The sequence below is a fragment of the Dendrobates tinctorius genome, unplaced genomic scaffold, assembly GCF_039654945.1.
Source record: "Dendrobates tinctorius isolate UK_male_01 unplaced genomic scaffold, ASM3965494v1 ptg000151l, whole genome shotgun sequence".
NCBI lineage: Eukaryota > Metazoa > Chordata > Amphibia > Anura > Dendrobatidae > Dendrobates > Dendrobates tinctorius.
The window spans coordinates 3,825,711-3,960,000 of record NW_027361818.1 but is presented as its reverse complement, the minus strand read 5'-3'; the positions used below and the strand labels follow the sequence as shown (position 1 = coordinate 3,960,000).

Here is a 134,290-nt window from a genome sequence, read left to right as displayed (position 1 = left end):
TGATGTTCCTGACTATTTGGCGGACTTTTATGATGTATTTAGTGAGAATGAGTCTGCGTCTTTGCCTCCTCATAGGAGTTATGACTGTGCAATTGAACTGAGCCCGGGGTGTAAATTTCCCAAGGGTCGGCTCTTCAATTTATCTGTACCCGAGCATGAGGCTATGCGATTCTATATTAAGGAAGCATTGGAGAAGGGTCATATTAGACCATCCTCTTCACATTTAGGTGCTGGTTTTTTTTTCGTGGCCAAAAAGGATGGTTCATTAAGGCCTTGTATTGATTATCGTGCCCTCAACAAAATTACTATTAAATATCAGTATCCGTTACCCCTGATTTCGGATCTATTCTCCAGAGTTAAAGGTGCTTGCTGGTTTACCAAGCTTGACCTCAGGGGGGTGTATAATTTTATCGGCATTAAGCATGGGGATGAATGGAAGACGGCGTTTTATACTCCAGAGGGACATTTTGAGTACCTGGTGATGCCTTTTGGGCTCACTAATGCCCCTTCTGTCTTCCAGTGCTTCATGAACGACATTTTCCGAGACTTTGTGGATAAATTTTTGATTATCTATCTGGATGATATTTTGATCTTCTCCAAGGATTGGGATTCTCATGTGGAACATGTTCGGACTGTGTTCCAGATCTTGAGGGAGAATTCCCTGTATGTCAAGGGATCGAAATGCCTTTTTGGGGTACAGAGGATTTCATTTTTGGGATTTATTTTGTCTCTGTCAACTATTGAAATGGATTCGGCCAAGGTACAGGCCATTTATGATTGGGTTCAGCCCACTTCTTTGAAGGCCCTTCAGAAGTTTTTGGGTTTTGCTAATTTTTATCGAAAATTTATTGCAAAATTTTCTAGTATTGCCAAGCCATTGACTGATCTGACTAAGAAGGGTGCTGATGTGTTGAATTGGTCTCCGGAGGCTGTTTCTTCCTTTCAGGAGCTGAAGCGAAGATTCACTTCTGCCCCGGTTTTGCGGCAACCTGATGTCTCACTCCCGTTCCAGGTAGAGGTGGATGCTTCTGAGATTGGTGCAGGAGCTGTTTTGTCCCAAAAGGATCCTGTAACATCTAAAATGAATCCCTGTGCTTTCTTTTCCCGAAAGTTCTCCCCATCTGAACGTAACTATGATGTGGGGAATGGGGAACTGTTGGCCATGAAATGGGCATTTGAGGAGTGGAGACATTGGTTGGAGGGAGCTAAACATCAAGTCGTGGTCCTCACTGACCACAAGAATTTGATTTACCTGGAGTCGGCCAAACGCTTGAACCCTAGACAGGCTAGATGGGCCTTGTTTTTTACACGTTTTGATTTTGTGGTCTCTTTTCTTCCTGGCACTAAGAATGTCAAGGCTGACACTCTTTCTAGGAGCTTCTTTGCTGATTCTCCTGTGGTGACCAAGCCTGCTACCATCTTAGGCGAAGGGGTAGTTCTTTCTGCCATCTCGCCTGATTTGAGACGTGCTCTGGAAGAGTTCCAGGAGGACAAACCTGAGCGTTGTCCCAGTGGAAAGTTGTATGTTCCTGACAAGTGGAAGAAGAGAGTGATGTCTGAAGTTCATTGCTCTGCATTGGCTGGTCATCCAGGTATTTTTGGTAATAGAGATCTGGTGAGTCGGTTTTTTTGGTGGCCCGCTTTGTCTCGTGATGTCAGGAATTTTGTGCAGTCCTGTGAGACTTGCTCCCGGTCTTAACCTTGTTCTTGCTCTAGTGGGTTGTTGATGCCTTTGCCGGTCCCCAGGAGGCCATGGACCCATATTTCAATGGATTTCATCTCTGATATGCCTGTCTCTCAGAGAATGACTGTTATTTGGGTGATTTGTGATAGGTTCTCTAAGATGGTTCATCTTGTATCACTCCCTAAGTTGCCATCTTCTTCTGAGTTGGTGCCCCTGGTTTTGCAACAGGTGGTTCGCTTGCACGGGATTCCTGAGAACATTGTATCTGACAGGGGAGTTCAATTTGTGTCTAGATTTTGGAGGACGTTCTGTTCCAAGCTGGGAATTCTGTTGTCCTTCTCCTCTGCGTTTCACCCTCAGACCAATGGGCAGACGGAGAGAACAAACCAGACCTTGGAGTCGTATTTGAGATGTTTTATTTCCGCTGATCAGGATGATTGGGTTTCATTTTTGCCCTTGGTCGAATTTGCTTTAAATAATAGAGCTAGTTCTGCCACTTTGATGTCACCTTTTTTTTGTAACTTTGGGTTTCATCCTCGATTTTCTTCAGGGCAGGTGGAGCCTTCTGCCTGCCCAGGTGTTGACACTGTGGTGGAGAGAATGCACCAGATCTGGGACCAAGTGGTGGATAAGTTATCTCTCTCCCAGGAAAAGGCCCAGCGGTTTTCCAACCGACATAGGACCGTTGGTCCCCAGTTTAAGGTGGGTGATATGGTTTGGTCATCATCAAAAAATATCGCTATGAAGGTAGCTTCTCCTAAGTTTAAGCCTAGATTTATTGGACCTTACAAGATTTTGGAGATCATAAATCCGGTCTCTTTTCGTTTGGCTCTTCCTGTCACATTTAAAATCCATAATGTGTTTCAAAAGTCCTTGTTGAAGAGGTTTGTTGAACCAGTAGTTCCTGGGCTGGCACCTCCGGACCCTGTATTGGTTGAAGGTAACATGGAATATGAGGTAGAGAAGATACTGGATTCCTGTCTGGCTAGACGGAGACCCCAGTATCTGGTTAAGTGGAAGGGTTATGGTCAGGAGGATAATTCCTGGGTCTCTGCCTCTGATATTCATGCCAAAAGATTGGTGCGTGCCTTTCATCGGGCTCACCCTGATCGCCCTGGTGGCGTGGATGAGGGTTCGGTGACCCCTCCTCAAGGGGGAGGTACTGTTATGAGTTAATTTTCCCCTTCACCACTGAGGTCTGATGAACTCCCTCATCTGGTGAAGGAAGGTAGTGAGGCTGATTACCAAGCACCTGAGCTGGGAGAGGATGACTGGGCGACGGGGATCTCTGACTGGATATAAGGCAGCCGGCGCCCTTCTGCCTCGCTGGTGATTTCTCTGTGGAATTCTAGGAGACCAGTCTGATTCCTGCTCCTCAAAAGCTAAGTTTTCTGCTTTGCCTTTTTGCATTTGTGTTTTGGTTTTAGTTTGCCTTGCTTTTCTGAATTCTGCCATTCCCTGCTGGGGTGAGCTGAATTCCTTTTTTGTCGGTTTGCTCTGTCTTCAGAAAATACCTGAGTACTGACATAGTCTTTTTGAAGCCTAGCGTCTTCAGGGCCTTTTTCCCTGTCAGTCTGTTGGCTCTTATCTTGATAGGGTTTTACGCGGATTGCAGACAGCAGCTTTCCTATCCTGTCCTATCTAGTTAGCTTGGGCCCCATCATTTGCTCAGTCTATCTTTCTATCTGTGTTAGTGTTTTTTCATCTTGCTTCACCGTCATTATATGTTGGGGGCTGCCTATTGCTTTGGGGTCTGCTCTGGGGCAGTTTAGATTTCCCTTTCTGTCTTTAGGCTAGGCAGTTCTCTGGCTCTGATCAAGGGGTCTAGGGCATCGTAGGAACCCCCCACGGCTACTGCTAGTTGTTGTTGATCGGTTCAGGGGTCTGCAATCCGATAGCTGCCAATTTCTCTGGTTTTCTGGACTTAGCTAGTATTTCTGTTTTTGCCTCCTTCGGTGACTCATTTATAACACCCGGACATGTAAGGGCATGACAGACCTGTTTATTGCTCGATCTCGCGTGCCAGAGCCTCGCGTGTCCCTCTAGTAAGCTTGACGCATACCGCGGGGGCATGCCGGAGTCTCGTTCGTTAACGGAATTAATCTGACAAATTGCTAGCACAACTAAAAACGGACATCCACCACCACCCACTGAATCGACAAAGCTTGCAATCTGTCCATCTTTTCTGTAGCTGGCATGGGTGAGGTTTCCCGGGTGGTCGAATTAAGCCGCAGGCTCCACTCTTGGTGGTGCCCTTCTGGACATTCCTTTAAGGTTCAGCTTTGCAACCATACTGCCCCCTGAAACCAAACACTTTGCCTTCATGGACGCTGTTCGGAGGTTCGTGGGAATAACGCCGCCCGATTTGCATTTGGAATAATTTATGGTGGGAAGTCCGATGGTATATGATCGTCTTTGATTTCAGATTTTTATTTTTTTTTTGTATTTTACATTTTTATTCCAGCCTTTCTTGACTTCATAAGGGCATGACATGCCTATATCTGTGTCTTCTCCTCCTCCTTTTAATCCTCCACCTCTTTTCTATATGTAGTTGCCCTTTTCCATATGCTATTTTTGTATTCTGAGCATTATTGTCTGCTTTGGGACACCTTTAAAGGTGTTTTGCAATTGTTTTCTATGTGTTAGTATGTGTTTGTGTTTGCCTGCCATTGTTTTCAATGGTGTTCGACGGTGATGGTTGAACGTTCGACGAACTTGCCTCCTGTTCGACGAACCAAAACGAACTCGAACACTAGCAGGGTGGCTCAACACAACTCCTGATATATAGACATACATTTTTAATGTTTAAACTATGCTATATATACCTGGTATCTGGTGATACTGTACCCTTTCTGCCAGGATGTCCTCCTCCACCCACCACTCTAAGTGTATCATTGACATCTGGAACATTGTCCCACATGTGTGATTATTTCTTGCGGATCTTCTTGTTATATTGTGGTGTGATCCAGCCTGAGCGTGTGACAGTCTGTGGGTTACTCCTGCAATTTAGATATACATTTAAAAATTACCCCACCACTAGTGTATACAGCTCTACGCTTATGATACATTACCCATTTCTTGCTTTTTATATTCTGGTCTAATCCAAACTGACCAAGTGACAGTTATTTTCTGACTGTGGACATAAATACTGAGATTGACAACAATGACCCCCTACACTGTGTACAGCTGTACTCTTCAGATCCATTACCGTTTTACGGCTTTTTATATTGTGTTGTAATCCATACTCAGCCTGAGAGCGTCTGTGTCTGCCTCCTCAAATATCTACGGAGATTTAGAATGTTTATACTAAACTATATATACCTGCTATCTGATGATACTGTACACTTTTTCTACTTTTTATATTCTTGTCTAATCCATACTGAGCCTGTGAGCGTCTCTGTGTGACTGATGGAATATATAGGGAGATTGACAATTATCCTTTGACTGTATAGAGCTGTACGCTTCTGATACAGTACCACATATCTGATGCTATTTTGGGTTCATTTTCTGAAAAATTTTGAAGTTTGGTGGAAGAGGCCGTGGACGTGGGCGTTGGGGTTCCAGCTGGTCCTGATGGTAGTGGTGCATCTTCTGGTAGTGGCAAAAGCACAATAGCAGCTAAAGCAGGAGGTGTTGAGCCTGCATCATGGTCTGGCTCCGGAAAGTCTGGAAGGCTACCTTTTCTGGGAGTAGGTTAACCGCTTTTAAAGGCGGAGCATCAGGAACTGGTTTTGGCTTACATTGCCGAAACAGACTCCAGCAAATATGCCCTCCTCTTCTGAAGTTTCAAAAAATGCAAGCACTGAGTGGTCAAGTGCTGGCTACTGGTCAGGAAGAACCCCTTTCCTTGTGTCCTTCACCCCCACCAAAAGTGAATGATGCAGCAGGCCACACTTCACATTAGTCCATGTAGCTCTTTCTATCATACCATGCCTGGGTTATCAAGTCAAATCGTGAATTCCCCAGTCCAAGATGAATCTGACATGGAGTGTGGGTGGCCAGCCAGGGCAGTGGGATTAATCGGTACCGGGCCAGTGTCTCAGAGGGATGTGTCATGTTGGTGGTGATGACCCGTTCTGTGGCCCTGGACGTCCATGCAAAGGGGTGAATAACGTTTATAGGTGAATGATACATGACGCCACCTGTGGTTTCTGATCAGATTGACCCGCGCTGCAGTGTCGCTTCTCTAGGACAGATGTTGTAGTGCAGCTAAGATGTAGAAGCCCTGCACAGGTGGAGCCATAGTCGCAGGGTAGATGAAAGAGTTGGTAGATGGTGTGCAGTGCAGGATGTAGCAGAGCCATGCGCCAGGCACAGGAGAAAGATGACAGACACAGTCGTTCAGTTCCTTTACCTGTACTTGGTAAGTGCCGTCCAGGACCCAGAGTACAGATGGAGGAGTTAGTCAGCCTGGAAGCAAATTTGGAATTCTCTCTCTGCAGATAGGTAGTGTGGCCTCCGTTCTAGCGCTTATCTGAGGTACTCGCAGTACTGAGTTCACTGAATTTCCCCCTGTTGACTCTCTTTTGGAACTTTCTCGTATGGCAGGCAGCCAGCCACTGCTAGATGATTCTGTTGGTACATTGACCCAGACCACTACATTCCCCTCGCACTCTACACAGCCAGAATCTGACACTGATGAAACTCAGGTTCCCCTTCCTGCATACTATACCACCTTACACGGTTACAAAGAGGAAGGTGCAGACGAAAGTGCAGGTTCCTTGAGCAGGTGGGGGGGCATACTCATGGGCGACGGCACTGGCACAGGGCCCCTCATATTACGCAAAAGTGTCTCTGCCGGTGTGGGAGGGCGAGGGCCCACCTGCCGTCAGACACACCGCTGTACTATGAGGGGTCCTGTGCCAGTGCCGTCGCTAACGAGTGGGTCCCCCCTGCTTGCTCAGGATCATGGCACTTGCAAAGTTGAAATACTTACCTCTCCCTGCTCCACCGCCATGACGTCTTCTGAGTTTCCTGACAGTGACATTCTGGTCAGAGAGCGCGATGACATCACATCTGTACACCCTCTGTCTAAACAGTCCAAGTGCAGAGAGATGGAAGAGGTGGACGACGAGGTGTCCAGACTAGTACAGGGATTCCCTAGTGAGGAGACTTATTTAATTGTTTTCAATGTTGGGACAGCAATTTTTGGGGAGCACTATACTCTGGAGAATGATATATGAGGCCCACATACACTGGAGCATTCCAAAGGTGGACATCAGACACTGGAGCAGTATTTACAGGGCCCATTATACACTGGAGCATTAGAAATGGGGCCCATTATATATGGAGCATTATTTGGGCCCATAAGACAGTGGCGCTTCATCCATGGGGACCAACATATACTGTAGCATTATGTGGAGCTCATCATATACTGTATCGAACATTATATGGGACCAATGATTCTGTTTTTAGAAATATATGGGCCTCATTACTCTGCATAGCGCACTATGCGGTGGCCATAATGCTGTATGGAGGAATATACTGTCCGTTTTTGGAGCTATTGGAGAATTTAAAATGGATATCAGTCGTGAGATGTAAGAAGTGAAGTATTTTTCATTCTACTATACCGCTATTTCTCTGCCGTATCAGAGGATCATGAATTGTGGCATGTGTTAAAGGAGCCCAGTGACACTATTTGGCCCAGGGCACACGAAAATCTGGAGCCAGCCCCACCCCCCCACTACTTTAGCCAAATAACCCCCAGTTTTCAATGCATAACTATTATTATAAAGTAAATTAAGGTTGACAAGCTTAAGTAATAAGAATTGATGTTTTGGGCATTAAAATGGGCACTGTAGGTGTGTTTCCTGTCCTCCACTCACTGCCGACCTTGGTTCCCCATTGACTTCCATTGGGTTTCGTGTTTCAGTCGGCCTTCGACTTTTCACAATAATCGTCCGATTGCGTTCGACCCGACTTTTGAGAAAGTCGGGTTTCATGAAACCCTACTCGACCCAAAAAAAGGCAAAGCCGCTTATCTCTGCTATGATGATTTATTTGATGAAAATTTTCTCCAAGATCTTAGCATTGAGTAAGGCGGATAGTGCAATAAAATGAGAAATCTTGCTGCACCTGTCCACCACCACCAAAATAACAGTATTACCTGCAGATACTGGTAAATCAGTAATTAAATCTACTGATAAATGAGTCCATCATCTACTGGGAATTGCCAATGGTTGGAGAGACCCAGATGGACGAGTATGAGGGGTCTTAGAACTTGCACACACACTACCGGCAGCGACATACTCCTGAACATCCTGATGCATCCAAGACCACCAAAAACTCCTCGTGAGGAGATCTGTGGTGGCTTTGCATCCAGGGTGTCTGAATAAGACTGAATAATGATGTTCAGTTACATCTTTAAGATGTAGACTCACAGGTTATGAGCTGTTTACCTAAAGGACAGGAAGCCGGGGCATCTCCCTAAGCCTCTACAACTTTTTTTTCGAGGTAAAAACTTATAGCAACAATAACTACTCTTTTCCATAGTATAGGTACAAGTTCACCATTATCTCTACCCCAGGAAAACAACTGGATAAGGCATGCACCTTAACAGTCGTATCCCCCGGCCTATACATCACGAAGAAGTTGAATCTGGTGAAGGAAAAAGACTGCTTTGCCTGTCTAAGTGTCAGACATTTGGCAGATTCTAAATACAATAGATTTTTATGATAGGTAATTACCATGACTGGATATACTGGCCCCTCTAGGAAAATGATGCCACTCTTCAAAAGCCCACTAAATTGCCAAGAGTTCTCTGTTAGAGGTGTCATAAGTTTTCTCAGCAGATGATAGCTTCTTAGAAAAATATGCACACAGACACTATTTACTATGGGATGAACACTGGGACGATACAGCCCTCACCCCCACTTCAGGTGCATCAACTTCTACATTTCACTGATGAGTAACATCAGGCTGCAAAAGCATTGACGCAGACACTAAACATTATTTCGACGTTTCAAAAGAAAGTAGTGATGAAGAAAAAAAGAAGTAGGACTATTCTAGCCCATAAACTATTTAAAGTCTTATGTGGAACATGAATGAGTTCCTAAAGTGTAACGGGTTTACAAAGAAAGTTCACATTTTCAGGATGACAAATGCTTTGCATCTGAATGGTAAAATATACAACTACAGTGATCTAAGAGCATTTTAAAATTGATTTTTAAACAAAATGAAAAGGAATACATTACAGTTAATGATGAGCTGGAAAATGCAAAAAGTGAACTTCATTTTCGTTTCACTGAAAATCAGTGGCACAATTTTATGAACACACTTGACAATAAATGTATCCCATTACAAGAGGAAATCAAGCAAAGAAAAAATGATAAATTTGTGAGAGTCAAGAATGACTTTGAATCAGGAAAAGTGGAATAAAACCAAACGAAATGCAAAGAAATACAAACCTCAAAGGTCCCACAGAAATAAAAACAACGGTGCATAATTACTGGACAACTGACACCGATTCAGTGCCTCTGAGGATTCTGGACAGTCTTCACAACATGCTTTAGGTTTAACAAAGCCTCTAAATGATTCAACCCTTTTAAGAAATGCAACAGGAGGACGGGGAATAGAAAAAACAAGCGGCCCCAAAGGCATGAAGAGGAAACCTGTATCCTGGTCGGATAAGACTTTGTGACGTGAATAACCTCACACAACATGCTCTTGATCAGGACACTCTTTCTTTCTTTTCAAAAGATCTCAGTTTCTCTATTCCCGAAAATTTTAACACAGTGGATTTCAAAATGGATCTTTTCAAGGCGATTAGGAAAATGCACTTATTTAAAAATGTTTCTTCATCCTCAGCTGGAGGTACTAATATAAAACTTTCTGGAGAAGTTCAAATCACAGTAGGTCCCCTTGGTTTACATGTCGATGAGTTCACAAGCCATACCATTGTGATAGAACCGGCCCTTTTACTCAGTGTAAATGACATCGGTCATTCAAATACAGATAACAATGAAACATTCAAACCATTTACAGGAGGGGTTCCCTCCAATTTCATGCCTCCTGTAGCTTTAAGTTATGTCATTGATCTCTTCCATGACCTAGACGTACGTGATATTGAAGCCTTAATTTATTCAGAGATGTCCCTTAATCTTAATAAATGTGAAATGCAGGCCCTTGATAAAATAAAACAATGGAATGATGTGGATGTGCACAAAGCCGATAAGGTGGGCAGGGCAATACAATGCTTCTAATGTGAGACTACTATATGACCGAAGCAAGCAACAGCTTTCTGATATCGACACATACACCCCAATGCAGTATGACCACGCAACTAAATTCAAAACAAAAGCTTTACTATTATTTGAGAAAACGGGTGAATTTAGGTATTTTGTCATACAAAAAAGTAGAGAAATTACTCCTAGATTTTAACCGCATTGGTATTTTATACTCAAAATCCATAAATCTATATCTTCCCCTCCAGGCTGCCCAGGATACCCCATTAATTTGGTATATAGGCAATCCGGAATATTTTGCCTCAAACGGACAAAAGTCAAGACTACATAAATTTCACATGCAATTCATTTGTTTTTTTGTTGACCTACAATGCATTTAAGCTCCCGCCATGGGCACACCCGTCGCTTGTGTCCTGGCAAAATTATACTTAGCAGTTCTTAAGGGAAAATACATATTCCAACCTGTTAATCCTTTCTTAAAATACTTACAACTTTACACGTTTTGTGGACTACACTTTTTAGGTTGGTCAGGCACAAAGGAACAGTTCTATGATGTATTATTTTTTAATAAATGAAACAGCATGAATATGCATTTCACGTCTGTATTTGGGGATCAAGAACTTAATTTTTCAGATGTTAAGATATGGCTAATGATGGTGGTCCTAGTCTTTGATGCATTCAGGAAGCCAACTTCAATCAACTCACTTCTCCATTTTAAAAGTGCACATCCTTGGCACACAAAAAATGCTGTGGTATACAGTCAATTCCTATGCTTAAGAAAAATTAACAATTCAGAGACACATTTTGATAAGCAGGCTGCAGAGCTCAAGGAAATATTTATTTCAAGAGGCTACCCAGACTGTATTTTGGATGAGGTTTGGAACAGAGCCAAAAGGTTTAAACAAGTGACACTATTACGTCGCCAAAACAAGTAAAAAAGAGCTAAAAACCTAAAAAAGATTCCTTTTTAACTTTAAATTTGGTTCTATGGATGGAGCAATCCACTCTACCATATCAAAAAAAATTGTTTGTACTGGCATCTGATAAAGATCTTAACGACATGGTGATACAAATTGTTCCAATTGAAAAGACAATATAGTTAGGAACCATTTAAAAATTCCCCAAACTAATGGGATAAAAAACTTTAACATTTTCGGGAACCATAAATGTAGCTCTTGCAATTTCTGAAAATTTCAACTCAGAATAAATCCTATAACTATAGGGGCTATAACACACTACATAACAGAGTTCATATCATGCAAAAGCAAGTTTGTTGTTTTCCTAACAGATTTTGTATAGTCAGATGATATGGTCAAGTGTTACTCTCTTTTTTTTACTCCTTTTTTTGGTACCATGTATACAAAAAATATATAGTAGAGGAAGTCATAAGTAAAGTGTAAAATTTAAGGCAGCAATCTGAGTTCCCTGAGAGTACAGGATCTTTTCTTCATGTTATCACCCTCTGTGTTAGCCTGTTCTTTATGATCACTTTATTTGGTTGATCAGCTGTGTCCTCAGTTGTTTTTATAGATTTTAGAGACAATTCAGACCTATTTGTCTCCATAGTTACAGACTATACATTTTGTGTTGATTTTGTCTGCCCATTCTCATTAGATCGCTGCTCATGTTTCAGCTCGTTGGTCCGACAGTTATCTCAGCTGTCTCTATACACAGGTGTGCTCATTTGGCCAAGTTTTCTTCGGTCCTCCATGAGAAAGCTGCTGACTGACTTCTTGCCCGGTGGTTCATCTCTGGGAGGACAAAGCGATTGGTAGTCTAAGATCACATATGTGCAATCGACAACTATCCTGATCATCAGTTGGCCATGCATATTAGTCTGTCGACCAGACCTGTCAATTTTGACAAGATCTGGTGACATTATTCTAATCTTTAAGGGGGCTTTTTCTTCCTTTATTTAACAATTTTTTGATACCCTATATTAAGTAGACATTAAAAAGAAAAATTAACAAAAGTGGGGAAACATATTACTGCAGTATGCGACAATGATTTACAATTTTTGGGGGACTTTTCTTCTACCAAATGAATGACAAGATCAGCCATTGTCTCCAATTAGCTTATGTTTTAATTATGTCTAATGTGATTTCAAACAGGTCATCTTGATAATACATTTCCTTAAAAGCGAACCTGACACCTGTTTTGGTCGCTATAAGAAGCAGCCAGCTCCTTTCTGGGCTTATCTACAGCATTCTGTAATGCTGTAGATTAGCCCCCAGTCTGACTTGAAAGATAAGAAAATTAAATTTTATTATACTCACTCTGGGGGCGGTCCGTTGCGGTCCGGTCCGTTGGGTGTCGCAGGACTGAGTCTGGTGCCTCCCATCTTCTTGCAATGCTGCCCTCCTGCATGCTTCATCACTCCCTGGAATTGTGCTCCTGCACAGAAGTACTTCTCTGCCCTGTTGAGGGCAGAGCAAAGTACTGCAGTAATACAGGTGCCGGGAAAGGTCAGAGAGGCACAGCATCTGAGCACCACAGGAATTTGCTCTGCCCTCAACAGGGCAGAGCAGTATGCCTGCACAGTAGCGCAATGCCACGGAGTGATGAAGCAAGCAGGAGGGTGGTGTCACAAGACGATGGGAGATGCCGGACCCGAACTTGCGACACCCATCGGACCGGACCTCACCAGACCGCCCCAGACCGCCCCCTGGTGAGTATAATAAAACTTATTTTTCTATTTTTAAGGTCAGACCGGGGGCTTATCTACAGCATTATAGAATGCTGTATATCAGCCCTGAAAGGCGGTGGCCGCATCTTATAGCTGCCAAAACAGGTGACAGGTTCCCTTTAAATCGGACTATGTAAGTGAGACTCTTTAAATCATAAAAATCCATTGGTGCTCAAACAGGTGTAATGTAGAATGATTTAAAGCATTTTAATAGTACATTTTTTAATTCTTCAGCCTTTGTCTTTGAGCATGATATTCTCTTTAGTGTTCAGGTGTGGTCTGAAAACTATAATAAAACATTTAGGGAAAAACATGCAAATGACAAGAGCCCAGCTTGACACCAAGATAGCAAAAACCTCCATAGCAACAATATATTTGCCTTGAGCACTGAGTGAGGCTGGAATATAAGATATCCAAACAATGAGGAAGGCCAACATACTAAATGTAATAAATTGAGCTTCATTGAAGCTATCAGGCAGCTTCCGAGCCAAGAACGCTACGACAAAACTAATGGTGGCAAGAAGAAAAAGATGACCAAGCATGGTCCAGAAAGCTGCTGGGGATCCATCATTGCACTCTACAATAATAAGGCCAGGTTTTGTCTCAATATTATATTGCGGAAATGGAGGTGTTAGTGAAATCCAAATAATGCTCAATAGAAATTGTACCATGAATCCACAAATTACTATTGCGTAGCACACCCAAGGTTTGGTCCATTTGCGGAGATCGCTGTTTGGTTTTGTGACCATAAAAGCAATCACTACTATGATGGTCTTTGCTAAAATGCAGGATATACAAAGACCAAAAGCCATACCAAAGATTGCTTGACGAACCAAACAGTTCTCAGCTTGTGGGTAGCCAATGAATGCTAAAGAGCAGAGGAAACACAAGGACAGAGATATTAGAAGAAGGCAACTCAATGAATAATTATTGGCTTTCACAACAGGAGTGGATTTTTGCGTAATGAATAATCTCAGAATAATGTCCGGAGTCAATGAAGATAAGATGCTGAATACAGCCAAAACTGTTCCAAGTGGCTCTTGGTAGGAGAGATAGTCTAAATCTTTGGGAATGCAATGCGATTTCTCTGAATTTGGCCACTGGTCCCATGGGCATTTGAAACATTTAAAAGACCCTAAAGAAATGAAATAAAGAAATAAATAGGCAATACTAACACAGGCAATGTTGACCAAAGTCTATCAACTCAAAGCTACAAACGTTTTCCACTATTGTGAATTAGTGCATAAAGATCAGAACAAAAGGGATTTACAATACATTTATTATGGATATGAGAGCAAAAAAAATCTTTATATAATGATTACCAGTGCAAAACCAGCACTCAATTTGCAGTAACTTCAAAAGCAACTAAGATTTTAGTGTCCATAAAAAAATTGAGACTGATATAAGATAACCTTTTATTCAGACTTAAAATATTAGTCAGAGTTTTGAACTTCATACTCTTTGGGTGGGTAACAAGAATGTTAAATGGGCTAGAAGAATCAAGCTTGTCTATTACAAATCGATGAATGTATTTGACTTTCATTTGAAAACACAAAAATCCTCTTTTTTAAGAAGACAGATTTCTGTAAATTTGCTGCCAGAACATTCATGAGATTGAGGTCTATATATATTTTCTGTTTTTGCAGCTTAAGCATGGCTTGTTTCACCTGCATAAAGAGCTCTTTTGACTGCAGGTTTCCTTTACAGCAAAACCTTCCAAATGCAAGCACCACACCTCAAATCAACTCCAGGCCTTTTATCTGCTTAATTGAGAATGACATAATGAAGGATTGCCCACACCTGTGCATGAAATAGCCTTGGAGTCAATTGTCCAATTACTTTTGGTCCCTTTAAAAACAGGGTGGCACATGTTAAGGAGCTGAAACTCCTAAACCCTTCATCCAATTTTAATGTGGATCCCCTCAAATGAAAGCTGAAAGTCTGAACTTCAGCTGCATCTGAATTGTTTTGTTTAAAATTCATTGTGGTAATGTCTAGAACCAAAATTAGAAAAATGTCTCTGTCCAAATATATATGGACCTAACTACATAAAGGAAAGGCCATCAGTAAAAAAAACAGGCAACCCCTTTGAGGTAAAGCTATTACATTTTGTGAGACAAAAATTAACAAACATAAATTAAATACACCTTATGATTTATTTTATAATTCATGTAGCTGTTTTTATTATGTTGGCATTTAGCCATGATCAAACACATGCTGTTTCATTTATAAAGGAGGGACTCTGAAAGTCACAATTTTTTTTTCTGGGCCCTCAGGAGCCCAACACTATTATGAAAGGGCCAGCAGGTGACCCTTACTCAACAGTTTTAAACAGCCAGCCCTCACTAAGCATTTCTGGAGTGCCAGCAGCCAGCTATACTTTGCATAGCCATAACTTGTTACTGCAATATAATGTATCCATTTGCTTTGTATTAATACTATAAATTTAAAAACTTGGAGGGCCATCAGGCGACCCTCACAATTTATAGAGACATCTTGTGAACAAATGAGACCAAGATATAGCGTTTTGGTAAAGCATATCATTCTACCATTTACAGTAAATGAAATGAGGCCTACAAATAAAAGAACATGGTAGTTACAGTCAAATATGGTGGAGATTCAAAGATTCAAAGATATTTTGGGGTTGATTTGCTGCCCTGGCATCTGGCACTGGGTGCCCTGACTGTGTGAAAGGCATCATGAAATTTGAAGATACCCAAAGAATTTTGAGTCACAATGTAGTGCCCAGCGTCAGAAAGCTAATTTGCTTCCTAGGTGATGGGTCTTCCAGCAAGACAATAACCCCAAACATTCTTTAAGAACCACCCAGAAATGGATGGAAACAAATCACTGGAGAGATCAGAAGTGGAAATTCCAGCTCCAGTAGCATAAAATCTGCCATCACTACCTCTTACATATAGATGCTACAGAGAAAATGTGAATTGGCACATTAAATCAGATAATTTGACTGCTTTGACACATTTTTGAGCACAGGTACCATAAAAAAAATCTGTCAATGAGTGCATGGAAAAAACAATGAAGTTATGACGTGTGGAAGACAGGTATGTCACTAGAATGAACACTCATTTCCAACAAATGATACCTTGCACCTATCCCTACAATAAACAGAGCTAACAGTGGTATTAATAGGAAATAGAATAGATATTATCTTTATTTTTTATGTTTCAGCAGTAAGTATTATAAATTACAAGGCAAAAATCCCTGACTAGATGCCTTTAATACGCTATCCATACTGCAACAGCTCACACTAGACGAATTGCACATAAGAGCAGTTTTATTGCAGAATATAAAATGTATTTTAATAGGAAATGGTATTAATAGGAAATAGAATAAATGTTACCTTGCTAATTTGTTTTGTTATGTTTCAGCAACAAGTAATTAATTTAAAAAGTAATAATCCCTGACTAGATGCCTGTAATATGCTATCACTACTGCCACACTTCACCCTACACTAATTGCAGATTAGAGCGGCATTATTAGAGAATATAATCTATTTCATTTAGCCCTGAAAAGCTATTAGTTTAGTGTAGCAGCATCACGGACTGTTATTTCATCAACCCTGCTAGGGAATATAGTGGAGTGTTTTGCATATCCGGAGGCTGATATGGAGGAGACCAAGATCTTCTGCACTTACTGTACAATGTCTCATGTCCAGAATTTGAAATCCTGTATGACAGGCCACAACAAGGCACTGAATGATATACTAATAGAACCCACTCGATCTTTTGGTTTCTAAAAATGTTCTCTCAACTACAAGATGGAGCTTCAGAGAAGAATTTTTTCCATTACTAAGGAGTGAGTCTCCTACACTGGTAAAGTATATGCACTAAGTACAAGGGATGCCAAAAATTAGAAGGAGGCACTCTAATATCCCTTTGAAGAGATGTAGTGGAGGGCCTCAAAAACATTTTTTCTCCATTTTTAACCCCTTTCCGACATTGGGTGAATTAGCACTCTGATGTTGGACTCTCCCTGGTTGCGCCAGAGTTCGCACCAATCGGAGCACATGAGAGCAGATATATACAGCTGACATGTGCCCTCAACAGCTGCAGGTGGAATTGTGATACACCTACAGCTTTTAGTTAGTTAAATGTCACTGTCAATCTCTCACAGCAGCATTTATCTCATGCTTACTCGAAGTGCGTTGCTAATGCGGCTCCTAAGTGATTGCGGGTCACCGATGGGTCAGCATGACAACCAGAGGTCTGCAGCAGACCTGTATTTTAGTCATTGCCAGATTTCTATGAGCACCACCATAGCAAGTGAGCATTTCTGCTCCACACAGGCGATCTGACCATCACCTGTGTGTCGCAAAGCTGATCAAAGTGCTGCAGCTTTTAGTCTTCCATGGAGACTATTGAAGCATGTAAAAAGTAAAAAAATGTTTTTAAAAATGTTAAAGAATAAAAAATTTTTTAAATGTTCTTATCACCCCCCTTTTGCCCCATTCAAAATAAAACAATAAAAAAATCAAATATGCAAATATTTGGTATTAACAATAGAAAACAAAAAGCAAATAACACAAATATCCTAAACTAAAAAGTAAAAAATAAACTGCAAATAATGCATAATAATAATAATAATAATAATAATAATAATAATAATAATGGTACTTACTAAATACCCTTATTATTATTATTACCTTTATGCATTATTTGCAGTTTATTTTTTACTTTTAGTTCAGGATATTTGTGTTTTTTGCTTTTTGTTTTCTCTGGTTAATGGTCATGTGTTAATATGCACTTACATTGTGCATACACATTAACTTACTTTATCAGTTCAGACTCCAGTTTTCTAAATATTTGGTATTGCCGCATTCAGAATTGCCCAATCTATCAATGTAAAAAAAGAATTAACCCGATCGCTAAACGGTGTATCAAGAAAAAAATTCAAAATGTCAGAAATTGTTTTTTTTTTTAGTCGCCGCTACATTGCAATAAAATGAAATAATGGGCAATCAAAAGATCGTATCTACACCAAAACGATATGTATAAAAACATCAGCTCGGCGCCCAAAAAGTAAGTCCTCAACCAGTCCAAGATCATGAAAAATGAAGACTCTACAGGTCTTGGATAATGAAATAAAAAAAGAACCTAGACATGTTTGGCGTTTATGAACTTGTAATGACCTGGAGCATCATAATGACAGATCAGTTTTAGCGTTTAGTGAACATGGTCAAAAAGAAAGCAACTGTGGAATTTCACTTTTTTTTGCAATTGTACTGCATTTGGAATTTCTTTCCTGTGCTCCAGTACACGATATGTTAAAACCAATGGTGTCGTTCAAAAGCACAACTTGTCCCACAAAAAACAAGACCTCACATGGCCATTTTGACAGCAAAATAAAAAAGTTATGGCTCTGGTAAATAGAGAGAAAAAAATTGAAAACACAAACTGAAATACCTCCGGTCATTAAGAGGTTAAGGAGTAGTTATCCTAGACTGATAATGCTTCCCCAACAAAAAAAACCCACAATATTTGAGATTATGTTCAGCTGCTGTCATCCAGTGGTGTTGATAAATGTGGGCCAATCCAGCCCTTGTTCATATTGATAATAGTAAGCCCATCAGCATTTTCAGTTGACAGGCAAGGGCGGAAATCAGTTAAAATGCACTTGGCGACACTAAAAACCCGCAGCAGGGCAGACCAGGTCCTCTAAGGCATAGGGAAACAGTTCATGCCACGAGGACAATGGTATGGTCATCAAGTTACTCCTTCAGCATCTTCCAAAACTTTTCCCACCTTGTTAGAGTAATCCGCTGAATCTGGTGTTTGTCTTCCTCCTCTCCACTCCTTGCTTCTCCAAGGAGCTGTGACTTCTGCCATCAGAATTGTAAGATGATAATTTTTTTGTGGACAGTCTTAATTACCCGGGGGGGTGTAAAACCCTCTTTTTGACTTGAGCTTAATTGTCCAGGATTCAGGACTCGACACAGACTGCCAGCAACTTTAAAGGCAAAGTGCCCAGCTTTGCAGTATAGAAGGACAAGTATAGCAGCAAGGTCAGGGGGATAGAGTTATCAAGTGAAGGAAATGCAAGAAGCAAAGAACAGCCAGACTGGCGAGTGTTCATCATGTGACTCGCAGCCTGGGTGCATTCTCTATGAGCTGGGGCGAAACGGCAGAAGGATGCACCAGTGATAATGAGTACAGACAGGAAGGATAACGGTAATACATACAAGTGGGCACAACCTGATCTTGAGCTGCATAGAGAAGTGCGTGAAGAAGGGAAAGCTGTTATGGAATGTAATAAAGATTTTATTGCCCATCACGATTGTAAGCTGGATGAGCTGCGAAGAGATATCAGTAAAGCCCTGCATTGTGAGGTAAACTTGGACTCTGCCTTTATTTGTTTGCAAGTGACTGAAGATAGTCCTGGATGGCAGAGGAAAGACTCTGCCAACACCTAGAGTACAGATTGTGATATGCGGAAGATGTTGTACCTTTTTCATGTGAAGGGAGGCCTGGGCACAACAGTACCAAAGTGTTCGGCCATGACTACAGCCCGGTGCCTACCTTACACAGGCAGGGCAAGAGGCCAGAATCTATAAATGGAAATGTGAACTTCTCTTTGGTGTGTCCAAGTGAGGGATCACTTGTCTCCGGGCACTCAGCATGATGGAGAAAGGAAGATCAGGGTGAGAATTATGTGGTCTAGAATCATGGCTACTGAGGCTGGACAGTGTGGAAGACATTGTGGAGCTGGAAAATTAAATGGAAGCATTATGTGTTATACATCCAACAATCTTTACACACTGGTCTGGCTTTAAAAGTGGTGTTCCACACCCTCTTACAAAGTGGGACAGGAAGCTAGGTGGATATGATGTGTGTGATTTGCTACCACAGCAGACAGAGTTTCACCTCACCTACTCCCTCTGCCTCTGTGCTCACCATTAACATCACATCCACTACCCTGTCCCTTATCCCGCATTTTGCCCATTTTAAATTCTGTATGATAAATACCTGCTGAAAAAACTTTGCATGATTTGTATCGCAGGAAAAGTTGCACACCTCAAATGGACTTAGGCCGGTTTCACATTTGCGGTTTTGTCCGCAGCGTTTCTGACGCATACATCCGCATGCATCGTGTTTTCCTATCTTTTACGTTGTGGACGCAGGTAAATGCATTTGTATGCATTCGACCGTGTTTACTTATGCATGCGTCGTTTCGGGTTGTGCGGCGGGGTGCGGCTAACGCAACATGCTGCAATTTTGGAGGAGTGTGCTTGCATTTGCGTACACGTACACATGTATTTTTCTGAGTAAACATGTTGATTAACTGGTTTTAGCCACCCCCCACACAAAGATGTATAAAAAGAGGGTGTTGTAAGGAGTCAGATTTCTGGCTCTCCTTTGCTGAAATCTAGATCCTCACATGCTGCAGTCTCCTGCGCCTTTCCTGCTGTAGAGGAGATTGCAGAGGAGATTGCCCTGTGGCAACTCCAGAGGCTAAGTCCTTTGTTCCCTCATCTGAGCATGCTCATGGGACAAACTCCCATTGGAGTTCGGGAGTCAGGTGCTCAGGTCCTGTGTCGAATCCCATTGGCTCTTCCTGGAGCCTGGGAGATTTCCGGAAGGTCCCGTTCACTATAAAAAGCGTGCATGGCTGTTCCGCCATGCGCTAGTATATTCATACTTGCTGCTGTATGTTTGTTGATGGATGCTTGGACTGGTGAAAGACTCATTTGAAACCCCCATTCCTCTGATACTACGTCTGTGTGAGTGTTTGAGTTCTGCCAATAGCAGCGCTAGCGCCAGCGCGCATTTGCTCCATCTACCTCAGCAGCTTAGTGTCTGACATTGCGCCTGCATTACCAGGGGTGTCACTAGGCGGCACTCCACACCGCACTGCAGTAGCAGCTTACTAGCGCGTTTGCGGTTGCAACGCTGTGCACACTTGTCTCCACGGTAGGTCTCTGCGGTTGTAGTGCTGTTATATTTTAACTACTCCAGTGACCATTTACCGTCTGTGTGCTGCTGAACTCCTGTGCACCTAACAGGTTCAGCATACTTATATTTATTATTTGTCGATACGACTCTGTGTCTTTAACAGAGTCTGTGCTGTGCACTTTGGGTGGAGTTTAACCCTGTGCACACTACCGCCAGATTGCTCTGTCGTCACTTAGCTGCGGTTTTCCATCCTCTGCACGGTGGACCCCGAGTGGCGAAGGCATTTTATTTATATTTTTATTTAGTGCCTTCCGCCACTCCTAACATTATACTAGCGCCAGGGTCTGGCTAGTGATGGCAGATCTGCAGCAACTTATGCAGTGCATACGGCAGCTTGAGAGCCGGTTACTCACCCTCGAGAAGGCTCTCGCTGCTGCACAGGCTACGGATGCTGCTGTGCAGGCTCTAACTGATGCGGTAGGCCGTATGTCCGTGTTCACCCTTGCACCGACAGTCACCCGCCTCCCATTACCTGATAAGTTCTCCGGGGATGGCGCCTCCTATAGGGGTTTCATCAGCCAGTGCTCAATCCACCTGGAGCTGCTGGCTGCGCAATTCCCCACAGAACGGGCCAAGGTGGCATTTGTCATATCCCTACTGTCGGGCAAGGCTCTGGAATGTGCTACACCTTTGTGGGAGCGCGGTGATCCTGAGATATGGACCGCAGGGAACCTGTTAATGGCCACCAAGCAGGTTTTCCTCGGCCCACGGGTCATGCATGACACGTCTTTGCAGCTACTCGCACTGACTCAGGGGTCGCTCTCAGTTTGCCAGTATACCGTCCGGTTTCGGACACTGGCGTCCGAGCTGAAGTGGTCCGACAAGGCCCTTATCCCCGTTTTTTGGCGTGGGCTAGCGGAGCATGTCAAGGATGCGCTCTCAACTAGAGAGAGCCCCACCAGCCTGGAGGAGCTAATTTCTGTCTCCTCGCGTATCGACCTCCGCTTTTCGGAGCTCGGTACGGAGCGTGCTCACTCCAAGCGGAGAGCTAGCTCGGCTCCAAAATTTTTTGAACCTCTTGAGCTGCCTGAGCCAGAGGTTCTTCCCCCAGAGCCCATGGAGGTGTCTCGCACCATTTTTGATACAGGTCCGACCCAAGAGCCCTTTTGCGGTTGTTACCATGTCTGTGCTGCTTCTCAGGAAGCCAGCTCCCCGCAATGCTCGGAATCTGAACGGGTCATCGAGACCTTTGTCCCTCCTCATCTTAGGTCTCAGGTTCTTGCCTGGGCACACGCGTCAAATGCGCACAACCATCGGGGCTATATGCAAACCACGAAGCTATTGGCCGGTGCGTATTGGTGGCCCCACAGGGCTCGGGACATCAAAAGATTTATTCAGGCATGCACCTCATGTGCTCAGGATAGCCTTCCTAGGCAATGGGTGGAGATGGCCACCGACACACGGCGACGCTCTGTTGCTTCGGCCGCTCCCGCCATTTCCCAGATGTCTCTTCTGAAACCTGGAGACCTTGCCTCCACTGATGCCGTCCAGGTGTCCCCGTTTACCGTCTCACCTACCAGGACACCAAGCTTGCCTTCAGACGAGTTTGTGCCCTATGCCACCACAGGGCACAGGTTGATGGTCCAGAAGGCTCAGGGAGGAGGGGGCCCTAGGAGGGGGGGTAATGTTAGGAGTCAGATTTCTGCCTCTCCTTTGCTGAAATCTAGATCCTCACATGTTGCAATCACCTGCGCCTTTCCTGCTGTAAAGGAGATTGCAGAGGAGATTGCCCTGCGGCAACTCTCTCCAGAGGCTGAGTCCTTTGTTCCCTGATCTGAGCATTCTCATGGGACGAACTCCCATTGGAGTTCGGGAGTCAGGTGCTCAGGTCCTGTGTCGAATCCCATTGGCTCTTCCTGGAGCCTGGGAGATTTCCGGAAGGTCCCGTTCGCAATAAAAAGTGCACATGGCTGTTCCGCCATGCGCTAGTATATTCATACTTGCTGCTGTATGTTTGTTGATGGATGCTTGGACTGGTGAATGACTCATTTGAAACTCCCATTCCTCTGATACTACGTCTGTGTGAGTGTTTGAGTTCTGCAAGTAGCAGCGCTAGCGCCAGCGCGCATTTGCTCCTTCTACCTCAGCAGCCTAGCGTCTGACATCACGCCTGCGTAACCAGCGGTATCACTAGGCGGCACTCCACGCCGCGCTGCAGTAGCAGCTTATTAGCGCGTTTGCGATTGCAACGCTGTGCACACTTGTCTCCACGGTAGGTCTCTGCGGTTGTAGTGCTGTTATATTTTTACTACTCCGATGACCATTTACCATCTGTGTGCTGCTGAACTCCTGTGCACCTAACAGGTTCAGCATACTTATATTTATTATTTGCCTATATGACTCTGTGTCTTTAACAGAGTCTGTGCTGTGCACTTTGGGTGGAGTTTAACCCTGTGCACACTACCGCCAGATTGCTCTGTCGTCACTTAGCTGCGGTTTTCCATCCTCCGCATGGTGGACCCCGAGTGGCGAAGGCACTTTATTTATATTTTTATTTAGTGCCTTCCGCCACTCCTTACAGGTGTGGGAACTGGAAGTCCAGTACTCTCCAGACTATGGAAGAGATTGGAAGACTCAAGACTGTGGAAGAGAACTGTGAAGAGACAAGAAATGGCATTGGTGGGCCTTCAGTGTTGGGAAGAGGTCATGGCAGGGGGAATCAAAATTATTTCCATACAACCGTAGGCCCATGTCCGAGTTTTTAAATGTTTGCGAGTCATTACCATGGCCAAAAGATCCAATGTCCATGGTGACAATCCTACAGTCCGTAGCTGCAATGGCCATCAGCACTATAGAAAAGTATTTTTTATAATTAAAGTACTCGGATCCACTTAAAGCCGGTTTGGTAATACAAATATGTCTTCCATCCACTGTTCCCAAACAGTTGGGGAAATTACAAAGTTCCAAGAATTTCTCTACAGTTTCCTGCCACATTTCCATGGTAGGTAGGGGGATAAATTCCTCACGCACAACGTCCCACAAAGCCCAGCAAGTGTCTGCAACAATCCCAGAAAAGGTAGAAATGCCAATCCAGAACTGGAAATGGAGCAATGATAGGCTCTCTCCGGTAGCCAGGAATCTGCCGAACAGAGAAAGAAAAAAAATATTCAGAACAATAATATTTATGACAGGGGTTTTGAAAAACAAAAAAAGGGAAAAAAATTAAGTAAATTGCAGAACAATAATAATTATGACAGGCATTTATTTTTAAATATTACCTACTGTGTCACCAGCAGACGTTCCTCAGCAGGAATCACTTTACGGAGCTCGGTGTCCTGCCTGCTGATGGCTCCTGGTACTTGAACCAGCAAATCCCAGAAGTTCTCATAAGACTTCCTCATGTACTCAAAATATTAATCCGGGTTTTCACGGAGCTCACTGACTAAGGAGTGGTAGGCTCCATGGCTATCCCGGACTTCAACAATGGGGTGTTGCCAAAAGCGCAGATGCAGTCTTCTCTGTCTTTGTCTTTTCCGTTCTTACTCACAAGCAAGAGTCTATATGCAGGAATCCAATGAGACACGTCCATTGGGCATGGCTTGTGTCAAGGAAACTCTCCTGGAATTTTTTTTCCCTATGGAACGCATGCGCATAAACTACTCAAACGCATGCAAACGCATACAAATGTAGTGTTTTTTTACGTCATGTGTAAGCTGATGTGGCTAAAACACGCTGCGTTAGCATGCGCTTTTGCATGCGTTTGTGGTTGCGGATGATATGCTGCGGACTCAACCACAAATGTGAACCTAGCCTTACACTGCAATAGCAAAATAGTGATGCTTTTGCTATCCAAACAAGTCTGGCTGTAAGCTTTTTGCTTTTGATGCAAAACTGGCACAATATAAATGCTGTATAATAATTCCCTGCTGAAAACACTTTACAGAATTAGTAGGACAGGAAAATTAGCACACCTCAAGACATGGTTCATTGCTTTCACTATATAGCACTGCTACTGCCAACCAACCAAGTCTGTCTATGCTTTCTGACACACAACTGGTTCACTATAAATTCCATTTAAAATTTCCTTGTTAAAAAAATACTCTGCAGGTTTAATAGCATAAAGAAAACTATTAGCCCTGAGAACGTTTTTTTTTGTATTAGTTGCAGGCTGCAGCATAAAGGATGTGCATTTTACCCTATCCTGCCCAAAATGACCCCTTCAGCACAATCTCTCCCTAAGTGCTGCTAACAGCTCTATTAATATTATTAATAGCCCTAAAAAAGGCTGCTGTTGTCATTGAAAGAAACATAAATGTGGTTGAATCCCTGCCTATATGCAGCTACAATACTGTCCCTCTCTCACCAGCTCCTCTACCTGCTCTGCCCGTGTCCGGGGTACAGTGTGCCGAGCATAGCGTCATGGGTCTTATATAGATGGCTACGCCATTGCACTGACTAGCAGGCAACCTCAGCATGCTTATTGGCTGTCTAAAAAGCACCAAACATGCGGGGTGGGGAACCGAGCTTGTGCTCGAGCATTAAAAAATACTCGCCGAGAAATGAGCATCTCGAGCACAATGATGCTCGAGCGAGTGACGCGCAGTGACGAGCACAATCGCACATCACTAGTTATCATCAAATTAGTCATAGCCAGATACATTGCAGTCACTTTGATAGTTTAAGGTTGTGCTTGCTTAGAAGAACTTGAAAGTGTTCATCTACAGTACTCGGAGACCTTAGAGTGTTACACTTGTATTTTCAGAGCAAATATGGGCCATAGAGCACTTTTAATTCATGACTAATCCATTTGATTGAAATAAAATTTTGTGAACCCAATGAATGGTTCAAAGATGAAATGAATTACAGGAAATTTACCTCTCTCGCGTCTTGAAGTTCTCAATATTTTTGGACTAGTGAGAGACTTCATTGGCTAAAGCAAGATGATGCCCTGACCCCACCAATGATCAAAGCTAATCATGTGGATAAATAATACATTGCCAATTGCAGCCAATTCCACCATTTGGGCTCACACCGATCCCAAAAAAAGGACTCTCAAATGCCCCATTTGAATGAAACAATGATTGACAGAGATGGACAACTACATCACTTGGTTATAACCGACAATCCCTTTGATAATAATTGTAGTCTTGGAGCTCATAAGTTCTACTCACTGCACTCCATTCAAACAAGGTCCCCATTCTCAAGATTGAAGGAAAAGCTAGAAATCAGCAAGAAATTACCGTACCTATTTTACTAACAGATGTTAACTTTTTGAAAAAGGATTAGCACTGGTTGATGATTTCTGGTATTATTGGAAAAGTTGCCCAAATGGCATCTCCCTTTCAGTCATCTCTTCCTGTTCTGCACCCCACTGGCATCCAGTCATGTTTGACCCCAGCGTATATCTTGAGCTTAATCCTCTGGAAATGTCATAAATGTCTAAGGTGCGAAATCTTCAGATTCATAGATCAGTCTTTGGGATACCTCACTTACATGAGTCATTGGTGATTTCTCCAAGCGAACACGGAACGCACTCAAAGCAGCAGGACGGTTTCCCTTCTACAGCTGCTTTCCAGAAACCTGGAGGACATCTTTGGCTACAAACTGATAAAGGAACCTGTAAAAAGATGAGAATTGATTTAGAGTTTATGATAAACTATAACATACCAATTTTTTCATAGGTATTTAGCATCCAAAAACAGTACCACCCCACCAATGGTAAAGTTCATCTAATTTCTCATATTTTTTACCTGAGTGTCATCATCTTTCCATAGCAGTATACGTGAATTAATGGTGTAGACTTCACCTGGAGAAGCTGACGTGTCATAGGTGCCAACCTTGACCTGTTTAATGATTCCTTCTGGGCTCAGCTGCCAGTTTACTATGTCATATACAGCGGGTGGATCTCCGTTTTCATCAAAGTAAATTTCTCTTCCCGCATTCAACTTTATTCTTACCTTCTTCATATAGTGCAGGAGCTATAAAGTCATAATTGACAAACAAATTGTAAGGATACCTTCATAATAACTACAGAAACTATTGAATATTTTGATATCTCCTGGACTATATGAGTCTTTTGAAAGAAGAAAATAAATTTTTTTTTATAAACTATAGTAGAGATGAGCAAATCAATTCCATTCATCTCCAATTTAATTAAAAATGTGGATTCTTTCACGTTTGATTTTTCTTGTGTGATTTGCTTTGTGTGAAGCCATTTTGTGTTGCATAAATAAAAACAAAAATTATCTACCCACTCCCCTGCCTTGCCTCCTCAGCACCCTATCTGGGCCTTTGGACTACTCCGTCTGGCCTCTTCTTTACTTCTCTACAGCACTCAATGTCCTATTGCTCCATTCCTACTTTGTGAAAAGACTTCTGTGGCCTAATAGGTCTCTGACATCACAGTGCAAGTCATGATATCAAAAAGGCCCAATGTACATTGACAAAGGTTTTCACTCGGCCTTGGATGCTGAACAGTAATGTTACAATGTGTATTGTGATATGAGAGGTTTATTGAGAAATTATGTCATGGCTTTTAAGTATAGACTAGATTATGGCCCGATGCTATCGCATCGGGAGGATGCGATAGCATCACACCTCTTGCCATGTTAACCCTCAACACACACACTCCTCAACACACACTCCTCTCACCTTTCACCATCTCCACTCACTCTTTCACTCCACATACGACCCCTTCTCTCACTCCGTCTCTCATACTCACGCCGTCATCGCCGCTGCTCCACGATCCCCGACATCATCTTCCGCCGGCGCCATCCTGGATCCAGACGTTGTCCACGCTGGCGACATGTTCTTGCGGCGACGCCATCTTGAGTATTGTGAAATCCCGCGATAGTCAAGATAGCGTCGCCGGAAGAACATGTCGCCGGCGTGGACGACGTCGGGATCCAAAATGTCGTCGGCGAAATCTCGCGAGTTTTTGCCGACGCCATTTTGGATCCCGACGTCGTCCTCGCCGGCGACATGTTCTTGCAGCGACGCCATCTTGACTATCGCGGGATTTCGCCGATCAAAAATGGCGTCGCCGCAAGAACATGTCGCCGGCGTGGACGACATCGGGATCCAAAATGGCGTCGGCGAAATCTCGCGAGTTTTTGCCGACGCCATTTTGGATCCCGAGTCGTCCACGCCAGCGACATGTTCTTGCGGCGACGCCATCTTGAATCTCGCGGGATTTCACGAAATCCAAGATGGCGTCGCCGCAAGAACATGTCGGCGGCCTGGAGAACGTCTGGATCCAGGATCGCGGCGGCGGAGGAAGATGTCGGGGCAGCGACGATGACGGTGTGAGTATGAGAAATGGAGTGAGAGAAAGGAACGTATGTGGAGTGAAAGAGTGAGTGGAGGTGAAAGGTGAGGAGTGTGTGTTGAGGCGGTGTGGTGTGTTGAGGGTTAACATGTGCGTGTGTGTGGTGACGTCACTGGTTACAACTGGACGGAAGTTGTTACAACCGGAAGCTGCTTAGGGCATTTATTATTATAGAATAGATGATGAGGAAGAAGCCGTCTGTTGTTGGCGGTGATGGCGTGTAGAGGCTTCTTCAGCCAATGTAATAGATTTAGAGTTAGGGGATTCGTGTGTGAGACGACGGCGTTTATAAGCCTTAATCTTGTCAAGTCGATGCTGTTTTTCCTCAGGAGTCTCATTAGCACGGCGTTGTTTTTGTCGTAGTGCTAAAGCTGCTTTCCTTTCACTGGCATGGGCATACTGTGCATCGGTATTGAATGGTGGTATTGATAGGGCAGAAACAGATTGCTGATTAGTTATGTCAGTGAACGGCATATGGGATGAAGTGTAGCAGCAAATTGTTCCACATGCTGATGTGGAAGCATCCTGTTGTGAGTCTAATAATAATGATGAGGAAGAGGCCGTCTGTTGTCGGCGGTGACGGCGTGCAGAGGCTTCTTCAGCCAATCTTATGGATTTAGAGTTAGGGGATTCGTGTGTGAGGCGACGGCGTTTATAAGCCTTAATCTTCTCAAGGCGATGGTGTTTTTCCTCAGGAGTCTCATTAGCACGGCGTTGTTTTTGTCGTAGTGCTAAAGCTGCTTTCCTTTCACTGGCATTGGCATACTTTTTGTTATGGCTCATGTTGGCACAGGTAAAGAAGTCTATTTGGCAGTTATCTGGCAGTGAAGAAGGCGTCCTGGAGTATTGTAGAGTAAACAGATACTAATTGACCCTGTAATTGCCCAGCAGTAGTTATGAAGTGGTAGTGGCAAATTGGCCCTGTAGTTAGACACCGGCAGAGGAGCAAGGCAGCAGTAGTTATGGCGGTAGAGGCAAATTGGCCCTGTAATTAGACACAGGCAGAGGAGCAAGGCAGCAGTAGTTATGGCGGTAGAGGCAAATTGGCCCTGTAATTAGACACCGGCAGAGGAGCAAGGCAGCAGTAGTTATGGCGGTAGAGGCAAATTGGCCCTGTAATTAGACACCGGCAGAGGAGCAAGGCAGCAGTAGTTATGGCGGTAGAGGCAAATTGGCCCTGTAATTAGACACAGGCAGTGAACAGTCAGAGGAGCAAGGCAGCAGTAGTTATGGCGGTAGAGGCAAATTGGCCCTGTAATTAGACACCGGCAGAGGAGCAAGGCAGCTGTAGTTATGGCGGTAGAGGCAAATTAGCCCTGTAATTAGACACCGGCAGAGGAGCAAGGCAGCAGTAGTTATGGCGGTAGAGGCAAATTGGCCCTGTAATTAGACACCGGCAGAGGAGCAAGGCAGCAGTAGTTATGGCGGTAGAGGCAAATTGGCCCTGTAATTAGACACCAGCAGAGGAGCAAGGCAGCAGTAGTTATGGCGGTAGAGGCAAATTAGCCCTGTAATTAGACACCGGCAGAGTAGCAAGATAGCAATAGTTATGGCAGTATAGGCAAATTGGCCTTGTAATTAGACACCGGCAGTAAACAGGCATAGGACCAAGGCAGCAGTAGTTATGGTGGTACAGGCAATGCCAAGCGTCCGCACAGCAAGTCGGCGTGAGGTAAATGACGCAATTTCACGAATGCAAGATGGCGTCGGTGAAATCTCGCGAGATTTCGCCGACGTCGTTAAGGCTGTGTGCACACGCTGCGGATTAGGTGCGGATTCATCCGCGCGGATTTTGTAAAGTCCGCAGGTGAAACCGCAGGTCAAAAGACCTGTGGTTTTACCTGCGGATTGCTCTGCGGTTTTGCCCTGCGGTTTTTCATCTCCTCAATAGAGGAGATGGCAAACTGCAGGAGAATCCGCAGAAAGAATTGACATGTCAATTCTTTCTGCGGATTGAAAACCGCAGATAATCCGCGCGGAAAATTCCGCACCGTCTGCACTGCGGTTTTTGATTCCCATAGGGAATCATGGTACTGTACACCGCAGCAAAAACTGTTGCGGGTCCGCAGAGGCCAAAACCGCTGCGGAACCGCAGCAAAATCCGCAGCGTGTGCACACAGCCTCACACCTCTTGCCATGTTAACCCTCAACACACCACACCGCCTCAACACACACTCCTCTCACCTTTCACCTCCACTCATGTCCACTCACTCTTTCACTCCACATACGTTCCTTTCTCTCACTCCGTTTCTCATACTCACACCGTCATCGTCGCTGCCCCGACATCTTCCTCCGCCGCCGCGATCCAGGATCCAGACGTTCTCCAGGCCGCCGACATGTTCTTGCGGGACGCCATCTTGGATTTCGTGAAGTCCCGCGATATTCAAGATGGCGTCGCCGCAACAACATGACGCTGGCATGGGCGACATCGGGATCCAAAAAGATGGCGTCGGCGAAATCTCGCGAGATGTCGCCGACGCCATCTTTTTGGATCCCGATGTCGGCGGCCTGGAGAACGTCTGGATCCTGGATCGCGGCGGCGGAGGAAGATGTCGGGGCAGCGACGATGACTGTGTGAGTATGAGAAACGGAGTGAGAGAAAGGAACGTATGTGGAGTGAAAGAGTGGGTGGACATGAGTGGAGGTGAAAGGTGAGAGGAGTGTGTGTTGAGGCGGTGTGGTGTGTTGAGGGTTAACGTGCGTGTGTGTGTGGTGACGTCACCGGTTACAACTGGACGGAAGTTGTTACAACCGGAAGCTGGTTAGGGCATTTATTATTATAGATGAGGAAGAAGACTGTGAGATGAATATTTTGAATGAATTTAAGAGTTGGCATTTGAGCAGATTCACTCATCAATATTCTATACCAAACTGTAGGTGGACCATATTCCAGATCTTCACAACCTCCCAGATTTAAGAAGCTATACTACAGTAATCAAGAGCTCTTTTAGAAATGAGCAAATCTGCCAATTTTTTTTAAAAATGTACAGTATTATTTTCGCAGTTAATCTATTCCACCACTGCTGCCAAATGGTTCTGGACCGCCGTGCGTCCAGTCTTCTATGCGTCCTTTTTAGCTACACCATCATTTTGACTTATTGCTGGTGTTTTTAGCACCAATCAGGTCTCAGACATCAAGTCTCACATTATGACATCATTATGTCACGATGCATCATCAAAGACCTAGTAATCTATTTGGGTGACGTGTGATTGTGAATGTCTGTCACCTACTTGGCTCTGAAAGCCTTGGAATCCAGTGAAGATGGTGGTAGAGGATACGTGGAGAAGCAGACGATTGGCTAAGGTTACTGGACAGATGAGCAGCAAGGTGAGGGTTTTTTCCAGCTCTCTACAATTCAGAAAAAGATCAGCAGACCACAATTTTGCTTCATTCTTATGAAGCAAATCACAAAACATTTTGATTCAGGAGAGTTCAATTTTCTTTTAAAATTGGAGATTAATTCAATTTGCATCTAACAGATTCACTTATCTTTAAGGTCTATGGATCCACACTGAATCCAACAGATCTATATTAAAATAAAATTAAAAACAAATGTAACATGCTCCATCAATGCATATGGCACATTAAATTCAAAGTTCCATTATTGTGGATGAGCTGCTTTGAGAAGAATCTATCTCAGTGGTATGGTGCCAAAATGAGAGATTATGCAGTACAACAAATGGAGAACAGAGCTGTACTGTAAGTTTTCCACCATTTGTAGACAACTGTCTTGACATTTTAACTTCATACCTTCAAAACAAAAGCAAACAGAGCTGTTATGACTTATTGGGTTCTAGGAAGTTTTGTATAATGTGAAGGTTTTTGAAGGGGAATTCTCATCTTGGACATTTAAGGCATTTCCATATCTACAACTATACTTGGCAATTTTTTATTATTATTATTTAGCAGCCTCTGCTCGATCTCAGGCAATGGTGAATTGATAGATAAACGGTCTGTAGGAAGATCGTTATTCTGCAAGCCTAGATAGGTCCATCATGATCTTCTCCGCCATTATCTTGATAGTATCAAGCCATTTGGCTACTGGTCTTCCTCATCGTCTTGTTCCTTTTATTCTTCTGACAATAATTTCTTATACCGGTGATTGCTCTCTTTGTATGATGTGTCCAAAGTTGGCTAGTCATACCTTAGTGATTCTTGCTTTGATTTTCTCTACTTTTTTGGAATTGCATGGAATTGCATGGTGTAGTGCAGTGGGGTTGATGTAGTGTGATGGGCTGTGACTACAGAAAAGTTCAAAACAAGGTCTCTTTAATGTTTCATCATACTCACGGAACAGAAAACAAATGGAATCCTCCGGATCACAGCCAGGAAACAAGACAGTCTGTAGCCAAGACCGCTTAGTGTGGACGAATGCACCGCCATGTACCCTGAGGGGTGCCAGGCCTTTTGCCTCCACTTGGCTCTGTGTTGCTTCACAGGTTGAGCTCTGCAAAGCCTCCCGCTCTCCATGCTTGCAAACCAAAACTGACACACCCAACCCTCTACTGCAGGGTATATACAAGGGACTTGTGGCCGAAGGCCACATGGAAGACAGGGCTGGGAGGAAACGAACCGCACCACTACCATCCTGTAACCTGCTTCAAAAATAAAAGCCCATTGCAGGTTTTCGTCAATCTGCCTTGGAAAATAGCTTGCCCAAGACCAACACTTACTTTTATTTTGCATTGCAATCACAGCTATGCCTGTGAGTGCAATGCACTCCTGCAGCCTCAAAACACTTCTGTATGCATCCTGGGTGACACATAGCGACCCTGGTATATAACACCAGTCACTGCCTCACAATGGCGAGAAAAAACATGTGCAAAACCATCTTTCCATGCTTGATGGGGAGCATCTCTTTAATCCTATAATTTATAGCAATGATTAATTGAGAATAATGAATACTATTTTTAGAAATGTAAAATTACCTGCCAAGGCTTGAAATAATGGACATCTCCACAGCGAGGATATGGACCATCCGCAACAGAACAATTGCTCTGATCTTCTAGTGATTTAGCCACAAAATGAACTGCCATATAAATGTTATATGTTGTCCTTAGGCTGGAGACATCTGTAAAACTGTTATGAATGCTTTGTAAATCTTCCTGCCCAGTGCATTCTTTTAATGGAGAGTCTGAAATTCTGGTCACATTAGTGTAATTTGGAAATACACAGGTAAAAGCTTCCTGCCAGAAAATTTTAGCCCAAGTTCCTCCAATGTCCATGAAAGGATTGACTTTGTTAAGGAATTGACCAAATCCAGGAATAATTTCACTGTACAAAGCCAAACCAATAGTGCCCGACAGAATCTTTCCAAATCGACTAATGAGGTATATTTGAGTCATAGACCAGCCTTCACTGGCAACGAATATCTTCTTTGTGACATTTTGCCTCAACATCTCATCCAGAATGGGAACAAAATGAATATCTATGGAGAAGACAACCACAACTTTTGCTGTTGATTCTCTAATCACCTTGACAATGTGTGGAGCATTACGATCTGGTTGATTCAAGATGATGTTCTCACTAAAAGCCACACATGCCCCACCTTTTATTATCTCTTGTCTGACCCACTGGATTCCTTGCTGACCATAATCATTATCCATAGCTAGTAGTCCAATCCAAGTCCAACCAAAATGAAGTACCAGTTTAGCTAGTCCTAGAGACTGGAAAGCATCACTTGGAACAGTCCTGAAAAAGGATGGAAACCTCTTGCGGTCACTGAGAACTCGGCTCGTTGATAAGTGACTTATCTAGTAAAAAAAAAATAAAACTTAATATTCTTTAAGCATTAGGGATGAGTAAGCACTAAAATGCTTGGATGCTCATCACTCGAACCAAACAATTCCTAATGTACAGATCCTTGTTTCGAGTAACGAGTATAACCCCTTTCTGACATCAGATGTAATGATCCGTCTGTGTGACCAGGGCCAATTTTTCCATGGACGGAGCATTACGTCATCACTATAGCCCACGCACACGGGGGTGTGTGGTCGATCTCCACCAGGTGTCATCTGATTCTGACAGCTGACACCGGGCACTAGGTGCCATTAGCGGTCACAGACCACTTCCAGCACTTTAACCAATGAAATTCTGCGATGGAATACAATCACATCATTCCGGAGCCAGCAGAGGGCTGACAGTCACTCAGCCTTTGGATCGGAGACCCCACGGCATGATGCGAGGTCCCAATCATTGCCATCGTGAACCGATGTCGTCATGATGACATCCAGGTCACCAGAGCGAGGAAACTTGCTGGTCATGCACAGTGCATGAACAGCAAGTCTCTCTGTCAGTGCAGAGCTGACAACTTCTATGGCTTTCAGACTGCTGCAATGCAGATAGGTGCAGGCTCCACTAGATGGCAGTAGAATGGATGCAGAACTACACCCAAACAGAGCAGACTGGCAGAGCAGCAGCCCGGCTACCACAGGTGGCAGCAGATTAGTCAGACAGGCCAAGTCAACCAACACACTGTAGCGCAGTTCAAAGCAGAACGAACTCAGGAACAACTAGTCCTATCAGACGATGCCCGCACAGGCCATGCACAGAGCCAGCACAGCCTGCACAGGCCCTGCACAGCCCGCACAGGCCCGCAAGCACAGCACAGCCCCACACACACACACAGCCCCACAGACCACAGCATATTCTCCATGCACACAGTCTCTGCCCACACACATTCTCTGCCCATTACTCGCATTTCCCATAGTCTTACATTCGACTCGCTACTCGTTACGAGTACCCGAGTATTAGGAGCTGCTCGAAACGAGTACAGCAAGTCTGAGTATTTCACTACTCTCTCATCCCTAGTTAACCCCTTCATGACCAGACCAGGAAAAAGGGAAAAGAGGACTCCAACCTCAGTCTGGATCATGACATTACCCTCCTCTCAAGGGGGGCCACCGTACCCTCAGGTTTCCCAGGATACCAAGCATGAAACGCCTGAACCAATCAATCAGCATGAACTGATCACGCCAGGACTCAGGATCGATCCTCAGGACCGTAGCCGCTCCAATGGACCAAATATTGCAGGGAATTGCGGACCATGCATGAATGCACAATCCGTTCCACCTCATACCTCATCTGCCCATCCACAGAAACTGGAGGCTGAGGGGATGGAGAACCAGCAGAGGAAGGTACAAATGACTTCAGGAGAGACTTATGGAACACATTGGGGATCCGCAGTGGCAGAGGTAGACATAGGCGAAAGGCAACTGGATTGACAACCTCAATAACCTCATAGGGATTTATAAATCTGGGACTCAGCTTAGCGGAAGGAACTTTCAGCTGAATGTTCTTGGTAGACAACCATACCTTATCTCTCACCAGGAACATGGGTCCTGTAGATCGTCGCTTATCTGCAAACTGTTTATGTTTTCCCTGAGCTTCCCCAATGTTCCTCTGGTCCTCCGTCCATACCTTCCTCAGCCGCTGAATGGCTGAATCAGCCTCAGGAGACCCTGATTCCAACCTGGAAAAATCACCAAAATGGGGATGAAAGCCATAATTACAAATGAACAGAGAGTTACCCGTGGACTGATTATTATGATTATTAATGGCAAACTCAGCCACTGGTAATAAAGTACACCAATAATCCTGCTTGGACGTGACAAGACACCGAAAAATTTTGTTTAAGAGACTGATTCGTCCTCTCCGTCTGACCATTGGTTTCAGGATGATAGGCCGAAGAGAAGGCCAAAGTAATACCCAACCTTTTACAAAAAGCCTTCCAGAATTTGGATACAAATTGTACCCACCTATCTGAAACCACATTCAAAAGCACACCATGCAATCGCACCACGTGCTCAACAAACAACCTAGAAAGAGTCTCAGTCCCGCCAAAGGTACAAAATGCGCTTGTTTACTGAATCTATCCACCACCACCCAGACCATAGCTTTTCCATTGGAAGGAGGGAGATCAGTGATAAAGTCCAAGGACAAATGAGTCCAAGGTCTATCCGGAATTGACAATGGCACCAATTCTCAGGCTGGCTGGTTAGGAGAGCTCTTAGCACGGGCACAAGTATCACAAGCAGACACAAACACAGCAACATCAGAGGCCATAGAGGACCACCAAAGCAGCCTAGCAACAGCTTTTCAAGTGTCTGAGTTCCCAGGATGCCCACTAAGAGAAGAATTGTGGAAGTCCTGGAGCACCCTCAACCAGTACTGAACAAAGACAAAGACAAAGAGCTTGTTGTTAGGCAAAGAGAGAAGAGCAAGAGACTGAGCCTCACGAATCTCCGGCTTCAAATCTGAGTACACCACTGCCATTACCACCCCGTACTGAAGAATGGAGGAAGGAGGTTTGGGAGGTGATATCGGATCCAAGCTGCGAGATAAGGCATCCACCTTGATATTCTTGGAACCAGGCCAAAAGGTAATATAAAAAATTAAAGCATGAAAAAAAGCGACCACCTCGCCTGTCTAGGAGTCAAACGTTTGGCCGTCTCAATGTAATTCAGATTCTTGTGGTCCATAATCACCGTGATCCGATGAACAGACCCCTCCAAAAAGTGCCTCCATTCTTCAAAGGCCAACTTAATAGCTGAAAGCTCCCGATTCCCATCATCATAATTTCTCTCAGCAGGAGAAAATTTTTTCAAGAAGGCACAGGGCCTCAGGTTAGTAAAAGTGGCGGGTCCTAGGGACAACACCACCCCCACCTCCGATGTGCCCATCTCAATGATGAACAGTTTAGACGGATCAGGTTGGACCAAAACAGAGGAAGACATAAAGCATTTCTTTAATATACCAAACACCTCCACAGCCAGAGCTGACCAGTTTTTGATATCAGCCATCTTACGAGTCAGACCAGTGAGGGGCTTGACCACCTATGAAAACACCTTAATAAATTTCTTATAATAGCTTGCATGCCCCAGAAAACATTGAAGACTAGTGTTGAGCATTTCGATACTGCAAATATCGGGTATTGGCCGATATTCGCTGTATCGGAATTCCAATACCGAGTACCGATATTTTTTCAATATCGGATTCCAGAATCGGAAGTTCCCATAATGTAATGAGCCACTGTTGTGGCTGTGATTGTCTGCTGAAATGATATCATCATGATGCGCGGTCTGTGCGCATCATGATGTGCGGTCTGTGCCGGCTGCCGGGGGTCTGTGCCGGCTGCCAGCAGTCTGTACGGGCCTGCCTGGGGTCTGTGTGTGTGCAGGCATCGTCTGATGGGACTACAAGTCCCATCGGGCGATGCCTGCTACAATGACAGTGATTGACACAATAGCCAATGATGGGACGTAAGTAGTACGGCTAATGTGTTGAATGTAAAAAAAACCAAAAACATACATACAGTACATACTACATACATACAACATACATACTACACATATACTACATTCATACAACATACATACATACTACATACATACTACATATATACTACATTCATACAGCATACATACATACTACATATATACTACATTCATACAACATACATACTACACACATAATACATATATACTGCATTCATACAACATACATACATACTACATATATACAACATTCATATAGCATACATACATACTACATATATACTACATTCATACAACATACAACATACATACAAACTACATACATACTACATATATGCTACATTCATACAGCATACATACATACTACATACATACTACATTCATATAGCATACATACATACTACATATATGCTACATATATACTACATTCATACAGCATACATACATACTACATACTGTGAGAATCATGTGGGAATAGTGGATGAGGGCAGGTATATCTCGCCCAGATTCCTTTCCTATGTGGCCTAGTCTGGTCAGTATCGCACCTGCTTGCTAATGAATAATGGGAGGTGGATATAAAAGGATGCCAGGTGGTTGTGTGAGTGTCTCAGCCTGGGAACACAGAGAGCCTGTCTGTGTGAGAGACACACGTGAGTGGAAGCAGTGCCCACTGCAACTGTGGTTTGGCTGGACGGGAGAAGCCCGCTAGTTGGTAGTTAGGTTGTACTTTGTTTAGTTAGTGCCGGACAGGCCAGGATTTGTTTTATGTTTTATTTCTTTATGCATTGCTTTCACCATTAATAAACCTGACCCAGAGTCAGTTATACCCGAATCCCAGCTCTGCGCCTGAGTTTTATGCTGAACGCACGTGACCTTTGACCCCAGCAAAGGCGATCCCGGAGTGTTTTATCACAATACATACTTCATATATACTACATTCATACAGCATACATACATACTACATATATACTACATTCATACAACATACATACATACTACATACATACAACATTCATACATACTACATATATACTACATTCATACAACATACATACTACATACATACCACATTCGCCTGAGTTTTATGCTGAACGCACGTGACCTTTGACCCAAGCCAAGGCGATCCCGGAGTGTTTTATCACATTGTGGTGGAGAACGCGGGCATCACGTTGCAAGCATGAGCATGGAGGACGTGGTGAAAGCGCTGGTACAGTCCACCGCCGTCCAGCAAGAAGCTAATCGGGTGATGATGGCTCAGCTGAAGGAGTTGGTGGACATGACAGCTACCGATCGTTCGCTTCTCCAGCAGGTGGCGCAGCGCCTGGCAAGCCTACATGAGGTTAACCTGGAAGCCGAGTCGAGAGTGATTCACGTGAGTCGGTACTGGCAGAAGATGACGACCGAAGATGACGTCGAGGCATACCTGACCACGTTTGATCGGACGGCGGTGCGAGAAAAATGGCCGAAGGCACGATGGGCCGGCCTGATTGCCCCGTTTCTTTCCGGTGAGGCCCAAAAGGCTTATTATGACTTAGAGCCTGAAGCCGCGCAGGACTTTGACAAACTGAAAGCCGAGATCTTGGCCCGGCTGGGAGTGACGACCGCTGTCCGTGCACAGAGAGTGCATCAATGGACTTATCAGCCGGATAAACCACCGCGGTCACAGATGTTCGACCTGATCCACGTGACATAGAAGTGGCTACAACCCGAGGTGTTGACAGCGCCAGAGATAATCCAGAGAGTCGTCATGGACAAGTACTTGAGAGCTCTACCGCCAGCCCTGAGGAAGTGGGTAAGCCATGGAAATCCTACAATGGCAGATCAACTGGTGGATCTGGTTGAACGTTACTCCGTGGCGGAAGGACTCCGAGACGACGCTACCCCACCTCGTTCTTCATCATCTCCACGTGGAACCGGTAAGACTGTTCCAGGGAGTAGGGGAGATGGAAAAATCCTTAAGACAGTGGGGGAGGAAAACGGGACTGCCCGCACTGCGAGGCCGAGCGTAACGAACTATGGTCTAAGCAAGGGGCCCGTTAGGTGTTTCCACTGCCAAGAGATGGGACATATTGCTGCGAACTGTCCGGTCACTACTGAACCCATGCAGTGCGACGTAACAGACTCTAAAAACCGCATGTCTATGGTTGCACGGGTAGTGAGTGTGAATGCCGGTCAGAAGGATGTGGAAAAACACTTGTGTGATTTAACTGTTGATGGCAAAAATGTGGTGGCATTGTTAGACTCGGGAAGTGTGGTGACTCTGGTGAAGGCCAGTCTGGTGTCAGCCCCGACTGGACATCAGACAAATTTTCTGTAACGTGTGTGCATGGAGACACCTGTTCGTACCTCACCACGGTCATATGCATTACTACTTCCTATGGGTCTGTGCAACATAAAGTGGGACTCGTCCCGGCGTTATTGCATGATGTTATCCTGGGCCGGGATTTTCCCCACTTCTGGCAATTGTGGGAGAATCAGTTGATGCCCTCGGGTAATAGTGTACATGATTCTTCTCCCAGGGCGCGTGGGGGTCTCGAACCCCTAGAAGATGTCTCCCCGGAAGACTTGGGGGAAGAGTCTGCGGGAAATGACCTGCAGTTCCCGTTTTCAGTCATGGCGGGTGATACGGAGGAGACCGGGGAAGAGGAGGAGGCCGACAGCCGTCCACCTCCCCGTTTGCCGGATTTAGAAGTTCAGAAAGATGACTTCCAAAGTGAGCAAATAAAGGATCCTACCCTTTCTCAGGCTAGGACAAATGTAAAAGTGATAAATGGGGTACCCGTAGAACCTGGCTCTAGGCTGGCATATCCTTACATGGTTCTGGAGAATGATTTACTCTATCAGATAGAGAAAAAGGGGAAGATACGGTGCAACTATTAATCGTGCCAAAACCCTACCGGCGGCAGGTGCTGGACCTGGCCCACGGACATGTGATGGGAGGTCACCTGGGAGTCCAGAAAACCACCGAAAGGATATTACACTGATTTGTTTGGCCAGGCATGCATCACGATATTCGTGTATATTGTGAGTCTTGTCCTGACTGTCAAGCCTCTGCACCTAAGCCCCGGTTCTGTAGCCCTTTGGTACCCCTACCTATTATTGAAGTCCCGTTTGAAAGGATTGGGATGGATTTAGTTGGGCCCCTTCCACGGTCTGCACGTGGACACCAACATATCCTGGTCATCTTGGATTATGCCACTCGTTACCCGGAGGCCATCCCTTTGCGTAACACGGCTACCAAGACGATTGCCAAGGAACTGGTGCATGTGTTTAGTCGGGTCGGTATACCAAAACAGATACTCACCGACCAGGGGACCCCCTTTATGTCCAGGGTAATGAAGGAGCTCTGCCGATTGTTACAAATCGAACCGTTACGCACATCCGTGTATCACCCTCAAACAGACGGGTTGGTCGAACGGTTCAATAAAACTCTGAAGCAGATGCTGAGAAAGGTGATAGACAAGGATGGGAAGAACTGGGACTATTTACTTCCGTATTTGCTTTTTGCCATCAGGGAAGTACCCCAGTCTTCCACTGGATTCTCGCCTTTCGAGTTATTGTACGCCCGACGTCCTCGCGGACTGTTAGACTTTGCAAAAGAAACCTGGGAGGGTCAGGTCACACCATTTAAAACAGTGATAGATCACGTCACACAAATGCAGGACTGTATTGCGGCTGTTATGCCTATCGTCAAAGAACACATGATACAGACTCAAGGAGCTCAAAAAAGAATCTATGATAGGGGCGCCAAGATCCGTACGTTTGCACCCGGAGATAGGGTGTTGATCCTGGTCCCCACGGTGGACAGTAAGTTCCTGGCAAAGTGGCAGGGCCCCTTTGAGATTAAGGAAAGAGTTGGTGAAGTAAACTACAAAGTATACCAGGCAGGTAAACGGAAACCTGAACAGATTTATCATGTAAATCTGATAAAACCATGGAAAGATCGGTCTGCCTTGTCAGCGGAGCTGGCCCGTCCCGTCTGCTCACATACCGTACCGGTGGTACGGGTTGCAGAGACTCTCTCGGAGCGGCAAAAGACTGAGGTCAGGCAGTTTCTACTTCACAACCAAAAGTTTTTCTCAGAAAAACCCGGGCAGACTACGCTAATGAAACATGACATTGTAACGGAACCTGGTGTCACAGTTCACGTAAAGCCCTACCGAATCCCGGAAGCGCGCCGTGAAGCCGTTTCCCGAGAAGTGAAGGCAATGTTAGAGTTAGGTGTCATTGAGGAATCGCACAGTGCTTGGTCCAGCCCGATTGTGCTAATTCCTAAACCGGACGGCACCATCCGGTTCTGCAATGACTTCAGGAAACTGAATGCGGTCTCAAAATTTGATGCCTACCCTATGCCCCGGGTCGACGAGTTAATAGATCGGTTAGGAAAAGCCCGGTATATTACGACCCTAGACCTAACAAAGGGGTATTGGCAGATCCCTCTGGCGGAGGCTGCCAGAGAAAAGACGGCATTTGCTACCCCAGAAGGTCTATTTCAGTATGTGTATATGCCGTTTTGACTGCACGGAGCACCGGCGACCTTCCAGAGACTGATGGATCGAGTCCTAAGGCCACATAGGCGGTACGCTTCGGCCTATTTGGACGACATTGTCATTTACAGCTTGGACTGGGAGACTCATCTCCAGAAAGTACAAGCTGTGATTGACGACCTGTGGGAGGCAGGTCTAACCGCGAACCCCAAGAAATGTCACATCGGGCTAGAAGAAGCCCGGTATTTGGGGTATGTAATTGGGAGGGGTGTTGTTAAACCCCAGATTGATAAGATTCAGGCAGTTCAGGACTGGCCACAACCTGTCAACAAGAAGCAGGTACAAGCCTTCCTGGGGATCGCCGGCTATTATCGCCGGTTCATACCCAATTTTGCAGCCATCGCTACCCCCCTGACGGATCTTACAAAAGGGAAAGACTCCGTCATGATTAAATGGAGTTTAGCGGCTGAAGAAGCCTTCCATAGCCTAAAACGGGCACTTTGCTCTCAGCCCATACTGGTGACTCCGGACTTCTGCAGCGAGTTTGTGGTACAAGCAGATGCCTCTGATACCGGTATCGGGGCCGTACTCTCACAAGTGAGGGACGGAGTGGAACACCCAGTCCTCTATCTCAGCAGGAAGCTGAATAAACACGAGCAAAGGTATGCAGTCGTAGAAAAAGAGTGCCTCGCCATTAAGTGGGCTCTAGAGGCCCTCAAATATTACCTGGTGGGCCGAAAGTTCAGGCTGATCACTGACCATGCCCCTCTCAAGTGGATGCACTTGAACAAGGAACGGAATAGCCGGGTGACCCGGTGGTTCCTTGCCCTGCAGGCCTACACTTTTACGGTGGAGCACCGCCCAGGGGTACAGATGGGAAATGCAGATGCCCTGTCCCGAGTGCACTGTTTGGCGGGTGTCATTGCTCGACCGGAGTGGTCTGAGCAGAGGGGGGGGATATGTGAGAATCATGTGGGAATAGTGGATATGGGCAGGTATGTCTCGCCCAGATTCCTTTCCTATGTGGCCTAGTCTGGTCAGTATCGCACCTGCTTGCTAATGAATAATGGGAGGTGGATATAAAAGGATGCCAGGTGGTTGTGTGAGTGTCTCAGCCTGGGAACACAGAGAGCCTGTCTGTGTGAGAGACACACGTGAGTAGAAGCAGTGCCCACTGCAACTGTGGTTTGGCTGGACGGGAGAAGCCCGCCAGTTGGTAGTTAGGTTGTACTTTGTTTAGTTAGTGCCGGACAGGCCAGGATTTGTTTTATGTTTTATTTCTTTATGCATTGCTTTCACCATTAATAAACCTGACCCAGAGTCAGTTATACCCGAATCCCAGCTCTGCGCCTGAGTTTTATGCTGAACGCACGTGACCTTTGACCCCAGCAAAGGCGATCCCGGAGTGTTTTATCACAATACATACTTCATATATACTACATTCATACAGCATACATACATACTACATATATACTACATTCATACAACATACATACATACTACATACATACAACATTCATACATACTACATATATACTACATTCATACAACATACATACTACATACATACCACATTCGCCTGAGTTTTATGCTGAACGCACGTGACCTTTGACCCAAGCCAAGGCGATCCCGGAGTGTTTTATCACATTGTGGTGGAGAACGCGGGCATCACGTTGCAAGCATGAGCATGGAGGACGTGGTGAAAGCGCTGGTACAGTCCACCGCCGTCCAGCAAGAAGCTAATCGGGTGATGATGGCTCAGCTGAAGGAGTTGGTGGACATGACAGCTACCGATCGTTCGCTTCTCCAGCAGGTGGCGCAGCGCCTGGCAAGCCTACATGAGGTTAACCTGGAAGCCGAGTCGAGAGTGATTCACGTGAGTCGGTACTGGCAGAAGATGACGACCGAAGATGACGTCGAGGCATACCTGACCACGTTTGATCGGACGGCGGTGCGAGAAAAATGGCCGAAGGCACGATGGGCCGGCCTGATTGCCCCGTTTCTTTCCGGTGAGGCCCAAAAGGCTTATTATGACTTAGAGCCTGAAGCCGCGCAGGACTTTGACAAACTGAAAGCCGAGATCTTGGCCCGGCTGGGAGTGACGACCGCTGTCCGTGCACAGAGAGTGCATCAATGGACTTATCAGCCGGATAAACCACCGCGGTCACAGATGTTCGACCTGATCCACGTGACATAGAAGTGGCTACAACCCGAGGTGTTGACAGCGCCAGAGATAATCCAGAGAGTCGTCATGGACAAGTACTTGAGAGCTCTACCGCCAGCCCTGAGGAAGTGGGTAAGCCATGGAAATCCTACAATGGCAGATCAACTGGTGGATCTGGTTGAACGTTACTCCGTGGCGGAAGGACTCCGAGACGACGCTACCCCACCTCGTTCTTCATCATCTCCACGTGGAACCGGTAAGACTGTTCCAGGGAGTAGGGGAGATGGAAAAATCCTTAAGACAGTGGGGGAGGAAAACGGGACTGCCCGCACTGCGAGGCCGAGCGTAACGAACTATGGTCTAAGCAAGGGGCCCGTTAGGTGTTTCCACTGCCAAGAGATGGGACATATTGCTGCGAACTGTCCGGTCACTACTGAACCCATGCAGTGCGACGTAACAGACTCTAAAAACCGCATGTCTATGGTTGCACGGGTAGTGAGTGTGAATGCCGGTCAGAAGGATGTGGAAAAACACTTGTGTGATTTAACTGTTGATGGCAAAAATGTGGTGGCATTGTTAGACTCGGGAAGTGTGGTGACTCTGGTGAAGGCCAGTCTGGTGTCAGCCCCGACTGGACATCAGACAAATTTTCTGTAACGTGTGTGCATGGAGACACCTGTTCGTACCTCACCACGGTCATATGCATTACTACTTCCTATGGGTCTGTGCAACATAAAGTGGGACTCGTCCCGGCGTTATTGCATGATGTTATCCTGGGCCGGGATTTTCCCCACTTCTGGCAATTGTGGGAGAATCAGTTGATGCCCTCGGGTAATAGTGTACATGATTCTTCTCCCAGGGCGCGTGGGGGTCTCGAACCCCTAGAAGATGTCTCCCCGGAAGACTTGGGGGAAGAGTCTGCGGGAAATGACCTGCAGTTCCCGTTTTCAGTCATGGCGGGTGATACGGAGGAGACCGGGGAAGAGGAGGAGGCCGACAGCCGTCCACCTCCCCGTTTGCCGGATTTAGAAGTTCAGAAAGATGACTTCCAAAGTGAGCAAATAAAGGATCCTACCCTTTCTCAGGCTAGGACAAATGTAAAAGTGATAAATGGGGTACCCGTAGAACCTGGCTCTAGGCTGGCATATCCTTACATGGTTCTGGAGAATGATTTACTCTATCAGATAGAGAAAAAGGGGAAGATACGGTGCAACTATTAGTCGTGCCAAAACCCTACCGGCGGCAGGTGCTGGACCTGGCCCACGGACATGTGATGGGAGGTCACCTGGGAGTCCAGAAAACCACCGAAAGGATATTACACTGATTTGTTTGGCCAGGCATGCATCACGATATTCGTGTATATTGTGAGTCTTGTCCTGACTGTCAAGCCTCTGCACCTAAGCCCCGGTTCTGTAGCCCTTTGGTACCCCTACCTATTATTGAAGTCCCGTTTGAAAGGATTGGGATGGATTTAGTTGGGCCCCTTCCACGGTCTGCACGTGGACACCAACATATCCTGGTCATCTTGGATTATGCCACTCGTTACCCGGAGGCCATCCCTTTGCGTAACACGGCTACCAAGACGATTGCCAAGGAACTGGTGCATGTGTTTAGTCGGGTCGGTATACCAAAACAGATACTCACCGACCAGGGGACCCCCTTTATGTCCAGGGTAATGAAGGAGCTCTGCCGATTGTTACAAATCGAACCGTTACGCACATCCGTGTATCACCCTCAAACAGACGGGTTGGTCGAACGGTTCAATAAAACTCTGAAGCAGATGCTGAGAAAGGTGATAGACAAGGATGGGAAGAACTGGGACTATTTACTTCCGTATTTGCTTTTTGCCATCAGGGAAGTACCCCAGTCTTCCACTGGATTCTCGCCTTTCGAGTTATTGTACGCCCGACGTCCTCGCGGACTGTTAGACTTTGCAAAAGAAACCTGGGAGGGTCAGGTCACACCATTTAAAACAGTGATAGATCACGTCACACAAATGCAGGACTGTATTGCGGCTGTTATGCCTATCGTCAAAGAACACATGATACAGACTCAAGGAGCTCAAAAAAGAATCTATGATAGGGGCGCCAAGATCCGTACGTTTGCACCCGGAGATAGGGTGTTGATCCTGGTCCCCACGGTGGACAGTAAGTTCCTGGCAAAGTGGCAGGGCCCCTTTGAGATTAAGGAAAGAGTTGGTGAAGTAAACTACAAAGTATACCAGGCAGGTAAACGGAAACCTGAACAGATTTATCATGTAAATCTGATAAAACCATGGAAAGATCGGTCTGCCTTGTCAGCGGAGCTGGCCCGTCCCGTCTGCTCACATACCGTACCGGTGGTACGGGTTGCAGAGACTCTCTCGGAGCGGCAAAAGACTGAGGTCAGGCAGTTTCTACTTCACAACCAAAAGTTTTTCTCAGAAAAACCCGGGCAGACTACGCTAATGAAACATGACATTGTAACGGAACCTGGTGTCACAGTTCACGTAAAGCCCTACCGAATCCCGGAAGCGCGCCGTGAAGCCGTTTCCCGAGAAGTGAAGGCAATGTTAGAGTTAGGTGTCATTGAGGAATCGCACAGTGCTTGGTCCAGCCCGATTGTGCTAATTCCTAAACCGGACGGCACCATCCGGTTCTGCAATGACTTCAGGAAACTGAATGCGGTCTCAAAATTTGATGCCTACCCTATGCCCCGGGTCGACGAGTTAATAGATCGGTTAGGAAAAGCCCGGTATATTACGACCCTAGACCTAACAAAGGGGTATTGGCAGATCCCTCTGGCGGAGGCTGCCAGAGAAAAGACGGCATTTGCTACCCCAGAAGGTCTATTTCAGTATGTGTATATGCCGTTTTGACTGCACGGAGCACCGGCGACCTTCCAGAGACTGATGGATCGAGTCCTAAGGCCACATAGGCGGTACGCTTCGGCCTATTTGGACGACATTGTCATTTACAGCTTGGACTGGGAGACTCATCTCCAGAAAGTACAAGCTGTGATTGACGACCTGTGGGAGGCAGGTCTAACCGCGAACCCCAAGAAATGTCACATCGGGCTAGAAGAAGCCCGGTATTTGGGGTATGTAATTGGGAGGGGTGTTGTTAAACCCCAGATTGATAAGATTCAGGCAGTTCAGGACTGGCCACAACCTGTCAACAAGAAGCAGGTACAAGCCTTCCTGGGGATCGCCGGCTATTATCGCCGGTTCATACCCAATTTTGCAGCCATCGCTACCCCCCTGACGGATCTTACAAAAGGGAAAGACTCCGTCATGATTAAATGGAGTTTAGCGGCTGAAGAAGCCTTCCATAGCCTAAAACGGGCACTTTGCTCTCAGCCCATACTGGTGACTCCGGACTTCTGCAGCGAGTTTGTGGTACAAGCAGATGCCTCTGATACCGGTATCGGGGCCGTACTCTCACAAGTGAGGGACGGAGTGGAACACCCAGTCCTCTATCTCAGCAGGAAGCTGAATAAACACGAGCAAAGGTATGCAGTCGTAGAAAAAGAGTGCCTCGCCATTAAGTGGGCTCTAGAGGCCCTCAAATATTACCTGGTGGGCCGAAAGTTCAGGCTGATCACTGACCATGCCCCTCTCAAGTGGATGCACTTGAACAAGGAACGGAATAGCCGGGTGACCCGGTGGTTCCTTGCCCTGCAGGCCTACACTTTTACGGTGGAGCACCGCCCAGGGGTACAGATGGGAAATGCAGATGCCCTGTCCCGAGTGCACTGTTTGGCGGGTGTCATTGCTCGACCGGAGTGGTCTGAGCAGAGGGGGGGGATATGTGAGAATCATGTGGGAATAGTGGATATGGGCAGGTATGTCTCGCCCAGATTCCTTTCCTATGTGGCCTAGTCTGGTCAGTATCGCACCTGCTTGCTAATGAATAATGGGAGGTGGATATAAAAGGATGCCAGGTGGTTGTGTGAGTGTCTCAGCCTGGGAACACAGAGAGCCTGTCTGTGTGAGAGACACACGTGAGTAGAAGCAGTGCCCACTGCAACTGTGGTTTGGCTGGACGGGAGAAGCCCGCCAGTTGGTAGTTAGGTTGTACTTTGTTTAGTTAGTGCCGGACAGGCCAGGATTTGTTTTATGTTTTATTTCTTTATGCATTGCTTTCACCATTAATAAACCTGACCCAGAGTCAGTTATACCCGAATCCCAGCTCTGCGCCTGAGTTTTATGCTGAACGCACGTGACCTTTGACCCCAGCAAAGGCGATCCCGGAGTGTTTTATCACAATACATACTTCATATATACTACATTCATACAGCATACATACATACTACATATATACTACATTCATACAACATACATACATACTACATACATACAACATTCATACATACTACATATATACTACATTCATACAACATACATACTACATACATACCACATTCGCCTGAGTTTTATGCTGAACGCACGTGACCTTTGACCCAAGCCAAGGCGATCCCGGAGTGTTTTATCACATTGTGGTGGAGAACGCGGGCATCACGTTGCAAGCATGAGCATGGAGGACGTGGTGAAAGCGCTGGTACAGTCCACCGCCGTCCAGCAAGAAGCTAATCGGGTGATGATGGCTCAGCTGAAGGAGTTGGTGGACATGACAGCTACCGATCGTTCGCTTCTCCAGCAGGTGGCGCAGCGCCTGGCAAGCCTACATGAGGTTAACCTGGAAGCCGAGTCGAGAGTGATTCACGTGAGTCGGTACTGGCAGAAGATGACGACCGAAGATGACGTCGAGGCATACCTGACCACGTTTGATCGGACGGCGGTGCGAGAAAAATGGCCGAAGGCACGATGGGCCGGCCTGATTGCCCCGTTTCTTTCCGGTGAGGCCCAAAAGGCTTATTATGACTTAGAGCCTGAAGCCGCGCAGGACTTTGACAAACTGAAAGCCGAGATCTTGGCCCGGCTGGGAGTGACGACCGCTGTCCGTGCACAGAGAGTGCATCAATGGACTTATCAGCCGGATAAACCACCGCGGTCACAGATGTTCGACCTGATCCACGTGACATAGAAGTGGCTACAACCCGAGGTGTTGACAGCGCCAGAGATAATCCAGAGAGTCGTCATGGACAAGTACTTGAGAGCTCTACCGCCAGCCCTGAGGAAGTGGGTAAGCCATGGAAATCCTACAATGGCAGATCAACTGGTGGATCTGGTTGAACGTTACTCCGTGGCGGAAGGACTCCGAGACGACGCTACCCCACCTCGTTCTTCATCATCTCCACGTGGAACCGGTAAGACTGTTCCAGGGAGTAGGGGAGATGGAAAAATCCTTAAGACAGTGGGGGAGGAAAACGGGACTGCCCGCACTGCGAGGCCGAGCGTAACGAACTATGGTCTAAGCAAGGGGCCCGTTAGGTGTTTCCACTGCCAAGAGATGGGACATATTGCTGCGAACTGTCCGGTCACTACTGAACCCATGCAGTGCGACGTAACAGACTCTAAAAACCGCATGTCTATGGTTGCACGGGTAGTGAGTGTGAATGCCGGTCAGAAGGATGTGGAAAAACACTTGTGTGATTTAACTGTTGATGGCAAAAATGTGGTGGCATTGTTAGACTCGGGAAGTGTGGTGACTCTGGTGAAGGCCAGTCTGGTGTCAGCCCCGACTGGACATCAGACAAATTTTCTGTAACGTGTGTGCATGGAGACACCTGTTCGTACCTCACCACGGTCATATGCATTACTACTTCCTATGGGTCTGTGCAACATAAAGTGGGACTCGTCCCGGCGTTATTGCATGATGTTATCCTGGGCCGGGATTTTCCCCACTTCTGGCAATTGTGGGAGAATCAGTTGATGCCCTCGGGTAATAGTGTACATGATTCTTCTCCCAGGGCGCGTGGGGGTCTCGAACCCCTAGAAGATGTCTCCCCGGAAGACTTGGGGGAAGAGTCTGCGGGAAATGACCTGCAGTTCCCGTTTTCAGTCATGGCGGGTGATACGGAGGAGACCGGGGAAGAGGAGGAGGCCGACAGCCGTCCACCTCCCCGTTTGCCGGATTTAGAAGTTCAGAAAGATGACTTCCAAAGCGAGCAAATAAAGGATCCTACCCTTTCTCAGGCTAGGACAAATGTAAAAGTGATAAATGGGGTACCCGTAGAACCTGGCTCTAGGCTGGCATATCCTTACATGGTTCTGGAGAATGATTTACTCTATCAGATAGAGAAAAAGGGGAAGATACGGTGCAACTATTAGTCGTGCCAAAACCCTACCGGCGGCAGGTGCTGGACCTGGCCCACGGACATGTGATGGGAGGTCACCTGGGAGTCCAGAAAACCACCGAAAGGATATTACACTGATTTGTTTGGCCAGGCATGCATCACGATATTCGTGTATATTGTGAGTCTTGTCCTGACTGTCAAGCCTCTGCACCTAAGCCCCGGTTCTGTAGCCCTTTGGTACCCCTACCTATTATTGAAGTCCCGTTTGAAAGGATTGGGATGGATTTAGTTGGGCCCCTTCCACGGTCTGCACGTGGACACCAACATATCCTGGTCATCTTGGATTATGCCACTCGTTACCCGGAGGCCATCCCTTTGCGTAACACGGCTACCAAGACGATTGCCAAGGAACTGGTGCATGTGTTTAGTCGGGTCGGTATACCAAAACAGATACTCACCGACCAGGGGACCCCCTTTATGTCCAGGGTAATGAAGGAGCTCTGCCGATTGTTACAAATCGAACCGTTACGCACATCCGTGTATCACCCTCAAACAGACGGGTTGGTCGAACGGTTCAATAAAACTCTGAAGCAGATGCTGAGAAAGGTGATAGACAAGGATGGGAAGAACTGGGACTATTTACTTCCGTATTTGCTTTTTGCCATCAGGGAAGTACCCCAGTCTTCCACTGGATTCTCGCCTTTCGAGTTATTGTACGCCCGACGTCCTCGCGGACTGTTAGACTTTGCAAAAGAAACCTGGGAGGGTCAGGTCACACCATTTAAAACAGTGATAGATCACGTCACACAAATGCAGGACTGTATTGCGGCTGTTATGCCTATCGTCAAAGAACACATGATACAGACTCAAGGAGCTCAAAAAAGAATCTATGATAGGGGCGCCAAGATCCGTACGTTTGCACCCGGAGATAGGGTGTTGATCCTGGTCCCCACGGTGGACAGTAAGTTCCTGGCAAAGTGGCAGGGCCCCTTTGAGATTAAGGAAAGAGTTGGTGAAGTAAACTACAAAGTATACCAGGCAGGTAAACGGAAACCTGAACAGATTTATCATGTAAATCTGATAAAACCATGGAAAGATCGGTCTGCCTTGTCAGCGGAGCTGGCCCGTCCCGTCTGCTCACATACCGTACCGGTGGTACGGGTTGCAGAGACTCTCTCGGAGCGGCAAAAGACTGAGGTCAGGCAGTTTCTACTTCACAACCAAAAGTTTTTCTCAGAAAAACCCGGGCAGACTACGCTAATGAAACATGACATTGTAACGGAACCTGGTGTCACAGTTCACGTAAAGCCCTACCGAATCCCGGAAGCGCGCCGTGAAGCCGTTTCCCGAGAAGTGAAGGCAATGTTAGAGTTAGGTGTCATTGAGGAATCGCACAGTGCTTGGTCCAGCCCGATTGTGCTAATTCCTAAACCGGACGGCACCATCCGGTTCTGCAATGACTTCAGGAAACTGAATGCGGTCTCAAAATTTGATGCCTACCCTATGCCCCGGGTCGACGAGTTAATAGATCGGTTAGGAAAAGCCCGGTATATTACGACCCTAGACCTAACAAAGGGGTATTGGCAGATCCCTCTGGCGGAGGCTGCCAGAGAAAAGACGGCATTTGCTACCCCAGAAGGTCTATTTCAGTATGTGTATATGCCGTTTTGACTGCACGGAGCACCGGCGACCTTCCAGAGACTGATGGATCGAGTCCTAAGGCCACATAGGCGGTACGCTTCGGCCTATTTGGACGACATTGTCATTTACAGCTTGGACTGGGAGACTCATCTCCAGAAAGTACAAGCTGTGATTGACGACCTGTGGGAGGCAGGTCTAACCGCGAACCCCAAGAAATGTCACATCGGGCTAGAAGAAGCCCGGTATTTGGGGTATGTAATTGGGAGGGGTGTTGTTAAACCCCAGATTGATAAGATTCAGGCAGTTCAGGACTGGCCACAACCTGTCAACAAGAAGCAGGTACAAGCCTTCCTGGGGATCGCCGGCTATTATCGCCGGTTCATACCCAATTTTGCAGCCATCGCTACCCCCCTGACGGATCTTACAAAAGGGAAAGACTCCGTCATGATTAAATGGAGTTTAGCGGCTGAAGAAGCCTTCCATAGCCTAAAACGGGCACTTTGCTCTCAGCCCATACTGGTGACTCCGGACTTCTGCAGCGAGTTTGTGGTACAAGCAGATGCCTCTGATACCGGTATCGGGGCCGTACTCTCACAAGTGAGGGACGGAGTGGAACACCCAGTCCTCTATCTCAGCAGGAAGCTGAATAAACACGAGCAAAGGTATGCAGTCGTAGAAAAAGAGTGCCTCGCCATTAAGTGGGCTCTAGAGGCCCTCAAATATTACCTGGTGGGCCGAAAGTTCAGGCTGATCACTGACCATGCCCCTCTCAAGTGGATGCACTTGAACAAGGAACGGAATAGCCGGGTGACCCGGTGGTTCCTTGCCCTGCAGGCCTACACTTTTACGGTGGAGCACCGCCCAGGGGTACAGATGGGAAATGCAGATGCCCTGTCCCGAGTGCACTGTTTGGCGGGTGTCATTGCTCGACCGGAGTGGTCTGAGCAGAGGGGGGGGATATGTGAGAATCATGTGGGAATAGTGGATATGGGCAGGTATGTCTCGCCCAGATTCCTTTCCTATGTGGCCTAGTCTGGTCAGTATCGCACCTGCTTGCTAATGAATAATGGGAGGTGGATATAAAAGGATGCCAGGTGGTTGTGTGAGTGTCTCAGCCTGGGAACACAGAGAGCCTGTCTGTGTGAGAGACACACGTGAGTAGAAGCAGTGCCCACTGCAACTGTGGTTTGGCTGGACGGGAGAAGCCCGCCAGTTGGTAGTTAGGTTGTACTTTGTTTAGTTAGTGCCGGACAGGCCAGGATTTGTTTTATGTTTTATTTCTTTATGCATTGCTTTCACCATTAATAAACCTGACCCAGAGTCAGTTATACCCGAATCCCAGCTCTGCGCCTGAGTTTTATGCTGAACGCACGTGACCTTTGACCCCAGCAAAGGCGATCCCGGAGTGTTTTATCACAATACATACTTCATATATACTACATTCATACAGCATACATACATACTACATATATACTACATTCATACAACATACATACATACTACATACATACAACATTCATACATACATACTACATATATACTACATTCATACAACATACATACTACATACATACCACATTCATACAGCATACATACATACTACATACATACACACAACATACATAAAAGATGCTACAGATATACTACATACATACTACATATATACTACATTCATACAGCATACATACATACTACATGCATACATACAACATACATAAAACATGCTACAGATATACTACATACATACTACATACAATACATTCATACAATACATACATATAGACATACAGTACATATAACATAGAGTACATACTCACCATTACTTGCAACATTGTTACCCGAAGCCAGTGTCATCTGTGAAAAAAATATGAAAAAACAGACCACCAAATACTCCCTGTTCCGCAGAAATCCACGAGTGTCCCATGCCGATCTCCCGTGGAGAACAGCAGCATCAGCTGATGCGACCGTTCTCTAGGGGCTCCAGGAATCCAATGACGGGAGGTAGGTATCCTTCCGCACTGTATTCTTTCGCCACTGTAAAAAAAGTCCCTTGTCTCACTTTTGGCATTGCTGTGTGAGAAAGTTCCCACACAGCTTTTTCCATAAAGTGAGACTAGGAACTATTTTTTTTTTACAGTGGCGGAGGAATACAGTGTGGAAAGATACCTACCTCCCGTCATTGGATCCCTGGAGCCCCTAGAGAACGGTCGCATCAGCTGATGCTGCTGTTCTCCATGGGAGATCGGCGTGGGACACTCGTGGATTTCTGCGGAAAAGGGAGTATTTGGTGGTATGTTTTTTTCATATTTTTTTCACAGATGACACTGGCTTCGGGGAACAATGTGACAAGTAATGGTGAGTATGTACTCTATGTTATATGTACTGTATGTCTATTTGTATGTATTGTATGAATGTATGAATGTATGAATGTATTGTATGTAGTATGTAGTATGTATGTAGTATGTATGTAGTATATCTGTAGCATGTTTTATGTATGTTGAATGTATGTATGTAGAATGTATGTATGCTGTATGTAGTATATATGTATGCTGTATGAATGTAGTATATATGTAGTATGTATGTTGTATGAATATAGTATATATGTAGTATGTATGTATGTTGTATGATTGTAGTATATATGAAGTATGTATGTAGTATGTATGTATGCTGTATGAATGTAGTATGAATGTAGTATGTAGGTTATATGAATGCAGTATACAGTGGGGCAAAAAAGTATTTAGTCAGTCAGCAATAGTGCAAGTTCCACCACTTAAAAAGATGAGAGGCGTCTGTAATTTAGTAGTAGTCCCATCATCTGGCTAATGTGTTGAATGTAAAAAAAAAACATACATACCACATACATACTACATACTACATACATACTTCATATATACTACATTCATATAACATACATACATACTACATACATAATAAATATATACTACATTCATACAGCATACATACTAAATACTACATACATACTACATATATACAACATTCATACAACATACATACATACTTCATATACAGTGGGGCAAAAAAGTATTTAGTCAGTCAGCAATAGTGCAACTTCCACCACTTAAAAAGATGAGAGGCGTCTGTAATTTACATCATAGGTAGACCTCAACTATGGGAGACAAACTGAGAAAAAAAAATCCAGAAAATCACATTGTCTGTTTTTTTTTTTCATTTTATTTGCATATTATGGTGGAAAATAAGTATTTGGTCAGAAACAAAATTTCATCTCAATACTTTGTGATATATCCTTTGTTGGCAATGACAGAGGTCAAACGTTTTCTGTAAGTCTTCACAAGGTTGCCACACACTGTTGTTGGTATGTTGGCCCATTCCTCCATGCAGATCTCCTCTAGAGCAGTGATGTTTTTGGCTTTTCGCTTGGCAACACGGACTTTCAACTCCCTCCAAAGGTTTTCTATAGGGTTGAGATCTGGAGACTGGCTAGGCCACTCCAGGACCTTGAAATGCTTCTTACGAAGCCACTCCCTCGTTGCCCTGGCGGTGTGCTTTGGATCATTGTCATGTTGAAAGACCCAGCCACGTTTCATCATCAATGCCCTTGCTGATGGAAGGGGGTTTGCACTCAAAATCTCACGATACATGGCCCCATTCATTCTTTCATGTACCCGGATCAGTTGTCCTGGCCCCTTTGCAGAGAAACAGCCCCAAAGCATGATGTTTCCACCACCATGCTTTACAGTAGGTATGGTGTTTGATGGATGCAACTCAGTATTCTTTTTCCTCCAAACACGACAAGTTGTGTTTCTACCAAACAGTTCCAGTTTGGTTTCATCAGACCATAGGACATTCTCCCAAAACTCCTCTGGATCATCCAAATGCTCTCTAGCAAACTTCAGACGGGCCCGGACATGTACAGGCTTAAGCAGTGGGACATGTCTGGCACTGCAGGATCTGAGTCCATGGTGGCGTAGTGTGTTACTTATGGTAGGCCTTGTTACATTGGTCCCAGCTCTCTGCAGTTCATTCACTAGGTCCCCCCGCGTGGTTCTGAGATTTTTGCTCACCGTTCTTGTGATCATTCTGACCCCACGGGGTGGGATTTTGTGTGGAGCACCAGATCGAGGGAGATTATCAGTGGTCTTGTATGTCTTCCATTTTCTAATTATTGCTCCCACAGTTGATTTCTTCACTCCAAGCTGGTTGGCTATTGCAGATTCAGTCTTCCCAGCCTGGTGCAGGGCTACAATTTTGTTTCTGGTGTCCTTTGACAGCTCTTTGGTCTTCACCATAGTGGAGTTTGGAGTCAGACTGTTTGAGGGTGTGCACAGATGTCTTTTTATACTGATAACAAGTTTAAACAGGTGCCATTACTACAGGTAATGAGTGGAGGAAAGAGGAGACTCTTAAAGAAGAAGTTACAGGTCTGTGAGAGCCAGAAATCTTGATTGCTTGTTTCTGACCAAATACTTATTTTTCACCATAATATGCAAATAAAATGAAAAAAAAACAGACAATGTGATTTTCTGGATTTTTTTTTCTCAGTTTGTCTCCCATAGTTGAGGTCTACCTATGATGTAAATTACAGACGCCTCTCATCTTTTTAAGTGGTGGAACTTGCACTATTGCTGACTGACTAAATACTTTTTTGCCCCACTGTATATGAAGTATGTATGTATGTTGTATGAATGTTGTATATATGTAGTATGTATGTAGTATTTAGTATGTATGCTGTATGAATGTAGTATATATTTATTATGTATGTAGTATGTATGTATGTTATATGAATGTAGTATATATGAAGTATGTATGTAGTATGTAGTATGTATGTGGTATGTATGGTTTTTTTTTACATTCAACACATTAGCCAGATGATGGGACTACTACTGTCCCATCATTGGCTAATGTGTCAATCAATGTCATTGTAGCAGGCATCGCCCGATGGGACTTGTAGTCCCATCGGACGATGCTTGCACACACACACAGACCCCCGGCAGGCCCGTACAGACCCCCAGGCAGCCGGCACAGACCCCCGGCAGGCCTGTACAGAACCCCAGCAGCCGGCACAGACCCCCGGCAGGCCCATACAGACCCCCGGCAGCTGGCACAGAACCCCAGCAGGCCCATACAGACCACCGGCAGCCAGCACAGACCCCCAGCAGGCCCGTACAGACCGCCGTCAGCCGGCACAGACCCCTGTTAGGCCCGTACAGACCCCCGAGAGGCCCGCACAGAGCCCGCCCGCACACACAGACATGCACAGTGTCCGCCCACGCACCGCCCACACTCTTCTCCCCTCCCAAACTTGATGTAAAAGGAAAGAAAGGGGTTTTTTTAAATCCGATATTTCTGTCCCAATTGACTTGAATGGGACTTCCGGTATCGGAATCGGCGATACCCGATACTTTTTGTGTATCGGGCCTATCCAATCCGATCCGATATTTCTGGATATTGGATGGTATCGCTCAACACTATTGAAGACCTTTTGTCATCATATTCCTCACCAATCGTTACACCGATGTCTCTACACATTGCCAGTCATTACACTGGTTAATCAGAACCTCCCACTCCCGTCTCCAAGACTTTTCACGTGCTGCACCAATTCTTTGGAATGGACTACCTAGGTTGATAGGATTAATCCCCAATCCCCACAGTTTTAAGCATGCCCTAAAAATGCATTTGTTCAGACTGATCCACCGCCTCAGCGCATTAACCTAACTATCCCTGTGTGACCCATTCAAATTTTTTTTTTACCATAACCAGGTTCCTCGAATCATGTCCTCACATGCTTTATGCATTTAATTGCCCTCTGTGTCTGTACGGTTATATACTTAGGCTGTTAACTGATTGATGCAGCATTACAGGAACACCTGATTCGTACACTATGGCTGGGCCAAACAATGAAAGCAATTGTTACCATCTATCTTTCGTGTCTCAACTTTTTCCTCATAGATTGTAAGCTTGTGAGCAGGGCCCTCATTCCTCTTGGTATCTGTGTTTATTGTTATGCTATAATGTCTATTGTCGGTCCAAGTCATCATTATAATGTAAAGTGCTGCAGAATATGTCAGCGTTAAAGAAATAAAATTATTATTATAATTCTCTGGGTTGCACACAATTCACAATGGCTCGTACCTTCCCAGGGTCCATATGAAACCCTTTGTCAGACAGAATGAACCCCAGAAAGGACAATTCTTGGACGAAAAAAATGAACACTTTTAGGCTGTGTGCCCACGTAGCGATTTTTAAGCGTTTTTGCCGCGATTTTCAGCGCGAAAACGTTTAAAAATCGTGTACAGAATGCACCCCATGCATTCCTATGGCATTCCGCATGTGCTGTGCTAATGCTGCGCTTTTTTCCGCGGCGGAATCGCATCGCGGAAAAAATCGCAGCATGGTCATTCTTTTGTGCGGAATCGCAAAGAATTGCCGCGATTCCGCACCCATAGGAATGCATGAGAATCACTTACTTCCCGCATGTGGCTATGCCCACCATGCGGGAAGTGAAGCGTCTCATGTGCAGTTGGTACCCACGGTGTGGAGGAGAGGAGACTGTCCTCCAGGCCCTGGGTACCATACCCCTGTAAAAAAAAGAATAAAAAATAAAAAAATCGGGGTATATTTACCTTCCGGCGTCCCGCGCTGCATTCCCGGCCTCAGCGTTCCCAGTAATGCCTTGCGGCAAGGTCCGGTGATGACGTAGTCTCGTGAGATCGCTATAGTAACGCGAGACCAACATCATCACAGGTCTCGCAAGGCATTACTGGGAACGCTGAGGCCCGGGAATGCAGCGCGGGACGCCGGAAGGTAAATATACCCCGATTTTTTATTTTTTTAATCTTTTTTAACATTCTATCTTTTACTATTGATGCCGCATATGCAGCCGCAATAGTAAAGACCTGGTCACACTCGTCAAACACTGTTTGACGAGTGTGACCAACCTGTCAATCACTTTCCAAGTGATGCTTCAAATCGCTTGGAAAGTGCTTGAATATCGCACGCTAAAATCGCGGCAAAATTGCGATCATAATCGCAGTGAAATCGCGCGGAAAAAAACGCGTGATTTCTGGGAAGGAGTCCGGTTTTTAGTATCCGGAATAAAACGCTACGTGGGCACCTAGCCTTAAGGTTTTGAAAAAAGCGAATTCTGCCATAACCTCTGGAGAACTGCACGTAGATGAGTCATGTTAACCTGTTTGTTAGATGATAACACAAGGATATCATCCAAACACACCACCATAAAGCACCCAATAAAATCAGAAAAAAATCAGTCAAAAAAGTTAATGGACGACCCGCAGTCCACGAAAGCAGAAGTGGATAAGACAAAAGACAGAAGTTCTGTAGGTAAGGATACAAGCCAAGTCAGAATAGGGAGGTCAATACACTAAAGCGGAACACGATAATGAGGGAAAACAGACACGGGTTCAGACAGCAAATGCAGGAGGACGAATCAAAGCAATCAGTGTCAGCAACAGTAGCCCTAGGCAAAACTATAACCGACATAGCCTGCAGTAAGCAGCCACGATAAATAGCAAACTTGAACCCAGACTAAGGCTGAGAAAGGTTAACCCCTTCATGACAAGACAGGGAAAAAGGGAAAACAGGACTCCATCACCGGTCTGGATCATGAAAATGGCATGGCGATACTGCTTCATCTGCATGCTACAGAAGTGATCAGCTTACAAAAAAGGATTGTCCCATAGTGGGACTAAGCAAAAAAGTTACAAAAAAGTAAAAAAAAATAATTGTAAAAATATTCTTTAAAAATCTAAAATAATAATAAAAAATCAATACATATTCTATCACTAAATAAATATTTGAATGAAAAAAAATCTAAACAATAAAAGTACACAATTGGTATCGCAGAATTTTCAAAACTTTTTCCAAATTTCCGTTTTTTTACAAATAAATGCAATTTAGGCTACTTTCACACTTGTATTTTTTTGCTGCGCGTTATTTGCGCACACAAACGCATGAAAAAAATGCATCATGCATTTGTGTGCGTTTTTTTGTGTGCATTTTTTTAAAAAACGCATGGGTTCTTTTGCGCATACGTGCGCATTACAATGCGCACGTATGCGCACCCATAGATTTTGATGAGTGTTTTGCTGTAAAAAAAAAACGCATTGCGTGCGCAGGCGTTTTTTGGGGGCAAGTCGGACGCACAAAAAATGCAACAGGATGCATTTTGTGCGCCCGAGCACACACTACAAAAAAACGCATGCGCATACAAACGCGTACAAACGCATGTGTATGTGCACATTTGCGCACCCATGTTAAAGTATAGGGAAAAAACGCATGCGGTTTTTTGCGCTATGACACAGCGCAAAAAAATGCAAGTGTGAAACCAGCCTCATATCAAAGAAATTTTACCACTATCAGGAAGTACAATATGTCATGAGAAATCACTGTCAGAGTCAATGGGATCCATTGAAGCATTCCAGAGTTGTTATTTCATAAAGGGACAGTAAAAATCGGCCCGATCATTAACATGCCAACCACCCTCCGGGGTAAAGGGGTTAATGGGAGTCAATGGGAAATTCAATAATTTTTCCATTTTTTGCTAAGAGGATCCCCATTGAAAAAGCTTACGCAAAATGTGCATCTGGGGTTGGCCCCTGGGAATTCCTTGGTCAGTGCACCGGCACCTTACAACATGGGTAAGTGTACTGTATGCAACCCTTATATGCTGGGTATTGGCAGTACATTTTTCTTATGCTTTTTTCCACATTACTCGTTTACAACTAATGGTAGATCTTCTCAGGACATGCACTTTATTATTACTGTAGTATTACTATATTTGCAAAAGGAGAGTATATGTTTACATGATCCTGTAGCACTGTACATTTATGTAAACTGTGGAACCGTCTCTCACCCCAACCCTTTATTCCTAGGGCTCCCATTGTGGATCTTATCTTTACCTTCCTCAATAATCTTTGTGTAATATGTTTATGTTACCTATTATTGTATTAAGGCCCTTTTACATTTAGCGATCCGACCCGGTCAGGATTGCTGGTGCATCGCTAAATGATCGCTAGTGAGCTGCCACACAGGCAGATCTCACAGCGATGCAGCAGCGATACAGCGGACGATACTTACCTTTCACACTCAGCGATCCTGACGTCCTCCCGCCCGCCTCCACACGTTACTCGTCGGCGCCACAGGAAGCCCAGCAGGAAGCGCCCGACGAGAAATGGAGCCGGACATTCTCGCGCGATCAGCGACAGACAGCGGGGGAGCCGGTCGGAGGTAAGTATCACGCTTAGCGATATCGCTAGCAATATCGCAATAATGTCACAAAATCGGTGACGTTATAGCGATATTGCGAGCGATATCGCTATGCGTAAAACCCCCTTAAATAAACCATGTTTATTTTTTGAAGTCTGCACTCCAATTTTCTTTATTGATATTCTTTAGGAGATTCTTCTATATTTCATCCTTATTTTTGATTAACACTGCATTGTAGTTTATGTTTGTTATATTATTTTTGACTTGTCTTATAATAATATTATTATCATATATAATTATTTAACCCATGAAGGCACCAACTGGAAAGTCTGTCACAACTGTGTCACGCCAACCCGGAAGAATTGAGGGTAGATGATCACAACTTATTGTGAATTGCAGATCTTCTATTTAGCCTGTGCATTTGGATCCCATATTAAATGAATTTGGTTTCCTTTGGTGCTGAAGAGGTTAACGACCCTTTCTATGTTGGTCAGAAACATACAGCTCCATTTCAGCTGCTTCTGATCTAGTGGTTAGCTCTTCTTATAAAATGTGGCTAGACCCTCTCTGTCCGGCTAGTGAAAGCTCAGCTTCCTTGCACTTAGGAGACTCTGTGCTGAATAGGAGTTTTTTGTTGCTATTGGAGATTAGTCTTCCTGCTCTGTGTGCTAAAGCTAAGTAGTTGAAGTTTGGAGTTAGAGTTGTGGTGTTCTGTAGTTTGCTGTTTTACATGGGTGTTTATCTCCTGGTCCCTTTTCCCATTTACTTTATTCCTCCCAGTCCCTATCCTCCTCCGTATTGTTGGTTACTACTTGTGTATGACAGAGGTTTTCTGATATCCATTTTTCGTCTTTGTGACTGGTTTATTCTTCATTTCTGTCCCATGCCTCATGAGATAGGGGAGGGGATAGATTAGGGTTTTTTACAGGAGCATAGTAAGGCAAGAGACTCAGGACTCTCTACCCTTAAGAGTACCCCCGGAACAGGGATAGTTAGGGTCCCAGCTCTAGGGATTGTTTGAGGCCCTTCTTCCTTACTGAGGATCATCATAGCATAACAGTCTCATGAAAAAAATGTTAAGAAAGTGTAGTTTTGGTACTTCTACACTCATAAAGGCTCTGAACACAGTGCCATGCCATAAAAAAATTATAAGGAGGGTCATCAATACACCCTTAAAAGAAACAATTGGAGTGCGTCTTAATTTTTTTTTAAAAATTGTAGTTGTGGTATTTACATAGGCTGTGCACACAGTGGAAAGCCAGAAAAGATTTATAAGTAGAGATGAGTGAATATATTTTGAAACCGATCGCCATAAATTCAGCATGAATATGGTTTATTCGTGATCGGTAACATGAGCATATTTCTTAAAATAGGAAAAAGTCTGTAAAAGATAGAATAAAAGCCGGCAATTTACGTGCCGCGTTCTGTAAAATCACATCGTGACAGGTTAGAATACAATAGATAGAATACAGTATATACTGTTTATACAGATAGGATGGGTAGATATATAGATGTCAGTGACAAATGCAATTAGTACAGTGTGTGTGCAGCTTTCTGTACATGTATTTAATTATTAAAAGATGACTTTTCTGAAAAAAATGACGTGGGCTTAAGTGTAATTTTCGTAAACAGCAGAGAGAAAGCTGACAGCTGGGGGGCTGATGTTTATTGCCTGGGAAGGGAGTAATACCCATGCAGCTTCCCAGGCGATTAATATCAGCTCACAGCTGTATAATTAGCCTTTACTGGCTATTAAAATGGGGGACCTTCAGTGTTTTGAGGAATGCACATGGCTGGTAAGCACAGACGACGCCATCATAAGCATGAGCATCCCACTTATGCATCAGAGTTGCTTGTTTAGTTTGCAAAAGCGAAGACTGAGAGGAGACTTAATAGCTGTCTACAAATATCTAAAGGGCTGTCACATTGTAGAAGGATCAACTTTATTCTCATTTGCACAAGGAAAGACTAGAAGCAATGGGATGAAACTGAATGGGAGGAGACACAGATTAGATATTAGAAAAAACTTTTTGACAGTTAGAGTGATCAATGAGTAGAACAGGCTGCCACGAGAAGTGGTGAGTTCTCCTTCAATGGAAGTCTTCAAACAGAGGCTGGGCAGACATCTGACTGGGATGATTTAGCGAATCCTGCTTTGAGCAGGGGGTTGGACCAGATGGCCCAGGAGGTCCCTTCCAACTCTATGATTCTATGATTCTATGATTCTATGATTCTATGAATATGCCTTACAGGAGCTCGCTTGCCCTGCTGCTAGTGTGTTATCTGAAAGAGTCTTCAGTGCTGCTGGATCAATCTTGGCAGAATAAAGGACCAATTTGTCTACCCAAAATATTGATGATCTAACCTTCATTAAAATGAACCATGCATGGGTTTCAAAGGATTTTGTCCCACCTTCCCCTGATGACACATAGGTTGCCAGAAAACTGCCTCACTTTTGTCCTCCTCTTCCTCGGACTTGCCCAATTCCGCCCTTTGCAGCAGCTGAATGTCCAGCCAACACATCAACATATTCCATTTTTTAAACTTCCCTAAGTCAACTGCCCTCCCAATGGCTGGGGTCAACACCTGGCGCACCCAGGAAAGTGCCGTTGCTCTGAACAGGTGGATGGGCCCACAGATGGGCGACGGCACTGGCACAGGGCCCTTCATAGTACAATACAGTGTGTCTGACGGTGGGGGGGCCCACTTGCTATCAGACACACCAGCGTACTATGAGGGGCCCTGTGCCAGTACCGTCGACTACGAGTGTGCCCCCTCTGCTTGGTCATGGCCACAGCACTTGCAAGTTGCAATACTTACCTCTCCCTGCTCCACCGCTGTGTAGTCTGGGCAGTTAAATCCTTCACAGGGACGGCCACTAGAAATTTGGTTTATTGATCGATGATGGGTAAGATGTAGCTATGGCCTGTCCTGCTGGACTCTACCATCAGATGATCAATGCCTACCATTTGTAATGGGCGTCAACTTACAAGCGGATGCAGTGGTGCTTTATGATCACCTTTCAAAGTTGTGATAGTCACAGACGTGTGACATTCCTGTCACCATTTTTCAATGTCTCCTCTCATGCCAATCCAATAGAATCGCCTACAACCTGTTGCTTCTGTCTTTTGCACTCCAAAATGACCAGACACATCATGATAGGCAGTGAGGACCATGTCTACATCTCTCCCTGTGATCACAGTTTGATGGAGATGACTAACGGTGATGTGATCCATGCTACTGTGATAAAGCAATCCTTTCTTCACAAAGAACCGTTTTCGCTGTCTCCACAGACAGTAATTGAGGGTCTGCATAGCCTCTGCAACATCTACCGGGAGGTTTTCCCGTGATGAGTAATTCCCAAATTTCTGCTAACACTCGACTTTCCATCTGTACTTGTATCCATGCAGTTTCCAGTAGCTGGACTGGCTTACTGAGATTGAAATATATATGAAGATTTAAAAGTGCCACAACACTGTATACTGTTGTACGCTTCGACTACCTTTCCCTTTTTCGACTTGTTAAATTGTGGTGTAATACATACTGAGCCTGTGAGTGTCTGTGTCTGACTCCGGAAGTATAGACGGAAATTTAAAATTATCCCTAGACTGGATACACCTGGTAGGTGCTGATACAGTACCTTTGTTCAAAATTTGGTTTTACGGTATCATCCATCGTGAGTGAGCATGTGTGGTTTATGCCTTCTATATATACGGTGAATCGGAGATACCAATTTTTACCCTATACTCGATACAGCTTGTATCTTGTTATACAGCACCTTTGTTTGACATTTAGTATTAGGCCAGGGTCACACTGGCGAGGAATACGGCGGAGTGAGAGGCGCTAAAAGCACGCATTACACAAAAGGAAATTTTCTGCTCACCCCTCTTCACTCCTTATCACACCTCCGACGCACGGAACACCCTGACCCAGGTGTATAGTGCATGCACAACATAGAAAAAGATTTTCCAGCGTCTCCGGGAGATAAAATAACAATTGCTTTATTGAAAATATAAAATCTTCTTACCATCAAGTAAAAACAACATAAAGAGGCATATGGAGGGGAGCACTTTCCTACGCGTTTCACCATGAAAGGGCTTAATCATGGAATGCGTAAAGAAGGTCTCCAAACAAATATTTAAGTGCAAAACATGTCAAGGAAACAGGTGATTCAATTAGGTGAAAAACACACCCATTACATTTAACATAGACAAAACCAAATTTGAAAAAAGTGTACAATGCATGGAAACCAACACATACGAAGGGTATAATAATAAACAGATCATCAAAAAAAAAAAAAAAAAAGGAAAAAAAAAAAAAAATTTTTATAAAGAAATTTTTCTTACTTGATATATCACATATAAAGCAGTTAAAAAACCATATAGGTATTTAAAGGAAGCCATAATGTATTCTGATAGCGTTATAACAAGGATCTTATAATTTGCGGACAATTTGTACGTAGCATGTTATCAAATGGTGGGAATTGATTGCATTACAACAAACGGAAAGAAAGAGAAAAATACTGCAGCAAAAAAAAACAAAAAAAAAAAACCATTGTTTCATTCATTTACAATTTTCTTTGAAAGATATATATGCACATATATATATACCCTGTGTTAAGTACCCCTCGTATATCCAACTGTGAAAATGTCTAAGCTATTTACTGGAGAGAAAAAAAAACAAAAAAACACATTTGAATGGCATGAACAAGAGAAAGAGATACCTAAGAATACTGCATGATTAGATCTCTCCTCTTGTTCATACCATGCGGTATTTTTTTTTTTTTTTTTTTTCTCTCCAGTAAATAACTTAGACATTTTCACAGTTGGATATACGAGGGGTACTTAACACAGGGTATATATATATGTGCATATATATCTTTGAAAGAAAATTGTAAATGAATGAAACAATGGTTTTTTTTTTTTTTGCTGCAGTATTTTTCTCTTTCTTTCCGTTTGTTGTAATGCAATCAATTCCCACCATTTGATAACATGCTACGTACAAATTGTCCGCAAATTATAAGATCCTTGTTATAACGCTATCAGAGTACATTATGGCTTCCTTTAAATACCTATATGGTTTTTTAACTGCTTTATATGTGATATATCAAGTAAGAAAAATTTCTTTATAATTTTTTTTTTTTTTTTTTTGATGATCTGTTTATTATTATACCCTTCGTATGTGTTGGTTTCCATGCATTGTACACTTTTTTCAAATTTGGTTTTGTCTATGTTAAATGTAATGGGTGTGTTTTTCACCTAATTGAATCACCTGTTTCCTTGACATGTTTTGCACTTAAATATTTGTTTGGAGACCTTCTTTACGCATTCCATGATTAAGCCCTTTCAGGGTGAAACGCGTAGGAAAGTGCTCCCCTCCATATGCCTCTTTATGTTGTTTTTACTTGATGGTAAGAAGATTTTATATTTTCAATAAAGCAATTGTTATTTTATCTCCTGGAGACGCTGGAAAATCTTTTTCTATGTTGTATTGCAGATCTTGTAGTGCCAGAATTTCTTGAGGATTAAGATTGTTTTTATCAATACTTGTAATTCTGTCTAAATCAACAAGATCTGCCTCCACCTTTTCCTGAAAAATATCTAGGATAGATGGCCTAGATTGAACAGGGTAAAAAAGGGGTTAGAAGTTACAAATTTGTTCATGCCATTCAAATGTGTGTTTTTTTGTTTTTTTTTTCTCTCCAGTAAATAACTTAGACATTTTCACAGTTGGATATACGAGGGGTACTTAACACAGTGTATATATATGTACATATATATCTTTGAAAGATTACATACGATGCTTATATGCGCAAAATACGCGACCGCACCTTGATTACGGATGACATACGGAGCACTGTTTAGGGGCCATTCATCCGCATTACGCATGTAAAATACTGACCGCATTTTGCGTCGGTTAGTGTGACCCCAGCCTTACGGTCAAATTCATACTGAGTAAGCGTCTGAGACTGACTACGAGACTATGTATACGGAGACTTCAATTGTAGCCTATAATATATATACTTGATATCTTTTTATCCAGTATCTTTTTTACAACATTTTTTGTTACGGTCAAACCCAGACTGAGTGAGCGTCTGAGGGTGACTCCGGAAATATATACCGAGATTTCAATTTTGGACAACACTGTATACAGTGTACGCTTGTGTTACATTACCCATTTACAGCTTTTCATATTCTTGTGTAATCCATACTGGGCCTGAGAGTGTTTGTGTCTGCCTCCTGAATTCTAAACGGAGATTCAGAATGTTTACACTATACTATATATACCTTGTATCTGGTGATGCTGTACCCTTTTTCACCTTTTTATTTTATTGGGTAATCCATACTGAGCCTGTGAGCATCTGTGTATGACTTATGAAATATATACGGAGATTTACTGTTATCCCTAGACTGTATAGAGCTGTATGCTTCTGATACAGTACCATATATCTGCTGGTATTTTGGGTCAATTTTCTAAAACATGAGGAAGTGTGGTGGAAGAGGACGCGGACGTGGGCGTGGGGGGCCACCTGGTACTGATGGTGGTTGTGGTGCATCTGCTGGTAGTGCCAAAAACACAATAGCAGCTAAGGCGAGAGGTGTTGAGCCAGCATCATGGTGTAGCTCTGGAAGGTCTGTAAGGCTCCATTTTCTGGGAGTAGGTAGACTGCTTTTAAAGCCATAGCATTAGTAACTTTTTTTGGCTTACATTGCTGAAACAGCCTCCAGCTCTATCGCCTCCTCTTCTGAAGTTTAAAAAAATGCAAGCACTGTGTTGTAAGTGTGGGCTTCTGGTCAGGAGCAACCACTTTCCTTGTGTCCTTCACCCACACCAAAAGTGAAGGATGCAGCAGCACACATTTCAGATTACTCCATGGATCTCTTTTCACATACCATGCCTTGGTTAATTAAAAATGGGGCCCATCATACACTGGAGCAATCAAAATGGGGGACATCTGACACTGGAGCATCATCCATGAGGCCTATCATATACTGGAGCATTCTAAATGGGGCAGATCAGAAACTGGAGCAGCATCTATGGGGCACATGATACACTGGAACATTAGAAATGGGGCACATTATATATGGAGCATTATTAGGGCCCATAAGACACTGGAGCCTCATCCATGAGGCCCATCATATACTGGAGCATTCCAAATGGGGCAGATCAGACACTGGAGCAGCATCTATGGGGCACATGATACACTGGAACATTAGAAATGGGGCACATTATATATGGAGCATTATTAGGGCCCATAAGACACTGGAGCATCATCCATGAAGCCCATCATATACTGCAGCATTCCAGATTGTGGACATCAGACACTGGAGCAGCATTTACGGGGCCCATTATACACTGGAGCATTAGAAATGGAGCCCATTTTATGTGGAGCATTATTTGGGCCCATAACACACTGGAGCATTGTCCATGGGGACCATCATATACTGTAGCATTATGTGGAGCTCATCATATACAGTATGGAACATTATATGTGGCAATTATTCTCTATAGGGAAATATATGGGGCTCATTATTCTGTATGGTGCACCATGTGGTGGCCATAACACTGTATGGAGTAATATACTGTCCTTTTTTTGAGCTATTGTACAATTTAAAATAGATCAGTCATGTCATGTAAGCAGTGAAGTATTTGTCATTGTACTATACCTATACTGTATTTCTGTGCCGTATCGGAGTATCAAGAGTTGTGGTATGTGTTAAAGGGGCGCACTGACACTCTTTGGCCCAGGGAATATGAAAAACCTGGAGCCAGCCCTACCCCCCCACAACTTTAGCCAAATAACCCCCAGTTTTCAATGCATAACTATTATTATGAAGTAAATTAAGGTTGACAAGCTTTATTAATAAGAATTGATGTTTTTGGCATTGAAATGGGCACTGTAGGTGTGTTTATTGTCCTCCACTCCCTGCTGACTTTGCTTCCCCATTGACTTGCATTGGGTTTCGTGTTTCAGTCGGCCTCCGACTTTTCCCTATTTCGTTCGACCCGACTTTTGAGAAAGTCGGGTTTCATGAAACACGACTCGACCATATAAAAGGCAAAGTCGCTCCTCTCTACTGTGTATGTTTGGCTATATTCAGCTATCTAATCAGCAATAAAATCTATGAATATTGCAAATTCGGTGATCATGAGCTGAACCGAACATTGAAATATTCACTCATCTCTAATTATAAGGAGGGTCATCCATAAACCCTTGAAGGCAACAACTGGAGGGCTTCATTCAAATATTGAAGACTAAAAACACTTTATGTGTCAGTCAGGGATAATCCAGGCTTTGTTCATTTTTAGCAGAGTGAGCCTGTCAACATTTTATGTGTATAGTTGAAAGAGCCTGTCTGTTTTGACCCCCCCCAATGGTACTATAACCCACTCAGACAAGAAGCTAGTGGCAGGACAACACAACACTTCCAAGGCATAGAGTGAAAGCTCTTGACAGGTGTCCCGCTCTGAGGCCCAAAAGTTGAAGGTGACAGAGGATTTATGCAAATACGCTGGTTTTGTTGTCCAGGTATTGCTTGCTCAAACTTCACCTCTTTGCCAAAAATGTCCAGCCATCTGGGCCTGGACACTGTAAAGTTGTCATAAAATTAACCCAGACCATTTATAGTACACCCCTGCCTTTACTCTACCTGGCATGTGTCCCCCCTCGCCTCTCTTCTCCTTCTTGGTTGTGCAAGGAAGCTTGCCCACTCCCACAAGCATTGTTTGATGGAAATTTTTTCATCATATTTTCAAACATGGCCAAATGGTAAGGCACCATTTTAGCAAACCTCTTTGTCTCAGGATGAGAGATGCAATGTAGTCCTTGTAGCATTGGTCTAGCACGATGAACAACCAGTTCTCATTTTTGACCAAGATGAGTATGATGAGAGTGTCACAGGAAAGGCAGCGGTATATAAAATTAACCATATATACCAAGATCCCTACAGCCAACACTTCCTTTCTCCACCATGATTCTCCTCCCTCTATTCCTCCTCATTCCTCTCCTCAGCCCATCCACCTAGGAGTGGTGAAACAAAGCTTGTGTATGACCCAGCCTCTGTTGGGCTAGTAACCAGCTCCTGTTCCTCCTCCTCAGACTATAAGACACCTCTTCATTATTATTCCAATAGTTATATGTTAAATATATACACTGAATATCATCGCACACTCTAATAGAAAGTTTTGCAAAAGTGTATAACAAGTTTATTCAAAATTTAGTCCAACAAAAAATTGCCATAAAGAATTTCATGAAAAACTGGGTTCAGAATAACATGATATGACTGAAATACCCAATGTTTCAACCCTCCTGGGTCTTAATCATGGGGTTACTTTGTTCCAGGTATGTATGTAAAAAAGGCAAATAGAGGGGAAGAGCAGACCCCTTTTCAAATTTCCAGGCACTTATGGCATGTAACTGGTCCCTAGGATTTGTGGCCATCTTTTGAGCGTAGGGCCTTCAGGTATATGGCTGGTCCCCAAAGTTTGGGGCCGACTTATCAGCGTGGGGCCAGAAATCCTTGCCATCTTTAGCCCATGTGCCATGCCATGGTGGGACTCAGCCCCAGCCTCCACAATATTTACCCTTTGTGCCATCAGGGAAATATAGTGTCGCTGGCCACAAGCACTTGTCCACGTGCCGGTAGTTAAGTGAACAATCATACCGGTGGTTTTTAGGCTCTGAGTGGCCAGGCTCCTGCTCATTTTGGCATGGCTCAAGTTGCAAATTACCTTTTTTTTATCAGAACTGTGTTTAAAAACATCCCAGACTGTGGAATGCCTAACTCTTTAATGAGGAAATTCACGAGTTTCAGTACTCTGTGAAACAGTAGCCTGTCTTCTCATTCTGATCTTTCCAATGTCTCTTTCTGCCTGTTTTGGTGCTGTCAATCCCTTCCCCTCTGCGCTGATGGCCTTGCTCAGCTTTCCAGGTTAGATCAATGACTTTGTCATACACCATTTCGCCTTCCACCACCACACCCTCTGGTCCTCTTGTCTTGGTTTCTTTACAACCACCTAACTTATCAGCAACTATGTCTCATCATCTACCTACTTAGACAAAAATTGCCATTACCCTCCATAATATTCTTGTGACCGTGGCTTCTCTAAGTTTTGCACATCACTAAACAGCATGTCCTCCTGTCCATAGTGGAACTTGCAAGGTGTGAAGCCATAATCTAGAAATTATGATGTAAAGAGCTCCTAAAAGTGTCCTAGTATGAGATCACTGGTCTCCTGAGACTCAACATGATGGGAGGAAAGAAGATCAGGGTGAGGATTACATGATCCAGACTAATGGGTGGTGAGACAGGACCATGTGGATGACTGGGTGGTGCTGGCAAGCATGCAGGAAGCATAATCTTCTATCCAACTAACCACCTGTTCACACTATTGGAGCTTCTGAAGTGGTGTCCTGTGCCTTCCTGCAAAGTGGGACAAGAAGCTATGTGCTGTAGATGGGCATTTTGCTTCTGCTCCAGCAACAGGCGCAGTCACACCTGCCACACATCTTCGCCACCTATGTGCACTATCATCATCACTTCCACTTCCCCATTCCTTACCGTACTCGTTATGCATTTTTTAATTGCTAGGACTCTGGAAATTAATTGAAATCAAATATTTTTAATAAAAAAAAATTGGTCGCTTTGTAACAGGCGAAGCGTTTTTTACAACTTTTAAACCACCACAATTTAACACAAAGCACTTTAAACTGGATGGATGAAATTGTCACAGTAATGCCACTATCAAGATGGTTATTACATTACATTGACTGGCAGGCAGTTTATTAGCTGTGTAACAGGCTGTGTAACAGGGGATTCAAGCATTCCGTCCCAGTACCAGCCATTGCTCAATGAGTGCCGAACATGTCCAAGTACCCAGATAATTGAGTGATATCCGAGTATCACTGAGCACTCATAGCTAATAAAAGTATTTAATGATACCAAGCACTATGAAAATGTTTAAAGGGATTCTCTGACCCTAATAAATTGATGAATTATCCTTAGCAGACCCTTGCATGGTTCTGTATTTTCATTGTGCCTGATTCAATTCCATTTACATGAATGAGACTGATTAAGGGCTCATGCCATAAAAATAGGGGACTAGTGCTATCTGTCATTTTTGATGGTTAGCAGTAGTCCCTGTGTTATTTTATGTGGCCATGCACATGTCCAATTTTCTCCTTGGACTGAGTTGTTCTGAGGAAAAAATCATAGAATGCACAATTTACATCTGAATTCTCAAATTGCACATTCAGCCATTCCTGGCTACCTGGCCGTGGAATATATCAGACTGATTTTCATGGACAGAATGAATGGAGAAGATGTGAATTTTTTTTCCTCTGCTCATCTGAGAAAACCCTATGCAGGCCTTTATTGTGCAATTTTATACTGGGCAGTCACCCCCTCAGGAATGGGTATGTTGAGAGTGGCTGTTAATCTGGTATTTTGCACCTGTGTTGCTAACATCATGCTTTATGGGCTGGCTGCACCCTGCAGTGCATTTGTTCTTAGACCTGGGCAGGTAAGTGTTGCTGCCTTTTTTTCTGCTCTTTAAAAATGAATTTTTGGAGACCTTGAGTCTTCCTTAGTGGCTTTGCTATTTAGTTTAGTGTAGGAACCCGTAAGCGTGAGGAACTTTGGCGCAGTTTACGGGCTCAAGTATTTTGGCCAAAATATCAGCTAATACCTCACTAATTGTGTACTTTTTGCACTATATCAATTTTCAGGTTGCAGCCGAGCCCAAACACGTTTGGTCTCGTATGAGCGGTGTTCACACTGGGATGCATTGAGGGTGTGCTGGCCAGCCAGCCTAGTCGAATAGTAGGGTGTGACTAATAGGCTGTGAGCCAGAGGCAGTGTAGTTCCCTTGTGTGAACAGCGCCCTATGCGGGCCTTTATTGTGCAATTTTATACTGGGCAGTCACCCCCTACAGGAATGGGTATGTGGAGAGTGGCTGTTAATCTGGTATTTTGCACCTGTGTTGCTAACATCTTGCTTTATGGGCTGGCTGCACCCTGCAGTGCACTTGTTCTTAGACCTGGGCAGGTAAGTGTTGCTGCCATTTTTTCTGCTATACTAATAGATCACAGTCTTCACATGAGTCAACATTGTGATGCAGCAGCAAAAAAGGCAAACAGTTCTAAGATGTATTAAAAGAACTATAGAGTCTAGATCACGTGAAGTAATTGTCCACCTCTACTCCCCTTTACTCAGGGCTCATCTGTAATACTGTATCCAGTTTTTGGCACCACATTTTAAAAAAGACATTGAAAAACTGGAGCAAGTTCAGAGAAGAGCTACCTGGATGGTGAGTGGACTGCAAAGTATGTCCTACAAGGAACATTTAAAGGATCTCAGAATATTTAGCTTGCAGAAAAGAAGGCTAAGAGGAGACTTAAAAGCTTTCTACAAATATATGAAGGGCTGTCACAGTGTGGAGAGATCATACTTATTCTCAATTGCACATGGAAACACAAGAATCAATGTGATGAAACTGAAAGAGTGATGAGATAGATTAGATATTAAAAAAAACTTTTTGCCAGTGAGGGTGATCAATGAATGTAACAGTCTGCCATGGGAGGTGGGGAGTAGAGTTGAGCGACTTTTGTTTTTTTAGGGTCGAGTTTCATTTCGTGAAACCCGACTTTTCCAAAAGTCGGGTCGAGCAAGATCGGCCGACTATAGGGAAAAGTCGGGGTCGTCCCGAAACACGAAACCCAATGTAAGTCAATGGGGAATAAAAGTTGGCAGTGAGAGGAGGACAGGAAACACACCCACAGTGCCCATTTGAATGCCAAAAGCATCAATTCTTCTAACTTAAGCTTGTCAACCTTAATTAACTTCATAATACAAGTTACACACTGAAAAATGGGGGTTATTTGGCTAAAGTTGTGGGGGGGTAGGGCTGGCTCCAGGTTTTCATGTGCCCTGGGCGAAAGAGCGCCCCTTTAACACATACCACAACTCATCATGCTCCGAACCGGCAGAGAAATAGCGGTATAGTACAATGAAAAATACCTCACTTTTTACATCTCATGACGAGGCCCATCTATTTCTCCATACAGAATCATTGGTCCTATATAATGTTTGAAACAGTATATGATGAGCTCCACATAATGCTACAGTATATGTTGGTCCCCATGGATGAAGCTCCACTGTCTTATGGGACCAAATAATGCTCCAAACATAATGGGCCCCATTTCTAATGCTCTAGTGTATAATGGGCCCTGTAAATGCTGCTCCAGTGTCTGATGTCCACCTTTGGAATGTTCCAGTGTATGGTGGGCCCCATCTATCATTCTCCAGAGTATAGTGCTCCCCAAAAATTGCTGTCCCAACATTGAAAACAATGAAATAAGTCTCCTCGCTAGGGAATCCCTGTACTAGTCTGGACTCCTCGTCGTTCCCATCTTCCATCTCACTGCACAGTATTTCACCCTTGCAAGTGCTGTGATCCTGAGCAAGCAGGGGGGGCCCACTCGTTAGTGACGGCACTGGCACAGGGCCCCTGATAGTACGGTGGTGTGTCTGATGGCGGGTGGGCCGAACCTGCACTTTCATCTGCAGCTTCCTCTTTGTCACCGTGTAAGATGGAACTGTATATGGGAAGGGTAACCTGAGTTTCATCAGGGTCAGATTCAGGCCGGGTAGCTTGCGAGGGGAATGTAGTGGTCTGGGTCAATGTACCAGCAGATTCATCGAGCAGTGGCTGGCATCAGTGCACTTGTGTCGCCCCCAGGAGTACGGTCGCCACAGTGGCATTACCTTCCTCCTAGGGAGTGTGATGTCATGCTTGGGAGCAACGAAGGATCTCTCTAGCAGGTTAACTGATTGGGCGGCGTTATTCCCACGAGTCATGACCCTCCAAACAGCGTTCATGAAGGCAAAGTGTTTGTTTTACGTGGGCAGTATGGTTGCAAAGCTGAACCTTAAAGGAATGTCCAGAAGGGCACCACCACCGTCAGAGACACTTGATTGCACTATGAGGGACCCTGTGCCAGTGCCCGCGCCCAAGAGTCGGCCTACCCACCTGTCCAGGGTCCATGGCAACGGCACTCGCACGGTGTCGTGCGCTAGGTGGTGACCCCGGCCATGGGGGGGGGGAGGCAGCACAGTTAGGGAGTTTTAGAAAGTGGCATATGTTGATGTTGGACATTCAGCTGATGCAAAAGGCGAAATAGGTCAAGTCCCAGGAAGAAGTGGACCAAAGCAAGCCATTTTTCTGTCACCCTATGTGTCATCAGGGGAAGGTGGGACAAAATCCTTGGAAACCCATGCATGGTTCATTTTAATGAAGGTTAGATCATCCACATTTTGGGTTGACAGATGGGTCCTTTTTTCCGTCAGGATTGATCCAGCTGCACTGAAGACTGTTTCCAATAGCACACTTGCAGCTGGGCAAGCGAGCTCCTGTAAGGCATATTGTGCCAATTCAGGCCAGGTGCCCAATAGTCAAAGGGGAATGACCTGTGTGGGAGAACATCGATATGGGAGGAAAAGTAGTTTTTAACCATAGTTGACAACTGCTGTCTCCTGTCACTTTCCATCGATGTAGTATTACCAGTTGTGTGAGCGGTACTTGAAAAATCAGTTCACAACATTGTCATGAAACCCCTGTCTCCAACGCCACTTCTGCTGTGTGCACCACGAACACCTCTGCCAAGCTGCCCCCGGCCCGTACGGCTCGTGTGAGAACCATCACCGCTGCTGTGTGCTGGGAATGTCTCAAGCAACCGATTTATCAGAGTTGCTTGTTTATTAGCCAATATTAGGTCAAGGTTCTCCTGTGGCATGATGTTTTGTAATTTGCCTTTATAGCGTGGATCCAGGATGCTGGCCAACCAGTAGTCGTCATTAGAGTTGAGCGAAACGGGTCGAAAAATTTCAAAAGTCGCCGACTTTTGGCAAAGTCGGGTTTCATGAAACGAAACCCGACCCTAGGATGAGGTCGGCCACGAGGTCGGCGACTTACGCGCCAAAGTCGCGTTTCAAAAGTTTGTTTTGCGCTCTTTTTCAGCCAATCAGGATCCACGGACACTGTGGGCAATGTGATGACATAGGCAGGGGTCACCACCATCTTTCAGAAGGGCATGCAAGTGATTGGCTTGCTTTGGTGGGCGTCACAGGGGGTATAAAAGGGCGTGCATGCCGACCGCCATCTTACTTCTGCCGATCTCAGTATAGGGAGAGGTTGCTGCTGATTCTGTAGGGAGAGCGTTAGGCAGGGAAGAAGACAAAAAAACTGCTTCTGCTGCTAGCGATTTGGCCTGCACAACACACCAGTCACTGTGTGTGCAGTGCAAGGGGAGGCTATATAGTGGTGTATCAGTGGTGTTGGTTGTTGGGCTACCTTCTAAGGCTTCCTGACATTCCTGCATTGCTGTTTACCCACTGCTCCGCAAACTGCTTTTTTAAAAGCAATCCCAATTTTTTTTTTTTGTCCTGCTGAGAAGAAAAAAAAACTGCTTCTGCTGCTAGCAATTTGGCCTGCACAACACACCAGTCACTGTGTGTGCAGTGCAAGGGGAGGCTATATTGTGGTGTATCAGTGGTGTTGGTTGTTGGGCTGCCTTTTAAGGCTTCGTGACAGGCTGGCATTGCTGTTTACCCACTGCTCTGCAAACTGCTTTTTTAAAAGCAATCCAATCTCCCTTATCCTCTAGTCACTTTGGTCACAGCTGTGCCATCGAGCCTGTCACATAGCGCTCAGATATCAGTGGGCCTCACACAATTCAAAAGTGTCCAGTGTCCAAAAGTGTGTGCAGAGATTCAAAATCTCCCTTATCCTCTAGTCACTTTGGTCACAGCTGTGCCATCGAGCCTGTCACATAGCGCTCAGATATTCATTGGGCCTCACACAATCCAAAAGTGTCCAGTGTCCAAAAGTGTGTGCAGAGATTCAAAATCTCCCTTATCCTCTAGTCACTTTGGTCACAGCTGTGCCATCGAGCCTGTCACATAGCGCTCAGATATTCATTGGGCCTCACACAATCCAAAAGTGTCCAGTGTCCAAAAGTGTGTGCAGAGATTCAAAATCACCCTTATCCTCTAGTCATTTTGGTCACAGCTGTGCTATCGAGCCTGTCACATAGCGCTCAGATATTCATTGGGCCTCACACAATCCAAAAGTGTCCAGTGTCCAAAAGTGTGTGCAGAGATTCAAAATCTCCCTTATCCTCTAGTCACTTTGGTCACAGCTGTGCCATCGAGCCTGTCACATAGCGCTCAGATATTCATTGGGCCGCACACAATCCAAAAGTGTCCAGTGTCCAAAAGTGTGTGCAGAGATTCAAAATCTCCCTTATCCTCTAGTCACTTTGGTCACAGCTGTGCCATCGAGCCTGTCACATAGCGCTCAGATATTCATTGGGCCGCACACAATCCAAAAGTGTCCAGTGTCCAAAAGTGTGTGCAGAGATTCAAAATCTCCCTTATCCTCTAGTCACTTTGGTCACAGCTGTGCCATCGAGCCTGTCACATAGCGCTCAGATATCAGTGGGCCTCACACAATCCAAAAGTGTCCAGTGTCCACAAGTGTCTGCAGAAATTCAAAATCTCCCCTGTCCTATAGACACCTTGTACCTTGTTTTACATTACTATATAGTTTGTTGGATTTTGTCTACATTTCTAGCAAAAATGAGGAAGGCTGGTGGAAGAGGCTGTGGAATTGGGCGGGGGTTGGCAGCTGGTAATGAAGGTGTTGGTGGTGGATCTGATGGTAGTGGCAAGAGCAAAATAGGACCGAATGCAGGAGGTGTTGAGCCTGCGTCATCGTCTGGCTACATAAGGCCTCGAACGCTTAGTTTTCTAGGAGTTGGCAAACCGCTTTTAAAGCCAGAGCATCAGGAAAAAGTTTTGTCTTACATTGCTGACTCAGCCTCCAGCTCTATCGCCTCCTCTTCTTCAGTTGTAAAAAGTAAAAGCACTGAGTCGTCATTGGAGGCTCATGTTCATGAACCACACCTTTCCTTGTGTCCTTCAACCCAACCAAGATTGAAGGATGACGCAGGCCATACTACTGATTACTCCATGGAGTTGTTTTCACATACCATGCCTGGATTATCAAGTGAAATGGTGAATTACCCAGGCCAAGATGAATCTGACATGGAGTGCACTGATGCACTGCCACTGATGGATGATTCTGCTGGTACATTCACTCAGAGCACTACATTGTCCTCGCAGTGTACAGAGCCAGATTCTGACCCTGATGAGACTCAGGTGCCCCTTTCCGCACACTATACCACCATACACGGTGACAGAGAGGAAGGTGCACATGACATAGAAGAGGAGGTGATGGATGACCCAGTTGTTGACCCAGATTGGCATCCATTGGGGGAAGAGGGTGCTGCTTCCAATAGCTCAGATGAGGAGCATCCACAGCAGACATCGACATCGCAACAGCTGTTATCTGGCAGGCCCGGAGCACTCCAAAGACAGGTTCCAAACATCAAAAGAGTTGCTGGACAGCTTGTCCAGAGGGTCAAAAGATCACAGCGTGCTAGGCCGCAAAATGTCTGTCAAAGTAGGAAGAGTGCAGTGTGGCACTTTTTTGAACAAAATCCTCATGATCAGGCCAAGGTTATCTGTAAGAAGTGCGCAAAGACCTTTAGCCAAGGGAAAAATCTGAAAAATTTGAATACCAGTTGCATGCTTAGACATTTAACCAGCATGCACTTGCAAGCATGGACACAACACCAAACCTCAAGTGCCACATGTGCAACTGATCACAACGAAGGTAGTCAGCAACGCTACATTGTTTCCCCCACTGTAAGTCCACCGGTTAGCACAGCAGCAAATGTTGAGGTGTCGTTGCAAGGCCACAGCAGTCAGGGAATCCCACTGTTATATCAACGAAAGACTGATTCTAGGCCATCAGAAAGAACACCAACTCCATCACCATCATCAACCCTCTCTCAGTCCTCCCTGTCCACCGCTACTTCCACCATATGCAGCTCTCAAGTCCAGCTCACCCTCCCAGACACTATGAGTAGGTCAAGAAAGTACTCAGTCTCTCATCCGCGTACACTGGGTTTGAACGCCCACATTGCCAAACTAATCTCGTTTGAGATGATGCCCTTTCGGTTGGTGGAAAGCACAGCTTTCCGCGAACTCATGGCCTATGCAGTACCACGCTTTGACCTACCCAGTCGCCACTTCTTCTCTCGCAAAGCCATCCCAGCCCTCCACCATCATGTGAAAGACCGCATTGTCCATGCACTCAAGCAGTCAGTGAGCGGAAAGGTGCACCTCACAACTGATGCATGGTCCAGTCGGCATGGCCAGGGCCGTTACGTGTCCATCACTGCGCACTGGGTTAATATGGTGGATGAAGGGTCCACAGGGGACAGCAGTGGTGGGACAGTGCTGCCTAGCCCACGGTATAGGAAACAGTTGGCTGTAGGCGTTCGACCCTCCTCCTCCTCCTCCAGAAGCGAAAGCTCGTCCACAGAGCGCAGTCGAACGAGCACTCCATCTGCAGCTGCCACTGTTGCACACGATGTGTCCCCCTATCGAGCAGGTAGTGGAAAGCGTCAGCAGGCTGTGTTGCAGATGATGTGTTTGGGCAACAGACACACCGCCGAGGTGCTGGCCGAGTACTTTCAGCGACAAACTGAGTCATGGCTGGGCAGTGTACATCTTGAGGCAGGCAAGGTAGTTAGTGATAACGGCCATAATTTTGTGGCAGCCATAGCCCTTTCAAAACTCAGCCATATACCTTGCTTGGCTCACACCTTGAACCTGGTGGTGCAGTGCTTCCTCAAAAATTATCCGGAGTTAACAGCCCTGCTCCAGAAGGTGCGAAGACTGTGCGCGCACATCCGCCGGTTGCCTGTACACTACGTTCGTATGCAGAAGCTGCAGCGATTGCTCCACCTTCCCAACCACCGCCTCATTATCGACATTGCAACAAGGTGGAACTCCACCCTGCACATGGTGGAGCGGCTGTGCGAGCAGAGGCAGGCCATAATGCATTTGTGGGAGGATACACGGCCAGGCACTTTGAGAGCAGACATGGAGTTGACAGGTGTGCAGTGGTCGAAGCTGAAAGACCTCTGTAAAGTCCTTCAGTGTTTTGAGGAATGCACACGGCTGGTAAGCGCAGACGACGCCATCCTAAGCATGAGCATCCCACTTATGCGTCTGCTCATGCAAACTTTGACGCACCTTAAGGAGCAGGCGTCTGCAGCCAATGTTGATGAGGAGGAAGAGGAGGAGGGAATCCTTGATGACATTCAGCCATTGTCTGCTCAGGGACCTCTCCTGGACGAGGTGGAGGAAGAAGAAGAGGAGGAGGAGGATGATGGGGATGATTACTTAGGAGAGGAGGATGCATCTCGTGGGGCAAGTGAAAATGTTGGCGTGGCAAGGTCTGGTACAGGGTTTGTGCGTGACTGGAGGGATGTGGATTTGCCAGAAAGTGCTCCTCCACCCAGCACTCGCAGTGCATCATTGACACCGGGAACATTGGCCCACATGTCAGATTATGCCTTGCAGATCCTAAAAAGGGACCCACGCATTGCCAAAATGATGAACGATGAAGACTACTGGTTGGCCAGCATTCTGGATCCACGCTATAAAGGCAAATTACAAAATATCATGCCACAGGAGAATCTTGACCTAATATTGGCTAATAAACAAGCAACTCTGGTAAATCGGTTGCTTGAGGCATTCCCAGCACACAGCAGCGGTGATGGTTCTCACACGAGCCGTACGGGCCAGGGGCAGCTTGGCAGAGGTGTTCATGGTGCACAAAGCAGAAGTGGCGTTGGAGACAGGGGTTTCATGACAATGTTGTGGACTGATTTTTCAAGTACCGCTCACACAACTGGTAATACAGCATCGATGGAAAGTGACAGGAGACAGCAGTTGTCAACTATGGTTACAAACTACTTTTCCTCCCATATCGATGTTCTCCCACACAGGTCATTCCCCTTTGACTATTGGGCCGCTAAACTGGACACCTGGCCTGAATTGGCACAATATGCCTTACAGGAGCTTGCTTGCCCAGCTGCAAGTGTGCTATCGGAAAGAGTCTTCAGTGCAGCTGGATCAATCCTGACAGAAAAAAGGACCCGTCTGTCAACCCAAAATGTGGATGATCTAACCTTCATTAAAATGAACCACGCATGGGTTTCCAAGGATTTTGTCCCACCTTTCTCTGATGACACATAGGGTGACAGAAAAATGGCTTGCTTTGGTCCACCTCTTCCTGGGACTTGACCTATTTCACCTTTTGCATCAGCTGAATGTCCAACATCAACATATGCCACTTTCTAAAACTCCCTAACTGTGCTGCCTTCCCCCCCCATGGCCGGGGTCACCACCTAGCGCACGACACCATGTGAGTGCCGTTGCCCTGGACAGGTGGGTAGGCCGACTCTTGGGAGCGGGCACTGGTACAGGGTCCTTCATAGTGCAATCAAGTGTCTCTGACGGTGGTGGTGCACACCCGCCGTCAGACACACCGCCGTACTATGAGGGGCCCAGTGCCAGTACCGACGCCCACGAGTGGGCCCCCCTTGCTTGGGCAGGGCCCCAGCATTTGCAATCTTTACCTCTCCCTGCTCCTCCGCTGTGTAGTCTGGGCCGTCAAATCCATACTGTGCCTGACACCGTCTGAGCCTGCCTCCTGATGTATAGACATATATTTTGAATGTGTACGCTATCCATACATGTTATCCGGGGAAACGGTACCCTTTCTAACCTTTGTGCAATCACGTGCAATCCATACTGGGCCTAACACCGTCTGAGCCTGCCTCCTGAGAGATATATTTTGAATGTGTACGCTATCCATACATGTTATCCGGGGAAACGGTACCCTTTCTAACCTTTGTGCAATCACGTGCAATCCATACTGGGCCTAACACCGTCTGAGCCTGCCTCCTGAGACATATATTTTGAATGTGTACGCTATCCATACATGTTATCCGGGGAAACGGTACCCTTTTTAACCTTTGTGCAATCACATGCAATCCATACTGGGCCTAACAGCGTCTGAGCCTGCCTCCTGAGACATATATTTTGAATGTGTACACTATCCATACATGTTATCCGGAGAAACGGTACCCTTTCTAACCTTTGTGCAATCACGTGCAATCCATACTGGGCCTAACACCGTCTGAGCCTGCCTCCTGAGACATATATTTTGAATGTGTACGCTATCCATACATGTTATCCGGGGATACGGTACCCTTTCTAACCTTTGTGCAATCACGTGCAATCCATACTGGGCCTAACACCATCTGAGCCTGCCTCCTGAGACATATATTTTGAATGTGTACGCTATCCATACATGTTATCCGGGGAAACGGTACCCTTTCTAACCTTTGTGCAATCACGTGCAATCCATACTGGGCCTAACACCGTCTGAGCCTGCCTCCTGAGACATATATTTTGAATGTGTACGCTATCCATACATGTTATCCGGGGATACGATACCCTTTCTAACCTTTGTGCAATCACGTGCAATCCATACTGGGCCTAACACCGTCTGAGCCTGCCTCCTGATGTATAGACATATATTTTGAATGTGTACGCTATCCATACATGTTATCCGGGGAAACGGTACCCTTTCTAACCTTTGTGCAATCACGTGCAATCCATACTGGGCCTAACACCGTCTGAGCCTGCCTCCTGATGTATAGACATATATTTTGAATGTATACGCTATCCATACATGTTATCTGGAGATACGGTACCCTTTCTCACCTTTGTGTAATCACGTGTAATCCATACTGGGCGTGAGAACGGCTGGCGAGCTGTTAAGCAAGCTACAGCACCTGTGGTTTGCACACGTAAGTTTTTCATTTTTTCAGGAATGACGGTTAGGCCTAATTCCGGAACTGCGGTTGACCTGCACTTACTGGGAAATCATTGTTCGCGGGTAATAATTGTAATCAGTGATCCCCATCACTAACGTTGTTCAGCGGGTTATCTGCACCTGTAAGCGACAAACGCTGGCCTTTTCAGTGTAGCGCACATGCAGCCACGGACATGTAAGGGCATGACACACCAGTTATTGGCCAATCTCATGTGCCAGAGCCTCACGTGTCCCTCTAGTAAGCCGGACTCGGACCGCGGGGCATGACGGAGTCTCGTTCGTTAACGGAATTAAGCTTGCAATGTGTGCATCTGTTCTGTAGCTGGCATGGTTGAGGTTTCCCAGGTGGAGTCGAATTTAACCGTAGGCTCCACTCCTGGTGGTGCCCTTCTGGACATTCCTTTAAGGTTCAGCTTTGCAACCATACTGCCCACGTAAAACAAACACTTTGCCTTCATGAACGCTGTTTGGAGGGTCATGACTCGTGGGAATAACGCCGCCCAAACAGTTAACCTGCTAGAGAGATCGTTCGTTACTCCCAAGCATGACATCACACTCCCTAGGAAGAAGGTAATGCCACTGTGGCGACCGTACTCCTGGGGGCGACACAAGTGCACTGATGCCCAGCCACTGCTCGATGAATCTGCTGGTACATTGACCCAGACCACTACATTCCCCTCGCACGCTACATGACCTGAATCTGACCCTGATGAAACTCAGGTTACCCTTCCCATATACAGTTCCATCTTACACGGTGACAAAGAGGAAGCTGCAGATGAAAGTGCAGGTTCGGCCCACCCGCCATCAGACACACCACCGTACTATCAGGGGCCCTGTGCCAGTGCCGTCGCCAACGAGTGGGCCCCCCCTGCTTGCCCAGGATCACAGCACTTGCAAAGTTGAAATACTGTGCAGTGAGATGGAAGATGGGGACGACGAGGAATCCAGACAAGTACAGGGATTCCCTAGCGAGGAGACTTATTTGATTGTTTTCAATGTTGGGACAGCAATTTTTGGGGAGCACTATACTCTGGAGAATGATAGATGGGGCCCACCATACACTGGAACATTCCAAAGGTGGACATCAGACACTGGAGCAGCATTTAGAGGGCCCATTATACACTAGAGCATTAGAAATGGGGCCCATTATGTTTGGAGCATTATTTGGGCCCATAAGACAGTGGAGCTTCATCCATGGGGACCAACATATACTGTAGCATTATGTGGAGCTCATCATATACTGTTTCAAACATTATATGGGACCAATGATTCTGTATGGAGAAATAGATGGGCCTCGTCATGAGATGTAAAAAGTGAGGTATTTTTCATTGTACTATACCGCTATTTCTCTGCCGTATCGGAGCATGATGAGTTGTGGTATGTGTTAAAGGGGCGCTCTTTCGCCCAGGGCACATGAAAACCTGCAGCCAGCCCTCCCCCCCACAACTTTAGCCAAATAACCCCCATTTTTCAGTGTGTAACTTGTATTATGAAGTTAATTAAGGTTGACAAGCTTAAGTAAGAAGAATTGATGCTTTTGGCATTCAAATGGGCACTGTAGGTGTGTTTCCTGTCCTCCTCTCACTGCCGACTTTTATTCCCCATTGACTTACATTGGGTTTCGTGTTTCGGGACGACCCCGACTTTTCCCTATAATCGGACGATCTTGCTCGACTTTTTGGAAAAGTCGGGTTTCACGAAACGAAACGCGACCCTAAAAAACCAAAAGTCGCTCAACTCTAGTCGTCATCGTTCATCATTTTGGCAATGCGGGGGTCCCTTTTTAGGATCTGCAAGGCATAATCTGACATGTGGGCCAATGTTCCCGGTGTCAATGATGCACTGCGAGTGCTGGTTGGAGGAGCACTTTCTGGCAAATCCACATCCCTCCAGTCACGCACAAACCCTGTGCCAGACCTTGCCACACCAACATTTTCACTTGCCCCACGAGATGCATCCTCCTCCCCTAAGTAATCATCCCCATCATCATCCTCCTCCTCCTCTTCTTCCTCCACCTCGTCCAGGAGAGGTCCCTGAGCAGACAATGGGTGAATGTCATCAAGGATTCCCTCCTCGTCAACATTGGCTGCAGATGCCTGCTCCTTAAGGTGCATCAAAGTTTGCATGAGCAGACGCATAAGTGGGATGCTCATGCTTAGGATGGCGTCGTCTGCGCTTACCAGCCGTGTGCATTCCTCAAAACACTGAAGGACTTTACAGAGGTCTTTCAGCTTCGACCACTGCACACCTGTCAACTCCATGTCTGCACTCAAAGTGCCTGGCCGTGTATCCTCACACAAATGCATTATGGCCTGCCTCTGCTCGCACAGCCGCTCAACCATGTGCAGGGTGGAGTTCCACCTTGTTGCAATGTCGATAATGAGGCGGTGGTTGGGAAGGTGGAGCAATCGCTGCAGCTTCTGCATACGAATGGAGTGTACAGGCGACCGGCGGATGTGCGCGCACAGTCTTCGCACCTTCTGGAGCAGGGCTATTAACTCCGGATAATTTTTGAGGAAGCACTGCACCACCAGGTTCAAGGTGTGAGCCAAGCAAGGTATGTGGCTGAGTTTTGAAAGGGCTATGTCTGCCACAAAATTACGGCCGTTATCACTAACAACCTTGCCTGCCTCAAGATGTACACTGCCCAGCCATGACTCAGTTTGTCGCTGAAAGTACTCGGCCAGCACCTCGGCGGTGTGTCTGTCGCCCAAACACATCATCTGCAACACAGCCTGCTGACGCTTTCCACTAGCTGCTCGATAGGGGGACACCTCGTGTGCAACAGTGGCAGCTGCAGATGGAGTGCTTGTACGACTGCGCTCTGTGGACGAGCTTTCGCTTCTGGAGGAGGAGGAGGAGGAGGGTCGAACGCCTACAGCCAACTGTTTCCTATACCATGGGCTAGGCAGCACTCTCCCACCACCGCTGTCCCCTGTGGACCCTGCATCCACCACATTAACCCAGTGCGCAGTGATGGACACGTAACGGCCCTGGCCATGCCGACTGGACCATGCATCAGTTGTGAGGTGCACCTTTCCACTCACTGACTGCTTGAGTGCATAGACAATGCGGTCTTTCACATGATGGTGGAGGGCTGGGATGGCTTTGCGAGAGAAGAAATGGCGACTGGGTAGGTCATAGCGTGGTACTGCATAGGCCATGAGTTCGCGGAAAGCTGCGCTTTCCACCAACCGATAGGGCATCATCTCAAACGAGATTAGTTTGGCAATGTGGGCGTTCAAACCCAGTGTACGCGGATGAGAGACTGAGTACTTTCTTGACCTACTCATAGCGTCTGGGAGGGTGAGCTGGACTTTAGAGCTGCATATGATGGAAGTAGCGGTGGACAGGGCGGACTGAGAGAGGGTTGATGATGGTGATGGACTTGGTGTTCTTTCTGATGGCCTAGATTCAGTATTTCGTTGATATAACAGTGGGATTCCCTGACTGCTGTGGCCTTGCAACGACACCTCAACATTTGCTGCTGTGCTGACCGGTGGGCTGACAGTGGGGGAAACAATGTAGCATTGCTGACTACCTTCTTTGTGATCAGTTGCACATGTGGTACTTGAGGTTTGGTCTTGTGTCCACGCTTGCAAGTGCATGGTGGTTAAATGTCTAAGCATGCAACTGATATTCAAATTTTTCAGATTTTTCCCTCGGCTAAAGGTCTTTGCGCACTTCTACAGATAACCTTGGCCTGATCATGAGGATTTTGTTCAAAAAAGTGCCACACTGCACTCTTCCTACTTTGGCAGACATTTTGCGGCCTAGCACGCTGTGATATTTTGACCCTCTGGACAAGCTGTCCAGCAACTCTTTTGATTTTCGGAACCTGTCTTTGAAGTGCTCCGTGCCTGCCAGAAAACAGCTGTTGCGATGTCGATGTCTGCTGTGGATGCTCCTCATCTGAGCTATTGGAAGCAGCACCCTCTTCCCCCAATGGATGCCAATCTGGGTCAACAACTGGGTCATCCGTCACCTCCTCTTCAATGTCATGTGCACCTTCCTCTGTGTCACCGTGTATGGCGGTATAGTGTGCGGGAACGGGCACCTGAGTCTCATCAGGGTCAGAATCTGGCTCTGTACACTGCGAGGACAATGTAGAGCTCTGAGTGAATGTACCAGCAGAATCATCTATCAGTGGCTGTGCATCAGTGCACTCCATGTCAGATTCATCTTGGCCTGGGTAATTCACCATTTCACTTGATAATCCAGGCATGGTATGTGAAAACAGCTCCATGGAGTAATCAGTAGTATGGCCTGCGTCATCCTTCAATCTTGGTTGGGGTGAAGGACACAAGGAAAGGTGTGGTTCATGAACATGAGCCTCCAATGACGACTCAGTGCTTTTACTTTTTACAACTGAAGAAGAGGAGGCGATAGAGCTGGAGGCTGAGTCAGCAATGTAAGCCAAAACTTTTTCCTGCACCTCTGGCTTTAAAAGCGGTTTGCCAACTCCTAGAAAAGTAAGCCTTCGAGGCCTTGTGGAGCCAGACGATGACGCAGGCTCAACACCTCCTGCATTCGGTCCTATTTTGCTTTTGCCACTACCATCAGATCCACCACCAACACCATCATTACCAGCTGCCAACCTCCGCCCAATTCCACGGCCTCTTCCACCAGCCTTCCTCATTTTTGGTAGAAATGTAGACAAAATCCAACAAACTATATAGTAATGTAAAACAAGGTACAAGGTGTCTATAGGACAGGGGAGATTTTGAATTTCTGCACACACTTGTGGACACTGGACACTTATGGATTGTGTGAGGCCCACTGAATATCAGAGCGCTATGTGACAGGCTCGATGGCACAGGTGTGAAAAAAGTGACTACAGGCTAAGGGAGATTTTGAATTTCTGCACACACTAGTGGACACTGGACACTTATGGATTGTGTGAGGCCCACTGAATATCAGAGCGCTATGTCACAGGCTCGATGGCACAGGTGTGAAAAAAGTGACTACAGGAACACGGAGATTTTGAATTTCTGCACACACTTGTGGACACTGAACACTTATGGATTGTGTGAGGCCCACTGAATATCACAGCGCTATGTCACAGGCTCGATGGCACAGGTGTGAAAAAAGTGACTACAGGATCACGGAGATTTTGAATTTCTGCACACACTTGTGGACACTGGACACTTATGGATTGTGTGAGGCCCACTGAATATCAGAGCGCTATGTGACAGGCTCGATGGCACAGGTGTGAAAAAAGTGACTACAGGCTAAGGGAGATTTTGAATTTCTGCACACACTAGTGGACACTGGACACTTATGGATTGTGTGAGGCCCACTGAATATCAGAGCGCTATGTCACAGGCTCGATGGCACAGGTGTGAAAAAAGTGACTACAGGAACACGGAGATTTTGAATTTCTGCACACACTTGTGGACACTGGACACTTATGGATTGTGTGAGGCCCACTGAATATCACAGCGCTATGTCACAGGCAGAAATTGGCTAGTGTATCACAAACTACAAGGTGTATATAGAATTGGGCAGAATAGGAATCTCCCTAGAGTGTAGGTCTGTAAGAACGGAACATGTCCTCGACTTACCCTTCCACAGTGACACACAGATAGCTTCACTGTGGCCGTGATAACAGCCGTTACACGGTACTGAGAGGAGCGTGCACGTACACGGCTGTCCGGTGTACGTAAAATTGTCAAGCTCCGTGTTTTTTAAGTATACGGACTGACACATGCTGTCTCTCTATAGTTTTGAATGGGATCAAACAGCAAATATATTTAACTGTTTGAAAGCTAGACAAAACTAGAAGGTGCAGGTCTGTAAGAACGGAACATGTCCTCGACTTAGGCCTCTTTCACACATCAGGTTTTCGCCGTCAGGCGCGATCCGGCGCTTTTGACAGAAACCGGATCTGGCGAAATGCAATGCCGGATCCGGTTTCCCACCCATTGACTTGCATTTGCGCCGGATCGCGCCGGATGGCCATGCGCTTCATCCAGTTTTCGCCGGATCCGGCAATGTGTCGCGATCCGGCGTCTGGAAAAAACGGCTACTTTAACGTTTTTTGTCTCCGGCGAAAAAGCCGGACACGCCGGATCCGGCGCGTCCGGCTTTTTCACACAATGAAAGCCTATGAGCGCCGCAATGCGCCTGATCCGGCGAAAGCCGGATCCGGTGGCCGGATCCGTTTTTTTTGGTCTGAGCATGCTCAGTAGCTCTGCCCACAAGACATATATAAAAGCAAGACAGTGGGACCCACAGCCACACCCAACATGCCACCCAAGAAAGCAACCAAGCGCAGCAGGAGAAGGCAGGAGACCACTGCAGCACCATCAGCACCACCACCACCCCAAATGGAGCAGCAAATGGAACATGCTGAGGAGGGGAGTCCAGCAGCAGATGAGAGACGGTAATTATCAAATCCCCCATTCCTCCAAACTAGGGCCATGGAATATCAAGATATTCATTGGCCCTTTGTTTCTCTTTATTCAACAGCCGCCCAAGAGATGCAGCAGCAGCAGCAGAAATGGCATCACTGGCAGCAGCAACAGCAGCAGCAATACCCACAGCCATGGAGTCTGGCCATCAACAGGACAGCACATCTTCTTCTGGGAGCCCTCCCTCGCATCGTCAGCGTTTGACGGTAAGTTTTTATTTCCAAAATCCATCATCTCTGTAATATATGTCTATTCATTGCCTTTTATTTCAAAACAGGAATCACAAGATAAAGAGGAGCTCCCAGAAGAAGAAGGAAGGGGTGGACAGACACCTGGAGTGGGCTCACAATTGGTAAGTTTTTTGCATCAAACGCAGAAACACAACATCACACTACACACAACACATAGAAAACAATGTTCTGCAGACCACACACAGCAAACAAATGCCTACATCCAAAGACATAACATTTTTTGTTTTCTTCTCTAGTCTTCCCAATCTGGTGCTCGGCCAAGAGGTCCTCGCAGTGCCTCCCAGGGTCTTCGGCGACAGCAACACGGCGGTCACCAGCGTGTAAGTATAAATATTTTTGCTTTGTTTTTTTGCACTTTTTATTTCATTTCTTTTGTGGAGGCTAATTATGTTATTTTTGTCTTTTTCTTTAACAGCCTTCACAGCGTGCTCCCGACTCTGACGGTGAGGATGGAGGACTCGATGTGGACCGCCTCATCGATCTCGTCAGAGAAAGGGAGCCGCTCTGGAATATGGCTGACCGCCGCCACGCTGACCTTATCGTTACCCGACGACTCTGGGAGGAAATCTGTTCGCTCCTTGTGGGCCGCTGGGAGGACCTCGATGTTTGGGCCCAGATTAAAGAGCGTAAGTATATACAGTACCGGTTGCTTGATGTAAACCAGTGTTTCCCGAACTCCAGTCCTCGTGGTCCCCACGGATCATGTGTTCAGGATTTCTATTTACTATGGAAATCCTGAAAACATGACCCCTGGGGACCATGAGGACTGGAGTTTGTGAAACACTGATGTTGTATACTAACCACTCCTTTCTCGTTTCAGGGAACAGAATTGTGAATCGGTGGCGGTCTGTGAGGGATCGTTTCAAGAAGGAGTTCAATAAAGAGAAGCGGGCCCCGAGTGGATCTGGAGGACGCAGGAGCAAGTACAAGTACGCACAAGCCCTGTTGTTCCTCCGGGAAACAATGGTCACTAGAAGGTAAATATTACACACCACATGTGAAAAAAAATGTTAGATGTAACTTTTTTTTTTCAGCCAGGGCCATACCATGTCAGTATTTTAATTGTTTTTTTTTCTCTTTATTCCACAGCACGGTGAGCAGCACTCGGGAGCCTGCACGATTGGACCCTTCTGAGGCGATCCCTGAGGAGACCGGCACCGAGGGACACTTCGACCGCCCCGGTACATCTGCACCTTCCCAGCCTTCCCACACATTCGACCCATCTGTCCCATCCACCAGCACAGGAGCATCGTGGCCGCCTACATTACATGAAGCTGCTGGTGAGGAGATCGCTTTCCCTTTACCCCACCCTTCTGCCCCTGCAACCTCTAGTACACCTGCGGGTACTGGGCGGCAGCGGCAGAGGGGTCAGGAAAAGAGTTATGCGCAAGAGTTCTTGCATCTGAATGCATCTTTCCAGAACTGTCTACAAGTCTTGTCAGAGCAAATCTCCGCAGGCTTTCAGCAGATCAACTCCAGCATTCTGGAGGTGAAGACACTTCTGCAAACCATGCATTCAGAAGCAAGATCTTCGCCAAACCACACCTTTTTCAGGTCTGTTGTGGAGCGCATGGCAACACTATCTCCTACCCAGCAGATGCATGTAATGCATTCGTGCCACGGTGCTCTACAGCAGGTTACCTCCCAACCTCCACTTCCCACCACTGTAGTTCCTCCACCTGCACCCCCTCCAGCCACTTTCCATCCTCCCCCTCCTATTACATCTGCACCCCCTCCAGCCACTTTCCATCCTCCCCCTCCTATTACATCTGCACCCCCTCCAGCCACTTTCCATCCTCCCCCTCCTATTACATCTGCACCCCCTCCAGCCTCTTTCCATCCTCCCCCTCCTATTACATACCAGCAACCTCACCAGTACCAGCAACCTCCCCAGTACCAGACATCTCCCCACTTCCAGCAACCTGCCCCGTACCAAACTCCTTCCCTGTACCAAACTCCTTCCCCATACAACTTTCCATCAACATCATCTGCTCCTACAGTCCCTGCCCAACCCTCCACTCCACCGCCCACCACCTCTTCTGCCTCCCACATGTCCACCCATTCTGTAGCTTTTTCCACACCTTCACCTCTAACTGTTCCTTCCCCACCACGATCCCAGTCCTCTCTCCACACTCCCAGTGTCGAAGTGTCCCGCAGCCCCTCCAGCAGTATTTCCACCCCACACTACACAGATTTGTAATGTGTGTTTTTTAATAAAAATGCCCATTGGGTTTAAAACCTTTATTAAAAAAGTTTTTTGCACTTTAAAAACATTTTACAAAAAAAAAAAAAAATTTAAATAAAAGTTAAATTATTGTTTACACTGGTTGTCTGTCATTTCTTTCTGCGGCGAAATATGTTTAAAAAAAAGGTTAAATACAGGGTATTTCAAAGGTAAAAAGGTATTCAAAACCAGGTATATAACTGTGGGTAAATTTTAGCTTTTTGCCACAGTTGTGTTCCTGGTTGTGTTTGAAGCAAAGTATTTCACCTGAAAAGTTGTGTTTATTGTTGGTGATTTCCTAACAATGAACACAACTTTTGTTAAAAGGTGAAATACTTTGCATAAAACACAACCAGGTACACACCTGTGGCCTAAAGCTAAAAATAGTAAGACCATGACAAGATAGCCAACTTTGGTTGGCAAAGGTATATACTGTTGGTCCAGAAGGTACACAAGTTTAGGGCACAAATCTTTCACACTCTGTCATCCCAGTGTACTCTGCCTTGAGGTGACATAAAGTATAGTGGAAAATTGTCCCTGAAACCGTCACAGAACTTCTAGTGGTAATATTTCCAATGACAACATCCATCTTCGCCAGTAACTTGCTCTTCTCTCCAACCTGCACTTTCTCCTCTACAACCTGTCAAAGAAGGGCTGTAGGAACATGCTATATATAGTTTTCCAGTAGCCAATCCCGTTCGGAAGGCCACAAGGGTCAATTTTAAAAACCGGATCCGGCGTAATCCGTCGAAAAACGGATAGAAAAACGGATGAACCGGATGAGACGGATCCGGTTTTGTCTGTCAAGAACAAGACGGATCCAGCAGAAAACCGGATCCGGCACATCAGGTTTTACAAAACATTTGCCGTATCCGGCATTCCGGCACGACGCCGGATCGCGCCTGACGCCGAAAACCTGATGTGTGAAAGTAGCCTTATTCTCACAGAGTGACACACAGATTGCTTCACTGTGGCCGTGATAACAGCCGTTACACGGTACTGAGAGGAGCGTGCACGTACACGGCTGTCCGGTGTACGTAAAATTGTCAAGCTCCGTGTTTTTTAAGTATACGGACTGACACATGCTGTCTCTCTATAGTTTTGAATGGGATCAAACAGCAAATATATTTAACTGTTTGAAAGCTAGACAAAACTAGAAGGTGCAGGTCTGTAAGAACGGAATATGTCCTCGACTTATTCTCACAGAGTGACACACAGATAGCTTCACTGTGGCTGTGATAACAGCCGTTACACGGTACTGTGTGAGGAGCGTACACCGCTGTATGGTGTGAATAAATGCACGCTCAGTACCTCAGCAGGACAAAAAAAAAATTGGGATTGCTTTTAAAAAAGCAGTTTGCGGAGCAGTGGGTAAACAGCAATGCAGCCGTCAGGAAGCCTTAGAAGGCAGCCTAACAACCAACACCACTGATACACCACTATATAGCCTCCCCTTGCACTGCACACACAGTGACTGGTGTGTTGTACAGGCAAAATCGCTAGCAGCAGAAGAAGTTTTTTTTTCTTCTTCCCTGCCTAACGCTCTCCCTACAGAATCAGCAGCACCTCTCCCTATGCTAAGATCGGCAGAAGTAAGATGGCGGTCGACGTGCACGCCCTTTTATACCCCCTGTGACACCCACCAAAGCAAGCCAATCACTTGCATGCCCTTCTGAAAGATGGTGGTGACCCCTGCTTATGTCATCACGTTGCCCACAGTGTCCGTGGATCCTGATTGGCTGAAAAAGAGCGCAAAGCAAACTTATGAAACGCGACTTTGGCGCGTGAGTCGCCGACCTCGTGGCCGACCTCATCCTAGGGTCGGGTTTCGTTTCATGAAACCCGACTTTGCCAAAAGTCGGCGACTTTTGAAATTTTTCAACCCGTTTCGCTCAAATCTAGTGGTGAGTTCTCCTTCATTGGAAGTCTTCAAACACAGGCTGGACAGACATGCAAACTAGAGTGCGATGGGCTCTTACACGAGGAAGTCCAGAACTTTGCAGATAGAGGAGATGACACCTTTCATGGAAGTACAGAAATACATAGGTGGAGAATAACAGGAAGTAGGTCCTTAAATGTACCTTTTGGATTGAGAAGTCCCATAATGCAGCCCGCAATAGAACACATTCTCAGACGTCAGGACAGCAGGTAACCCAAGCCAGGATCCGGAAGAAGCTTAGAAGACTGAAGGCAACTGGAAGTGGTGAGGCAGAGCACCGAGAAGCGAGCAGCAGCAGGAACTCCAGAGGCAAGCCAGGAGGAAGCTCAGAAGCAAACAGCAACAAAATACTCAGGCAAGGAGTATTTCCCGACATGGACTTAAATAGCAGGGCAGACAGGAAGTTCCAGGACAGGGTGAAATACCAGACTCCATCTTGGGCAAGGGCAAAACAGGCTCCATGTAACTATCCAGAATCCTTACATATGGTTTAGTGAATCCTGCATTGAGCAGGGGGTTGGACACTATGACCCTTGAGGTCCCTTCCAACTCTAACATTCTATCATTCCTTTAAAGCAAGTCTTTAGACTATGCTTCATTTTCAGATTGCAAGTAACGCCTCCATATAAAGACCATGAAACTTTAAACTAAAAAGGTCCATAGCTCTGGAATTTTTCAACTGATTTAATACTTAATTAAAGAAAAGAGATAGAAAAAATAATATTCAGGGAAGCAGTGGAAACCAAATAAGAGCAAAATCTTGCCTGGCATAAAGGAAGTCAAGGAAGTAGAAGCTCAGGGAAAATTTTTGGCATGTGTAAAGCAAATAGGAGTAATTTTCATATTCCATTTATATATGAAGAGTTAATATCAATATAAGAGTTTTCTACATCGAATCACCATACCTGAGGATACCTGTAGAGACCCAGAATATGAGCCAGCAGAATGGAGTGAGTGGAGACTGCAGCTCCAATCACTGCAGTAAGAGGAACATCAGAGAGACATCTGTAGTTGGGGATGGCTGTGTGGGATCCACTTAGAATCTGGAATGATCCCGCTAGGTCCAGATGGAGAGCATCACAGGAGTCGTAGGCCTGTAAGCCCAGCGTTACATTAGGAAGGATATCAGAACTGTTATTGATCTCCTCCACAGCAAAAGACAAAGCCTGGAAATCCTGATAATTTTCAAAACTGAAACTGGGAAACAGAATGAAGACATGAGTGATATAAGAACATAGGAGAGAAGTAAAAACCTGGTAAGGAAAAGATATGTTCTGATAACAAAATGTATATTCTCATTCATACTGTAAGGCAGAATTATAGTTTATATATTACTCTAATGTGAAGCAGTATTATAGTAGTTATACTCTTGTTCATAGGGGGCAGTATTATAGTAGTTATATTCTTGAACATAGGAGCAGTATTATAGTAGTTATATTCTTGTACATAAGAGCAGTATTATAGTAGTTATATTCTTGTACATAGGGGCAGTATTATAGTAGTTATATTCTTGTACATAGGAGCAGTATTATAGTAGTTATATTCTTGAAAATAGGAGCAGTATTATAGTAGTTATATTCTTCTACATAGGAGCAGTATTATAGTAGTTATATTCTTGTACATAGGGGCATTATTATAGTAGTTATATTCTTGTACATAGGGGGCAGTATTATAGTAGTTATATTCTTGAACATAGGAGCAGTATTATAGTAGTTATATTCTTCTACATAGGAGCAGTATTATAGTAGTTATATTCTTGTACATAGGAGCAGTATTATAGTAGTTATATTCTTGTACATAGGGGCATTATTATAGTAGTTATATTCTTGTACATAGGGGGCAGTATTATAGTAGTTATAGTCTTGTACATAGGAGCAGTATGATAGTAGTTCTATTCTTGTACATAGGGGGCAGTATTATAGTAGTTATATTCTTGTACATAGGGAGCAGTATTGTAGTAGTTATATTCTTGTAGGAGGCAGTATTATAGTAGTTATATTCTTGTACATAGGGGCAGTATTACAGTAGTTATATTTTTGTACATAGGGGGCAGTATTATAATAGTTATATTCTTGCACATAGGGGGCAGTATTATAGTAGTTATATTCTTGTAGGAGGCAGTATTATAGTAGTTATATTCTTGTACATAGGGGCAGTATTACAGTAGTTATATTTTTGTACATAGGGGGCAGTATTATAATAGTTATATTCTTGCACATAGGGGGCAGTATTATAGTAGTTATATTCTTGTACATGGGGCAGTATTATAGTAGTTATATTCTTGTACATGGGGGCAGTATTATAGTAGTTATATTCTTGTACATAGGGGCAGTATTATAGTAGTTATATTCTTGTACATAGGGGGCAGTGTTATAGTAGTTATATTCTTGTACATAGGGGGTAGTATTATAGTAGTTATATTCTTGCACATAGGGGCAGTATTATAGTAGTTATATTCTTGTACATAGGGGCAGTATTATAGTAGTTATATTCTTGTACATAGGAGCAGTATTATAGCAGATATTTTCTTGTACATAGGGGGCAGTCTTATAGTAGTTATATTCTTGTACATAGGGGCAGTATTATAGTAGTTATATTCTTGCACATAGGAGGCAGTATTATAGTAGTTATATTCTTGTACATAGGGGCAGTATTATAGTAGTTATATTCTTGTACATAGGAGCAGTATTATAGTAGTTATATTCTTGTACATAGGGGCAGTATTATAGTACATATATTCTTGTACATAGGGGGCAGTATTATAGTAGTTATATTCTTGTACATAGGAACAGTATTATAGCAGTTATTTTCTTGTACATAGGGGGCAGCATTATAGTAGTTATATTCTTGTACATAGGGGCAGTATTATAGTAGTTATATACTTGTGCATAGGAGGCAGTATTATAGTAGTTATATTCTTGTACATAGGAGCAGTATTATAGTAGTTATATTCTTGTACATAGGGACAGTATTATAGTAGTTATATTGTTGTACATATTGGGCAGTATTATAGTAGATATATTCTTGTACATAGGAGCAGTATTATAGCAGTTATATTCTTGTACATAGTAGCAGTATTATAGTAGTTATAGTCTTGTACATAGGGGCAGTATTATAGTAGTTATATTCTTGTACATAGGAGCAGTATTGTAGTAGTTATATTCTTGTACATTTGTACATAGGAGCAGTATTATAGTAGTTATATTCTTGTACATAGGGGCAGTATTATAGTAGTTATGTTCTTGTACATAGGGCAGTATTATAGTAGCTATATTCTTGTACATGGTGGCAGAATTATAGTAGTTATATTGTTGTATATAGGGAGCAGTATTATAGTAGTTATAGTCTTGTACATAGGGGCAGTATTATAGTCGATATATTCTAGTACATAGGAGCAGTATTATAGTAGTTTTATTCCTGTACATAGGGGCAGTATTACAGTGGTTATATTCTTGTACATAGGGGCAGTATTATAGTAGTTATATTCTTGTACATAGGAGCAGTATTATAGTAGTTTTATTCCTGTACATAGTGGCAGTATTATAGTAGTTATATTCTTATACATAGGGGCAGTATTATAGTAGATATATTCTTGTACATAGGGGCAGTATTATAGTAGTTATATTCTTGTACATAGGGGCAGTATTATAGTAGTTTTATTCCTGTACATAGTGGCAGTATTATAGTAGTTATATACTGTACATAGGGGCAGTATTATAGTAGTTTTATTCCTGTACATATTGGCAGTATTATAGTAGTTATATACTGTACATAGGGGCAGTGTTATACTACTCATTTTTTTTACAAAGAACGGTACTATAGTAGTTATAGTTTTGCACATAGGAGACAGTACATCATCATTTTTTTCCTGAACTTGTCTTTGGATGGGGCTGCACATTACGTTACTATGAATGTCACTTACGATGTGCAAGAAGTCGATTGTGGTCTTTTATTGAAAGTCACTTTATGGAAGATTCTATCCTTGTGCATTGGCAGAACTGTTCCTAACATAACATCTCCTGGGACAATTAAGCCTTCTGGTTCCGAAATCAATGAGAGTGTGCAACTCGAGCCCAGATGATGTGCCTCTGTAATGAAATCGAGCAGGAGCAGAACCTTGATTGTAGTATCTGAAATCTTCATATTAGAGGTTGGTCAGTAGTTTACCTGTTATAAGAAGATAGTTGTTATCACTAATCTAATATATAAAGCTCAAGTGTGTGAATGTATGTGTGTATGTCCGGGATTGGCATCCGCACTGTCGCAGCTATAGCCACAAAATTTGGCACAGTCACACGTCTGGACCCCGAGAGCATCCTAGGCTATGTTGTGAGGCGAAATTTTAACCCAGCGCGTTCCAATTCACCAAACAATTTTGCCCCTATCTACATAATGGGGAAAAAGTGTGTGTGTATCAAGCCCTGTCCCTTATTATGATATCATAATGGTTGACTATGGGATGGAGGATGTGTGATGGGTATATGGGCACGGGACTATGGGATGGAGGATATGTATGATGGGTATATGGGCATGGGACTATGGGATGGTGGATATGTATGATGGGTATATGGGCACGGGCCTATGGGATGGTGGATATGTATGATGGGTATATGGGCACGGGCCTATGGGATGGAGGATATGTATGATGGGTATATGGGCACGGGACTATGGGATGGAGAATATGTATGATGGGTATATGGGCATGGGACTATGGGATGGAGGATATGTATGATGGGTTTACGGGCACGGGCCTATGGGATGGAGGATATGTATGATGGGTATATGGGCACGGGACTATGGGATGGAGGATATGTATGATGGGTATATGGGCACGGGACTATGGGATGGAGGATATGTATGATGGGTATATGGGCATGGGACTATGGGATGGAGGATATGTATGATGGGTTTACGGGCACGGGCCTATGGGATGGAGGATATGTATGATGGGTATATGGGCACGGGACTATGGGATGGAGGATATGTATGATGGGTATATGGGCACGGGACTATGGGATGGAGGATATGTATGATGGGTATATGGGCACGGGACTATGGGATGGAGGATATGTATGATGGGTTTACGGGCACGGGCCTATGGGATGGAGGATATGTATGATGGGTATATGGGCATGGGACTATGGGATGGAGGATATGTATGATGGGTATATGGGCACGGGACTATGGGATGGAGGATATGTATGATGGGTATATGGGCACGGGACTATGGGATGGAGGATATGTATGATGGGTATATGGGCACGGGACTATGGGATGGAGGATATGTATGATGGGTATATGGGCACGGGACTATGGGATGGAGGATATGTATGATGGGTATATGGGCACGGGACTATGGGATGGAGGATATGTATGACGGGTATATGGGCACGGGACTATGGGATGGAGGATATGTATGATAGGTATATGGGCATGGGACTATGGGACGGAGGATGTGTGATAGTATATGGGCATGGGACTATGGGATGGAGGATATGCATGATGGGTATATGGGCAAGGGCCTATGGGATGGAGGACAATTATAATTTCCTATAACTAACCACAGTTAGTTACTATGCCCGGGCAGCGCCGGGCTCTTCAGCTAGTCTGTTATAAAAGTGTCATATGCAATTAATACATTTCATTTTCGGTGCTTTTAAGATTACAAAGTGGGTATACCTGATTTTTAGATCAAGTGTTTGCTATAAATTTGGCAAAGTTTAATGTATATAAAAAAGGTTATAAAGAAAGCCAAAGTACTGTATATAATCGTGTATAAGCCGCCCCCTCAGCTTATACATGAGTCATATGCCAGAAAGTCAGCGGGGGGGAGCAGCTGCAGCCGCTGAAGAAGTCTGTCAGTATTCCGGGTTTTCTAAATCACCTTGTGAATGAATTTGCCCTTTGTCAAGATGGAGGTTGCTGTTCTTGTGTGCCCTACTTCCTGTTCATGTGTATAAAACCCGGCTCAGGTACTGCCTTCCTTGCTGGAGTATTCTGCTTCCTTCAGCTGTGCTGTTTGTCTCTTAGTGTGCTTCTACTGTGGCTCTGGACATTCCCTGTTCTCTGTAGGGAAAGCTGCACTCATCTTTGGAACTTAACCCTTGGTTCACTTTATCTGGTATGAACTGAGTTCCTGAACTATGTGTTGTTCTTAACCCTTCACTCTCCCCAAGAGAGCAGTCGGAACTGTCACCAACCGTATGCTTTAATGTGAACCTGTTCCTGGACTCACCTGGGCTCACGCCGCTCCTGGGATCAACTTGTAAATCAGCTTTTGGACTGTCCTGTGCTTTTGCTCGTCTGGGATTTACCTATAGACTTGTTCTGGACTTCCCTGTGCTTGCTACATACCTGGATTGGACTCTCTCTGCATCACTACGTTGTGAACTGCGCCACGTCACCTGAGTGTTACACTCACCTTTGGATCACATGTTTATGAGGACTCTTTCTTAGGAACTTTACTGAATGGCTATATAGCTTTAGGACTTGTCTCCTTTCAGGTTATCAGCATATTGTTTTTGGGTGTCACTGCTGTTAGAAAAATACACTATTTGCACTAAAGTAACCCGCTTCTGTCTGATCACTGCCCCACACTATCAGAATCCTCGAGTTCCTACAATAGTATTACAAGATCATACTCACCCTACTCAGCGCCATCACCGGTCTCCATCCCTGTATCTCCATTCCAGGGCCTGCAGCTTCATCCTGTGTTCAGCGGTCACGTGGTACCACTCATTAAAATAATGAATGTGTACGCGATTCCACTCCCATAGGCGTGGAGCGCATATTCTTTACTTTAATGAGCGGTACCATGTGACCACTCAGCAGCGGAAGGAGCTGCCGGTCCCGGGACAACGGAGAAGCAGGGAAGTAAATGCAGAGACGGCGCCAGGAGTGTGAGTAAGATGGGGGAGAGTGAGCCATGCGATACTCACCTGTCCACTTCCCACCGCCGGGCTGTGTCTTCCACATTCTTTGGCTGTGACGTTCAGGTCAGAGGGCACGATGAAGTGTTTAGTGCGTGCCTTCTACCTGAACAGTCACAGTCAGAGTACCCGGGAGACACAGAGCCACGCAGCAGTGGAATGGGGACAGGTGAATATCGGAAGTGTCGGGGGCCTGAGCCCCCATAGCACCCCAGTGTCCCCGCCTGCTCAGGACACTGACTCCTGGCCCCCAGCAACGAGAGGTGAGTATGTCATTTTTTTTATCGCAGCAGCAGCATATGGGGCATATTATTCTATGGAACATCTTATGAGGCCATCAACCTTTATTGAGCATTATATGGAGCATATTATTCTATGGAGCATCTTATGGGGCCATCAAATTTTATGGCATTTGAATAAAATGCATGTCACTCCTCAAGTGTTTTGTTGGTGCTTGGATAAAGGGCTACCACTCCCTCATTCAAAATAGATACAAAATGTCCGGCACTCAAAAGATCAGATGCTGCATAAAGATTTATTTTTCACATAAGTATATGTAACATTTCGGTCTTTTCTTTGACTTTCATCAGACGGATTATGTTAGTCAGATTATGTTAATAGGATAGGACCCATAGAGAAAATGCAGATATGAGGGAATCCAGTATGTGAGGAAGACAGAGGTCCAGATGTACAGGAGCTGCGTAGTAATGGAAAAAATAGAAGTAGAACGGTGCCCTCTACTGGTCTTTTGAGTGCCGGACATTTTGTATCTATCAAATTTTATGGAGCATTATATGGGGCATATTATTCTATGGAGCATCTAATGGGGCCATCAAATTTTATGGAGCATTATATGGGGTAGATTATTCTATGGTGCATCTTATGGGGCCATCAACCTTTATGGAGCATTATTTGGGGCATATTATTCTATGGAACATCTTATGGGGCCCATCATGAGCTGCATGGAGCATTATATGGGGCTCCTGATTCAATATGGATATTCAAAAACATTCATCCTATTGATGTCTCAATTAATTTTACTTTTATTGGTATATATTTTTATTTTTGAAATTTACCAGTAGCTCCTGCCTTTCCCACCCTAGGCATATACTCAAGTTAATAAGTTTTCCCAGCTTTTTGTGGCAAAAATAGATGCCTCGGCTTATACTGGGGTTGGCTTATACTTGAGTATATACGGGAGATAAATTTAGTAGCTTTTAGCATGTAAACCAAACCCAGAAAAGAAAGCCTTAAAAATATCCTGTATTTCAATGTCTTTTAAAATCCACATCATATAGACAACACAAGTAATAAATACATATACCACCTTGATTACAGGGATAATCAATGTGTTCAAATGTGTATGTATGAACCCTATTCTTACTCCTGCCTAATAGGTTATCCATGTGGCGGCCCTGCACAGCGTAGACTGACGCTATTGGTCCCTATACAACCCTAAATTTAAAACACCCACAAACCAATATTCACTACAATGCCAGCCATCATACCAGATCTTTATATGTGCGTGCAAATTGTAAGGGCAATGTCTTTAGGTTGCTCAGATTGAAGCTTTACGAGAGGTATACCAATAGACATAAATAAAAAAGAGGGGGTAGAATAGACGTGGATATAAAATTCTCTAGAAAACCCTAGATGTTCTCCTGTTCTTACCCCACTGTATCCACGGAGGTTGGCCCCCTGGTGTAGAAGCGATGTGTCACCCTTGCTCAATTAGCTGATCTTCTGAAAATCAAATTTTCCAGCTGAAGCAAATTTGACCAAGAAATTTGATTGATAGTTAAATGTACTGAAAATTGCATATTTAACAAAAGACTGTATTTGTCTGAAAAATGTTTGTGTGACACTCTGAATTCCTCTTTGTATCTACTACTCTGATTTTGAGATTTGTCATGCAAACTAGGCCTTTTTAATTTCCATGGTACTTCAAGTTTTGTGACGAAATGAGAACAAATGGTAATATAATTATATAATTGCCTTGCAATGTTTTCATTTCTTCTTCTGTCCAGATGTCACCATGTCCCAGAATTCCAAGCGGAGGAGGTTCACCGACCGCCATATTGGGACACCCAAGTGATGGGTGTCTCAATATGGAAACTGCTGCTGGTACCAACCTATTGTGCGGTACCACAAGCGTAACACCGTCGCACCACATGCACACACTCTATACGCCGTATGCACCACACACACACACACACTCAGACTCGTACACTCACACAAACACTCACACACTCACTCTCACATCCTCACACTCACACACTGACATTCACAGTCACACTCATACTCACACACACTCAGACTCACACACTCACACTCTCACTCATACACTCACACATACATTCACATACACACACTCACACACTCACGCAGCCTTTGGCGCTGTACCACCAGCGGAACACCGTTGCACTGCGCCTGCGAACCGGGTGCTAAGAAATCGAGTACTAAGTGACCGGAAGACACTCATAGAAAGGGGGTACTGTCACGGGTGTGTCAGGTGTGACAGTCATTTTTGATCCGGTTGTAGAAGGTCACTTCTCCTGGCTCTGCAGGCGCCTTCTGGATCTTGCAATTCTGCTGTGGAATGATATACTTCCCCCACTAGGACTTAGTGGTGATCTCCACCATCTGCTGCTGATTAACACACCATTGCTGGATGTTTAAATACCTTTAGTCACTTCAGCAAGACGCCGGTGTTAGCTTTATTTACCTCTGTCTGTTGGAAGTAATATCAGCCAACTAGTCCCTTCTTGGAGCCTCTTAGAGTATTGCTGTTGTGAGCTCTCGTGTCATCTCAAGCTAAGTGTATTCCCTTATTTGTTTAATTGTCTTGCTGCTTTGTCTTTAGCTGTATTGGGTGCTGACTATTGCACAGCCTGTCTCCTCAGTATCCAGGGCTTATCACAAGTGGCAGTCAGGGACTAGGTTTATGCTCGGCAATAGGTGCGGAACCTATTTAGAAATGTAAGGGCAGGCAGGGTGTTGTCAGATCTGCATAGGAGTCTCTACTCTGCCCTTTCCTTGTGTTTGGGATCCCACACCTACTTCCCATTGTTGTGCACCTAGCTTCTCCCTCACCCAGAGTGACAAATCTTAAAATCTTAAAAACTTGAAGCCTATCAAAAAAAATTTAAAATATGTTACTTTAAATCAGAACCAAACGAAAACATGGCAAATGTATTTCAGACTGTGCGCATTTAATTATTGTCAAAACTATTGGCAGCAGATGGCGTTATATGTCCTATCCTGCTGGTGCACACAATCAAACATGTCCAAACAAAAATAAGGATAAATAAAAACTCATATAATAAACACATAAAAACAAATTGAATCACATGGATGTGGATGGATGTGATGATAATAACAGTAATAGTAAACTTATATATTAGTTCATAATGGTAAACGAGAGCATGTCTAATGTTCACACCTGACATGACTCTGGCATTGAGTAAGTAAATCCACCAGGATTCTCTGTTCTGCAATTTCCTGCGGTAATCACCTTTTTATGCGGTATATTGACCCTTTCAATGCCTGTCGCTAGACAAACACCACACAAGATCAAATCCGCTTTTAAGGAATTAACTATTTTTTAATTATTACTATACATTTATTTTTTTGGGTGGAATTTTGATGCCATTTTAAAACTTAAATAGCAATAAACACAATGGATAAACATTTCTAATTCCTCAAGAATTTTTTTTTTTAAAGCACAAATCTGAAATAAAAATCCTTTATTATACTACCATATTGTTCTTCATTGCCTACCACCAGCAGCGCAGATAAACCACATTTGGCTCATTCTTTTCTCTTTCCTGGTCGGATGACCCATGGATCTTCAGCAGTGGTTTTCACGCGTATTCATGGTTGTGTGTCACATAACCTTATAAGGTTAGCATATCTTTCATTTGCAGATTTGGTTTTCTCAGATTAGCCCCTATTTGTGCTTTTTTGCGTCTAGTTTCCAGTATGCAATATTGCCTTCATTTTTCTCGGTACAATGATTAGAGGCAGCTCAGCATTTGCTGGTAAAGTTTATTCCTGTCCTGTATTTTTAATGGGACGCCGGTGCAGCCCACGTACGGTATCTCGTACTGGAAGTGATCATGTAAATTACATATACTGAGTAGCAATTGATGAAGTTATGTACAGTATAGATTTTTTCTTAAATTCGATGTATTTTCCACCTGTCTGCAACATTTGCAGATGGAATGTCTGCACTTATAAAAACCTGACGTGTGTTGCCATGTTTTTCTAGGGACTAATCTATGACTTAAGTCCAGACTGGGATATAAATGCTGACTTAGGCTAGCTTCACACTAGCATATGGAGGAGCTGCGGAGGGATGCGGACTTCCTCAGTGAAGCTCCGCCCACTGACACGCCTCATCCCGTCATCTCCGCCTCCATCGGCATGCAGCCTGCGTACCCTATCTTTAGCATTGGGTACGCAGGCTGTGCTGATGTATGCGAATGCCTCCGCATGTGTCTTTTTGACGGTGAGGAGACCTGTGCCGAATACAATGTGTTGCATTTTGTTACGGTCGCTGCACCATCAAAAAGACGCATGCGAAGGCATCCACATACATCGGCATGGCCTGTGTACCCAATGCTAAAGATAGGGTACGCAGGCCGCATGCCGACGGAGTTGGAGCTGACCGGAGGAGGCGCCGCAGTGGGCAGAGCTTCACTGAGGAAGTCCGCATCCCTCCGCAGCTCCTCCATACGCTAGTGAAATTAGCCTCAGGTGGGCACTGTTTTAGTCACAAATCTAACTGGATGGGTAAGTTTTCTTTTAAGACTAGGATCTTGGTATAGCATTGGAATTAATTTATTAATATTTTTGATAGCTGAAAAGTGTGGACTGTAACTTGAAACAAAGGTCATATTATTAGTTTTATGCTTTATTTTTTTGATATCCTTCTGAAAAAAGCATACTTTGTCTATCAATATGTTCCACTATATTGGCAGCCCTCTTGAGCATCCAATTTGGATATTTTCTTTATTGTAATCTCTGACTGACGATTAATCTTTCTTGTTAGTATCTATTAGTGGAACTATTATTTATTTTTGTGTGCATCAGTTTACCCACTGATATGTTTTTGATGGTCTATTTAGTATGACAAAAAGACTGACTGGCACTTCCAAGCTAATGTGAACAGATGCCAACTAGGAGCAGCAATCTCCATATCCAATAAGCAAAAAAAGTTGCACTCTATTGTACTAAAGCATGTCAATGTGAAATATATGAAATACAAATAGCAATACGGCTTCAGGATACTAGGAAAACACAGATGCTTAGCACATAATTTTACCATTTCATGCCTGCCCATCAACCAACGTCAAGGTGGTCTCAAAACTGATGGGTCTTAATGTATCTAATGTGAATAGAAAATAGAAAGAAATAGCCAGCTCACCAGAGATCAAGCGCAGAAACTCGGAGCTCCGTGCGGACCAACGTCAGAAACCATGGAAGAAAAGTTCGGCTCCAGCTGCTATTAAAATCTTCTTTAATGAAAAGCCATTAAAACATACAATAGTGAAGACTCTCCATATAACCACACCACAACAGAGATGACAGGCTACGCGTTTCGACCAGACGGTCTTTGTCAAAGCCATGTCTAAAATTTACTTTAGATTGAACATATATATGTAGCTTAACGAATAAACATCGCATAAAAATCACATGATAACATGAGCCAATCCAATTAGACGCATGTAATCCAATCCAAAATTTGCATAAAAAAAAAAAAAAACCCACAAAAAAACAACAACAACAAAAAAAAATCCCTTTTTAAAAAAGAAAGAAATTCAACAATAGTGCAACAATAAATCATGTCTCTTATTGAGACCGTTTGGATATCTAGTATTTAAATGGTATATCCAAAATGCTTCCCGAGTAAGGAGACATCGCCTGATGTCTCCCCCACGGGATGACAGGTTTACTTTTTCTATTCCCTGAACTTTAAGAGGTGATGTATTGCGGGCGTGGCAATCAATAAAATGTTTGGAAACTGCTGAAACATTTTGTGTAAAATTATTTGTGTTACTAATATCATTTAAATGTTCCCTTATTCTTATTTTTAGCTGCCTCGAGGTGCAGCCGACATAGGATAAATCACATTGTTCACAATTAATTTTATACACTATGTTACTAGAATTGCAGTTGATATAATTTTTTATTTTAAAACATGAAGTATGATCATTATTAGTAAATTCCTGAGAAATTTGAGCATATTTGCATATTTTACAAATGTTAGCACCACATTTGTAAAAACCCTTCACCGTTAACCAGTTTTCTTTGGGCTTGTGATGTGTTAGTGAAAACATGCTGGGGGATAATATACTCCCTAAAGACGGTGCTTTTCTTGACACCACATTAATTCCTGATGATAAAATTTTAACTAATTCATTATCCTGGTGCTGAATGGGTAGAAACTTGTGAACAATATTTTTGATGGATGTGAATTGCGGGCTATACTGGAAACATATGTAGGGTTTTTTTCCCATGGATGTTGCCTTTTTTTTCCCTTCTGTGCTTGATGCCAGCAAGTCATTTCGATCTTTAGTTTGCACTATTTTTTGTGCTCTAGTTAGAGTCCAGTCGGGATAATTACGATTTGTCAATTTATTAGTAACATGTGCAAATTCCTCTTGCAAGGATTTATCTGAGCTACAATTGCGCTTAATTCTGGTGTATTCACCGACAGGGACTGACCTGATTGTATGTTCTGAATGACTGCTCCTTGCATGTAGCACCATGTTCCCACTGTATGGTTTATGGTGCGTTTTGGTATGAATGACCGCACCATCTGTGCCACTCAAACACAAATCCAAAAATGAAATATTGTTGGGACTATAGTTATACGTGAATTTGATATTGTAGTTATTAGAATTAATGTAATTTATAAAATCTGGTATGGCAGAAATATCTCCACCCCAAATGATGAGGGTATCATCGATATATCTTCCATACCAGATTAACTGCTTTGAGAAAGGATTGGCAATGGAATATATATATTCCATTTCCCAAAATGACATTACGAGATTTGCAAGGGAGGGTGAGAATTTAGCTCCCATTGCAACTCCTCTAAGTTGCAAAAAAAATTCTCCATTGAACATGAAGAAATTATGTGACATAAGAAATGCAACTACTTGTAAAATATAATTTTGCAGTTCAGATAAATCCTTGCAAGAGGAATTTGCACATGTTACTAATAAATTGACAAATCGTAATTATCCCGACTGGACTCTAACTAGAGCACAAAAAATAGTGCAAACTAAAGATCGAAATGACTTGCTGGCATCAAGCACAGAAGGGAAAAAAAAGGCAACATCCATGGGAAAAAAACCCTACATATGTTTCCAGTATAGCCCGCAATTCACATCCATCAAAAATATTGTTCACAAGTTTCTACCCATTCTGCACCAGGATAATGAATTAGTTAAAATTTTATCATCAGGAATTAATGTGGTGTCAAGAAAAGCACCGTCTTTAGGGAGTATATTATCCCCCAGCATGTTTTCACTAACACATCACAAGCCCAAAGAAAACTGGTTAACGGTGAAGGGTTTTTACAAATGTGGTGCTAACATTTGTAAAATATGCAAATATGCCCAAATTTCTCAGGAATTTACTAATAATGATCATACTTCATGTTTTAAAATAAAAAATTATATCAACTGCAATTCTAGTAACATAGTGTATAAAATTAATTGTGAACAATGTGATTTATCCTATGTCGGCTGCACCTCGAGGCAGCTAAAAATAAGAATAAGGGAACATTTAAATGATATTAGTAACACAAATAATTTTACACGAAATGTCTCAGCAGTTTCCAAACATTTTATTGATTGCCACGCCCGCAATACATCACCTCTTAAAGTTCAGGGAATAGAAAAAGTAAACCTGTCATCCCGTGGGGGAGACACTGATGTCTCCTTACTCGGGAAGCATTTTGGATATACCATTTAAATAATAGATATCCAAACGGTCTCAATAAGAGACATGATTTATTGTTGCACTATTGTTGAATTTCTTTCTTTTTTAAAAAGGGATTTTTTTTTTTGTTGTTGTTTTTTTGTGGGTTTTTTTTTTTATGCAAATTTTGGATTGGATTACATGCGTCTAATTGGATTGGCTCATGTTATCATGTGATTTTTATGCGATGTTTATTCGTTAAGCTACATATATATGTTCAATCTAAAGTAAATTTTAAACATGGCTTTGACAAAGACCATCTGGTCGAAACGCGTAGCCTGTCATCTCTGTTGTGGTGAGGTTATATGGAGAGTCTTCACTATTGTATGTTTTAATGGCTTTTCATTAAAGAAGATTTTAATAGCAGCTGGAGCCGAACTTTTCTTCCATGGTATCTAATGTGAATACCTCTCCTAGGCTAGCTTTACACTAGCGTTTTGGGCCACAGTGCATGGCCGCCAATAAGCCCCGCCCCCTGCCAACCCCCTCCGGTCATCTCCACCTAGTATCGCACACAGCTGCATGCGATCTGCACTCCCTATCTTTAGCATAGGGTGCACAGACCGTGCGATGACCATGCGTGACCATGAATTTTGCGTGTGCTGCGCCCTTTTGACGGTGTGCCGGTGTGCACCGAACGCACCATGTTGTATTTTGGTGCGCTTGGAGCACCGTCAAAAGGGCGCAGCGCATGCAAAATTTTACTAGCGCATGGTCAGTGCACGGTCTGCGCACCCTATGCTAAAGATAGGGTGTGCAGATCACATGCAGCCATGTGCGATACTAGGCAGAGATGACCGGAGGGGGCGGACAGGGGGCGGGGCTTAGTGGCGGCCGTGCGCTGCGACCCAAATCGCTAGTGTGAAGCTAGCCTTAGACTATATTTTGTAATAACATAGTAACATAGTTTTGAAGGCTGAAGGAAGACCTTATGTCCATCTAGTTCAGCCTATTTTTAGTGCAGCTGTTCTGCATTGTTGATCCTGGGGAAGGCAAAAAACCCACAGAGTAGAAGCCAATTTTCTCCATAGGGAAAAAAGTTCCCCTAAGCTGGGTCAGCCATCTACCTATAATATTCTGTTATTCGTAACCTTCTATACTGTTACTCACAAGAATAGCATCCATTCCTTTCTTAAATTCATTCAGTGAGTTGGCCATCACCACTTCCTCAGGAGGAGAATTCCAGAGCCTCACTGCTCTTACCATGAAGAACCCTCTTCTATGCTGGTGCAGAAATTGTCTTTCCTCCAAGTGAAGAGAATGCCCCCTTGTTCTTGTCACAGTCCTTGGTACAAACAGTTCATTGGAGAGATCTCTGTATTGCCCTCTGATATACTTGTACATATATATTAAGTCTCCCCTAAGTCTTCTCTTTTCTAGAGTAAATAGACCTAATTTTGATAACCTTTCTGGGTATTGTAGTGAACCAACTCCATTTATCATTTTAGTAGCCCGCCTATCTGATTGATAATGAATATTTCTTGTTGGTATCTATTATTATAACTATTATTTATTTTTGTGCATATCAGTTCACCCACTGGTATGCTTTTGGTGGTCTATTTAGTATAGCAGAGGGTAGCTAATAATGTGGAATTTTTGAAAATTTTTCCTATACAAAGTGATTATGGTTCCTATGTGTGAATGAGTGAGAGAAATTTCAAAAAATCAATTTGACTATCCAGAATATTGCAGAAGTAGTCCAAAAATTATTTCTTTAGTTAGGGAGACAACAAGGTATACTGCTTCTATTGTGAAGAAGTTATTGTTTCTCAACTAGGAATGAAAAAAAATATTCCTTTTTTTGGGGACTGCAAATGGTTCCCTAATTGCAAAATGAATAATTAATTATATTGCTTTCTCCCAAGTCATCAAAAAATTATCCCATATTTTAGGGACATAAAACAGCAGTACTATTTGGACATGGTTGTGTAGAATCCCCTTAGAACTTGTAATGATGTCACTGGATCTATATGGGGAGAATCACAAGAGTTGTAGGCCTTTAAGCTCATCATTACATTAGGAAAGAAGTAGGGATTGCTGTTGATCCCTTCTATGGCAAAAGACAAGGCCTGAAATGCTGATAATTCTCAAAATTTAACCTTAGAAAGAGAATGGGGATGTGTGACTGGCATGGCTGTGCAGTAGCTACAATAGGAAAAGCATAGCAGAGAGACTGGATGGCAAAAGGATGTTTGGTAGTTTGGGGCCATAAATGGCCGATTCTGACACTAGCAGTACTACAACCTAGCCACCTGAAACTCACTGGATAGCCATGAGATACATGGTTGGCGTGGCTGTGCAGTGACTGCCGTAGGAGCAGCATAGTAGAGAGTTTTATGGGGCAGACAAGTAGATACAGTGGGTATGGAAAGTATTCAGACCCCGTTAAGTTTTTCACACTTTGTTTCATTGCAGCCATTTGGTGAATTCAAAAAAGTTCATTTTTTTTCTAATTAATGTACACTCTGCACCCCATCTTGACTAAAAAAACACAAAAATGTAGAAATGTTTGAAAATTTATTAAAAAAGAAAAACTAAAATATCACATGGTCATAAGTATTCAGACCCTTTGCTCAGACACTGATATTCAAGTCACATGGTGTCCATCTCCTTGTTATCCTCCTTGAGATGGTTCTACTCCTTCATTGAAGTCCAGCTATTTTTAATTAAACTAATAGGACTAGATTTGTGGCAAGGCACATATCTGGCCAAGGTTACAAAAGAATTTCTGCAGTACTCAAGGGTCATAAGAGCACAGTGGCCTCCATAATTCTTAAATGGAAGAAGTTTGGGACCACCAGAAGTCTTCCTAGACCTGGCAATCCAGTCAAACTGAGCAATTGTGGGAGAAGAGCCTTGGTGAGAGAGGAAAAGAAGAACCCCAAGATCACTGTGGCTGAACTCCAGAGATGCAGTAGGGAGATGGGAGATAGTTCCACAAAGTCAACTATCACTGCAGCCCTCCACCAGTCATGCCTTTATGGCAAAGTGGCCCTACAAAAGCCTCTCCTCACTACAAGACATATGAAAGCCCGTATAGAGTTTGTTAAAAGAACACATGAAGGACTCCCAGGCTATGAGAAAAAAGATTCTCTGGTCTGATGAGACGAAGATAGAACTTTTTGGTGATAATTCTAAGTGGTATGTGTGGAGAAAACCAAGCACTGCTCATCACCGGCTCAATACAATCCCAGCAGTGAAACATGGTGGTGGCAGCATCATGCTATGGGGGTGTTTTTCAGCTGCAGGGACAGGATGACTGGTTGCAATTGAAGGAAACATGAATGTGGCCAAGTATAGAGATATCTTGGATGAAAACCTCTTCCAGAGTGTTCTGGACCTCAGACTTGGCCATAGGTTCACCTTCCAACAAGATAATGACCATAAGCTAAAATAGCAAAGGAGTGACTTCAGAACAACTCTGACCATACGTTTATCATCCAACCTGACTGAACTGGAGAAGATCAGCAAGGAAGAATGGCATCATTCACAAGAAGACTCATGGCTGTACTAGCTTAAAAGGTGCTTCTACTCAATACTGAGCAAAAAGTTTGAATACTCATGACCATGTGATATTTCAGTTTTTCTTTAATAATTTTGCAAAAAATTCTACATTTCAGTTGTTTTTTCAGTGAAGATGGGGTGCAGAGTGCACATTAATGACAAAAAAATGAACTTTTTTGAATTTACCAAATGGCTGCAATGAAACAAAGTGAAAAATGTAAACGGGTCAGAATACTTTCCATACCCACTGTATGTAGCAGTTTATTCACAGCAATGGTTGCCCCAGCAACAAGGTTGACTGATTGTGGGTCATCAGCACTTATAGCAGCAGAGTGTTCCAGAAGACAGAAAACGGACAGTCAGGAAGGCAGGTAGATGGTATGGCCAATTTAATTATGACCATCAGCGTTAGGAGAATGAATGTTGTCACTGATGCAAGCTTGATTCTTTTTGACAAACGTTAAGTTTTTCCACACTTGGGGCAGATAACCTACCTTACTTAAGTCTGAGAAGTATATCAGCCCCATGCTGAAAACCCTCTGTGACATTATACTGGGGGCTGAACTTGACAGTACATGAGTAGCAAATTGGACCATTTCATGCCACTGGTTCAATCGATGCAACCAGAAGTCCATGGGTCTGGAGCTTAAGATGTCTTCTGGAGATATGACTGAACATGGTTGCCTAGATAGTGTAACACTGTTTTCTAAAATGCATTAGTTCATTACACTGGCAGATACACCATCTGGTTCATTATACCATATAGTATATTGAAATTGGAGCTGCTGCCTTGGTTGCTATTAAAATTCTTAATGAATGAAAATAGCACTCATGGAAGTGAAATAATTTTGATTTTACAATTTTTTAACAATTTAGCCCTTTCTGACAAGTTTCCCTTTTTGACTTGTCCGGCGAAGAGTCCGCACAAGTTCTCACACTACAGGAGCGCTTAATGGTCACACCTCATGCATGCAGTTGGCGACTGTCTGTGCAAAAGCTTCACCAATTAGGAAACACAGACTTTCTGGATAATATACCTATTCCACCAGATTTAAAAATGAGGATGATAATGGCTCAAAATACAATGACAAGGCACTACTTGTGGGTCAGAAAGGCAACCACGACATGAAGGAGGAGTATAGCTTGAGCCGTGCTCATTCTTCTGGTCAGTTTCGCCACATAAGCAGATGCTTCCATCTCATGTGCTGATGGAGTGATGTAGTTCCTAGTTGATGTGTGCCAGGTTGTACCCAGCTTAATTTCCAATAGCTCAGTCCACATGCTTCAACAGACTGGCCCTGCGTTAACATGGAAAAGAATTCCCACACATGGGATGGCCACATATAGGACTTGATACCAACATGACCCCCACCAGAAAATGCAGACATTATTGATAATCCTACATCAATGACATCAACGACAGTCAGAGCATCACTTGTGCCAGAAATGAGTGCAGAACAGGCAGATTTTGCCACAGGTAATATTTTAGATACAAATCACTTGTGCTGTGAATCACTGAGTCCAATAACATTCTACTCTGATGATATAATCTATCAGTACCCCTGTCTGGTTTCCTTATCTTTTTCATGACAGAATAATAATCATAATCATCATTGACATCCCTGCAATGACTGACAGTTGCCTTGGAACCAGCCTACCTATCTGATGACAACACCTTCACAATATCACAGTTAACCATGACTTGGCTCTCAGATGTTTCTATGTGTAAAATGGTCTGAGCCTTTTGCCCTTCTCCCAAATTCTCACTTTGAGATTTGCACAGGCTAAGAGGGCTACCACAGCTGCCAATGCTCCACCACACCATGGTCCGCAGAGTCAGAAACACAGCTAAGCATTAAATTCATGTTCTCCATTTTCTCCTGTCCTATGTCATCCAAAATCAAAGGCTAACTGTTAATCCTTCCAATAATTCAACTGGAAGAAGTTCTTCTGATGTACTATGTTCCTCAGCAGCCAGAGTTCTGTGGGTTAGGGAACTATGAGACATAACAGCAATAGGTGTCATTGATGGAATGGAAATTATGCTCTGCAGAACACTAAGTGATATGGTGGCAAAGGAGGTGAATTTGCTGATAATTGGTTCCAGCTGATGTGTCGCTCTCAAAGAATACATCACTCTGCAGAAATTGAGCTGATTGATTGGACATATACTCTGTGATTAATTGTCCAGACATAAATTCAGCTCAGTGGCATAAGCTGTTATCATTATGTTGCCTTTTAAATTTATGTGTTTCTCTTTGGTTGGTCAAGAAACACAGACTATTGTTCGTTTTAGCCTAAATGTTGACACCAGAGTTGAAGTTTACTGTGACTTATTGTTTTCTAACTTTGCAAGACAGTGAAGCAGAGTCATTGAACAAAGGTTGTTTACTAATTTGTTGATTATTCATGATACCAGGACAGCTAGTTTGTTGACCTGAGAAACAGAGAAGGGCCAACTATGCAGATTGATTAGATAGTCAAACAGTGTGAGTTGATCTCATCACACCTTCTCATTGACCTATAAATGATGGCTTGAAGGACAGTTGTGAACTATAAAAAGGAGATATAACACTGTATCAAAGTATGACTTACCAGAAATACATCCAGTTACACACTACAGGACGGCAGCCAAGGACAACATGGTTCCATCATGAGGGACACAGATTTGACATTCTACAGGATGTCAGTTTAGGCGATTACTTTCCCAGCTGGAAGAATACAGATCTACTCCATTATCTATCACATAACCCATGGGTACATTTGAAGAAGCCAGGTTGGGAACCACCGGTAATCTGGTCTCCATGAGACATTTGGAGAATCCAGGTTGTGACCCTTCAGTCACTTAGAACCTATGAATACATTTGGAGAAGCCAGGCTGGAATCATCCAGTCACATGGCTTCATCAAAATGTTCAGAGAAGCCAGCTTGGCACCATCTGGTTATCTGGCTCCATAGAGACATTCAGAGAAGCCAGGTTGGGACCATCCGGTCACTTGGCCACTTGCCTCAATGGACTATCAGCTTTCTAAGCTTGTTATTACCTCCCACCAAAAACAAGGTGCCACAGGTGGGGGGATAGTCGGCCCTGGAAGCCCCTAAGTTGCAGCATCTCTTATCCCGGTGAGTCAGCAGAAGGGTGAGACTATGTAATTTTGAGCCATCTTGTGTACTTGTTGAGTCTGTTCTACATGTCATTGTGGTTAAATAAAGTATTGCAACACTGTTTTACCCTCCCTGTTATGAATGAGTCACCGTAGGAGGCAAAAACAGAAATACTAGCTAAGTCCAGAAAACCAGAGAAGTTGGCAGCTATCGGATTGCAGACCCCTGAACCTATCAACAACAACTAGCAGTAGCCGTGGGGGGTTCCTACGGTGCCCTAGACCCCTCGATCACAGCCGGAGAACTACACAGCCCAAAGACAGAAAGGGAAATCTAAACTGCCCCAGAGCAGACCCCAAAGCATTAGCAGCCCCCAACATATAATGACGGTGAAGCAAGATGAAAAAACACTCACACAGATAGAAAGATAGGCTGAGCAAATGATGGGGCCCAAGCTAACTAAATAGGACAGAATAGAAAAGCTGCTGTCTGCAATCCGCCAAAACCCTCTCAAAAACAAGAGCCAACAGACTGATAGGGAAAAAAGCCCTGAAGACGCTAGGCTTCAAAAAGACTATATCAGTACTCAGGTATTATCTGAAGACAGAGCAAAAAGGAATTCAACTCACCCCAGCAGGGAATGGCAGAATCCAGAAAAACAAGGCAAAACAAAACCAAAAAACAAATGCAAAAAGTAGAGCAGAAAATTTAGCTTTTGAGGAGCAGGAATCAGACTGGTCTCCAAGAATCCCTCAGAGTAATCACCCGCAAGGCAGAAGGGCGTCGGCTGCCTTATATCCAGTCAGCAATCCCAGTCACCCAGTCATCATCATCATACCCAGGTACTTGGTAATCAGCCTCACTACCTTCCTTCACCAGAAGAGGGGGTTCATCAGACCTCAATGGTGAAGGGGAAAATGAACTCACAACAGTACCTCCCCCTTGAGGAGGGGTCACCGAACCCTCATCCACGCCACCAGGGCGATCAGGGTGAGCCTGATGAAAGGCACGCACCAATCTTTTGGCATGAATATCGGAGGCAGAGACCCAGGAATTATCCTCCTGACCATAACCCTTCCACTTAACCAAATACTGGAGTCTCAGTCTAGCCAGACGGGAATCCAGTATCTTCTCTACCTCATATTCCATGTTACCTTCAACCAATACAGGGTCCGGAGGTGCCACCCCAGGAACTACTGGTTCAACAAACCTCTTCAACAAGGACTTATGAAACACATTATGGATTTTAAATGTGACAGGAAGAGCCAAACGAAAAGACACCGGATTAATAATCTCCAAAATCTTGTAAGGTCCAATAAATCTAGGCTTAAACTTAGGAGAAGCCACCTTCATAGCGATATTTTTTGATGATAACCAAACCATATCACCAACCTTAAACTGGGGACCAATGGTCCTATGTCGGTTGGAAAACCGCTGGGCCTTTTCCTGGGAGAGAGATAACTTATCCACCACTTGGTCCCAGATCTGGTGCATTCTCTCCACCACAGTGTCAACACCTGGGCAGGCAGAAGGCTCCACCTGCCCTGAAGAAAATCGAGGATGAAACCCAAAGTTACAAAAAAAAGGTGACATCAAAGTGGCAGAACTAGCTCTATTATTTAAAGCAAATTCGGCCAAGGGCAAAAATGAAACCCAATCATACTGATCAGCGGAAATATAACATCTCAAATACGACTCCAAGGTCTGGTTTGTTCTCTCCGTCTGCCCATTGGTCTGAGGGTAAAAAGCAGAGGAGAAGGACAACTGAATTCCCAGCTTGGAACAGAAAGTCCTCCAAAATCTAGACACAAACTGAACTCCTCTGTCAGATACAATGTTCTCAGGAATCCTGTGCAAGCGAACCACCTGTTGCGAAAACAGGGGCACCAACTCAGAGGAAGATGGCAACTTAGGGAGTGGTACAAGATGAACCATCTTAGAGAACCTATCACAAATCACCCAAATAACAGTCATTCTCTGAGAGACAGGCATATCAGAGATGAAATCCATTGAAATATGGGTCCATGGCCTCCTGGGGACCGGCAAAGGCATCAACAACCCACTAGATCGAGAACAAGGTTTAGACCGGGAGCAAGTCCCACAGGACTGCACAAAATTCCTGACATCACGAGACAAGGCGGGCCACCAAAAAGACTGACTCACCAGATCTCTAGTACCAAAAATACCTGGATGACCAGCCAATGCAGAGCAATGCACTTCAGACATCACCCTCTTCTTCCACTGGTCAGGAACATACAACTTTCCCCTGGGACAACGCTCTGGTTTGTCCTCCTGGAACTCTTCCAGAGCACATCTCAAATCGGGCGAGATGGCAAAAAGAACTACCCCTTCGCCTAAGATGGTAGCAGGCTTGGTCACCACAGGAGAATCAGCAAAGAAGCTCCTAGAGAGAGCATCAGCCTTGACATTCTTAGTGCCAGGAAGAAAAGAGACCACAAAATCAAAACGTGTAAAAAACAAGGCCCACCTAGCCTGTCTAGGGTTCAAGCGTTTGGCCGACTCCAGGTAAATCAAATTCTTGTGGTCTGTGAGGACCATGACTTGATGTTTAGCTCCCTCCAACCAATGTCTCCACTCCTCAAATGCCCATTTCATGGCTAACAGTTCCCGATTACCCACATCATAGTTACGTTCAGATGGAGAGAACTTTCGGGAAAAGAAAGCACAGGGATTCATTTTAGATGTTACAGGATCCTTTTGGGACAAAACAGCTCCTGCACCAATCTCAGAAGCGTCCACCTCTACCTGGAACGGGAGTGAGACATCAGGTTGCCGTAAAACCGGGGCAGAAGTGAATCTTCGCTTCAGCTCCTGAAAGGAAGAAACAGCCTCTGGAGACCAATTCAACACATCAGCACCCTTCTTAGTCAGATCAGTCAATGGCTTGGCAATACTAGAAAATTTTGCTATAAATTTCAGATAAAAATTAGCAAAACCCAATAACTTCTGGAGGGCCTTCAAAGAAGTGGGCTGAACCCAATCATAAATGGCCTGTATCTTGGCCGGGTCCATTTCAATAGTTGACGGAGACAAAATAAATCCCAAAAAAGAAATCCTCTGTACCCCAAAAAGGCATTTCGATCCTTTGACATGCAGGGAATTCTCCCTCAAGATCCGGAACACAGTCCGAACATGTTCCACATGAGAATCCCAGTCCTTGGAGAAGATCAAATTATCATCCAGATAGATAATCAAAAATTTATCCACAAAGTCTCGGGAAATGTCGTTCATGAAGCACTGGAAGACAGAAGGGGCATTAGTGAGCCCAAAAGGCATCACCAGGTACTCAAAATGTCCCTCCGGAGTATTAAACGCCGTCTTCCATTCATCCCCATGCTTAATGTGGATAAGATTATACGCCCCCCTGAGGTCAAGCTTGGTAAACCAGCAAGCACCTTTAACTCTGGAGAATAGATCCAAAATCAGGGGTAACGGATACTGATATTTAATAGTAATTTTGTTGAGGGCACGATAATCAATACAAGGCCTTAATGAACCATCCTTTTTGGCCACGAAAAAAAAAACAGCACCTAAGGGTGAAGAGGATGGTCTAATATGACCCTTCTCCAACGCCTCCTTAATATAGGATCGCATAGCCTCGTGCTCGGGTACAGATAAATTGAAGTGCCGACCCTTGGGAAATTTACACCCCGGGCTCCGTTCAATTGCACAGTCATAACTCCTATGAGGAGGCAAAGACGCAGACTCATTCTCACTAAATACATCATAAAAGTCCGCCAAATAGTCAGGAACATCATGTGACTGAGGAGAGGTGGAAAAAACCGGAGCCTCACTAAGGGCACACCGACAACCCCAACTCACCACAGACACAGATTTCCAATCCAAAACTGGATTATGAATTTGCAACCAGGGAAACCCCAGAACAATGGTATCATGCAAAATATGCAACACCAAAAATCTGCAATTTTCTTGATGGTCTGGGGCGACCCGCATTATCACCTGGGTCCAAGACTGAGGTTTATTTTTCTCCAAAGGAGTGGTATCAATCCCTCTCAAAGGGATAGGCGTCTGCAGAGGTGTCATCGGAAATCCACAACGTTTAGCAAAATCCAAGTCCATTAGGTTCAGGGCTGCTCCCGAATCCACAAAAGCCTTGGCGGAAAATGTGGACAGGGAGCAGCTCAGAGTAATTGCCAGAAGAAACTTAGGTTGAACACCACCCACAGAAAACGTGTGTGCAAAACGTTTCTCTCGTTTAGGACAGACAGAAATAATATGCGAGGCATCTCCACAAAAAAAACACAGCTTATTACGCCTTCTGAACTCCTGACGTTGCTCCCTGGACAAAACTATATCACATTGCATAGGTTCAGACACTTGTTCAACAGGTGGCAACACCTCTCGTGCAGTCCTGCGTTCACGTAAACGCCGATCAACCTGAGTGGCTAATGACATAGAATCGTCCAGACCAGAGGGAACAGGAAATCCCACCATAGTATCTTTTACGGCTTCTGACAAACCCTTCCAAAAGAGAGCTGCCAAGGTATTATCATTCCAGGTAGTAAAGACCGCCCACTTTCGGAATTTTTGACAGTACAATTCTGCAGAATCTCGACCCTGGCTCAATGCCAACAGGGTCTTTTCAGCCTGATCAATAGCATTAGGTTCGAAATACAACAACCCCAAGGCTTGAAAAAATGCATTCACATTAGTCAGAATAGGATCATCTGGTTTCAAAGAAAACGCCCAATCCTGGGGATCGCCATGCAGCAAAGAGATGACAATTTTAACCTGCTGCGCGAAGCTCCCTGACGAGTTAGGCTTCAAGGCAAGAAATAATTTACAATTATTTTTGAAATTCAAAAATTTAGACTGATCCCCAAAAAACACATCAGGAGTTGGGATCTTTGGTTCAGCAGCATGTGAATGAGCAAGGTAGGCGGAAATTCCCCGCACTTCCGCAGCGAGCTGCTCCACACGATCAGACAATTGCTTTATCTCCATTGAGAGAAAAAAAATTCCCCCTATGGCCTCAGAGATATAGAGGAAAGAATATACACACTTTTTTTTTTTTTTTTTACAATTCTTTCCTGAAAATTGAGTACCCTATGATCTTCGGTATGGCTGGTGATTCTGTTATGAATGAGTCACCATAGGAGGCAAAAGCAGAAATACTAGCTAAGTCCAGAAAACCAGAGAAGTTGGCAGCTATCGGATTGCAGACCCCTGAACCTATCAACAACAACTAGCAGTAGCCGTGGGGGGTTCCTACGGTGCCCTAGACCCCTCACAGCCGGAGAACTGCACAGCCCAAAGACAGAAAGGGAAATCTAAACTGCCCCAGAGCAGACCCCAAAGCAATAGGCAGCCCCCAACATATAATGACGGTGAAGCAAGATGAAAAAACACTCACACAGATAGAAAGATAGACTGAGCAAATGATGGGGCCCAAGCTAACTAAATAGGACAGGATAGGAAAGCTGCTGTCTGCAATCCGCCAAAAACCCTATCAAAACAAGGGCCAACAGGCTGATAGGGAAAAAGGCCCTGAAGACGCTAGGCTTCAAAAAGACTATATCAGCACTCAGGTATTTTCTGAAGACAGAGCAAAAAGGAATTCAACTCACCCCAGCAGGGAATGGCAGAAATTCAGAAAAACAAGGCAAAACAAAACACAAAAGCAAAAAGCAGTGCAGAAAACTTAGCTTTTGAGGAGCAGGAATCAGACTGGTCTCCTAGAATCCCTCAGAGAGATCACCATCAAGGCAGAAGGGCGTCGGCTGCCTTATATCCAGTCAGCAATTCCCGTCACCCAGTCATCATCATCATACCCATGTGCTTGGTAATCAGCCTCACTACCTTCCTACACCAGAAGAGGGAGTTCATCAGACCTCAATGGTGAAGGGGAAAATGAACTCACAACACCTCCCCCTGAGTTGTCTGAGTAGTATTAAAAGGAGGGAGGACGTCCGGTGGCATGATCCCTGGTCCATGCCGTCTCAGGCTATCAGACTAAAGCACCCACCAGCCAAGTGCCTCCACATACTCCATTACACCCTTTACTTCCTTCCAACTTATGTGCTTGCCAGAAGTAAAGGAGGCAAAATGTGCCCTGTGTTTGTTACTACAACTGCCTGAACAGCTGCCAGAACTGACAGTGATATAGCTGCTGCCAGTGGCTAATACATTCCAAGCTTTGATAGCATGCATTTTGGACACAAGGACAGCTTTTAATACATTTTCAAACTTTGTCGACAAACTTAGCCAACCCACGAAAAGCATGACCTTAACTACAAATGTTAGGCAATTGGCAGAGATCATGCAACAGACAAAAAGGATAATTCTACAACAGCCAGCCCATAATGCACAGTATGATTGGCATAAATGCATTTACAATTCAACAATTTAAACAGGTGTGGAAAAACTGAATTTCACCACTAAATATCTCAATTTCTTGTCATAATTTATTTACACATTTTTGCAATATTTCACACGAATTTTCACATGAATTTTCCCTGCCTAAAAAAACATGTAAAAAAGGTTGCAAAATTAGAATATTGAAATGCAGAAGGTAGAAAAGCAAAACGTGTGGAATTGTATTTATTTTTTCTTTTGCTTTTTTTTACTTTATTTTTACTTTATTTTTTTTTTGGGGGAGGAGCTATTCTATTTTTATTCTTAATGGTCACAACATAGGTATAACCATGGAAAGTAATTTGTGTCAACAGCCAGCAGTATTATTGTGGTGCCTAAAATTGCTACTGTGACTATTGAACAAACATATTGGTCTTACAGTCTATTTACAATAACAGGATCAAGAAGTGTTTCTCCAAAACAAATAATAAAACATATCAATTTAATTTAAAGAGCTGGTGCCTCCGAACCCCGACACGCATCCCCAGGAAGAAGCATCTGCAAAACGCGCGTCGAGGTATGGAGGCATAGCGTGTCACAAGACACTGAATTTACATAGTGGACACTAGCTCAGATAATATTGATAGGATAAGGGGATGATCACTATTTAATTTTCTGGAGCTAAACAAGGGACACAGAGATGATAGATCACTATGGGGCTTTCTGTTGATGGCAAAACCTTGTCTATAACCAATCTGTGACCCTTTGTTTTTCCCTTGCATGCACGCTGCACCTTTATTAAGCATGAGTATGTGGATACATGCAGGCTATACTATTCTTATAGTTTGTGCATCTTTTAGGGAAAAAAAATAAAGCTCTGCAATGAATCCTATTGATATTTGTTTAGTGCAGACATCACAGAGTAATTATATTATTTAAATTGATGCTAATTGATTCTGTGTATGATATACTTGATATTTTCAGCAATTTATCTGTGATTGGATTTTTCTCTGGGTATTTATGTGTCCCCTCTTCATCTGGCCTTTTTATATGGTTTGAGAAACCTATTTTTTATTATTTTTGTATTGTGTTGTATTTTAGCTGATTAAATAAAATTAATTTATTTTATTAACTGTTTTGGAGAAACACTTCTTGATCCGGTAGTGGTAAATGGACCTTAGGACCAATATGTTTGTGCATGATGCAGAGTGTTGCCCATCCTGCTTATGGGACTAATGGGCATGGGTAGTATGCTTATCATGTGACTAATGAAACAGTTGCAAAACCTTGATCTTTCATGGTTTTTTTTCTCTATATTTTTTTTATTTTTATTCTATTTTTTATGTCGCTCTTTTTTTTAAATATCGATGATTCTCATACTTTAACTAAACTGAAACAAAATTTAAGGAAACAGATAATGCTAGGTCTTGATGTTGATAAATGTCAGTCCATAACCTGAAACAAAAAAGCGGCAGCAGGCAGAATAATTGTGAAGTTTTATGCACCTAAAGTAAAGCAGGTATCTAAACATTAAAAAGAGAACTTTGTTATTCAAGCTATGTACCCACGTAAGCAGAATTTTCCTGAGCAAAACCGGACTCCTTCGCGTTTTTATCGCGCTTTTTGTGCGGATTTTTCGCGTTTTTTTTCCCGAGCATCCTAATACAATGAGTATAGTGACAAATCTGCAGATTTTCCACAAAATTAATGAACATGCTGCGTTTTTTTCCTCGATGCGTTTTTTTTGTGGGAAAAAAAATGCAGCATGGGCACAAAAATTGCAGAATGCATTCTAATAATGGGATGCTTAATGTATGCGTTTTTTAAGCGGCTTTTGCAGGGGAGAAATACTAAAAAACCGCGAAAAAACACGAAAAATCCTGAACGTGGGCACACAGCCTAAAGGTGAAAAAAAACATGGCCTCTTGCCTTTACAAAATGGAATGACATCCAAATATTTAGCTAGAATCATGTCTCATAAGTAAGCACTACAGCTGGCCATGGCATTCACTTGGCATGTGTACATGTCTAATATTAGACAATTAGAGTAATGGTCAGGCTGAAAAAACAAGTATTTTTATGAACACACACTCTTCGGTAGGGTGATGGTGTGATATGTTATGTGAATGTCATTTTTTGTATATTCCTATTTTTAACAATTCCAGTTATTTTCATAGTGTTTTTCTTATTACATTGTAAGTCTACAGCCTCACTGTATCTGTCTCTTGATGACCCCCTGTAGTGCATTAATCCCTAAGGCCCTTTGTTCTCTTCTGGGAGGCAACTTGTTTGACTACCCCTGGGAAGGAAGGGGGTGGGGGGAAGAACGGCAGCTGGACAGGTCAGTTCCGGCAGAGACAAGAGGGTGAAAAGGCTGCATTTCAGAGAGAAGGATCCATTTTTATCCTCTGGTACTAGAGTTGTGGATTCTCGTTTCCCTGGACATTTTATCCTGATACTGGACGCATTCTTATTCTGGACTATCTTATCCTTTGTGTGGTGGGCTGAATATGGACCTTTTCGTATTTTTGCCTGAATAAAGGTCTTGGAATTGTTCACTCTTCGCTTGCTCTGTTGATTGTGTGATACCAGAGAAGGACCCCATGACAACTGGTGGCAGCGGTGGGATCAACAGAGCGTAACCCAATGGAGAACCACCCACAGAGTGAGTACAGAAATTGGACTGTATGCAGTTTACAGGAGAGAGCCAGAGACCTGGGCTTGAACTACCAGGGACTGACTAAAGAGGCCTTAATCAAAATACTGGTGGGCGCTAGCCCGGCCACCTCCTCCCAGATGTCTGAAGGATGAGCACTGGAGACAGGGATCCCCATCCAGAAAAGCCAGTGGTTGGTGTGGTATGAAGAAGAGATGGCGGTTCTGGGCCCTGGCGTCTCTCAGGAGTACAAGGAGAAGGCTGCCCGCCGGGCACAGTGGAGATAGGAAGCAATGGAGCTTGAAAAAGGGAGTAACGCAATGTGGAGTGTAACCCCAACAATCCAGGAGCCTGTACGGATCACCCGGACAGAGTTTAAGACATTTGATGAGGCTTCTGGAGATGTGGAGGGGTTCTTCAAAGACTTTGAGCAGCAGTGTGCTGTGATGGAGGAGCCCCACTCTAGCTGGATGCGTTTGTTAGTGGGGCTCCTGAACGGAAGCTTGGCGGAGGCTTACCGAACCATTGATGCACTGCGGAATCGGGATTATAACATTGTAAAGCGGACTATCCTGGATTACCATGCTATCACCCCTGACTCATATAGGGCCAAGTTCCGAGACCTCCCATGCACCACGGGGGGATCGTTTAGGATGTATGCACATAAGATGTCCGAGGCATGTCGGAGATGGCTGGAAGCAGAAAACGCCTTTACTGTGGAAGATGTTATACAGGCGTTCCTTATAGAACAATTTCTTGCCAAGTGCCCTGCAGAGGTACGGGAATGGGTCCGGGAGTGCACGCCGTGTACCGTGGATAGAGCTGCAGCCCTGGCCGATGAAGCCTTTACTATCCGGCCGCAATGGAGGAGGCTTCTGGACAATGAACCACGGCCTGCTCCCGCGCCCCGTCCCCCTCCAATTATATCTGCCCTTCCACCTAGTCGCAAGCCGATGACAATCACGCCTCACAATCCTAGGCCCCAACAGTTCCGACCAAGACCTCGGGGTATCACAGAGAGGAGGTGTTATGGGTGTGGGCAACCTGGACATTTGCAGTCTGGCTGTCCCTCCAGGATTCGGAGGGAGCCCCACGCAGCCCCACCTCATCCAGTGCATCTTGTACATTGCATCACACCTGAGGAAGAGCTACCACCACCCCCACCAGAGTGGACCACCGACCACGGCACCATAGATACCCCTCCTGGAGTGTACGGACTCCGGCCTCTGTCCTTTAGCTACTCAGAGCAACGGCAACACCACCTGCAGGATGTCTTTATTGATGGATACAAAGTGTCAGGATTTAGAGACACGGGGGCATTCTTGACTATTGCTGACCCCCGTGTGGTTCGACCCGAGGCAATTTTCCAGGGTCCGGGAATTCCCATTGTCCTGGCGGGCGGTGCCCGCAAATATATACAGCGAGCTTCTGTGCGTTTGGATTATGGTTGTGGAGAAAAACTGTGTTGGATTGGAGTTATGGGAGGACTTCCTGCAGATATCCTCCTTGGGAACGACATTGGGGAGTTACAGTGCCAATTTGTGGGAGCAGTCACCCGACTACAGGCCCTTCAAGCACTACGTCCTCCGGACCCCAACGGGGAGCAACCACCACGAACCGCATCAGAGTTGGTAAGCAATACTTTCGCTGCTACTACATTGGGAGAGTCTTGGGACAGAGAGGAGTTTAGGAGAGAAATAGAGGGTGACACTACCTTAGCAGCCCTTAGGCAAAAGGCAGAAACTGGGCACATGGGAGAAAATGGGGATGGCTTCACTCGAGAAAACGGACTGTATTATCGTGTAACAAAGGGCAGTGACCAGGGCAACCCTGACGCAACGACCAGGCAACTCATTGTCCCTCAGAAGTACAGGGCACAGCTACTTCAACTGGCCCATGATATCCCCTTGGCTGGGCATCAAGGGAGAAAAAGTTCTGAAAAGAGACTCACCCAAAGTTTTTACAGGCCGGGCGTCTCGCAGTCGGTAGGCCATTATTGCCGCACCTGTGATGTGTGCCAGCGAATGCGGCATCCAGGAGCTCGACATAAGGTACCCCTGCAATCCCTGCCCATAATTGAGGAACCATTTCAACGTGCAGCCGTCGACATCATAGGTCCTCTGGCCCACCCCAGCAGGTCGGGGAAAAAATATATCCTGACCGTGGTGGACTATGCCACTAGGTATCCTGAAGCTGTGGCCCTGTCCAGTATTACAGCAGTAAAGGTAGCCGAGGCCCTTGTTACCATCTTTACCCGGGTAGGGTTTCCTAGTGAAATATTGTCAGATCAAGGCACTCAGTTCATGTCAGATCTGGTCCAGTCCCTATGGCATACCTGTGGTGTTCGAGCCATTCGCACCACCCCATACCACCCGCAGACCAACGGACTATGTGAACACTTTAATGGAACCCTAAAAAATATGCTGAGGGCTTTTGTTGACCTTGAAAAAGACTGGGAAAAGTACCTGCCACATCTCCTCTTCGCCTATCGGGAGGTTCCCCAAGAGTCCACAGGGTTCTCTCCCTTCGAACTACTGTTTTGCTGGAAGGTCCGTGGGCCTCTCACTCTTCTCAAAGAATATTTGGAGGGAGACATCTCAGATACCAGAATGCCCATCGTTCCCTATGTTCTAGAGCTCAGAGACCGTCTCGCCCAGCTAGCTACCTTCGCTAAAGAACATCAGCGAATGGCCTAGTCCAGACAAAAAACCTGGTATGACCGTAATGCCAGGAACCGGGAATTTATGGAAGGACAGCAAGTGCTCATGATTACTGCTTCCCCTGCCAACAAGCTTCAAGCAGTGTGGGAAGGCCCTTATCGGGTTGTCAAGAAAATTAATGACACTAACTATGTTATTGCCCTGGACTCTAGTGGTCGACGACAGAAAACCGTCCACATTAACATGCTGAAAGACTACCACGACCGATCTCTGCCTGTTCTAGCTGTCTGCCACCCCCCTAGTGATACCACCGACGACGAGTATCTCCCAGATCTCCTCCAGGTTGCCCAAGCGGGAGGATCACTGGAACAAGTGCCCCTAGACTCCCATTTATCGGATATACAAAAGGACGATATTGTCGCCGTACTAAGGCCGAGGGCTGCTGCTTTCTCCTCAAAGCCTGGGAAGACTACTCTCACCAGTCACCATGTGGAAACCCCCGGACAACGCCCCATCCAGCAGGCTGCCTACCGGGTTCCAGAGGCTGTTCAAGGTATGATAAAGAACGAACTGGAGGAAATGAAATAACTGGGAGTTATTCAGCCATCTCACAGTTCTTCGGCCTCTCCTGTCGTCCTGGTTCCCAAGAAGGATGGTACAACACGATTCTGCGTTGATTACAGATGACTAAATGATGCCACCAAGAGTGATGCTTATCCCATGCCCTGGATTGATGACCTATTGGATCGTCTGGCCAGTGCCCAATTTGTGACCACGTTAGACTTGAGCAAGGGGTACTGGCAGATACCCCTAATGGAGGACGCTCAGGAGCGCTCAGCCTTCATTACTCCATTTGGGCTTTATGAGTTCCTGGGAATGCCCTTTGGGATGAAAACTGCCCCCACTACTTTCCAGAGACTGGTGGATCGACTGTTACAACAATGTCAGGACTTTGCCTGTGCTTACTTAGACGACATCGCAATTTTTAGCACAACCTGGGAGGAACATCTTAAACACTTGGGCATAGTGCTGGACTGTATCCTTTCTGCAGGAATGACCATTCGCCCTGATAAGTGCCAAATAGGGATGGCTGAGGTGCAGTACCTCGGGCATAGAGTAGGGGGTAGGACACTAAGGCCTGAGCCTGCCAAGGTGGAAGCCATTAGCAACTGGTGTAGACCCCAGACTAAAAAGCAGGTACTTGCGTTTTTAGGAACTGCTGGTTGCTATCGCAAATTTGTTTCTAATTTCAGCACCTTGGCCAAGCCCCTAAACAACCTGACCCGCAAGAACATGCCTAGGAATGTGACGTGGACGACGGCATGCGAGGATGCCTTTTCAGCGTTAAAGACCGCCCTCGTCACTGCTCCTGTCTTGGCTGCCCCGGATTATAAACGCAGGTTCCTCGTGCAGACAGATGCATCCACCTTTGGGATTGGGGCAGTACTTAGCCAAGTGAACACCGCCGGAGAAGAAAATACTGCTGCTTTTGGCCGTTGGAAACTACTGGATCGGGAAGTTGCCTATGCCACTATTGAAAAGGAGTGCCTTGCCATCATATGGGCGCTAAAAATATTGCAGCCCTACTTGTATGGCAGAGACTTCACAATTGTTACAGACCACAACCCCCTCACATGGCTGAATCGCGTATCAGGGGACAATGGAAGATTGCTGCGGTGGATCTTGTCCTTACAACCCTACAGCTTCTCCATCCAATACAAGCAAGGAAGCCAACACCAGAACGCCGATGGACTGTCTCGACAAGAAGAACCATAGGCTCCCCAGGCCGACCTACCCCTGCCACTGTACAAGGAATTATAAACAACTGAGCAATGTGGACTAAAGTGAGCAGGCCAGAGGTCTGTGCAGACCTCATGGCGTGCTCACTTATTATGGGGGGGGAGAGGTTGTGATGGTGTGATATGTTATGTGGATGTCATTTTTTGTATATTCCTATTTTTAACAATTCCAGTTATTTTCATAGTGTTTTTCTTATTACATTGTAAGCCTACAGCCTCACTGTATCTGTCTCTTGATGACTCCCTGTAGTGCATTAATCCCTAAGGCCCTTTGTTCTCTTCTGGGAGGCAACTTGTTTGACTACGGGTACCGTTGCACCTAGCGACTCACCAGCGATCCCGACCAGCGATATGACGCGGTCAGAATCGCTGGTGAATCGCTGGGTGGTCGCTAGTGAGCTGCCACTCAGGCAGATCTCACCAGCGACATCGCTGGGGACGGGGATCGCTACTTACCTGTCAGATGCGGCGATCCTGCGTCCTCCCGCCCAGCTCCACGCGTCACTCGTTGTCACAGCAGGAAGCGCCGCAGGAAGTGGACAACAAGAAATGGTCCAGCAGCTTCTCGCGCGATCAGCGATTACCAGCGGGGGAGTCGGTCGGAGGTAAGTATCACATGCAGCGATATCGCTAGTAATATCGCTGTAACGTCACAAAATCGGTGACTTTACAGCAATATTGCTAGCGATATCGCAGTGTGTAATGGGGGCTTACCCCTGGGAAGGAAGGGGGTGGGGGGAAGAACGGCAGCTGGACAGGTCAGTTCCGGTAGAGACAAGAGGGTGAAAAGGTTGCATTTCAGAGAGAAGGATCCATTTTTATCCTCTGGTGCTAGACTTTGGGAATCTCGTTTCCCTGAACATTTTATCCTGATACTGGACTGCATTCTTATTCTGGACTATCTTATCCTTTGTGTGGTGGACTTAATATGGACCTTTTCGTATTTTTGCCTGAATAAAGGTCTTGGAATTGTTCACTCTTCGCTTGCTCTGTTGATCGTGTGATACCAGAGAAGGACCCCGTGACAGGTAGGTAACAAGTATTGTTTAAATTTCAAGATTCTGAAAAGTTCTCTTAAAAAAAATTGGCACTCTCATCTCAAAACACACGACTCACACTTTAAGGGACACATTAGCTTTGAATTCCAACTTTGTTTTAATTTAGAAAATTTACAATGAGGGGTTAAATACTGATCTTCTTTGCTTGCGAAAAAAAAATAAAGCTAAGGTCACATCGAGTGACTATACTGTACAGCTGCATCAATTCCATCTATTTCACTTGACTCTTTGATTAACATTCACTGACTGACACTTCGATCGGCTATCACCTCAGTTTTTGGAAAGGTACATCAGCACTGAAGTCGTACACTACAAATGCATTAGACATTTTTCCATCCCTATGCAGCACTCCTATCCCTACACAGTATAGGCCTAAAACAGTATTCTTTGACCCACCCCTATGTCTTAACACCCCAATTTGCTGGTCTAATCCCCATGCTCTGGATGTTCCAGAGCATTATGAGGAAACCCGCATGGCTGCTCTTGACTCCATTTGTTCACTGAGTCTTCAACAGTGTGAAATAATGCTGGCCAGTTTTTTTTTTTAAATTTTGCCTATCCTAGTGAACTGAATCGCGCACAGAATGTTCGAATTCGCTTGGGTCTAGAAGTAAAATTTGACCCAAACTTGTTCTTCGGCAGATCGAAACTTAAATCTCTGAATTGTCACTGTTAATCGCAAAAAGTCAACCCATTTGATTTTCTTCAACACAAAGAAGGACAACCAACATCTTAATTAGTTTTGAATGACAAAACCTTCCTGTCTGTAACCTGAAGAAGGATAATCATTACCATTAAGTTCTTATTAGTGATGAGCGAGCATGCTCGGGTGGTCTCCGAGTATTTTGTAGACAGGCTGAATACATGTGGGAATTCCTTAACAAACCGGCATTCCTCACATGTATTCAAGCTGTCTAGCAGTCGCAAATCATGCAGCTGAGATGACAAAATCTAAATCTCCAAGCACGCCAAAATACTCGAAGGACACCTGAGCAACGAGCATACTCGCTCAACACTAGTTATTATTCTTACTGTGTAAACTGTAGAAATAGCTAATTCAGTACTCCTGAGAATGAAAACCACTAAAACCAAAATATCAATAGAGAAAAAAATGATCCTATTTTCTCGGAACTATATAAAAGCCAATCACCATCATCACCAAGATATTAGTACATAGAAGAGATGAGGGAATCTTTTACAACTGCCCTGACAAAGTGTGTGTAACACTCAGAGGTCTCCTAGGAGTAGAAATGTATCTCCCACCTTTCAATCGCTCTAGCACAAAACAGCCTTAGTGATGGGATACTGACCTCAACACAGTGGCGGATTAAGTGGACTATGGGCCCGGGGCTGTTCATAAAACCTGGGCCCCAGTACCCCCCTTCCCAGGAAAACATTTTCTGTCCAAATTTTGTGGCTCTTCTCACAAAAACACTGCATATGCTGATTTTTAGGTATACAAATTGTAACATTTATTAGACCATAAAAACAAAGAAAAATTACTTTTTTCTCACAAGAAATTGTATTGTATGGTCAAACAATATAAATAATATTAAATATTCCTCAAAATCAACAGTCAAAATATAATGATGGGCTATAAAACCGGGACACAAAGTGTAGGGAAGAACCCAGGTGGCACCCTGAGGAACAACCCCGTTATCCCATGCTAAAGTGCTTACCCATCATGTGCTCCAGGACAAGTGCAGCGCCGCCACCAGCGCAAGTGCAGCGTGGCGGCACTGCACTTGTCCTGGAGGCTGGAGGCTCCAGCCTCCAGAACAAGTGCAGCGCCGCCACGCTGCACTTGCGCTGGTGGCAGCGCTGCACTTGTCCTGGAGCACATGATGGGTAAGCACTTTAGCATGGGATAACGGGGTTGTTCCTCAAATAAATTTCTTACGTTTCTAAAATATTTTGGACTTTCACTCCATTTTTTTGTGTTAACATATAAGTTACACTTAGGCTGTGTGCACACGCTATGGATTAGGCGCGGATTCATCCGCGCGGATTTTGTAAAATCTGCAGGTGAAACCGCAGGTCAAAATACCTGCGGTTTTACCTGCGGATGTCAAAAACCACTGCGGAACCGCAGCAAAATCCGCAGTGTGTGCACACAGCCTTACACAGGCTGCCTGCCTGCGGCTGCCTGGCTGCTGTGTGTGAGTGTGACTTAAGTTGTGAGTGACACTGAGTGGAAGGAAGCTGCCCGCAGGGAGAGCTCAGCAGCTGACTGAGCATGGAGGCAGCCGCATAATGCATTGGAGGGAGCAGCCAGGGAGGCTGGGGAGAGGCAGAGCATGGAGGCAGCCGCATAATGCATTGGAGCCGGGAGCAGCCAGGGAGACTGGGGAAAGGCAGAGCATGGAGGCAGCCGCATAAATTGCATAATGCATTGGATTGGAGGGAGCAGCCAGGGAGGCTGGGGAGAGGCAGAGCATCCTCCTCCCAAATGGTGACGGTGAGTGACCCACCTGCGCTAGCCGCTGCCAAAATCTCCTGGGCTGAGCCTGATATACTCTCTCTTCTCTCCTCACTGTGCCTCGGCCGGCCGCCTCCACGCTTCTCTCCCGAGTCCCGGCCACAGCACAGAGAGAGGAGGAATTTCTGCTCCTGCCGTGCTGCGCCGCCCCCACACACGTGCCGCCTGGGACTACCCGCCCCCCTTCCAAGTTCCTACGCCACTGGGCGGCGGCGGGCGGCTCACACAGATGCTAACCGACCGGATTGGCCCCTGCCCTGGGCCCCCAAAAAACCTTGGGCCCGGAGCGACCGCCCCATCCGCCCCTATTAAGATCCGCCATTGCCTCAACATACACGGCTATGAATAAATGGATGGAAGCTCTTCTATACTGCTGAGCTGGTGCATGCTATATGTGATATTTCTTCAGTGTTTATGGATTTTTCTTTATTTCTCGATTACTAACTAATGTCCTCTCACTATCCAGGTTCGTCCTGAAATGCCTGCTTAAATCTCTTCTATATTCCCTTCCTCTACATTCCGCATGCCTCATCCTATTTACCTAACTCAGGAATTCGTCCTACTTTCTGTGTCCAGGGCATCCCTTGATAAAGTCAAAGGGTGAAACCCAGTATCAGGCAAGTTGCATGAGGAGTGACATGTAAATGACCTTGTAGCACCGTTTTATCTATATTTCTATGTGAGTAAAGTACTTTGGACTTATTAAATTGATCCTTATTGTTTTAGACTGTGGTTAGATGTCTTATGGAAGTAGTGTCAGAGAATTATGCTCATGGAAGTTGTCTGCTGTTTAGGGGCAGAGGACATTCTATGGTTGTTTTGATAGAGGCCTCAGAACACCTGACTTTGCTTGTGAGTGTATACCAAAATCTGAATTATCCTAAAGGTGTTCCCACTACTCTAGTAACTCAATCTCAAATAAAATATTCCCCCACTTAGAATGATCACCTTATGTGCTGTGACATCAGCACCAGGCCAGGGATTGCATGGCGCTGTTATGTCACATGTAGTGTTGAGTGATACCTTCCGATATCGTAAAATATTGGACCCAAAAAGTATCGGATATCGCCGATTCCGATACAGGAAGCCAATGCAAGTCAATGGGTCAGAAATATCGGAATTAAAATAAACCCTTTCTTTCCTTGTAGGTTAATTCTACATGAAGAAAAACAACTAAGAATATTGTAGAATGTATTGGGGGAGGTGGAGGAGACATTAAAGGCATAGAGGTTTAGCCCAATCAAATGGAATAGCAGGAATCATTTTTTTTTTAAGACGTTCGGAGTTACAAAGATATTGACTACGTTAACCTTTTTTACATTTTGTCATATATGTATGTTTCACTACTTCCATGCTCTTCACCTTCTTTTTTACTTCTCCCACACTTTCTCCTTCATGATCCTCAGCAGTAGCAGCATCTTTTTCATCAACTTCTTCTTCACCTTATTCATCTTCTTCGTCTTCACCTTCCTATTATTCTTTTTTTTACTTCATATTCTTCTTATTCAACTATTATTCTTCTTCATATTCTACTTCTTCATCTTCTTCCTATTCTTCTTCTTCATCATATTCTTATTTGTGACAGGCATTCCTGTAGTTGTGATCTATAAAAGTTTGAAGATTACACCTTCCATTCTGCCTGTCACAAAAGATTTACAACAGGATTTGTCCATGTTCAGTTTGGCCTGTAGCAGCAGGCATTTTCCAGGGGAACCACGAGGAGGAACGGACTCATCCCCTGCTTAGTATTCTTCTGCTTATAATTTAGATAATATCTTTTGCTCTGATTTTTAGTCTTATGCTTAATGTTCTTCTGCTTTTTGTTCTTCTGCTTCTTGGTCTTCTGTCTCTTGTTGTTCTGCATCTTGGTGATTGTCTTCATGTTCTTTGTCCTCTTGGTCATCTTCTTCAAGGTCATCTTTTCGGTCTTCTTTGGGGTGATCTTCAGGGTCGTCATCTTCAGGGTCGCCTTTGGGGTCGTCGTCTTCTTCGGGGTGGTCTTCAGGGTCGTCGTCTTCAGGGTCATCGTCTTAGGTGTCGTCATCTTCTTCGGGGTGGTCTTCAGGGTCGTCATCTTCAGGGTCGTCGTCAGGGAGATCCAGAGTGATTACAAAAACCATTTCAAAAAGCTTGAACTTGGAAATGTAGCAGATGGTACAAGAAGGCTGAAGAACTGCCGAGAACCAGCTGACAGTACTGGAACCCGGATGGGTAGCAGAAGGACCAAGAGCCAATGGCACTACCGAGGACCAGCTGATGGTACTGGAACCCGGTTACTAAGCAGGAGGTACCTGTGCTAGAAAGCACTACCAAGGACCAGCAGACATTGCTGGAACTCGGATACCGAGATGGAGGCACCTAAGCCAAAGGCACTGCCGAGATC

General features: G+C 44.6%; 1 protein-coding gene across 1 annotated transcript; it reads right to left on the bottom strand.

The window, feature by feature from the left end:
* Positions 1–12,640: 12,640 nt before the first annotated feature.
* Positions 12,641–110,593, bottom strand: LOC141049880 (extracellular calcium-sensing receptor-like). Its single transcript, XM_073546720.1, has 6 exons — positions 110,574–110,593; positions 94,295–94,586; positions 32,720–33,544; positions 26,214–26,441; positions 25,957–26,080; positions 12,641–13,688 (listed from the first exon to the last, which is right to left on the bottom strand). Exons 1-6 carry the CDS (start codon positions 110,591–110,593, stop codon positions 12,784–12,786), a joined length of 2,394 nt encoding a protein of 797 aa, XP_073402821.1. The 3' UTR covers positions 12,641–12,783.
* Positions 110,594–134,290: the final 23,697 nt, after the last annotated feature.

Excerpts from the sequence above, each read along its gene's own strand:
- LOC141049880 (XM_073546720.1), bottom strand. The coding sequence starts at position 110,593 with ATGTATCTCATGGCTATCCA. Across the intron at positions 26,442-32,719 it reads ATTATTTCAAGCCTTGGCAG|CTCCTGCACTATATGAAGAA; the intron begins GTAATTTTACAT and ends ATGACTTTATAG. Across the intron at positions 13,689-25,956 it reads AGAAATCACCAATGACTCAT|GGTCTTTTAAATGTTTCAAA; the intron begins GTAAGTGAGGTA and ends TCATTTCTTTAG.